At 50.4% G+C, this 103039-nt stretch overlaps 2 protein-coding genes across 2 annotated transcripts; one reads left to right on the top strand and one right to left on the bottom strand.

Annotated features, from left to right (window-relative positions):
• Positions 1-3408: 3408 nt before the first annotated feature.
• On the bottom strand, positions 3409-51854 carry MAP6 (microtubule associated protein 6). The gene is made up of 4 exons (XM_075112463.1): positions 51078-51854; positions 18534-18747; positions 16646-16842; positions 3409-3645 (listed from the first exon to the last, which is right to left on the bottom strand). The coding sequence occupies exons 1-4, from the start codon at positions 51785-51787 to the stop codon at positions 3576-3578; spliced, it is 1191 nt and encodes a 396-aa protein (XP_074968564.1). The 5' UTR covers positions 51788-51854; the 3' UTR covers positions 3409-3575.
• A 20233-nt stretch (positions 51855-72087) lies between these two features.
• Positions 72088-101060, top strand: MOGAT2 (monoacylglycerol O-acyltransferase 2). Its single transcript, XM_075112597.1, has 6 exons — positions 72088-72339; positions 80458-80636; positions 95856-96060; positions 97474-97648; positions 97805-98004; positions 99475-101060. Exons 1-6 carry the CDS (start codon positions 72249-72251, stop codon positions 99627-99629), a joined length of 1005 nt encoding a protein of 334 aa, XP_074968698.1. The 5' UTR covers positions 72088-72248; the 3' UTR covers positions 99630-101060.
• Positions 101061-103039: the final 1979 nt, after the last annotated feature.

Genomic DNA, 103039 nt, shown 5'->3' on the forward strand with positions numbered 1-103039 from the left:
GGAGATAAACACATCAAGGTAAAGGAAACAAAAGAGAAAAGCCAGTGGAGGAAAGAGGGAATGAATAGAGGTTAAATAATTCAGGTCAGGATTTTTAAGAGCCTTGAAGAAACAAGGCAGCATAAGTCATCTAGGAATCATTGGTGGGGGACAGGGAACCAGCCAAAACCAACATGTTATTCACAGCATGAAGAGCTGTTGGATATCCTGTGCCATTTGGACATTTGGACAGACCTTGGCTGGATAAATCAGCAAGGAGTCAATTCAGGTGGGGGTATTACACCCTTCTGAGGAGGCGGACAATAAATCAGAAGGGCAATTTCAACAGGTGCAATTCCAGCAGTTTTGGACACTTTACACCCAAGAATGCTGTCGCCCTCAAATCCTGATTGAATCCCGCCTCAGTTCTGCCCCGGTCCTCGATGCATCTGTCTGGGAGCTCTCCCCAGACCCCAAGTTCCTTCAATCACAGCTTCATTAAATGTAAAAAACCATCAGATAAGAGTTTTCCAGCATTAACCCAAGCTGCCAGTGCTGCTGGTGGGCAAAGCATCTGCTGTGAACTTCTCATGTCTTCTCAGCCCTGGACAATGCTTTTCCGTGAGAATCAGCAAAAGTCCTCAAAGCTGTGAAGCCCGGGACCTGCAAAGGCTAAATCCAGTCTGAAACACGCTCCTGAACTCTCTCCTCTTTTCCAGTACTGCTGCTCCTCTTCTCTAGGGGATACATCCTCCCTGGACCAGTTTTATTACCCAGATTCTAGAGGGGGGAACAGAAAACTTTGCCTCCTTCCTCTACCTCCCACTATTGCATTTAATTTCTGATCTGGAAATATTCCTTTTCTTTCCATGCTCTAATTTCTGGTCTCTTGTTGTTGCTCCTATTTTAGCCTTGGCTTTGCTTGCTGGGGGGGTTCCCCTTCTCAGCCTTACAGATTCACACTGCTGCTGCTACAAAGCACAGCCAAACCTGTAAGGATGTACCAAGTACACCACAGATAAAAGCAGTCATGCAAAATTTGGCTGCACTGAATTACTCTTGCTGGTGGGAGGATAATTCCTATTAATCATGTCTATTACAGTAACCTCGGGATAAGTGAAAGACAGGCAGAGCAGTGAATAGCACAAAATGAGGGAAACTCCCAGCCACAAATACTTTGCAATCTAAAAAGAGAAGCACAGTATGAAATATGTAATACATCAGGTGGGCAACACAACAGTTGGTAACTCAATTATTTTTGAGAGTGGGTGGAACCTGAGTGGGACATATTATGTAGAGGAAGAAAAGCTAAATGGAAAGAGAAGTGGAAGGAAGTAAAAGTCTGAGGATAGCAGCTGACACCAGGAGGAACGGGAGGGAAATATTAGCAATGGAGAACAGAATCTGTCAGGATATAGAAATTATTACCATTTCTTAACACAGAATAAATATTCCAGCTTGTGGCAAAATGAAAATTTTGGGATGAGAAGGGGGAGATGCTGAGTTAAATCAGAACGTTGTATTTCTATGGTGAAATTAGAATATTGTTTTTTTTGGTTGGTCTGAAATATCCTACCCAGTCTGGTGGCTGCTTCTGAGTGACATAAATGTTTTCTACAGTGGGCATCTTTTGCCTTCATTTGGGTCAGCATTTAAATCAACTCCACTGTTTCAAAACCTGCCTCTGTGAAATTTCACCTTCCTACTTCGGACATGTTTCCCCACAGTTTCCACAGGTGAAATGAAAGTTGGTGGCTACTTGTTCCTGCTCTCGCCTTGTGGCGAGCTGCTTCAGGGATCTGAAGAGGCAGAAAAAATATCTGTATTTTGGTGAATGTTAGGGTTGACTTTTCTGCCCCTCCAAACCAGCTCCCTGGAGATCAGATACTGATGGGAGAACAAGCCTTTTTTTCTCATGTTTTCCACCATGGATGTCTGGGTAACTACAAATAATTGCGTATAGACAAGATCCTTGGCTGACTGGATCTATGCTGCCTTTTTTCCTCAGGTGCATCTGATCCAGAGTTAAGTGATGGGCCCCAAGACATCAGAGAGCAATGCCCAGATGCCTGCCAGGCATCCCCCGGACACCAGCAGCTCCAGGGATGCGGAGAAAAACCTCCTACAGGCCACCGATGCCTGGCACTGGAGCTTTGGAATGGGCTCTTCGCTAATAATTGTGCAATCATGGTAATTATACACAAAAAAAAAGTTAATTACTTAATCATGTGTTACAAGGACCCTTCAGCTATTGAGCGAGGCATACGCTCAGCACAATTATTCACAGACATGTAATCTACTTCCCTTTGTATTGAATATTTCATTACTTACTATTCACATCTTCTCGCAGGTGCTTTGCAATGGTTCAGTGATTGGATTTACCCTGATTTCTTCTTGGCCTGTACAAAAGCCGTATCTACAAATATTCCTCTGCATTTTATGCCTTTGACAACGAGGTTCTTTTCAACCTTTCTGTTGCCGGAGACAACTCACCACAATGTGAACATCAGGAGCTTGAGGCAACTGCATGTAACTGCTTTGCCTTCAAGGCCCTTTGGGTAGTTCCCCCTCGTTTTGTCCCATGTCTGTAGAGCTCTTGGCACGCAGATTTTGGCCATCACAGGGTGCCTTAGTAAATCCCAGCTCCAAGTGTTTCAACACTTCAGCCTAAACCTAGACCTATTTATTGGCGTGTGCTGGAACAGCAGTCTGGGTACTTCATGCACTTGGCTATCCATAGGGAACAGGCTGTAGGGCTGGACTACATCATGTGCTGCGTGTGGACACAGGGACCCTCACCCAGAAAAGATGGGCATACAGAACAACCAGAGCCACCAATCCCTTGAACCAGCTGCATTTCTCCTACAACATTTCCAGCTCTTACTTGATAATTTTTCAACCAAACTTTCTTTGAAAAACGCTGAGAAGAACTACTAATTTGCCAGAAAGTTTTTGTCTCTCGTCCAGCATTTCCCCTAAATGGCAAGTTGAACAAATTGTGTGTTAACAGCCTCAGAAAAAGGTCTGAGATGTTCTTGGCTACAACACAATGACAAGGGGATCTGCCAGGTGTTGCACAAGGCGTGCTTAACCTGGCGATGTCCAAATGGGAGTTCTTGAGAGCAGTTAAGAATTTATAATCATTAAACCTTCCAAGGATTTTTGAAAAGGGTTGCTGATCCTATCAACTAGGCTTACGGGATAATCTCTGAAATCCAATATGAAAATTCCATGAGTTATGGAAGTGAATCTGATCTCTCTGTTGCTCAGAGATCATCTTCATCATCATCAATCATACCCAGAGATTATCTAATAAATTAGAAAGAACACGGAAACCAGTGCTGTTTTGAAGCTATGAAAAAAGGGAGAATTTTACCCGTTTTCTTTCTCTGACTTTACTGAATATAAATCAAGGCACAGACATGCTAACCGTATTACACAGATCCTGGTGACAGTAACTTCTCAGTGCTTGAGAGACAAGATAAACTGTGGTTCAACGCTGATCACCAGCTTTATTGTATGACAGCCAGACGATACACATTTCATGCAGACTATAAGTTTGCTCCAACCACCGCTCAGAAGAAAAGTGCTCGGCTTCATGTGCATTGGTCCTGCACTAAGGTACTTGGTTCTTGGTCTGTAGCACCAGTGGATTTTTCAGGGGTCCTGGAAGCAGAGAAAGAGCATCATTGCAAAGCTGTCAGAGCAATTGGCTGGAGCACGACAACAAAATGCCACCCCCAAGTTGGAATTTGCCCCGTGACAAATGGCTCTGCCCGCCCATGTTTGGTATGTCCTCAGACTGGTTGGTGAGCCTGGTTCTGGTCCAAAACCCACGGACATCCACAGAATTAGGGGGCTGGAGCTCTTGACTTTTTGACCAGCCCCTGGTTCAGATGGGACCAGGATCAGGCCCACCCATCAGCTATGAAAAATGCTTGCCAATTGATTATAACCTGCATCGAACGAGCACCTCACTGTAAAATTGTCTCACAAAGAAGCAGTTTGTTTCCCTCAAGGCGATGGTGAAAGCCCTACAATGCAGCTCGGGAAGCACCCGGTGCCTGCTAAAACAACCAACAGGAAAGCAAGCCCAGCTAACACAGGCTAACACCCATTTGAGAGCACCTCTCCTCTTCAACAACCCCAGGAGACACCAAAAGGTGATGGTGGCACCAAGGCCTTGGGTCCCTGTTGGCATGAGCTCTGGAGCCAGCTTTTTCGCTGGGGTAAAACAGCAGAGGTGCATCAGCCTAAGCACCAAGTTTTGATCATGGTTCACATGTTTCAGGCAACCTATAGCTCCTTTAGAGTGGATTTGGGGTAGTCATGGATGGGAGCGTAAGAGAACAAAGCCCAGGAGTTAGGGTAGATGCTGCCAGGAAAAGCTCTGGACAGCTGCTGGAGGGAAGGCCAGGGCTTGTTGAAGTGCAGAGGGAGAGATGAGGAAGGTAAGACCTGTAGGGAAGGAGGGAATCAACCTTCATTAGGAGAGAGAAAGAGAAGGAGGATGTCCAGGAATGAGGAAGATGCGTGATGGATGGGGAGGGATCTGTGAGGCTGCAGAAAGTAGATGGAGAGGCAGGAGAAAGCTGCTCAGCTTTAAAATGGGCAGCTTTGCACAGTGGTTGCATTAAGTGACTGTGGAAATCCCCTTCATCCGCCAGCCTGACATCGGCTTTGTGTAGGGAACGGTTCCAGCCTGCAGGTTAAAGGAGGGAAGGAGAGGCTGACACCAGGGCCAGGAGAAGAAGTGGTAATTACCATCTCCTTGGCCCATGAAACCAGCCTAACCCAGACACGTGAGATTAACCACCCCTGCGTGAGGGGCTCATGGGGCAGGACCACGTGGGGAGCTCTGGCAAGACGGCTCTTGCTCACTCACCTTCATCCTGCCCTTCGTGTTTATAGTGAAGAGGCATTTGCTGCCAGAAGCTGTTGGCAGAGGTTGGCATGGCCTTTCCCCTGTGTCCCCCAAGTAGGCAAACTGCTGAGTCCTTCCATCCTACCCGTTCCCAAGGGAATGAGGTGAGCCCAGCACCGCAAGCCAAGGGATAAGGGGAAAATGCAGGGCAACTCCTCTTTGGAAAGACGCCCCACTGTCAGGTCAGACCAGACCCATACTGCTGATGGACAGACATCTGCTAGGACAGGACCTGTTGCCTGGTGTCTTGAGAAGGCTGGAAACGCCTGCATGTCCTTGCCAGCGGAGGCACGGCTGCCAGCAGCTACTCCAGGCACCAAGCCACTCCCTCCGAGCACGTCTTCCTGATCTAGGAAGGGAGGATGCAGTAACTATGGAGCCTGACGTGAGGCCTTCCGTGCAGTGAGCAGGTAATGCTCCACGTTGTAGGTGGGTCAACGCCAGACTAACTCCACCTCTTCCCTGCTCTTGGTGTCCCACCCCGCTCTTGCTGTTGCCCTGCATTTCAGAATAGAGTTTGAAAGCCAAAACCATCTCTCCCTGGAGCGACATAAACTGTTTGAAATCACCCTTCATCAACATTTCCCTTAGCCCCTGCTAGAATCACCAGGGGAATTCAGCCTTTTCAGCAACCTTGGTGTGGTACCTCTTTGTTGAGGCAGCCATGGAAGCCTCAGTGCATGTTTGCGTGGTGGTTACTTCTTCATTTTAATCTGTTGGCTCTTTTCTCATGAGTACGTGCATCCTTCAGCCATGTATTCTCCTCTTCTGGAGGAGAAAGAGGCTGTGTCCCATTCACATCCCCCGGCTGCTTCTTTGTTTGCATCGAATACAGGTAACTCTGTGATTGTGCTTCCCAGTAAAGCTCATTCCGAACCTGTTTTAAACTGGACGGAGCATGAGGGGGGAGGTAATTACATTATTTTCCCCAGGAATTGGTATCCAGGGACAACAGTGTTGCACAGTCTCTCACCTGGCACAGCAAGGTCCAGCCCTGGGTACCAGCCTTGGGAAGAGTGAGCTAGGAGGGTGCAAATTGAAGGGTTGAAAGGCAAGCCTGACCCTCAAAAGTAATGAGACCTAACATGGAAACAGCAACATTTACAAATTATCTTTGTCTTAGCCAAGCAAGGAAAGAGTTCGGAGATCTTTGTCCTCACGAGGGCTGCCAGTGGCAAAGCGTTGCCTGGTGAGACCCATGTGTGTAGGAGAGGTTAATTATGTGATGTGACAAGGCAAGAAATGGAGGAGATGGATTGGAGGTGACAGATCATTATTCAGGTTACGGCTGAAAGAGATGCAGAAGAACTGTGAAATTCAGCAAGGGTTCATTTCCCAGAGGCAGCACCTGGTGTTGGGAAACAATGGAAGGATGACCACCACAAGCACACATAGCATGGTCTCCTCTTCGCTGGGCCTGGTGTAACAGCAGGGCGTGTGACTTGGGGCCTAAACTTGCCTCTGATGGTGCTGGGCTTTGACAACGTTACCCCATTCTTCACAGATGCGGCGGACCTGCTCACGGCTCCCCGCTGTTCCTCTGTGGATTCCGGTCTTGGTGTTTTGGTGGCCTCGTATCAAAACAGAGCTGATGACTTTTATCCTCCTCTGCAAAATTATCTTCCTCGAAAGCAGTTTAACTATCTGGGAGCTGTTATGAGTCTGCATAGACAGAGTCAGCTCCAGGCACACGTAAAATTAAAAGCTGACTTCAAGAGCAACTAGAAGCACCAGGAATCCTATCCTGGTGGCTCAGGAACAGCAACACATCTGTGAAGTTTGGCACCGAAGGGCTGTTTTTTTGCAAAGAACCATGAAATATGGCCTTTATTTCGCAGAGAATTCAGGTGAGGAGACAGATCTCTGTGGAGGAACTGATCTTTTGGTTAGGGCCCTCGCCCAGGACTGTGGCAGGTTCATGTTCCTCGGAAGATACAAACTCATTGATTCCTGGGCAAATGCAATTAACAATTAGGTTACAGGACACGGCGAGTCACTTCTCTCTGCTGAATGCTTTATGGCCCTTTGTGCATCCAAGTCTGCTGCCTGTGCTAATACAAATCTTCTTTGTCCTGGGAAATGGCCTGAATGTTGTATTCAGTATCTGGTCTCGGTTACATCCCTCGGAAAAGGCGACGACATCAAATAGTGGGGCTAAATCTGTACATTACATCAGGGAAATGAAGAATTTCAGCCTGGGTCTGTGTCTAAGCAATCAGAGGGGTCGCTATCACTTTCATAGGTTGGGTGTGCCCTGGAAATGTGCACCAGTTTGGGGCCAGAAAGGGCTGAAGGAGAAGAAAGTGTCTGATGGTGAAATCTGACCTGATGTAGGTGTCAGGTGAGCAGCAAGGAGGTTAAACAAATGTCCACCTGCAAAGCAGCAGTTATAGAAGCACTTACAAAGCTCTGCTAGCAGAAATTTAGATGTTAGAAGACTTCAATGTACCCCCAAGGTCATCTAGGGACCCCACTGGAATACAGGAATATTGTCCTGAATATCATTCAGTCCCTAAAACAGTGCAGCTGAGATGTTTGGCTGCTGCTTTAGGTTGTTCTAAAGCTTTTTCAGTCTTGGAGTCTGGAGTTTGGAGGAGGGGTCAGCATGGCAGGTGGGCCATGGTGACACATGGGAAAGGATAGAGGGCGTTACCTACACCCAGGGATCCTCTTTCCTGCTGCCTCTTTCCAGTATCTACGCTGAAATCCCAAGAGCCTGGAGATGGTAAGCACAACCCAGCTGCAGGTCTTGCTTGTCCTAGATGAAATTTCCAGGCTCCTCACTGAGGAGGACTGAACCTCCCCACACAGTCCATCTCGCCTGTCTGCTCTTGCACAGCACCACTGAAGGAAGCCCAGGGGACCGAGCACTGCTTGATCCTTCTCCTAGCCGTGTCCACCAACCAGCTTCAGTCTGGCCTTGAGTTAGGCCTTCAGACCAAACTTCTGCAGATGGCCCATGAAACCAGACTGATGGCCATGCTGTGAGCTCAGCTGCTCACTCAGCATAAGGAGTCTCCTTTGCTTTCTGGCAGGGTGGTGTCACACCACTGGCAGTGAGAGTCGCAGTGAGGGTCACAGTAAGGGTAGAGGAACCGAGCTGCTCCTGCACCTTTCCATGTGTGTGGAGCAGATGGGAAGAAGCACCATCTCCATAGCTCCAGCCAGCACAAACCAAACTGGCATGTTCAGGCAATAAATTAGGACAAGGAGGGAGAAAGGAGGCACCTGGGACTTAGTCACAGTTGTGTCCCTGCTGTACTCACAGGTTGAAGGGACCAAGGGCAGGCCCAGTCCTAGCCTGGGATGGAGGGAGCAGATGTTCAAGGCACCTTCTGAACCACAGGAAGCCTCATGGGAATGCGTCTCTCCAACATATCCTGCTGCTAAGCCAGGTACTGCTTCTTCCCCTGAGAGGGGCACCTGCTTGGATTTCCACTGACACACTTCTGCCCACTGTTTTCTGTAGTGCGCAGGGAAATGTAATTCCTTTATCATCGGCTGCCTCTGCTCTGGGCTACAAGACTTTTTCTTCCTTCTCCTCAGCTGCTGCATTTGTTGAGCCACCTGCCAGCCCAGGACATCTCTGCATGAAGCTGGAGAAAGGCCAACCTCTTTATCAGATGTACCAGAATTGCAAAGGACAGGAGGTCATGCAGCTCTGAATAAGCCAGGCTCCTACACAGACACAAAGCTTGTCTCTGTGGCTGTAAAAAAGAAAGGAAGGTACCAGGGAACAAAAACATGAGCAGAGCTATCCCAAAAGACTACGGATAGAGCTGTGGCAGCAAGACTGACTGCTGGACTGGCCATGAGGACAGACACACAGTACACTTGCAGACACATCTACTGAAGCCACACCAAGAAATGAGAGAGAGAAAGGACAGTCAGTGGGTGAGGTATTGTTTATTCTAAGCAGTGAGCGTTATTGCACAGTACAGGCAAAGAAAAAGGCTTACAGTCCAAGAGAGACAAGACTGGACACGAGACAGTAACTTGGGGAGGATGGGAAGGAGAAGGTCCGTGGTAGAGCTGGGTGTTTGGGATGACCTGGAGGGGAAAGGTGTTGAGTGGGAGAGGTGGGAGAAAACAAAGGGTTGAAGAAACAGCTGTGGGACAGACACTGAAAAGCTGGCAAGGACAACGGAGGGAAAATGATTTTGAAGGCAAGAGGAATAGTGGCATGGCAGGTAGATGGGGGTCTGGTGGGGTGGCAAGGGCCTTGAAGACTGCATGTGAAGGAGCCAACAGACAGAGAAGTCTGATCAGCGATGAGAGTTGGGGGGGGCGGGAGCAGGGGCAATGTGGGCAAGGACATCCGCTGCCCTGTGACTCCAAAGCACTATTTCATTAAATTAAAGGTGCCTTGTTGGCTCGTGTCCCTGCTGATAAATCTCTTGGTTCCAAGCAAGGTGGCCGCTGAACCAGTCCTTAGTTGGGTACTAAATCCTGAACAGGCCAAGGAGCAGGTCAGTCCAATGACCAAGGACTATGCTCAGGACTTCCCCGTCTTGACCATCGGGTACTGGCACCAGCAAGTTCCTGGGTGCTGTTTAACTGATGAGGACAGACCCACCTGCCACAGCTGTTGGGTGGTGAGCTCCCCTCCACCACGCACCGCAGAGGGTGCTCCTCACCCTCTGCCGTGGCCCAGCTCTCCAGACCTTTCTCAGGCAGGGCATGAGGGTCTCTGGCTCCTCAAGGAGACATGGGAAGACCTAACTTTGCTCAGGGGCTTGAGGTTGCTGCATGTCTCAGGCAAGGGTGGGGTGGGAGGTGGGCAGATGACAACAAGGGGGTTTTAGGACTGTTTCCCCCTTTCCATCTCTCACACCACTGAACCGCTGGCATTGAAGGAACGGTTATTATTCCTCTGTGCTCTCACATATCTCTAAGACCTGTCAGTACGCCTCATCCATCATTTTTCTGGTGGCTGGTCCTTGCCGTTGGTGTCCGTTGAGCAGACTCCCTGCAGGGAAAGTTAACGCTTTAGAAAGCATGGAGATGCCCTCAATCCATTAGCAGGCTTTTCTTTTATCCTTGGGCTCATATCTCCTCCACACGGCAGTCATGATTAGGGAGCTGTTTCCAAGGCACCCTGCAACAGAAATTAAGACTGTTTACAAGCAATCGCCATAGTTTGTGATAAACCACCAATCCTGAAGTACTCAGAACTGTGTTACCCCTCAGTGCAGACCTCTGAGCTTGTGAGTAGACCCAGTGGCATTAGTGGAATCGCTCCCAACCCAGAAAGCTCACGTGAATAAGGGCAAATAGAAGTGGGCTGTCAAATTCCCAGTTGGATCAAACTTACCATGACACTGCTGGAAACAGGGAGAGCTGAAGCCCATGTCTGAACATCACAATATTTTCCAACTGTGCAAAAGATACTGTTCTTAGTGCTGAACATGGCCATGTCATCACATTCATACTAGGGAATTTCTTCTTCCTGTACAGCTCCTCTTCTTCATTTGACGTTGCTGTTGCTGTGGGGGATGGTGGTTATTCCTTGGATGTTGGCAGGTACCAGCTAGGACAGAGACATCTTCTCAAAAAGTCCCTTTCTCTCCTGCACTGGCCTATAAATAAACCCAAAATCCAAAGGATATTGCAACACAGGAGGCTGCATTTGTATAAGGGCTGACACATCAGCTGATGAAACATCTGTACTCATCCTTTGACCTTGCTTTACCAGTCAGGGATGTAATAAGGATCACCAAGATTTTCAAAGGAAGCTCAGAGATATGGAAGTGGTAAAATCAGTAAATCTCAGTCCCACGCCCAAGGCACTTAAGCCCCCGCCTGATGCAGGGAACAGGATGGAGGGATGAAGAGCATCAGGCAGGAACCTCTTCATCCATCCATGCACAAGTCTTCGGGGGTGTGTATTTGAAAGCACACGATGTATTTGAAAGCAACTGATTAAAATCGGACACATGCTGGTCACCCCTCATGAGGCTGCTCACACCCTGTGCAGTCAAAGCGACACCTCTGCAAAGCCGCACTCAGACGCTCCGTTATTAAAAGTGTGAGAAGCAGACTTGACTCTTTAAATTCAACATGCCAGCATTTTCTCTCCCCTCCTTGTCCCCTCACCAGACGCCAACACTGACAATTAGCACGGTTTTTACTCCAGCCCGCACCTCCACACTAAATGCTCGTATAAGACAAAGCATTTCATTTTTAGTAACCCACCTCCAGTGCTTTGCAGAGACATCGTTCCCACAACAACCCTTGATAAAAGGTGGGCAGTGCCAGTCACTGATGACTTGGCAAAGATTGAGGAGGGAGTCAGTAGCAGTGGGTTCAGACAGTGATGGTTAAAGACCAGGGAACCCACTCCCCATGCCCGTCATCAGCCCAGTGGGTCTTACTGTCTCTTGGAAATGCATCCTGCCCCTTTGGGTGTTTAGGCTTTGCGATGCTGAGCAAGGTCAGAGTGCAACAGGACAGCAAGGGCGTATTTTCCAGCACTGAGTGTGGGCAGCTGTGTGGGAGCAGCTGGATCACCCACCCATGCTGCAGTGTGGAACAGACCCCATACCTTTGTGTCACGGGAGAAACCTTTCGTCGGCCAACAGGGATTGTCACAGATAAGCCCCATCGACGACCAGTCTTTTAACAATGAACATTTTCCCCAAGACCAGCTGTGAAGGGGTGAAACAACAAATCCCCAGACTGACAGCTCAGCTGAAACGCTTTGCAGATCATATAGTTATGCATGATCGATGAATGGATGAAGCTGGTGGGGAAGGGAGAGGGAAGGCAGGGTGATATGGCAGGACAGCCGAAAGCAGTGCTGTTGTTAGCGTGTAGTCACAGACGGGATAAAATCAGTAAGTGATTTGTAAACCAGGCAGGGATGAGAAATAGCACCCAGGAACAGTAATGCAGAAAAGGGTCGGTGCTTTGTGGAAGTCAGCAGAGCTATATTGGAGGAGAGATTTCAAAAGACAACCCCAATACAGACAATTTTCCCCAGGTTGGTGGGGATGTTATTGGAATACCCATTAAAAGAGAAAGCATTATTAAAAATAAAAGTTGGAGGTAGGAGCTTAGAGGCTAACTAAAAGAAAAACGAGAGGAAACAAAGATTAGGGTTCACCATTTAAAATAAAATTGTGCCCTCAACCCTGCTTTCTTCTCAAACACCATTTTCTCTAGATAGCAAACACTTTCATTAATATAAAATCAATGATTTGTGCTTCCGCAGACACTGTCAAATGCCTGTTCAGTGGTGGCTAAGCTGAAAGTGCTCAACCCAAGAATTTGCCACCTCCTTTCAATGAGGATTTATACTCCCTTGACCCCTCATGGGTCTTTCAGGTGGTTTTGGGCCAAATCAAAAGCTGTAGGCAGTTTGGAAAGGGTGCATAATTAAGCGACCTCATCCACAGCACCTCCCCCCCCTCCAGCTCTCGATGGGGTTCGGTTTCCGCTCCCTGACCCAGCACAAGGCGGACAGGAGCAAGGTGCAGCAGCAGCCTGCGCGCAGGGCACGCACCGCACCGACCCCCTGCTCGGCACGCCGTTACGTACAGAAAATAAAAGCAAACTACCTGCTCCGTCCGCGTGCCTTCACTGGCCATCTTCACGCTTGCCAACGGCTAGCTCTCGCGCTAGTCTGAGCTTAGGAGCCATCTAAACACAGCCTGTGACAGCTCAGTTGTCCCTACGGCAGGCATGGAAGTGGCGGCTCTAAGCAACACAAATCTGGTTACAGTTGGGTGTTTCTTTCACTTAACTGTGCTTCTTATCGAGAAAACAAGATCAAGGAGGTGGTATTCGTCTTTAGCATTTATTTATCATTGGAAAAAAAAAAAACCCCTTTGAGCAAGCAAGGATCACAAGCACGTCACAATCAATTGGCTATACATTAATTTGTGTGTTCGTGTGTGTTCGTGTGTGCGTGTGTGTGTCATTCTCATTAGAACAGCAAGAATGAAAAAGCACCACGAGGAGGTGTGCTTAACACATTACAAGAGACAGTTTGTGATATGCAACCAAACCCAGGCCACAAAATATTAATTAGACACTTCCTATCTGCCTCCAAGAGGCAAGAGTTTGTGGAATTCATGGGAGCCATGTTTTTACGCCGGACGCGTTGCAAATGGAGAAGCAGGTGATCGGTGTGCAAAGCAGTCAGAAAACAGGAGCTCAGTCAGCAATTAGCACCATTTTGCAGAAAGGAGTAACAGTACAATACAGTGGAAATGAGGAAGCAAGCACTAGACAGCACAGGAACCTTCACAGGGTAAAAAGCAAAACATTTCTTTTTATCTTTTTACAAGGAAAGCAAAACATATTACAAATTAGCGGTGAAACAGGATCAGCATTGTGGTAGCTGGAAACATATAACAGCAGAGCACCCTTTCCCAGAGGGATTGACAAGCTCAGAGTCCAAAGTGAACTTGAAACGGCAGAGATTTGGTCTCCTTTCTGATAAACCTGAGTGGGTTGGATGGGCATAAGGTCTGTGGAAGGTAGAGCAATGCAGGATTTCACCCTGAGGCCTGACTCTGCTGCAGTTCCTGGCATTTAATGCAATGCTAAACTGTGTGCTGGGATGTGTGCTGAGGACCTGGGGCGCATGGAGCAGAGGCCTGGATTTATATCCCTATTTTGTTGCTGTCTGAGAGGGAGGTTCCCAGGCCCTGCCAGTCTCCCCGGCTCTTTCTGCAAAGATTGAAATCTTCCAAGGATCATTCATCCCACCCAAAGAGAGGTGTCCAAAATAGGTAGCTCAATGGCCCTTGGAAAGTTCCTTCACTAGAGAGGGAATTTAGACCACTGGCTAGCACTGTAGTTAGATGCCACCAAAAACCTCATGTGTTAAGGAAATGTAAGGCCATACTCTGACCACTCACTACGCATGTTTCATTCAAACACTGTGATGGATGCTCTTCATTGAGAAGAAGCAACCCTGAAGCCCTAGATGACAAGCAGTTGATCCAGAGTCATGAGGATGCTTGGATTAGGTGGTCTGAGCATCGTAATGATATTCCTTGGGCAAAATTTGGTTACCCTTGAAGTCAAGGGCTAAATTCGCATTGAATTCAAGGCGAAATGGTGGCAAGTGTGCTGTTTCTTTGAATGTGAAGCTTTGGGCCGAAAAATAATTGGGAGAATTGTTTGGCATGGTCTTTCCTTACATGCAGGGAGCTTGGTGTGCTGGGTGATTGTATGTCTACATGCCTTCCTGACATGTTCTGCCTGCTGTGACACGTCATCTCCACGGCTGTTGCTATATCCTGTGACAGGAAAGGACATTACTGAGGAGTGTGAAGATGGATGAAGCATCTAAATGCCAAGGAATCACACCAAGTCTTGGAAGCTCAGGCTTCTCTGGCCAGTTGTCCCTTGTGCGACGGGGTGGGAAGAGCTGTGAGCGGCACTCCCCTCCACCAACTCAACGCAAGCCTTTCGCCAAGCTGCTCTAGAGACAGAGCTAAGCTTTGCACTCGAGCAGTGCTGCAGGGGCTTCTGAGCACTCAGAAAAGCAATGGTCAATATGGACAGGTCAGCATCTCCATGGAGCATGCACATCAAGAAATGCACCACATTCGCAAAGATTTCCACAGTTTTACTTCCTGGAGGATTTCCCTGGTTTCCTCCTAAACATTGGAGGTTTAAATATATATATATTTCTATATATGAATATGCATTTTCCACATACACAACCTGACTAGCTCATAGCACACAGTTCTAACATAGCTAAGCTTGGAAATACACCACTGAATTCAGAACACTACACTTACTTATACTCAAAGCTTTAGGCTGTTAGCGCAAGGCAAACAGGACGCATCACACAATACACTGAACTTGGCATTTATTCGTTACTAAGGCCAGCAAATGTCACTATCTGTATACCACAGAGCTTTCCTCCTCTTTGGAAACTTTCTCTCAGCCTTGTAGCCCAGCACTCGTTTATGTTTCCAAATGACCCAATTCTAATGGGGCAGGACCCCAAAAATGGGACTCCTCACCCTCCCAGCCCATCCTTTTTTCTGTTAAGATAGTTTCACATCTCTAAAATATCCTAGCAGCAAGACTCTCCTCATTCAAACACCTCTACAGCAACACAGTTCTGATACTCTCCTCCTACACCACCTCCCTACCCTACCTCCCATCTCTCTTTTCGTTCTTCCCAATTGTCTGTTCTCTGAAAGTTTCAGGTTGGATTGCGTGTTAGGACAGAAATATTGAGCTGCAAAAATAAAGAAGAATCCTGCAACCTGACTTGCAGCTACTCTGCTACAGGAGAGTTTAACAGCTCAGTTTGGTGGGATCAAGATTAATCCTTACGAATTTAGGACCCAATCCAGGAGTTAGGCATGCAAATTTGGATTAGGACCATACCCCTCCCAGCTCCCATTGACTCAATGACCCAAATTTTGGGGCGTGCAATGCCAGTCTGTTGGGCTAGTTCATAGTTGCTGACAAATGGTCCTGCTGTGTTTACAGCTTCCAAACTGGTCTTGCTGGGCATGGGGATTTCCTAGAGTAAGAGCACAGTAAATAAGATTGAAACCCTTGCCTGGAGGGAGTCTGGGGAACCCAGCAACTGGTTTATGGCCCTCTTAGGATGCTTACGAGCCAACATGAACTCCAACAGCTGGTAGAGTCGAATCAACAGGGACTGCCAGCTCTAGCCAACCTTGGTTACTTATTTCTTTCTACCCCTTGGAAGACCACATCTGCAAACTAAACCTCTTTCTGACATCTAGCTCTGTCTACTGGCACCCCAGAAGTGAAGAAAGCAGACCAAGATTCAAAACAAACCAGGAGTAACTAAAAAGATCCATAACCTAGGGAAAACAATAGGGAAGAACAGCCTGCCAATAACCTAGTCTGACCTGCCACTTGTTTGGGAAGTCTTCGCTGCTCTCTGCACCTTCCCTCGCTCCTTTTTTTTTTTTCTCAGTTGAGTCTTTTGAGTGGTGTTGATGGGTGAAGCTGCCTTAATACAGCTAGAACTATCCCCCAGTTACCCTGGGGGAAGAGTTGGCCCTTTACTTGCACAGGATCTCCTTCCCTGTTGCTTCTTGGAGCAAAAGTCCCACCGGTGTCACCAGGGGAAATCACTTTTGGCCAAACCACTGATTCTAGTAGATTTATGGCAGATCCATGGCACCACGAATGAACCTCTGATCCTCTCTGCCTTTAAAACCTTTCACCTGCCGACACCAGTGGGAGATGACCAAACAACGGCCAACCCCAGAAGGCCCTCATGGGATGAGAGCACAGCCCCTCCATGGCTCGATGGGCACTTCGACACCGTCAAAGCATTGACGGACCAACCCTGAGGAAAGGGACAGGCTGCTGGACGCAATCATGGTTGATCCATCATCTTCATCTCCTACGACCCCACTTGTGCATTCCCACGTCCCTCACTCTGTGCAGAGCCGTGTTGTGCAGGCAAAGCAGAACAACCTGACCTCAAAAACAAGGATTCCCTAATCCTCCTTGGAAATAAAACAGAAAAGCTTCTAATACAATCAGAACAAAAAGCAGATTAGAAGCCTCTAATTAATTTTGTGGCCTTTATTTAATAAAAAAAAAAAAAAAGGAAAGAAAGGAAGAAAGAAAGGAAGAAAGAAAGGAAGAAAGAAAGAAAGGAAGAAAGAAAGAAAGGAAGAAAGAAAGAAAGAAAGAAAGAAAGAAAGAAAGAAAGAAAGAAAGAAAGAAAGAAAGAAAGGGAAAAAAAAACCGAGAAAGAAAGGAAAGTGCAGTGACATTTACTCTTTTGCCTCAGCCAGTTTATTGTTCATCTCTTTACTTTTCTCCTTGTCCTCTGGCTTTGCTGTGTTGGAGGTCTCGGCGCTCTTTTTCTTGGCAGCCCGGCCAGATGCAATCTGCTTGTCTTTGGCCTTTTTCAGGGGTTTATGGCTTGTTGTGGTCTTTTTTGGTTTGGAAGGCTTTACGCTAGGCTTTTCCACCTGCATGGAGGGTGACATGCAAAAGGACAACACAGAGATGGAGAGAGAGAGAGAAAGAGAGACACAAGGACAGGTCGAAAACAGGATTTAGATCAGAAACAGCATGAATGTTACTTATCTACTCAGCTATGACCTGCCCTCTGACTTGAAGAGGGATTTTGCAAGCCCAGAGGGGATTGTCTTTCTCTGGATTCGAGGCAGAGAAGTGGCGCTCAGGACAATGAGGCTGGTACAAATCCCCACCTTTCTTGCAGGACGTGACTCCTCGGTCTGCTTGTCCCTAATAGATTTCTACAATAGATTGCCTGGGGTAGCTGGGGCACAGGACATCAAGTTGCACCTCAACAAAGTCCACAACAGTGTCTTGCATCCACTTGTTTCTACAGCCCCCAAGGTAGGGAGGATGGCTTCAAAATTAAGGAGGATCAGAAGCCTTCAGCTCCTCCATGCTGGCCCTGCCATCCTGATGAGACCTCACAAATCTAAGCACTTACAAACTCTGGGAAGGACTAAAACTGCGCAGACTGACTACATTTATATGCAGATCCTCCACTGCTCCTAGAAACAAGGCTGGAAGACATTTCAGCCCAGGCCCTTCTTGGCACCTGTCCTCCATCTGATCAAAGCCAAAAGTGCTTACTGTCAAAATCTGCGGAGCGCTCCGAACTAACTGCAGATGAAGATCTGGCTCTTACCATGTTGGTCCTGGGAAAAAGTGTAATGTGGTGTGCCTATAGTTTTGGAGGGAGAAAGAGAAAGCTGTCTAGATAATCACCTGGGAAATCACAATGCAAAAACCTCTTCATTTGGGCCCTACCTCACTTCTTTACAGTTTGACATAGGGCAGTATCGCCTCCAAAGTGCATCAACCGGTACTAGAGCCCATAGAATCATGGAACGGTTTGGGTTGGAAGGAACCTTAAAGATCATCTACTTCCACCACACCTGCCATGGGCAGGGACGCCTTCTACTACATCATGTTGCTCAAAGCCCTGTCCAACCTGGCCATGAACACTGGAGGTAGCATCTACAACTTCTCGGGGCAACCTGGGCCAGTGTCTCACCACCCTCAGAGTAAAGCATTTCTTCCTTAGATCCAGTCTGAATCTCCCCTCCTTTAGTTTAAAACCATCCCCCCTTGGCCTGTCACAACAGGCCTTGCTAAAGAGGTCGCCCCCACCCTTCCCACAGCCCCCCTTTAAGCCCTGGGAGGCCGCAATAAGGTCTCCCCGCAGCCTTCTCTTCCCCGGGCTGAACAACCCCAGCTCTCCCAGCCCGGCCTCGCAGCAGAGGGGCTCCAGCCCTCGGAGCATTTCTGTGCCCCCTCTGGCCCCGCTCCAACAGCCCCGTGTCTGTCCCGTGCTGAGGAGCCCCGAGCTGGAGGCGGCGCTGCAGGGGGGTCTCACAGAGCGGGGCAGGGGGGCAGCACCCCCTCCCTCGCCCTGCTGCCCGCGCTGCTGGGGATGCAGCCCCGGGCACGGTTGGCTTCTGGGCTGCGGCGCACGTTGCCGGCTCACGTTTTTCGTCCACCACCATCTCCAGGGTGGATGCCCAGATGCACCCGCTGGTCAGAAATGAAGAGGCCACATAAGGGGAATGGCAGCAGGCAGTGTTCAGCCCAGCCTTACTGTGTTGGACACGTCCCACCAGGAGCAGTGATGGCCCTGGGCCCCTTCTGCCGTATTTCTCACCTTTGGCGGTTCTTTGTAGGGTTCGCTGTAGAGAGTGCGTATCCTTCTGCGCTCCAGGAATTTGTTATCGGCTGGAGCAGGCTTACTGGTTTCCCCCTTGAACTGAGAGCTGTAACTGGTTTCATGGGTCATTTTCTCCTCCGGAGGCTTGTACTGGGCCTTTGCTTTTATAGCTTTCACAGGCCTGACATCTATCCAGGGTCTGAACTCATTTCTGAAGATCAAAAAAAAGAAAAGGGTTCACGAATTAAGCCAACACAACAGTCGTGGTAATGTGGGAGTGGAATTCCTCATTCCTCAGCAAGGCCTACTCGGAAGGGCTTTTGCCTCCATCCAGTCAGGTTTACAAAGAAGCTGACTCCCAACAGCTCATGTTTGACCTCATCTAAAACCCACTGATGCATTAGGAGAAGTTCAAATGAAATTTGGTCTATTAAAATCAGGCAGTCCTGGGCACCAGACAACTTGCTACTTGTGTGACAATGGTCAGGTGCCCTCTGAAAAGCTGGTCTCAGGTGTGACTGCGATCCTTTTTTTGAAGAACATACATGCTTTTGTCTCTGCATCTTCACCTCTGCACTGAAGCTACCTGCGAGCACCTCCTGACTCTCACAGTCGGGCTGGAAAAGACTATTTAGGAAGGAACATCAAAATTCATGTTCTGCTCCTCAACACAGGACACACACTTCTCAGCAAACTTCCCTGCAGGCAAATGAGCTGGGTGACTCAGAAATGTAAGGAGCCAAGATTTTCTACAGTCATCCCTTACCCATGCCTGTAAGTCGTGAATTGTATCATTTTGCCTATATTGCACCAAATTATGCATAACAGCTTTTGTTAATTCCATAAAGGAATAGTTTAAGATAAAGTTGTCTTAGATGTAAACTCAAACAGGGTAGGAAATGCTCAGCTTATCACGTACTGTGAGCTATGGCTTCTCTTCATTAGCTGATTCCCGAGCTACTGGGAAAAGCAGCACCGTCTTTCATATTTTTTTGATAGATCTGTGACATTTTTGAGAAAAAAAAACCAAGCACATTTCATAGACTTTTAGCATCTGCTGGGCACATTTCGGTTCTCATCCACAGCCCCCTTCTCATGCATTTTTTAGTTCTTCCCAATGGAACACCAAAATCTTTCTAGTTTTGAAGGAAACCATTTCATATATTTTTTTTCCAAAAATTGCCATTCATCTGAGAATGGGGATGGAGAAACCCCAAGTGTGTTGCTACCTTAGAGGGTCATGCTCAGACATAGTCCCAGGGAGTGTTTAGATCCTTAAGACTCCAGTGCACACCAGGAGCTACCCTAACAGCGGTGACACAAGCCCTCTGCAAAGGGGTGAATTTTCCTTGGAAATCAAAGCCCTTGTCTTAATTTTGGGACCTCTGAGGCATTTGGACCTCTAATTTGCAGGCCCTGCCCCTCCTGCCCTGTTCCACTCAACCACCTTTGGGTTGTGTTCATTGTTTTCAGCCAGGTTTATCAGGGAAGCGAACTCTGAGTGAGGGTACTGCCGGTCAATCCCTTCCCATAATAGCTTTGAACATCTTAATCAGCTTCAACCAAATTTCACAAATGGCCACGGAGATATTCAGCTTTTACTTTTACGAAGATAAGCAGTTGGACTGAGCCCAGAGGCTCAGAAAAGCTTCAGTACAAACACGCACATTTAGTCGGTCATCAGAGGACCCGCTTCGACAGGGCACCTAGGCTGCAGAAGTTCATCTCTTGCCCTCAAGGACCAGTAATAAATGATCCCTTCACGTGCAGGATCACTGCAGCTCCCTGCCCACCCAGTATGACATTCCCCATTCACACAATCCCGCTCCAAAGATGGAAAAACCCTTTCCCTTCCAAGATATCTGCTGGTTGCAACAGTCTCCCGGGTGTGTTTCTCCTCCTAAGACACCTGGGTTAAGGTCCCCACACATCTGCAGGGTGACTGGGTCTTTGTGGTAGTCAGTGCAGATGCGCCAACACAGTCAGTGGAGCTTGGAGAGCCCTTCCCTATGCCAGAGATGGGTGACGGCTTTAGGGTGAGCTGAATGCCTCTTTGGGCTCTGTTAACTGACTAGATCTCTGCTGATGGCAATATAAACGTCTAGCCCATGTGAAGACACTCACACAGACACCCCTAAATGTCGGTACCTTAATCTATGTGTCAAATCCCATCTCCACCTCTCCATCATTTCTTGGTGTTGATTCTACCTACATCTACTTTTTCTTTTCCCTGTATCTTCATTTCCCTCCCCCTCTTTTGCTGTTCAGCCTTTCTTGGGCGTGGGTGATACTAAAGTCCCAGGGATACTGCTTGTCTGAAGGATGCTATTCGTCATGAAACTGTTGCACTGGATGAGCAATATATGAATGGGCTCATCTGTCCCCTTCTTTCCCGTTCAGTGAACGTCACCCATTTGTCCACAGGTATTTCTCTACAGTCCACTGTTAAAATATCCCTCCTGCATGAAGAGTTGAGAGAAAGGAAGAGGAAATGCCTTGAAAGAGATGGATTAAAGGTGTGAACACATTACTGACATACTCAAACTTCAACCCAAGCTCTTCAGAAGACGCTTCTTCCTAGGATCCACTTTTGTTCCAAAGTAGACTATGTATTTTCAACTGCTTTCTAAAGGAAATAAAATCATGCACTAATTCCCTCTGCCGATGCCTATCTGCCACTCCGATTCCTTCCTAGCAACTTCTGAACCTGTTAGCTGTTTTCTATTGTATTTGTGGCAGAGGTAGAAATCTCAGGGGTGAAAATCACAACACCTCTCCTCAAAATCAGTGAGCGGGCACAGAAGGAACATCCAAACGGTGTTCTTCAACTGAGGGAAAGCCTGGTAAAGTTCATTTTCTTACTGAGCATAAGGCCAGCTGGCCAACCAGCCCACACGGACCATCACGTCAATCAGCAAACCTCAGCACAGCTTGCATCTACAGAACCAGAGACGGTGGACGGAGGCTGTAGTCCATGTAGTCCACATAGGGGCTGGTCTTTAAAGACGGAACACAACCAGGATTTATTCATTCTGCTGCTCATAAAATGCTGGTTTAGGTGGAGGTGAGGTTTGAAGCAGCGCGATTGTATTTGTTACCATAGAGCCTGGCAACCTCATTATGCACTGCATTATGCAAACATACAGAAAGAGGCAGGCGGCTCCCTGAAAAGCCTGTGATCTCTGTAGACAAGGCAGACACACGAGGCAAGGAAAAGGGAGAAAAAAAGCTTCGTGCTACCTATGAGCTGGCAGAGAATGCATTTCTACAATCCCATGGGCTGGTTGCTGAAATGCCAAAGCAAGAGATCATGCAATAGAGCTGGGCTGTTAATGCAAAAACGAATCTCATCTGACTGTTAAAAATTAGCACGAACTCCTCTGCTCTCCTCCACCCTTGCTTTGCTGGGTTAATGCAGATGTACCAATTCTGTGATTATTTAGCTCCCACGTACTTGGCAACAGGACCCTTGACTACCCTGCATCTCCCAAGATGAGCCTGGCTTTGCAGGCAAAGGACAGACCAATAGCCGTTCTTAGGTGGATGCATGCTGATGCACTATGTCCACCAGTTCCAAAATAGCTCACAGATTCCCAGACTGGTGGGGCTGGAAGGGCCCTCTGGAGCCCATCCCGTCCCACCCCCTGCTGGAGCAGGCACACCCAGAGCAGGGGCACAGGGCCGCGTCCAGGCGGGGGGTGAATGTCTCCAGGGAAGGGACCCCACAGCCTCTCTGGGCAGCCTGTGCCCCTGCTCGGGCACCCGCACAGCAAAGGGGTTTCTCCTCACGTTCAGGTGGAACTTCCCGTGTTCCAGCTTGTGCCCGTGGCCCCTTGGCCTGGCGTTGGGCACCGCTGAAAAGAGCCCGGCCCCATCCTCCTGACACCTGCCCTTCAGATATTGATAAGCACTGATGAGACCCCCCTCAGGCTTCTCTTCTCCAGGCTGAACAAGCCCAGGTCTCTCAGCCTTTCCTCACCAGGGAGATGCTCCAGCCCCTGATCACCTTGGCAGCTCTGCGCTGGACTTGCTCCAGCAGTTCCACATCCTTCTGAAGCTCAGCCACAAGCTTCTCTGGAAGTGGAGGATAGAAAGCTACTGATCTTGAAATATTTTACAGTGTTGACAAAGAAGCTGTAAATACTAGGTATGTCACATGGATTCAGTGCACATCTATAAATAACAGGTTGTCCAGAGAGGTTGTAGATGCCCCATCCCTGGAAACACTCAAGGTCAGGCTGGACGGGGCTCTGAGCGACCTGATTGAGCTGAAGATGCCCCTGCTCACTGCAGGGGGGTTGGACTGGATGACCTCTGAAGGTCCCTTCCAATCTAAGCTATTCTATGATCCTATGATTCTATTCTAAATCCTTTTCAGGCAAATGTGCATGAATTCACATCACCAGCTATTAGACTAGAGCTAGTCCCTTAAGCATGTGAGAGGGCACGGGCCACGTTTGTACGGAGTCCTACCACACCTGGGATGGACAAGCTGCTCCCTGCCATGACCAGGCTCAAGCACCCAGTGTGCCCGATTCTGCATATCTGGTACCCAGAGCCTGCAGAGGCAGAGGAAGGCGGAGAGAACCTCAGACCATACACTACAGCTACGCCTGGTGCAACAAGCTGATCTCAGTGCCTATTTTTGATATTCAGGCAACATATAAACCGTAAAAAAGTGTTACTAGAATAGTCACGGGCTATTCTGTTCTGGTTGTACCTGTGCCCAGAAACTCAGCTTACCATGGTTAGTTAGCACATAAATCTCTCCATCTCCACCACAGATGAGTGAGGGAAAACAGCCCGTTGGGAACTGGCCTTGGGATATGCCAGCTCCTGAACCCAGCCCAACAGCTGCTAGGAAAAGTACTAGTTACCCTGGGCCAAAAATGTAGGCAGGAGTCTGCTAGCAACTTCACAGCCTGGATCACCACGTTTTAGGGCCAGGCACACTGAATTTACTAAGGCAAAGGTACAAACGAGGAGACAGGTGCCCTCCTTGCAGTCTGCGTCTCTGTTGACTGTAGGGATTGAGGGATGTCTCAGGAAGGAGACCTAAATCCCCTTTTTAGGTCTGGTGACTCTCCATCAAATGTCTGTCTGATACAGTCCTACGTCACCATGAGCTCATGCTGACCAAACAGTGCACGGCACAGCTACAACCTCTCAGGGTACTTGCACGGTGCTGTCTAGAGCTGGCCTGATGCTCCAGGGTATTTACATCACTCAGAGATGCTGCTTTATAAATTTATACACTCCTTACATGCAGCAAAGAAGTGTGATGAAAAGCAGCAACTTTAAGAGTTGTTTTTGGGTTGGTTTTTTTTGTCATTCTGAGACTAGGAGAAATATCTGTTCTTTAAGGTATTGTAGTGGTTGCTCCTGTGACACTAAAACTAACCCTGGCTTGGGGAAAGCCCCTGCAGTTCTGAGACCTCCCTCCTACTATGTAACATTGTGGGGAAGGTGCCCCAAAACTCCAAATTCTGGCTGCAATCTGAAATGAGCCCTGAAAATGTTATTTTTCCCTGTTTCAAGAGCAACAGGTTGTAGCGGTGTCTGGACCACCGCAGACCGCTCTGTCCTGCTAGACCTCACCCCAGAAGAGCTAAGCCTCAAAGCTCACCCAAAAGCGGAGCAAAAGCCTTCGCTCACGCTGCAAGGATGAGTCACGAGCATGGACCAGAACCAGTATGGACATACCCAACAGGCACAACTTAGTCCAGCTCTGTAATTCTTTATCTAAGGGATTTTCGTTGCTTTTAATTTTGCTGAGGAGGATTTTAAGAATTGCTATCTTGGCATGAACTGAAATAGCAGCAAATTACATGTCTACTAATTTTCTGCCAAGCTCTGGTCCCAGCCTTGCAAAGTATAATTAGAATCAGGGGGGAACCCAGTGCTGATCTGAAATGGAAATCGAAATGAAACTCAACAAAAAGGAGTATATAAGGCATCGGACGACCTTTTGCAAGCCAAGTCTAACAGGACAAATTCCCCATGAAGATAAAGGGAGTTTAGCCATCTACAGACCGGACGAGAACAGAGGCTGCATAGGATGGGGTAGACGTCTTGCAAATTAATAGGTAGCAGATCTTCTTATGACAGTAGCCTAGGAAGGTTGTGGCCTGATCTATACCCATTTAAGCCAAGAGTTGCTCTCCACATACATCAGTGGATACCACAGTGCTCCTGCACAGGGCTTCATCCACCCTGGCTATTTTATTTTAATTGCTTTTCCCCTTGGCTGAGGATTGCTAAAGGTGGTTGCAGGTGAAGGTGACCTCAACATCTTCCTCCACCCCAGGAAGGGGACTTGGGGTTGATGTGAGCTCCAAGCTATGGCATGCAGCCATCTCTGGAGATGCTCACCGACACTCACGTAGGCATTGATTGCCTTCATCTACCAATGCCAGAGCAAAGCCATGAGGGGGAAGAAGGGGAAGATGGGGCCAGGTTTAACCACTTCAAAGCTTTCACCTACCTTGAAGGACTTTAAAGAGAGGTTGCGTTTGTTCAGAGTCAGCACAGGATGTTAAACGTATTCTGCTGAAAGCAATTTTACTGGCACTGAGCCAGCCCAATTCCCTCATCCTGACCTGCACATATGAAAAAATGAATGGCACAGAGAAGGGAGACCAGGAACTTCATGGTGGTGTCCTGCACAGATGGACTAGCTTAATTTCTATCACAGAATTTCTAGTTGAAAAACTGTGGCTTAACAAAAAATGAAAAATATTCAGAGTTTTCACTGGAACAAAAATATCCTTTACGAAATGTTTGGCCTGCAATGTTTCATTCATTCATTCTAAAATTAAAATTTAAATTTAACTTCCAGTTTCTTTAATTCTTTTTCATCCCAGTTTTTTCTTATTCTACACAGGACGACACAGAAGGACTATGAATCCCCTTATGAAGCAAAATACCAAGCTGCTTTACAAGGAATGCTTCAGAACATTACATTTCTCCTTAATATTCCTCTAAACAAAACGGCAATGAAAACAATATATATTTTGGCCAAACTAAGTAGCAAATTTGTCTGGGATTTTCAAATTATTTTGCCTTTCTGGAACAGAGTATCATTTGCTTCCAAATATTCTCCAGCTCCTTGTCCCCTCTTCATGCAGGAAAAGAGATGGTCATTGAAATGGAACAGTGGGAAATCCAAGTCAATGATAACGCCCAATCGAACTCTGGTACTCAATGCCAAAGGAGGTCACTGAAGTCCAGCATCTGATGAGATTTAATTAAGTCATGGCTGTTTAGATGGATATTGTGAATATTCAGAGGTATCAAAGGAAATTTCAGCAGCGCATCCTCGAGGCAATCATTAACACCGCTCTTCAGAGTTTAGCTGACCTCTACAAACTACAGGCCAAAGCAGGAGCTATTCCACGCTGTAGGAATCTCCTCCAATCTCCCTCCAGTCGTCTGGTCTCGGCGATGATCAGCCAGAAGATATTGGGCTAGCTGGACTGCGAGCACATTCTGCTCACAAAGGACTGCTCATATGAGGCGCATGCACACGTTTTGATCCTAAAGCTGTTCTGTTTTCTAATGTGAACAGAAAAATTCCATTTGGACTCAATGTAAACAGGCTGTGCACCCTCCTGCAAACACATCTGAAAGATAAGCCCAATCAATGGTTACTGTTCTGCAACACTCCTAATGCATGTTCAGCAATAAAGGAACACTGCCTCATGCTGAGGTCCCTCATACAATAGTAAATGGCACAACGAGTTCTTGCTTCCCAGAGAAATAAGTCTAAAATCCTGGATGTGTATCATTCCTTGCTGCTTCTCACATGTTACTGCAACAAAATATGTCCCTTGCACCCCAAGATACTGACTTCAGCCGTTTCACCCCATCTTCCGCCCCAGCCCCCTTTGGTTACAAGGCCAATTCCAAACAAATCCTATTGCAATGGTCCTGTCAACGTACAAAACTCACCAGCACAAGTGCAAGAACTACCCCCTCATTGCCTGCTGCATCAAGTGCCCCGTCTCCAGCTCCTACATGGATGCTTAATGACAGCTTTATCCTCTAATGCTCATGCTATTATCTTGTACACAATAATTTACTGTAAAGCTGCACTGAGACTGTGAATGGTATAATGAAGCTCCTGGCGCCCAAGATTATCTTTTCCCAAACATTAATAATTAACGTCTAAGACGCGCGCGCGCACACATATACGCGTACACAGAGAGAGTCAGCTTGGAAGAGCCAATGTCTAATTGTGTACAAGGACTAAAACAATGCGATATATTAATGCATGAATTTGAAACTTGGGCAATGCACAATGGAGTAAGTGTGAGCAGGATGGGGAGGGACCAGTAGCTGCGGACATCGCTGGTTAGGGCCCATCAAGTGCAGCACTGGCGTGGAAGAGGAGGAAAGTGCTGAGCCTTCAACAAGGCGACTTTAGGACTGGCTGAAGCAGGCTATGAGCAAGACATGACTAATATACTGAAAAGGATGAAGTCAAGTCATGTGGCAGAGCAGAACCACGCTGCAATACATTTATAAAAGTTGCTTGAGTCAGCAGGCCACAAATCATGGATATTGCATTGCCTGAGGGCCATGGAGCATGGCCTTTCAAGGAGGCAGAATTATTGCACGTGCTGTCATGTCTAAACGTCACAAATACATGACTGAAGGTGACAGTGAACACTGTGGAGGGCCAAGAGAGCAACATAGTTGTGGGAGACCAACCCCAAGAGCAACAGCTTTGTCACTGCTCGTGTCTCAGCACAGAGAAATAGGAGACTTGAGGACCATCCATGAGGAATAACCAGCCACTGTGAATCTAAGCAGCATGGAGAAGTCCATGTAGGATAGGAAAGGGTGAGATAAACCCCCACACTCAGACTAGGTGGCACATCTGGGCACCTTTGACACACAAAGTCCACTTTGTGGACCTCAGGGCAAATACCAGCATCCCATGATCATCTCCTTCCACCGCTACCTTCACCTTAGCTCCACTCTCCAGCCTGCAGCGTTCACCCAAGTCCCTGTGCTCAGCCAGCCATGGGGAAGGCATGGTCCGAGCCAGATGAAGGATATCCATTAGCATCTGCTACAGCCCAGAAGCCCAAGGCTCTCCCTACCCCCTGGGGGCTAAATACCCACCACAGGGAAAAGCATGGCCTCTGGGGAAAGTAACACCGGGACATCCTGCTGCAGAAATGCCCGAAACCAGGGAAAGATCCATCTGGAGGCCTGAAGAGAGGTTAAACCCAACGGCAGTGAGACTTCAGGAACTTTCCTGGTGTAAACCACAATCCCATGGCGATCCACCAGTTTACACCTCTCTGAATTTCCCTTGATGTTACAAGCTTATGGCTCCTGCTGATGAAGGGACACATGTTGGTCATTCCATACAGAAGCTGCTGTGGTATCGTCGTCCGTGTTCAAGCACATAAAGTTGGTGAATTCAGTGTTGGTGTCACCAGTGAAGTCAGCTGATGCAGCCCGTTAGGAAAGCTCCCAGGGTGATCACAGCCTGACATTTCTGAGCATGTTTGCAGAAACAACCCATCTGTAAATGTCAGATACACCCCTGGAAAACGGGTCAGGGCCAGGCCGAAGCTCTGCTAACATCCCGTTTAACGGCCTGTATGAGTATTCTCCAGTTGGCTGGAGCAAGAGCAGTGTCTCAACCCCCTTGTCCTCCAAATGGGCAGATGACTAAAATGTGCCACAAGGTTAAACAAACAAAGCAGGTCATGGCATGCATGCTTTGACAGAAAAGCATCTTTATTGAGAGGATGCTGTAGCAAGATTAGGACGGGGAAGAGTGTTGCCACAGGCAGAAACCTGAACAGCGTGAGGAGAGCCAAAGCACTCCCGTGAGAGTCTGCTGGGCCAAAGAACACCACATATCTGACTCTCTTCCAAGACAACACGCACAACCCGCAGAGATACATCAGGGTATGGACATATGAACTAACTAGGCTCACCCGTTAAGGTCCCAGGGGAAAAAATGCTTGAGAACAAACCTTCACGTTAGGAAAAGTGGAAGAACTTAGAAAGACAACACAGTGTTGTAAATTCTGCTTTTCAAGTGCAGAGATTTTTCAGTGCAATTCATGCTGAGTGCAATGAACTCATTCAAATATCCGATGGGATACAGAGAAACCAGCAGCTGCCTGTGGCCACGCTACATGCTGGGTCTGTCTCCAGCTGAATTCTGCCTGCCTCGGCCCATCCCCATGCGAAACGGCACACTGAAGCTCTGCTTGGGTGGTGGCCTCGTGAGCCTTTGGCTCCAGTGGGATTCTTGGTGGAGAGATGTTTTCAGCACCTTGTTTCAAGTGTCTGAAGACACAAACAAGAGAGGAATTAAAAATGCATTATTTTGGTTCAGCAAAGCACTTCAGCACATGCACAGTGGCTCTTAGCTGCTCCTTACATTTAAATACGGGCATAAATGATTTCCTGAATCAGAGCCTGGTGGACCACACTGCAAAAGCTATATGTGGATCCATGATGTGACTTGTAAGAGGGGTATCTGGTGCACCAAGATGCGCGAAGGCTGGGGAAAACAAAGCTTTTTAGGTCAAATGAAGTTGTATGACCAGACCACCTCAGAGATCCAGAAGCAGGGTGGGGAGGGAATCCAAAGGCATCACCTTTAAGCAACGCCAGGCCAGACGGATACGGAACGGAGGAGCTGCTGCCCGAGGAGATGAAGGACGGTGCATCTCACTGACCAGCACTGCTCACAACAGCTCTGGTCCACATTGCACCATTCATGCTGCTGGAGGTTTTCATGAAGACCATCTACCCTCGTAGTGCTGGGCAAGGACTGCTGGGGAAACCCTCCTGCCCTGACTTTCCTGGAAGCTCTGGTGTGAAGCCCCTTGAGCTCATCACTAGCTCCTCTTCCCTAGATCCTGGCCCTTCTCCAACCTGGGAAAGCTTTAGTGATACTGCAGTTCAGCTGCATAGAAACTGCAAGGTTTGCCCTTGAGGCAAAAGATGGAGACGGGTGGTGCTAGGGATGAGAGGTAAGATTTTGTCTGAATTTGCTCAATTATCATCCAAATCACAGATGCAGAAGGAGGGGTTTCTCCAAAGAAAGGTCAGGAAATGGCTGTTTGACATGAAATAGAAGCTTCTCTGTGTATTTTTTCTGCTCCCTTCAAGGTATCGTTAGTTCCCTTCTTTCTGTGTTTCTAATGCAGCTCAAAATTAGCGTTGCTCTTTGATTCCATTTCTAGCCTGCATGACAGTGTAATTGCCCATCCTGGCATGGGATTAGAAATAGAATCAGCAGCAAAGGGGGTAAAGTAGGAAGATGGTGAAACTTAAATAGCAGCTATTGTTTTGCCGCTGCATTGATGACTTGGGGCATTATTATTTGCTCCTCGCTGTAGTAGCTACTATATGACTGCATCTGAATATCCTTCATATGCTAATTGGGCACCAGGTGTCCCAAAACTTAATCGTACATATGAAAAATGAACAAGTTAGTCACAGTCTGAATTTCAGTTAATATATGGAAGCAATTCTGGTGTGGGCTTTAATAGTCACCTGATTTCAAAAGGTTTACATGTCCAAGATGGCAACAAGGCAAACGCCTGGAAAAGGGAGATCATGGATCAGGACCCCCATGAACATTCACGGGGGGTGCATTGAGAGTCAAGGACCTTGACCACTAAGTAGAGGAGCAGTAAACCAAGCTCCACAGAACATTTAGTGCCCAGAATATGTGGTATTCTTTTTCCTTGCACTGGGCTGGAGCAATAACGTGCCGCTGAAAGCCCAGTGCCAAGAATATCTTGAATACCACATATTTCTTCTGTACATACTGCCCATGGCAGGTAAACACACAATCTAAGCCTATCGTCTCCCGGCAGCATCCCCCTTCCCCCTTCAATGCTTATGCAGAGCTGATGGAGGTACGGATACAAGGTCACAGCCCCAGTCGTTACACCTCGAACGCTGGGCTCAGGTTTGGGCCCCTCGGGACAAGAAGGGCCTGGAGGGGCTGGAGCGTGTCCAGAGAAGGGCAGCGGGGCTGGGGCAGGGTCTGGAGCACAAGTGTGCTGGGGGGCGGCTGGGGGAGCTGGGGGGGTTTAGCCTGGAGACGGGGAGGCTGAGGGGAGCCCTTCTCGCTCCCTGCAGCTGCCTGAGAGGGGCTGGAGTGAGGGGGGGGCTGGTCTCTGCTCCCAAGTCACCAGTGACAGGGCGAGAGGGAACGGCCTCAAGCTGCATGAGGGGAGGTTTAGGTTGGATGTGAGGGAAAATGCCTTCCCTGCCAGAGCGGCCAGGCCCTGGCACAGGCTGCCCAGAGAGGTGGGGGAGTCACCGTCGCGCGGTGGGGTTCAAACAGCGTTTAGACATGGCACTTGGGGCCATGGTTTAGGAGACGTGGGGGTGTTGGGTTGGGGATTGGCCTTGGTGACCCGAGAGGTCTTTCCAACCTTCATGATTCTATGATATGTCTCCTAGATGTCTACTAGATAGAGAAGCCTGCAGATCAGCTTAGCTGTAACCAGGGTGGCCTCTTATTTTCTGTTAGACCACTGCAATCTGAGTGTAGTAACAACCAAGTACTTCCTAAGTGATCTTACACTTCAACAGCTCAGAGCCACCAAGCTAAAATATCGCCTGTGAAAGCAAAGCACACACATATGCTTAGGCTCCAAAGACACACAATTTTATGCTATTTTAGTCTGCAAAGTAAAATATAGAAAACAACATGTAATCCAAATGCCTTATATATGCATGCTTTGGATGCATAATATCTTATGCTCAGAAAAGGAAGGAGAATTCAAATCCATGACGCTTTATACATCACCCATCCACAGGCATGGCTGTGAGTGGCACCCCCACTGCACACAGGTTTGTGGTTTCCCGCTGACCAGCGCAGGTATTTTTTGCAAGAACTACTCCGACAGAAATCCCTTGGATCCATCAGCTGGGCTACCAGATCCAACGCGATGAATATTGCACAGCAAACAGTTCTGCAGCGTGATCAGCTGCATTCCCACCGCGTCCCAAGCGTGTAACACAAGCAGGGGAAGTCAGGCACGGGGAGACGTGCTACACACGACATAGGCAGCGTGACACTGCACAGCCTCGAATAATGCAACACAGAACGGGCATGTGGCCGTGTAACCTACATTTGGCCTGATCACCTGCCTCTGCTGTGCCTATGTGTGTATATATTTGAGCTCGTGCTATTTCTTTATGAGATTTCATATATATAATGAATCTAAAGTATTTTTTCAGCATGCAAAAGTGAGTAGCCTGTTGCTGGCTTTGACAGAGGGCTGAATTCTGCTTTCCATTTTACGCCTTCCTCTGCAATGTACCCACTGAATCTTTCTTTACTTTAAATTAAGAGGTTGTAATTCTTTTTAACTGGAAGAACCATAACAGAGCTGGGTGTGAACTAAGTAGATGAAAGAAGAAAGCTGAGGCTTGAGCAAGGATCTTAAGATAAAGGATTATTGAGCTAAGGAAAGCAATGAAAGGCTGAGTTGGATTCCCCCTCCCCATCTTTACCCTTAATACTGTTGTATTTCAAGGGCTGCAAAATCTAGATGTAAATCTGATTTGTGCTGTGGGCGGTAAGGTGCAGAGCTCCTGCTCCAGCGTTTGCACGACATATGTAGAATTACTGGGGAGGAAACATGGGGAAATTACACTGAAATTGCCCTGGGTATTGTGGGGACGGTTGCTTTTAAACCATCATGGAAAGACTAAACTGGGCTGAGCAGATGGGCAGCGTGGGAGCGCTGGGAGGTAGCTTCTTTGGGAGGAGAAGAGGACAAAGCTTGATATGCCTATGCATTTTTTTAGGAAACCATAAAACACACCACAAGTCACTGGGGCTGCACGGGTGTAACAGGGAGCAGAATTAGGGCCATTAAAGCGTATCACTTTTAACAGTGTAATACTCAAGTCCATGCCACTTCCAGTCACCCACCTTTCCTTAGAAGCTATCCCTGCCTGCAGGAGGCACAAAAGTAGATGAATTGTAGGAAATGAGAAAATGCGTGTAGAAAACCACCCTCTGCTTCCCCACTCCCCCCTCTGCAAGCTTGGGAAACCATCAGCATCATTTGTGCATCAGTAATGATGTAATGGGGAAGACCTGATGACTCCAGCTCTGCAGCAACTGGATTAGCCCCGTGGTACCGAATCGATAAATACTGGGACCATCAAAGCTGTCTTGGGGAGGGGTTGGGAAAGAGACAGCACCAGGCGCTGGAGCAGATGGTTGTATTGTGAAATCTCCTCGTAATTAGGAAAAAAAAAAGGACTAATGTGAGTGAACGAAGCAATTACAGGTCACCGCTGGTACCACGCTGTCCGCACGAAAGCTGTCGTGAAATAAAAGAGGATAAGGACTGTTGGAAAGCTTAAATGGGAAATGGTGAGAAAGTAGGTTCTGGAAGGAGGTTATTTTATAATTAACTGGCTGTTTTTAAGGGCTTCTCCAGTGTTTGCAGGGAGTGGAAAGCCCTGAAAGCGAAGCACAAAATGGGTTGTGCCTTTACATCAACAGTGTTCACATTCAGAGGCCCCTCTCTGGGCTTCATCGACAGCATCGCTCTGAGCACACTGAAACAATCGGGGAAATACACCATTCACAGGCGTGCGGTGATGGCCCTGTGCTACCAAGGCTGGTGCTCTGCTCCAAAGGAGAGATGTGAAGCTGAAAGGAGCCTTGAAATCAGAGTGTCTAGAAACGAGAGGCATGGTACTCGGCAATAAGCAGCATGTAAAGTGTAGGATTTACTCCCTTCGGAGGAAAAAGTGAAGCCGAGATGTGGCTTTCTGTTTCCAGATGCAAGGAGCCTGTGTGTAACACGCGCTGGGGAGCTAAAACCAAGAGATGAAAGAAAATCCCAGGGCATGTGCACAGCTGCCTGTGTCAGCAAAGGGGATTTAGACATGCTGCGTGCAGAAAACAAAGCCCAAAGAGCTGCACGGGCTGAGACAAAACCCCAGAAACCTGGGAGACTCAGAGAGCATTCCAATTTTCGGAAGCATCTTGCATCAACGTGGTTTTGGAAGTCGATGGAATGTTACCATCCAGGGCTCTGACATCCTGGGGTCTTTTCGCACCTCCAGACCCAGCCTAGAGCATTTGGAGGAGGTTGCAAATGGGCAACTTGCTTTGACACAGTGCTGCACCGACGCTCCTGTTTCCAGAGTTATCCGGTCCAGAGGACAGTGCCATCGAATTGTGGCTGTGCAGCTCCAAAAGCCTCCCAGGTGTGTGTCCACTTGGCTAAAATAACCCTAAAAATCCATTTGGATCATGGAAAGCTGCTTTCCCAAAAATGACATTGTTAATGTAGGACTGAATACGAAAACACTCCTGCCACTGCACGCTCTCTGCAAGGATCTGCAATCACAGACCTACCTGCCAAAACCCAAACCCAGCTGCCAGCGCACAAAATGCACCGCAATCCCTTTCCTAAAGCACAGAAAAAAATAAATAAGCAATAGATTTGGGGGAATAAAAATGAAAAGCACAAGTTTTCTAACTCTTCTGCAAAAAAAACTGGAAGGAGGATTTGTTATTACTAAGCACTTTTGTGTGTGCAGCAAATGTTTACAGCCTCTCTGAGCCATTTGTATCCACTGGGTAAATGATAACGCGTTTGGAAATGAGATGATCCGCAAATACTTCTTTCTTTTGGAGCTGTTCCAAGCTTCATCGAGAAATAAAACATGCTAGGGACAAATGTATTAAGCAGGTACTTAATTGGGAGTCGAGAGAAGAAGGTGCTGTTCTTGTCTCCCAGGCAGAGCATGTTTTAAACACACTTAGATTGATATTTATTGCAGCCGACAGAGCAGAAAGGCTCAGAAAAAGCATTCCTTCCCCTCCCATTAATAATTCACCCCTTGTAACAGTTCATAAAATGTTTATATTAAGTAATAATTAAATATTGCACTACAAAAAATAACTAGCATTCCAGCCAAGAGGAAAATCAACCCGAAGGAGGGTGGGCAAAATGTTTGCCTTGAAGCTCTCACGTTGTTTTTTCTCTGCTGAGAGCAAAGCTAAAGCAGTTAAAAGGGGCGATTCTTGGCTGTGCTCGATGCTCAACTCTGCTCTGTTGGATCAAATTTGATCCCGCCCCGAATGATAAGGCTTTTTCTATCGATCTCCACAATATCTGCATGGCCCCTGCTCTTGTGTCCATGCAGGTTCTCCCCATGTGGTGGTCTTCAGCCAGGCAGGGCAGGGACAGCGGTCCCAAATTAACCCCTGCTGTCAAGCGATGATGCTTTTGACTTAAATCACCAGCTATGCACTCGTTAGCAGGCTTTGAGTCCCCTAACAGGTATTTGGTTTTGGTTGCAAAGACACGCAAGGTCCAACATGGGATAAGACTCCGACAGTCGGACCCCAACACAGGATAAAGGACCAGAAGCATAGCAGGGAGGAGAGGGTAGCGGGGTAATGATTGAGCATCAGCAGAAGCCATCAAGATAATACGAATCAAATGTCATCCCACATACAGCCAGGCATCTTTTATTAAAACTATAATTGCTTGATCCAACCTGTGCCCTGGGGAGCATAAAGAAAAGCAAGCAGCACCAAGGTCACTGCAGACAGAAAATCAATGCAGGGAATGAATGGTAATGACTTATTTTTTTTCTAGTTTCAAAGAGAGGGACTGTGGAGATATCCTGCTGGCATCTCCGGAGATGCACAATATCCCTCGGACTTGCTCCAGCAAAGCACTTAGTACATTTCTAATTTTCAACATCCAAGTCTTGCTCCTCTTGACTATGACCACAGCGGCTTTGAGCATCCCAATGGACTGTTATATTTCATATATGCAAAGACAATTATCCATTTGTCTGTGGCTCTCTCTTCTCAATCCAAAACCATGCAATATTTTGCAGCTTTCTGCGATGACCATGCCTTCTGCACTCCTGACCTCCCTAATGGTCCAGCTCTACGCTGAAGTATAAAGCCAAAACTTGAATAAGAGAGTCTACCTGAGGCATTACGAATGCGGAAGGATATCACATCTTACACATCAAATTCCTCTACACGCATTGTCAAAAGTATTTTTTTAGTGGTTTTGTTCCTTTTTTAAATGAAATAACATTACTGACATGTGATCTGTGATTCACTGCAGAATTGCTCCTGCACTACTCTTCCCGTCTCCACTGGTACTGCTGACGATTCCTACCTCTATGTCGTACCCTGCCCTCACCTCTCCTGAACTGCTTCTTATTTATTTCAGGCTATTTCTCCAATAAGTCAAGATCTCTTTGAATGCCAGTTCCAGCACACAAAATGATATAGGCAAACACAAGTGAAGACTCAGCACAAGATGACACGGATGAAACACAGCGCTGTACGGGCACTCGGATGGGATGGTTCTAACGCCCCTTTCTGCCCTAAAAAAATATTCTTACCTGCAATAAGGTATCAGTTACAACTACTGGATGAAAGTAGTGCTGTAAATTTAAATTGCCTGTGGGATACTTAAGGAAGGTTGCATCCTATACAGAAGGGATGAAACAGCTCCTTCCCTCCACTGTGCTGTGAGCTTGAGCAGACCTCTGCTCTTCTCCAACCCAGAAGTGCTGGGTCATACAATCACAGAATCAAGATTGGAAAATACCTTTAGGATCATCACGTCCAATCCCCAACCCAACACCCCCAGGCCTCCTAAACCATGGCCCCAAGTGCCACGTCTAAACACTGTTTGAACCCCCCCAGGGACGGTGACTCCCCCACCTCTCTGGGCAGCCTGTGCCAGGGCCTGACCGCTCTGGCAGGGAAGGCATTTTCCCTCACACCCAACCTAAACCTCCCCTGACGCAGCTTGAGGCCGTTCCCTCTCGCCCTGTCACTGGTGACTTGGGAGCAGAGACCAGCCCCCCCCTCACTCCAGCCCCTCTCAGGCAGCTGCAGAGAGCGAGAAGGGCTCCCCTCAGCCTCCCCTTCTCCAGGCTAAACCCCCCCAGCTCCCCCAGCCGCCCCCCAGCACACTTGTGCTCCAGACCCTGCCCCAGCCCCGCTGCCCTTCTCTGGACACGCTCCAGCCCCTCCAGGGCCTTCTTGTCCCGAGGGGCCCAAACCTGAGCCCAGCATTCGAGGTGGGGCCTCCCCAGGGCCGAGCACAGGGGCCCCATCCCTGCCCGGCTCCTGCTGGCCACACCAGGGCTGACACAAGCCCGGGGGCTGGTGGCCTCCTTGGCCACCCGGGCACTGCTGGCTCATGCCCAGCCGGCTGTCAGCCAGCACCCCCAGGGCCTTCTCCGCCGGGCACTTCCCAGCCCCTCTGCCCCAGGCCTGGGGCGATGCCTGGGGTTGGTGTGACCCAAGGGCAGGACCCAGCCCTTGGCCTTGTTAAACCCCACACAATTGGCCTCGGCCCATGGATCCAGCCTGTCCAGGTCCCTCTGCAGAGCCTTCCTGCCCTCGAGCAGATCGACACTCCCGCCCAACTTGGTGCCATCTGCAAACTGACTGAGGGCGCACTTGATCCCCTTGTCCAGATCATTGATAAATATATTAAACAAGACTGGCCCCAACACTGAGCCCTGGGGACACGGCTTGTGACCTTGTGATGCAGGAGCTATGTGAGTAAGTAGTATTGCTAGCTGAAACTGCGATATTCAGCTTGGAGCAAAGATCATCTTCTGCTTAACTATAAGGGTTCTTTTTCATTGTCTCCACTGAGATTTGGGTCAAGCTCTTGGGAGATATCTACAGAGCTCCAGAGAGTCCTATCAATGGGCTCTTGAGTATGATGCTGAGATCGGTAACTTCTAAGTGATATAAAAGATCTGTCCAAAAAAGAGTTTGTAGTCATCAGCCAAGAAAAACCCAAGAGGTTAAATGAGAACCTGAAAGCTGATGTCCCTTAGTCTATGCACTGCCCACCAGTGATCCTGGCCAGACCACCTGAACACGGACATCTCGGTACTTGTGAGTACAGGGTGAGTGTAAATGAATGACGCCTATGAAAGAAAGGGGAAGAACCACCTTTTTATATATTTTATAAATAAATATCTTCTTCTACATGGCCTTACGCTGAACATTATATACTAATTTCCCACAATATCATATTTCATGAGTATATGATCACCTGGGCATGCTTCAAGCCATGCAGCTGCGGCACAACAGCTCTTCTTTTGCCCCATGGTACACTGAGGTGTGTTCATTTGTCCCTGCAGAAGCTTTGAACACACGTGCAGCACCTCTGCAGGTCCCCAAGGGATTTCTCCACACCTACCAATGCAGCAGAGGGACAGAGTGTGCACAGCAGCAAGCATTTTGAGACCTTAATATAAAATACATCCTCTACGTATTTCAGTGATTATAGCTCTTCCTGACATTGGAGCAAAGAGGCTATGAAAGTGGGCTGTATAGCAGCATGCCACCTTCAGACATCCTTGCCCTTTCCATGCCATAATAACAACATAAGCCTCTGTTTCCCCCTATTTTGCATCACGTCAAAAGTCTCACACGAAAGCACCATGTCCTCACTCCTTTCCAATGTTACACATCATCTACTTTGAGTTCCTGCCCAACTTCAGTCTCAAACATCAGCGTGACATGGCAAAAGCCTGGTTTCCAGATCCCAGCATTAACCTCTGGGAGCATCTCTCCTCCCCAACAGGGAATGAAAAAAGATGATGGTGTGCATGTCACCATGGCAAGACCACCAGACACACCTGAAGAGCCACTGGAAGACCAAACATTGAGATAGAAAGGGCTGGACAGAGATGCCCGGCTGCAACTCACAGCAACGGCATGTTGAGGTTAAAGAAACATCTTCCAGTTATTCACTACCAGCTTTGCACATCGCACCACCCTGCAAGACCCTTGGTCTACACTGAAGCTGAGGGCCTCCCATAACCACTTAACTCCAGGAGCCAGGCTTTGCAAAAGCTGGCCGAAAGTGCTACCAAGGCTTCAGAAGTGTCTACAGGTACCAGCAGAAGCCCAACCTGAAACCCATCCTCTAAGCCAACAGAGCAAGCGCCTATGTTTTCTGAGGGTTTCCAGCTCTCAGAGCGGCCAGGAAGAGACAGGTTGCAACTGGTCATAGAAGATAAACCTCTTTTCTCTCCATGCGTATTAGTCAGCAGCACTGGAACAAGGAATAAGGGGAATCATGGCAAATGGGGCTGGGGAGAACTTCAAAAATCATCCATGCTCTGTGGCAGGATCAAGAGCTGGACCTCTGCATCTCCTCTGAAGGCTGGCTCTAGCTTTCTGGAGATGCTCAGCCAGCTGATGCCTGAAATAACCTGCTCTATGTCATCCCAGAAATCACACCAAACCAACGCAGCAGACCTTTGTGGGTTTTACAGAGCTATGAGGGCATTTCAGAGACACAATTAAATTATCCCTCCCCTTACAGCATCCTGCACCGAGCTTTGCTCCAACGCCACTGCAATGCTGCAGCGCTGCCAGAGGCTTTTACCCCACCGATGGAAGGAAAAAGCAACACAACTTTCAGCAACAGCATCTCCCCTGCACGATGATGCTGCCAAAACCCATCCCCAGAGGGAACACGTGGTTTTTCCTTGCGTCCTCCCTCCACCGGGCTGCTTGCCAACACATCCCTCTCCGGGAACCCTCCCCGCGAGTTGCCATAGCTACTGGCCGACACCGCGACAAGCTCTGCCGCTCGGCTGAGACCGGCGCGTTCATCTCCTGGATGCGTGGGGTACCCGGCGGGAGGCTGTCACTCAGCCATGGCACGTTAGCCCCATGCAAACCCAACCCAGGGCTTTCCATACCTTCATAGCATCTTGCATGGGCAACCTCTGACCTCCCCTTTCCTTGCCCATCTCAGACCTTCTGCACATCCATTTTATATCTGAATAAATAGAGTAAAAAGCATGATCAAAGTCCTGATCTGCAACCCAACGTGCCGGCCTCCACAAACCCAGCAAAGGGGAAAAAAAAATCAGACCTTTGCATCTAATTCCCCCGTTAGTTTTAGGAACTCCAGAGGGTTTGCTCTGTTGCACTGGTAGTAAACATGGCTCAGGCTGCAGAAGACTTTGCAAGACACCGAGCATCCTTTCAACCTCCCGCTGGGGCTCGGGCTGATGAAGCTCCCACAGTCAAAGTGGATGTGAGAAGGGAAAGGGACCCCACTTCACAGCGAAATGGCACCCTGAGTGCACCTGCAGCTTCTCCTTGAAGGTCTCAGCCAATAAACCAACCATCAGCCCCATTACTGCCCAAATCTGGGAATGGGACAAGCCAGGACTCGTGCCCCTGCCTGTGTTTCCAGCCCATCTGAGCATGATGCACTGATTTCTTTCAGGCAGAGCTGCCTGCCCGAGAGCAGAGGCGCAGCCTCCTTCAAGGTGAAAGGCAAAGGGAAATGTGGGAGGAAGCGTGAAGCTCAGCAATCAGGGCTGGTCCTGAAGGATTTGCTCCTCCTATGTCCGGATAACCTCTCCCTTTGCCATTCACCGAGCACGCAGACACAGAACTGAGGTTTCTTTACTGCAACCCACTGGCCTGGCCAGCTCCAACCTTCCCAAAGCCAAGTTTTTAGCTGGTCTAACTGGATTTCTGGAAAACCCAAACTGTCCAGCTCCCCATAAACGTATGCTTTCTAAGATGTCTGTTCATCTTTGCTTTGGAAGAAATAGATTGGATCCCCTTCTTTGGGAGACGACCTGTCTGCCTATCTTCCCTCCTACCTATGTGGCCATGGTACCTTCTGTAGCTGATTTAATGGGAAGAAATCAGGAGAAAAAGGACACAGTGGAGGAAGACATTAACTAAGTCACCTAATAATTCATTGCACATAAGCATCATGTAATTGACAGCTAGCCCTGACACACAGGAGTCCCACAAGAAGCATAACTTGTTCAAGAGAAGCAAGACTGGGATGAGCAAGGAAAAGGAAATGTGAGACATGAAATCCAGTGCATGAGCTTTTCATCCTACAGGAGAGGAGGGACCCTGCAAGAGGACACGCTGGTCCCACAGGGCTTTGGGGAGAAAAAGGAGATCTGATCTGGGCTTTGGGCTTAGGTAAGACCCCAGCGCCAACGCCAGCTCTCTTGAGAACAGCCCTATTGATTTCTACGAGCAGAATAACCTTGCTATTTGCAATTAATATATAGCTCCACTGCATAAGGCCACTGTTTTCTTTAAACACCACCTTCATTTTCCTTCCCTTCCTGAGCTGGCTAAGCAGCAAAGCACCTGCACAGCCCCACATACCTTTTAAAGAACAAGAAAAGCAAAGCAGCAGCCAAGCAACATTAGCAGGGCACCAGCGACCTTGCAAAGTACTTCGGTGAGAAATCTCTGGCCGCTTTCCAAGGCAGCACCTGCAAGGTTGGGCGGATAAACACCATTGCGAGAGCTAATTGACATGGGGAGGATGTCGCCATGCAGGAGGGAGCTGACTGCAGTCAGTGGGAGACCCACGGATGAAAGCGGGGCTGCTGGGAGCCAGCCTGCAGCTCACAACAGCCTGGATTTCCTTGCCCATACAGTGGAGATGGAGTAACCGGTGCCGAAATGGTTCCTTTACAGCTCTGTGGTGGTATTTTTAGAGTTAAAACCAGGTGAATGCAAAGCCTGGTGTTAAGCAAGCCCGCACCAGCAAAACAGCAAGGTTTTACAAATCTACCGGCAGCAAGGACATGCTGGGAGATGCTTCCACGATAATAAAATGATAAATAAAAATTCCCCGCCAGGGATATTATTTTGTGCTCCTGAATTGCAGCCTGGAAGACAAACCCTGAGTGGAGACAGACAGCGGTGCCGGGGTCCCCAGGCTGTACCCCAACACCAGCCCGTCCCAGCACGGGGCACGCTGCTCACCACCTGCTTGTTTTGCACCACGCAGCACCACCCCCAGCCGCACGCCCCGGGCGGGCTGTGAAGCAGGAGTATTTGCTTCCCTGCTCCACTGCACAGCGGTGTAAAGTGCTGTCTGAAACAAGCTGCTCTCCTTTTAACCACCGGTTAAATTCCCCTCTTCAAGGTGTCTTTTTGTGCATCCTCACAGTCAGGGACAGTTGCCCGAGGGTCATATCCTCACCCCCAGGTAACTCTGCTTGTGTTAGAGGGGCTGAAGTGATTTTAAGCGCTGGAGCCAGCCCCTCTCTTTCCAGGCACGAGCAGCACATCATTTCAGACAACCACCCATCAACCTGAGAACGTCCCTCAAATGCATCTTCCTTTGCAAAACTGAACTACAGCTCCACCAAAAATAAAAAAAATAAAATGAAATTTTAAAAAAATATATTAAAAAAGCAGCCTCCCCACCTCCCCAGCACCAAAGCAGCCTGCTTTGTAGTCTCAACAGCACAGCTTGCAGCCGGGTCCCTAAAGCAGCAGGACTCCCTCCGTACGCACACCGTGTTTGCAAAGTCCTGCGGGGTCCTTTCAGGTGAAGGCACCGCTTAGGCAAAAGGAGTTATTAATAGAAAGCAAAATGCATTCACTATATAACAGCTGCAATGTTGGACTTAGGGAGGAGAGACGAGCTGGAGGTTAAAGCAGCAACTTGGTGAACAGCTTGGTTTGTGTGTGTGCATGTGTGTGCGTGTATATATATAGACACACACATAATATAGAAATATAGAGGACATCAGAAGGATATCCGGAATGCTGCATTATAAATTGAGATAAATAAAGCTTCCATCCCATAAAACTTTCCTAAAACTGCCTTCCCCCTCCTGGTTGGTGCTGACGGTCATGCTAGCAGGAGAGCATCCATGCTCCTGCCCCGGCACAGCAAGGTTTATTTGAAGATTAGTGCTATGAATACATTCAGCTAAGAGCAAAGAAAAGCAAGATTGATGCAGGATAGAGTGCAGAAGTACTTAGAAAGTGAAGGCTTGTTCAGTCGGTAGGAGACAGGAAAAGCAAAGGTCATGCTCTAAACGTGAGAGGAGACAAATTTACAATGGCTGTTTGTGATTTATTGGGCAAAAGGAGGGCAGGGAAATTCCTGCTGTCTAAATTAGCCGATCCCTCTCCTCTTCTCTTTATTTGTTGTTTGTGTTACAGCAGAAGCTTGAAGCCGCCAAGTGAAAGTGGGGTCTGCTCTACAGCATCTGCTCCTGCATCCCAGAGAAGCTGGTGGTCTAAACAGACATGGCAGTAACCAGAAGGAGAGACGTTTGACATGCCCTTTGATAAAATAACTGACTTAGCAGACAAAAGAAATGTGAAAATGTATCTGGTTTCAGTAAAGCTTTGATACAAGGCCATGTGGGAAATTATTAATTAAGCCAGTCAACATGAACATCAGCAGAACAGGAAATTGGGCAAGGAACTGGCAATGATGAGTGTTGGAAGGCTGAGCTGCAGCCTGGAAGGAGGTTAGCAGTGTTTAACATTTTTAAGGTTGACTTCGGCACAAAAAAGTAGGACAACACTGATGAGACCTCCTAATGACACAACATCGTAGGCAGCACCAATACAAAGGAGGATCGGGATATCATGGAGGAAGAAAAGGATTGACCTTGACCACTGTCTTCAAAATAGGATGAAAATCATTAGTACTAAGTTCTAGGCTTGGTACTAATCACCAGGATTTTTCGCTAAAGGATGGGCGCTCCATGGCTGGAATAGCCTAAGGAGGAGAACAACGTGGAGGTCCTGGTTATCAAAGGGGGAGGGATTCATAATGCATCTGCGATGCCCACAAATGTGCCATGGGAGTCTTAGCAAGATGGGGACCTCATCTCCAAAGGGCAACAGTCTGCATTTGTGTTTAGGAAACAGTGATTTCATCTAGGAGAGCTGGAGAGAAATGGTTGATACCGGGAGTAAAAAGGAGACTAAAAAACTTTGGCTTGCTAGCACCAGAGCCAAACAACATGGACACTGTACTTGGAGACACTGAGAAGTGACCTCCAGAGAGGAGAAAAGCACTAAGTAACCCAGTGCCAACACAACAGCAACCTATAACCTGTCCATTGACTCTGACTGGAAATGAAATGATGGTTGCAAACCATGAGAGACTGAGGTCTAGTCTCACCCTTCCAGCTGGCACTGTGCAACTAAAAATTCCCTATTTCTGAGACAAAGCCTTGGGTGTTACCTGTAAAGACTAAATAAACTAAATAATTAATAACATAGGGGGCATAAGAAGGAGTGTGGCCAGCAGGGCGAGGGAGGTTCTCCTCCCCCTCTGCTCTGCCCCAGCGAGGCCACACCTGCAGGGCTGCGGCCAGTTCTGGACCCCCCAGGTCAAGAAGGGCAGGGAACTGCTGGAGCAAGGCCAGCGCAGAGCTGCCAAGGGGATCAGGGGCTGGAGCATCTCCCTTGGGAGGAAAGGCTGAGAGACCTGGCCTTGTTCAGCCTGGAGAAGAGAAGGCTGAGGGGGGTCTCATCAGTGCTTATCAATATCTGAAGGGTGGGTGTCAGGGCGATGGGGCCGGGCTCTTTCCAGTGGTGCCCAACGCCAGGCCAAGGGGCCACGGGCACAAGCTGGAACACGGGAAGTTCCACCTGAACATGAGGACAAACCCCTTTGCTGTGCGGGTGCCAGAGCAGGGGCACAGGCTGCCCAGAGAGGCTGTGGGGTCCCTTCCCTGGAGACATTCACCCCCCGCCTGGACGCGGCCCTGTGCCCCTGCTCTGGGGGTGCCTGCTCCAGCAGGGGGTGGGACTGGATGAGCTCCAGAGGGCCCTTCCAACCCCCACCAGCCTGTTGTTCTGTAACTTACTGGTTCAGAGGGTCCCACCCAGTCCTGTGTGCCTGCTGAGGTGACACAGCTGAGCAGGAGCAAAGGAAAAATTGCTCAAGTGCATTGACTCCATCACCTGAGTGCCACCTCCATCTCTTCCTCTCTCTCAACCCCATCCTACGGCACTCGCAGCCCAGCTCTAGCTCACACAAACTTGAAGCAGCAAAATTGAGTAATGCCTACACTGTTGAGCAGCTCCCAGTCGGCTTTGGGGGCTGGATATTGTCCACCTTAATGTGATTGCAAGGAATATGTTGGTAATTACTCCAACTCGGAGATACTACTGCCCTTCCCAACTGGTGGACTATATCCAGAGGAGATCAAGACCAGAGCATGGCAGGACAGCTGCCTGTCTGCCGCACCCACCTCCATCCTATTCATGCTTTAGTAAATACAAGGGCTTCCTCCATGAGAATGGTTATTACATACTCATACGACTGGTCCTTGTGGCATGAGCAGACGTCGTGTCTCCTCCTGCCACTAAAGGTACGTATCAAGTAACTGCTGAGCCAGAGCTCAGCCTTAGCCAAAGCTGCCAAACGTCTCTTTGAACAGCCATTTCTGGATGAAATAAAACATCCTGCCCCTTCCCTTCCAGCTGAGAGCGAAATTGGATCCATTTGCCTACATGGGTCACTCTAATGGCACTCTCACCCAAAGTGGGAGTTTGTAGCCGAAATTACGCTGGGAAGTAGATCTGCCCAGGAATGTTCTCTGGCACTGAAGTCTGGGACAGCCCACGCTCACACGATTAGACCCCTTTAATCCCCAAAACAAGGTGGTTGCACCCAAACTGATGGCTGGGAAGAGTTCTTTGCTTGTATCCACTCCCAAACGAGCCTGGGGAGAGTGCTAGGGACAGCTTCAATAACTGAAGAGCATAGATGATCGTGACCCCATGTCCTGGAACTCTTTAATTTACTAGTACAGACCCAGCCCACGGATCTGATCAGAAATTTCAGAAGGCAATGGAAAATTCCGCACCACGTTTGGCGCAGCTGACAGCACGAGCAGTGTTACTGAGTGTCTCACCAAGATGGGACACGTCCTCCACCGGAGATATTCAAGAATAGGTTAGATAAGATCAACCTAGTGTGATCTAGACGGTATCATCCCCTTCCCCAGAAATGGGATGTGGACCAGATGATCTCAGGAGTTCCTTCCAGCCCTACATTTCCACAACTATAATCACAGAATCACGGAATGGTTTGGGTTGGGAGGGACCTTTAGAGATCATCTAGTCCAACCCCCCTGCAGTGAGCAGGGACATCTTCAACTCAATCATCATGATGAAGTTTGAATTCCCTGCTCTCCCCTAGCTCACTCCAGCCCTTCTGCATGAACATCCCTCCCTAAATTAGCTCCTCTATATCTCAGAAAAATACACAGCAAGTCTCCAGCACTGACTCATTCATCTCTATAGCTACTACAAATTCTCATCTGCTCCACATCCTTAGTACCTCCAGGGCTTGAGATGAATGACAGAACATTAGCAACAGGCAATTCATTAATACTAGAGGCAGTCCAAAATTTTCCATTGAAGCCTTTCTTGTTTTGTTTCCTCTGATAGGAAAGGAAATTGGTGGGGGGAAAACAAAAAAATTACAGCTTTGGTGAAAGAAAGATCTCTTTTCGGTGAGGAACTCGAAAACTAGGTTTCACAATATGACTTCTCTGGGGAAAATTCATTGCCTTATTACTCATTTCGATACTCTGCAAAGGGGATGAAATTTCCCCTTTCCCTTTTATATCTTTTTTTATTTCAGGGAAAAAAAGGTAACAAAAGGAAGAGAGTGCAAGACAATGAAGAAGAAGGGAAAAAATCCAGGAAACACATAATTCTATCATTTTTCCCATCATTTTCAAACAAAAATGGAAAATATTAATTCCTCCTGGAATCTTTGCCTAATGTGCTTCTAATTATTCCATTTCCACCAGCAAACGCCACTGTCTGCACGTTTTATTGCCTTCTCTCTCTGCTCCCAGACCCCCAGGGTCAAGCCCAGCCCCCTCCTCCTCCCCTCTCCAGCAGGGAGAAGAGCTCTGCCCACCCCTTCCAGGAGTTCAGGGGCAAAACCCCCTCCCAAGCACTCAAGTACTGGGGTCACCGGGGCCACCTTTGTGCCCAACACAGACAAAGCCCTCAATGATGCCACCAGATCCTCCTACAGGACATCAGAGAATTGGGCAAGAAAATGCTCCATCCAGCAGCAACAGCTTTCCAAGGAGCTGAAAAGCTCCCCAGGCTGGGTCCTGATCCCAACCTAAAAGTCAGGTCAGCCACAGAAACCTGGTGTTCCTAACCGCTGAAGGAGGCCCTGGTCCTTACTCGGTCCCTCAGGGTCCACAGGCCACCACAAGAAGCAGGACTGCAGAGAAGAGGGGGGTGAAGGGCAATGCACCCTGCCCCTGTACTGCTGCTTGGGCGGCAGGTGCTTTGGGGAGGGAAACTGAGGCAAGAAGCACCACAGTGCTGGAACCTGTGTCACGCCTGGTCACAGCGGTGGCTTCCAGCACCTCGACCCCAGAAGAAGAGGAAACAGGGGAATGATGCCCCGGAGCTGCACCCTGACCCCAGCCCTGATGCACTGTGTAGCAGCTCAGGTAGGTCACTCAGCACCTCTGCCTCAGTTTCCCCACAGCCAAAGAGGAACAGTCATGCACCTGGGAAAACTAATCCAGACTGGGACCCACCTGGCTGGGGAGCAGCTCTGTGGGAAGGGACCTGGGGGTCCTCGTGGGCAGGAAGCTCAGCATGAGCCAACAGTGGCTGCTGTGGCCAAGAAGGCCAACAGGGTGCTGGGCTGCATCAAAAAGGGCATCGCCAGCAGAGAGAAAGAAGTCACCATCCCGCTCTACTCAGCGCCGGTCAGGCCACACCTGGAGCGCTGTGTGCAGTTCTGGTCCCCGCTGTACAAACAGGATGTGGCCAGGCTGGAAGGGGCCCAGAGAGGGGCCACCAGGATGATCAAAGGACTGGGCAGCTGCCGTACGAGGATAGGCTGGGAGAGCTGGGTCTGTTCTGCCTTGAGAAAAGGAGGCTCAGAGGGGATCTCGTCCCCACGTACCAGGACTTAAGGGGCAGCTACAAAGAAGATGGAGACTCCCTTTTTACACGGAGTCACATGGAGAGGACAAGGGGGGATGGACACAAGTTGCTCTTGGGGAGATTCCGATTGGACACGAGAGGGAGATTTTTCACAGTGAGGACAGTCACCACTGGAATAATCTCCCCAGGGAAGGGGTTGCCTCGGCCACGTTGGACACCTTCAAGAGCCGTCTGGACAGGGAGCTGGGCCATCTTGTCTAGACTGGGCTCTTCCTAGAAAGGTTGGACTAGATGATCCCTGAGGTCCCTTCCAGCCTGGCATTCTGGGATTCTGTGACTGGCAAGCAGGTGCCATCATGCATGGCTTGATCACCTTCAAACCTACTTGCTCCCGATGGCTTCAAACCAGACGTTGCCCTGGGAGTCATGTAACTTTTGGAAACCACTAGGAATGAGCATGTCCTCCCACTGTTTCCCTTGGTTTGCCAAGGGAGATTATTTGGGCATAAATACATAAATAAATCCTATATATAAATAATTATTTAATAACTGTATATAGAGAAAGACGAGCAAGAGAAAGACGAGCAAGAGAAAGACGAGCAAGAGAAAGACGAGCAAGAGAAAGACGAGCAAGAGAAAGACGAGCAAGAGAAAGACGAGCAAGAGAAAGACGAGCAAGAGAAAGACGAGCAAGAGAAAGACGAGCAAGAGAAAGACGAGCAAGAGAAAGACGAGCAAGAGAAAGACGAGCAAGAGAAAGACGAGCAAGAGAAAGACGAGCAAGAGAAAGACGAGCAAGAGAAAGACGAGCAAGAGAAAGACGAGCAAGAGAAAGACGAGCAAGAGAAAGACGAGCAAGAGAAAGACAAATAATATAAATAAATCCTATTTATTCTGTAGGATTTCTGGGCACAGGCAGCCTCTTGCAGACATGCACAGCCCCGCCGTTGCTGCTCTGGCCTCACTGAAGGCTTCTGGGCCCAAATGCTAATGCAAACAAATGACCCATCCCTTGGGCTGGGAGTAGCCTCCATCCCCCGTGGTCATCACTGCCGCGCATCGCCTCTGCTCTGGAGGTCTGGGCAGACCTGGGAGGAGGTCAGAGGCACACGGCCTCTGCAATATTCATTTGTCTTGGTATAAAGAGGTTAGAAAAGGGAATTCCTCCCTTTAGCATGGACTTCCCTGATGACCTTGGGCTAGTTGCTTACTCTACCCCATGCTCTGTTCCCTCACCTGTAAATAACACTCAGGGGTACCGAGCAAATTTAAAAACCATTACCATTGAGCTCTTTGGTTTCACCAAGGACTTGTTTCCCAGCCTTGGAGCATCACATTACGCTGATTTGCAGCAGTAGCAGAGGACTGTAAGAAAATCTTGCCTTGCTCTCTGCTGCTGGGGAGCCTTCACCCATGCACAAGCACAGCAAAGGCCGTGGAGGACAAGGCCCCAGTGAGCCATCCTTGCTCCTCGCTGGCAAAACATCACTAGAAGATAAATTCTGCTGCTGGGTGGCCCAAAACGTTGCTCATATAGTCTGTGGAGTCTCCATCCTTGGAGATGTTCGAAACCCACCCAGCGGGGACGCCTGTGAACAGCAAGGCTCTTGATAGTAATAGGGATTTGGAGAATTTGGCTTTTAAAAAGAACCCAAACAATAAACAACACTTCAAAAGATGCCTAATTTGAACAGAAAATGAGAACAATTAGCCACAACATCACTTATGCATTAATGAAGAGGCGCTTATGCTCCAGGGCTGAGCGTCAGAGCAAACACTTCTCTTGCAATATGCTGCAAGGAAGGAAAACGTGGAAGTGGGAGATGAGATGAGATGAGATGAGGACCCCGGGGGAAAGAGAAGCCGTAAGGGTGACCTGAAAGACAAGGAACAGCACAGGGAGGGCCGAAGCCTTCAGGTTCTTCTTGGGTTCAACATCTGAGCTGACCCAACCCCTTTGCTGGGGGAGGAAACCCAGCCCAGCTCGCCCTGCTGCAACAGCGGCCGTAGGAATTTGCTGGAGCAGACAGGAGGGGTGGTGAGATGGTATGTGGAGTGATGGAAGGGTGAGCAACCTGCACTTAAATATGCAAATAAACAAACCTAATTATGCTTTGCACCAGCGGAAGAGAACAACACAACAGCTCTCCAGCTTGAGGACAGCTTTCTGCTTTAGTCCTGCCATGGCTGACACAAGCCCAGACCTTGGAAGATGATCAGACAAAAAGCTGAGTCAAAAATCACGGCTGGCCAAAGCAGACGGAAGGACGGTGTCACTTCTGGAAAACACTTCCCCCACTCCCTCCAAAAATCCCTGGCCATTTTCTCATGTCTCAGCCGACCACCGCCGTCACACCTGAGCCCGCAGCATCACTCGCACTCCGCAGCAGGAGCCAGAGCTGGTGCCAAACTCTGGCAAAAAAAACCCAAAATACTCAAAATCTCACTGCTTGAACCATTTTCCACCCAGGGATACGGGAAAGGAGGTGACTGCCAGCTCTGCCGTATCGCACAGCACCGGTGGGACAGAGGAGTCAAACCCCAGCTTTGTTTTAATCTGCATGAATTTACTACCTGTTTGATGGCAGGGTGTCACCTCTAAATCTCCCTAGGGAAGCAAATCAATCACGCAAAGGCATAAACACCTTGGCATTCACATGGGTAGGGGGAGAAGCAAACCGGCTGCAATTCCACTTTTGCCACAACAAGCCCCAGCTTCGCTCTCTGCCACCTCCACCCCGGCCTCGGCTCCACCAAGGAAAGCTCTGGAAAACAGGGTCGCGGCAAACCCTCCTGGCGAACGTACGCGCGAGGGCAGCCACCCCATCACTTTTGTTTTGCATTCCCGACACATCCAACCCCTTCCCCCAGAGAGAAATAACAACAGCGTCTCGCCGCAAGGAGTTTTGCGCTCCGAATCCCAAACGGGGGGGGTCTCTTCCTGGAGTGAAATAAGGGCACCCCTTTCTAGCTCGGGGCAGGGGGCTGATGGAGGGGGGGACAGAGGGATGTGGCACCCCCCCGCCGTGCTGCATTAAATATGGCAGCATCCTAAGGCTGCCCCACCCAAGCGGCCTAGGACAAACGTCACCCGCATCCCGCCACGTCCCCGGGACGCTTTGTCTCGGGGATGCTGCCGGCCTGGGATGGTACGTGGGACCCTCCCGTGAGTGGGGTACCCCACTGTGCGTGGGACCCCCGGGGATGCAGCGATGCGGTCGGGATGCTGGTCCTTTTGGGTTGGTTGAACGGCGGGCGGGTTCCTGAGGCGCCAGGGATGCGCTTGGAAAGGACCAGCGGCGATTCGCACATCCCAGGGAAGCGCCCAAACCTCCCCCTGGTGAAAGCCAAGCCGGTGGCGGGTGTCTCTGAATTTTGGGCTGCAAAGTGGGGCGGGATGAGGGACACCCGGACCTGCTCCAAACCCACCCGGGAAAAAGGACCCGTGGATTCACTACCTGCAGAGCACTCACCCACGCACCATCAGCACCCGGAGAGGTGGGGAATTTTAAAGGATTCCCCCCTAAAATGTTTCAGAAGTGCGTTCGCCGGACTTTCAGGGTGGGATATCCCCCTCGGGGATGGCGGGCGGGGATCAGGAACGGGCTGGGAGGGGGGGAACGGGACCGGGGAAGGGCCGGGGGGGACGGGGACAGGACCGGGGATGGGCTGGGAGGGGGGGAACGGGACCGGGGAAGGGCTGGGGGGGACGGGGACAGGACCGGGGATGGGCTGGGGGGCACCGGGGATGGGCTGGCGAGGAGCCGGCGAGTTGGGGGTCGGCCTGGGGGGGGTCTTACCTGTAGGACGAGCTGACCCCCGCCGCCACCTCCTCCTTGATCTGCCTGTTGAGAGCATCGGCGGCCGCCCGACCCCTGCCCGCGTCCGGGGGCTGCCCGCCCGCCTCGTCCGCCTTCTTCCTCCCCTTGTCTCTCCCATCCCCGGCTCGCACCGCTTTGGGATGCTCATCCTCCCCCTCGGGGTCTTCCTCTTTCTTCTCGGAGCTGGGGAGCACCTTCCGCCGCTTCTCCTGAGCCGGTTTCTCCGGGGACCCGCGATCGAGGGCGAGGACGGGGGAAGGTCCCGGTTTGGGGATCCAGGGGTGGTCGCCCCGCTTGGGGATGGGCCAGGCACGGAAATCCTTCTGGTACTGCGTCTCCTTCTCAAAGGGCGTGTCCGAGGGCTGGTACTCGCTTTTGGGTTTGCAGCTGGGCTCCGGTCGTTGCACCTTCCAGGGCTTGTAGTCGTGTCGCATCACGGAATCGGCCGGGGGGGAGGCGTGGGGGGCCGCGCCGGGCCGGGCCGGGCCGGGAACGGGGTCCCCCCCCGCCTCGGCACCGGGCTGGGTGTCGATGGGGGCGGCGGGGCGCGGGGGGGGCGCGGGGGCGGCGGGCTGCTCGGTGGCCTCCGAGTATTTGGTGAAAACCAAAGGGACGGCGATGTCCGCCTTATCCAGCTGGTTCCAGAACCGGGCGATGCAGCAAGCGCGGGTGATGCAGGGCCACGCCATGGCGGCCCCGCGCAAAAGCAGCGCACCCCGCGCAACGAGCGCGCCCGCTCCCGCGCCCGCACGCAGGGGGCGGAGCCTCGCGGAGACACGCCCCGACACGCCCAGCGCGGGGAGGGCGGGGTCTCGGGGAAGGGGAGGGGCTTGCCTGGCACGGGGAGGTGGGGGGTGGAGCGGGCACACGCGTGTGAGCACGCGACTGCATGCGCTTGTGCAGAATCAGGCGCGCGCGCGTGTAAGGCACACCCATGCGTGCGTGTGCAAAGCACGCCCACGTGTGCATGGACACGCGTGTGCAGCCCCGTGCCTGCGGACACACGTGCAAGGCACAGCCATGCCTGTATGTGCAGGCACACGAGTGTGCACAGGCATGGAAAGCACGCCCACGCGTGGATGCACAGCCCCACGCCCGCACACATGCGTGCAAGGCACGCCAATCTCTGTGTGCACACGCGTGCACAGTCACACGCCTGTACGCACGTATGCAAAGTACAGCCACGCATGCATGTGCAGTTACACCTGCGCACACAGGTGCAAAGCACGCCCATCTGTGCATGCATGGCTCCACATCTGTGCACATATGTGCAAGGGACACACGTGTGTGCATGCACACACGAGCAGCGCCACACCTGCGCACACACGTGCAAAGCATGCCCATTCATGCGTGCACACACATGAGCAGCTGCACACACATGTGCAAGGCACGCCCATGCATGTATTCACACGCATGCACATTCACACACCTGCACACACATGTGCAAGGCACCCCCATGCGTTCATGCACAGCCCCATGCCAGTACACACGTGTGCAAGGCATGCCAGTTTCTGCATGCACATGCATGCACAGTCACATGCCTGCGCACACATGTGCAAGGCAAGCCCATGCGTGCATGTGCAGTCACGCACGTGCACACACATGCAAAGCACGCCCATGGGTGTATGCGCATGCATGCACAGTCCCAGGCCTATGCACACACCTGCGAGGCATGCCAATGCATGCACGCACACGCATGCACAGTCACGCACCTGCACACACACGGGCAAGGCACACCCATGAGTCCATGTAGAGTCACACATGTGTGCAAAGCATGCTCATGTGTGCATGAACACGCATGTGCAGCCCCATGCCTGCGCACACATGTGCAAAGCTGTTCCCATGCGTGCGTGTTGCAGTCACACAAGTGCACACACATGCAAAGCACTACATACACCCATGTGTGTATGCACACGCATGCACACTCAGACACCTGCAAGGCACACCCATTTGTGCATGCGCACACACGCACACACATGTGCAAGGCATGCCCCTGCGTGGATGCACACACATGCACAGACACACCTGTGCACACAGGTGCAAGGCACACCCATGTGTGCATGGACATGCATGTGCAGCCCCACACATGCGCCCACATGCAGATATGCACACATGTGTGCAATCGCATGCATGCCCCGACATGCACACAGATATGTGCACGCATGCACAGATGCATGCATGCAGATGTAGACACATGCACACAAATGCATGCCAGCACACGCAAACACACGTGTCCACACACATATACATGCACACACACCTGCACATGGCTATGCACACAAGCATGCGCACATATACATCCACATACACGCATGTACATGGTCGCACACATACCTGCGCATATGTACACCATACACATGCAAAGACATGTGAACAGACACACATACACGCACATATGTGCACATGTGAGTTCACACGCCTGTGTGCACACACACCTGCACGCACACATGCATACACAAAAATGCAAACGCACATGCAAGACACAGCTGCGTGCACACACCTGCACACATGCATGTGCACATGCACACACATGTGCCGTCACGCAGGTACACACACCACACGTGCACGCAACACAATTGCACGCAGATACATTCACACATGCGTGCGCTCAAGTGTACATGCATGTGCACACTCACACTTGCACACTCACCTGCACACAGGTATGCACACACATATGTGCGCACGCAAACGTGCGTGTGCACTCACACCTAGACACACACGCACAAATGCACGCACATGGGCAACCGTAAAAATGCACCTAGACACATGCATACACACAGACACACACACGTGCACACAGACGCATGTAGGCAGGCATGCACACAGATGTAAATATGAACACACGCACACACGTGAGCACACACAGCTGGATGTGGCTCTCCACAAACACACATGCATGCACAGAGCGGCGCTCACGCTTGCACACACACATGCATGTGCACCCATGCATGCGCAGTCACATGCACACGCATATATGCACACGCATACGCACAATCTGCATGCCCACACGCCTGTGCACACACCTGCACACACGTATGTCCAATCACACATGCACACGAACACGCGTATGCAAGCACACGCGTGCTGCACATCTGCATATGAACAGACACACACGTGTGCACGCACGCAGAAGACATGCACGTGCCCAAGGAGGCTCCGAAGGAGTTTAGAAAGCACGGGGGGCCACTCGGAGCCTCGTGACTCAACGGGGGGGCTCTCCTCACCCTTTTGCACCCCCAGCCTCTGCCGTGAATCACCCCAACTCGATTCTAACTCGATTTTCCTTTGCATGTTTCTTCCGTGCAGCAATTAATAAGCAAACGTATGCATGCGAGACCCTCGCACACACGCGCGTACGTGTTTGCACGCCCATGCATGCACACATGCAAACAGGAGCATGCGCAGGCATGCTGGCACACGTTCACCAGCACACACACGTGTGCAATGCGCCCATACCTGCACAGACACACGTGTGCAGGCACAGGCACATCCTTGCACATGCAGGCACGCGTGCACACGCATGCCTGCATGCAGATGTGCCCTCAGACACACGCATATGCATAGTTGCACATAGGTAGACACATATGCACCGATACTTGCACATGCATATGCCTGCACGCATGTGCACACATACATTACGCACGTACACACGTGCATGCGGGTGTTTGCACGCACATATATGTGCACATACACACTTGTGTGCACAGATGCACAGCTACACGCGCAGACATACCGATGTGGAAGCACACGTGTACACGCGGACATGTGTGCACCCCACCCATTCCCCCGTGCACGCACAAACGCACACGCGCATCTTTTCGGACGAAGCCAAAGGCACGCACGGCCGTGCACTTACACACACTTCGTGGGTTTATTTTGGCCGGGTTTTTGCATGGCCCGTTGCAGGCTTGCAGCTGCAAAAGCAAACCAAACCCCCGACCCACTTTCGCTGCAAGGCCGGCCGACGGCTGCCTCCTAATGCTCGGGCCCAGGGGGGGGATTCGCACCCCAAATCCCACCCGGTGCTCTGTTCCCCACCCTCCTTTCCAGCCTTGCCTCCACCTTCTCCCCTCTGACCTCCATCCCTCCATCCCTCCCTCTCTGCCTCCACCCCTCTCTTTATTCCCTTTCTGTATTCCTGCACCCAATAAAGTCCATTTTCAGCCTAATTACACCCACCTTCTGGTCTAACCACAGGAAGAAGACCCCAGACTTGAAGCTATCGGGTCTTTATCAGTGGCTGCCCCCCGCCAGCACCTTCCCCCCAGGGAACATAACTCCAACAAACCCAGCGATCCCAAAATCCCCGCGCTCAAACCCCGAATTACAACGAGAAACACCGGTTCCCACCAGGCAGCGACCGCAGCTGCCGGGAGCGCAGTGGAAAGCGGGATTGCTCCTGCTGGCATTGTTTCTTTAATCCAATGCTTTGCATCCCCTTCTTCACTCTTGAGCCCTGAGGATTGGGTTTGGGGGGTTTTTTTTGGCTTGTCTTTGCCTTGAATTGCTTCGTTTCCTTCTTACCTGTAGGTAAATTGTGGAAACCCGTTTTGCGGCTGGGATTGGAGCCCTCGCAGGTAGGGATGGCTGAATGAAAGCGCTGCCTTTGGGAAAAAAACAAACAAACTCCATCTAGGGGTGTCTATACACAGGCATTGCTTCGTCCACAAGGATATCGTCCCTGCTCTTCCATCCAGTGCAATTAAACGGGGTGATTACAATTAAAGATTTAGGAAACTCCTCCGTATCTCCCAGACTGGGACCACGGTTTTCTGGAGCCTCAACACACTGTGTATTCCTTTTATATGATGCATGTTCCTCTCCACCCGTGACAGATGTGTTAATCTCTGTTTAGGCTGATTTTTACCCTTAAAACCAGTATTATGCAGGCAGGTGGCTCTCGCTGTGATGCAACCGTTGGCTCATCCAGGTCGTGTGGCGAAGGCGGGAGAGTCGCCCCGAAACCGCTGCTCTCAGAGCCCCCACGCTCGCTGCAGGACGGTGGCAAACATCTTTTTGCACCCCATGGGCTGCGATATTAAAAATACGTCTATGGGAACAGCAACAAGGAGAAGTGGAAAAGCTTCGCCCTACGACGGTGACCCAAGGTCTGCGAGGAAGGCGTGCAATCGGAAGATTGCAACAGGATCGAGCTCGTCGGCTGTTGGACCTCAAGGATGTGCTTATTTTTAAATATTCTCTGTAATTTCATTTCTCTCAAAGCTGCCCCAGTGATTTTTGAGGGTGGAAAATCCGTCTCGGTCTGAGGTCGGACGCCCACAGAGGCCCCGCACGTGCTTTGGGCGCTTTCCGCAGAAAATATTTTGAATTGAATCCACGTTTCTGTCCTGGAGTTTGTTGCACTAAAAGCTATTACAGTAATTAATTGCCCTTAGAGTAAGAGGGAGGTAATAGGTTAGTGTGCTCCCGGTGGGGGCGAGCCCCTACGAACCCACTGACAGCAGCTCCCATTTTGGAGCTGAGGGGGGTCCCGGCTCTGCGGCCGGGGTCTGCACCCATCCTGGGGACCGGGGATTCGCACAAAGCGGGTTTGAACCTTTCTCTGAGCATCCCTCCTCTGCAGCGGGCCCGGAGGCTGGCTTCACCTGAAAACTCTCGCTCGTGCGCTACCCGTCTTTTTTATTTTGTGAGATAAGACACAGGCAAAACTGCTCTGTGAGGTTTTGCAGCGTCAGGAGTCTCTTCGCTGCTCTGCAGTTACCGGGCAGACCTGGACGGAGGTAGGAGCTGCACAACGTTAAAAATTTGCTTAGCATTTCCTGCAGTGAAATATATAGTTCTATATAAATGCTGAAGCACGGCCGCTCATTCACTTACAGGAATCAGGTATGGAAATAATTTAATCGCTTACGTCAAGTAAAATCCATTAGCCCTAATCAGCCGAATTGATTTGCTGGCTGCAAACCTCTCTCAGAGAGGATGGGAGTTAAATAAATAAAAATGCCTCTGTGTTTAAATTACAGCTGCTGTGGCAGAAAGCAGGAATAGCTTTCTCGTCTTCCAGCCTCTTCTGGGAAAAGGCCGTGGCTGAGCGTGACGCCACAGGGTGGGACGTCGGCCTTGGGGGTGGCCAAGGACGTGGTGTCGCTCGGCGTTGGGCTGTGCCGGTCTGGGCTTCATCCTGCCCAAAAGTGTGCGTAAGGGCCCCACGGTGGGCGCAAACCAGAGCAAGCCTGGTATTTTTCAGCACCCAAAATCGGACGCTGAATTTGGGCAGTGGTTCTTGGTCCCATCCAAGCTGGGAGCGGCTGGCGTGGAGGCAGGGAATAGCTCCAAGCATCCCCCATGCAACGATAACAGGGATGTTCTGGGAGCTGATTAATAGGGCGCCTGGTGAATCTTCTGGCATTATCACGTGGAGCTGGGATGCCTTGCAGCCACGCTTAAGCTACTGGAGTCCATCCTGGGGCAGGTCCGAGAGTCTCTCCTGCCCTCGACAGTCTCTCCTGCATTTCGTGATGGCGCGAGGAGCGCGCTCACCGGCCAGCCGATGCAAGTGGATGCTGCTGCTGTAAGAGCTCGCCCAGATTTATGGTTTTCTCTGCTGGACCTGATGACAAAGAGAGACCGGCTTGTTTTCTCGGACCACAAGCTGACATCTCAGTGTGTGCTGTTTGTACACATTTCCCCCCTCCACACACACGTAGCCATCAATTACTGTGGGAAATAATGCTATGGAACTGGAGGAACAGCATGGCAAAGCTCAGTGCAAGACATTGTAGGAGTGGAAGGTGGTTTTCATTAAAAAAAGGCCTATACAGTGGTAGCCATCTCAAAGGGAGGCACCTGGCTCCTGGCTAATCACTGACCTCCCCTCGGGTGTCAGATGAGGGGACGGCAGCGCATCCCACTGCTCACAGGAGATCACCGATAAGAGCTGTAATGAACTGAAAAAAATTAAAAACCAAAAATCCTACCCTGATGGGGTTGGTATAAGCCCTAGGTCTCCTTAGGAGCCTTTTTCTTCCACTATAGAGGGACCCTGGAAATCAACTTCATGGGCTAAAGGTAGGTGAGACTCCAGCTCCAAAGCCAAACGTGGGCCACACTTGGAGACCCCCCAGTAAAGCGTGTTCAACTCCACACTACCCCAGTTAGAGGTAGCAAGGTTCTATTTACCTATATTTATCTTCGGTGGCACTGCTGCCTCTGTGTCCCTGCCATGTCTGGGTCGACCCAGGCACTCATGCAGCTTTGCAGGCACCGTCTCTGCACCAATTTCTGTTCAACACATTCTTCAGTGACCTGGATGATGGGACAGAGCGTAACCTCGGCAAGTTCGCTGATGACACCAAGCTGGGAGGAGCGGCTGATGCACCCGAAGGCTGTGCTGGCATCCAGCGAGACCTGGACAGGCTGGAGAGCTGGGCCCAGGGGAACCTCGGGGAATTCAAAAAGAGCCAGTGCAGGGTCCTGCCCCTGGGGGGGAACAACCCCCCGCACCAGCACAGGCTGGGGGGGACCTGCTGGAGAGCGGCTCTGCTGAGAGGCCCTGGGGGTGCTGGGGGGCAGCGGGGTGACCCTGAGCCAGCACCGGGCCCTTGGGGCCAAGGGGGCCAGCGGTGCCCTGGGGTGCATGGAAAGGCGTGTGGCCAGCAGGGCGAGGGAGGTTCTCCTCCCCCTCTGCTCTGCCCCAGCGAGGCCACACCTGCAGGGCTGCGGCCAGTCCTGGGCCCCCCAGGTCAAGAAGGGCAGGGAACTGCTGGAGCAAGGCCAGCGCAGAGCTGCCAAGGGGATCAGGGGCTGGAGCATCTCCCTGGTGAGGAAAGGCTGAGAGACCTGGGCTTGTTCAGCCTGGAGGAGAGAAGCCTGAGGGGGGTCTCATCGATACCTATAAATATCTGAAGGGTGGGTGTCAGGAGGATGGGGCCGGGCTCTTTTCAGTGGTGCCCAACGCCAGGCCAAGGGGCCACGGGCACAAGCTGGAACACGGGAAGTTCCCCCTGAACATGAGGAGAAACCCCTTTGCTGTGCGGGTGCCAGAGCAGGGGCACAGGCTGCCCAGAGAGGCTGTGGGGTCCCTTCCCTGGAGACATTCAGCCCCCGCCTGGACGCGGCCCTGTGCCCCTGCTCTGGGTGTGCCTGCTCCAGCAGGGGTGGGACGGGATGAGCTCCAGAGGGCCCTTCCAACCCCCACCAGTCTGGGATTCTGTAATGCTGCTTGTCTGAATCGCTCCTGTCCCCAGCGTGCATCACCACAGACAAGGGAACACGACAACACTGCGGGTGGCGGCTTGCAGGGGATTTTTAGTGGCTTCTCACATCTTAAATCATTTTATAATCACAGACAACGGCTGGGAGCGAGGAGCTGCCTGGGGTGTTCTTGTTTTCCTTGTCGACTTTGTTTATGATTCATGTACATGGGGAGGGTGCTTCAAGGCCAAATGGGATGGGAGCCAAAGAAAATCCATATCAGAGTGCTCCATAAAGAGAATAATTTAAATGCATTAAAAGAAGAATCTGACTAATAATTCAAGTGCTCCAAAGGACGTGAAATTCTGTAACGAAAATCACTGGCATAACCCAGCCAGATCTCAGAGGAAGTGATTTTGTAGCGGATAGAAGAGGGAGTAAAATCTGAAAGGCTGTATTTTGAGAGAATTTGCATTAAAAAACCAGCAGCAGGCAGAAGTGGACTTCTCTCACCCCCATGCTCTTACCCAGAGCTGGGGACAGACAAAGACCGAGCTTGATGCAATGGTATCACATGGGTTTGGCGTGATGGGAAGATTCCCAGCAAGGAGGACCTCACAGGGGAGATACACTTGCTGCTGGTGGAGCGATGAGCCAGGGAGAAACGGGACTCAGAGAAGTGTTGTGGTTTAGCGGCAGCTCCGCCCCACACAGCCGCTCGCTCACTCCCCCACCGGTAGATGGGGGAGAGAATCAGAAGGGTAACGCTCGTGGGTTGGGATAAGAGCAGTTTAATAATTAAAATTAAAAGAAACAACAGTAGAAATGCAATGTAAAGGAGAACAACGAGAGGCGCAAAGCCCCGGGGGAGGGGGGAAGGGAGGGGAGAGGGGGAACGAACCGCCGGAACAAACCGCACGCGCCGCAGCCGCTCGCCGCCCGCCGACCCGACGCCGCGCCGCCCCCGCGCTGCCACTGCCCCCCCTCAATATACTGGTCATGGTGTCACATGGTATGGAATGAACCTGCCATTGGCCAGTCGGGGTCAGCCGCCCCCACCGCGGCCCTGCCCCTCCCAGCCCCCCCCCGCCACGCGGCAGAGCGCGGGAAGCTGGAAAGGTAGCTGACCCCCACAGTGAGGAGAATTAACCCCTTCTCAGCCAAACCCAGCACATTCTCCACCCCTTATTCCGTACCATTTACACCATGCCCAGGTCCCATACGATGCAATACAACCGTACCAACCACCACCCCGCCCCTTCCCATCCTTTAACATAATACACAGACATCATCCCCTTAGTTCATGGACCTTCCCTGTAAAATGTCCATTAAAATGTCCATTGAGTTCACCCAGTCCATGACTCTGGGCTCCATCTGCTGTATCAGTCTTTCCGGGTGGGAGAGATGGTGTGTGGCGTTGGGGTGCTGCATACCGAGTCAGTCATCGTTCCATCACTGCTGCACGGCTTGTTTCATAGTTGATCTTCCATGGGTTGGGAGGCTCGTACTCTGATATCATTGATACAACACAGAGGTGACACACAGTATTATATAGCAGTTCGCATTGCCCCATTCAGTTCATTGACTGTTTTCACCCAAAATCAAATCCCCTTGAGGCACACATCGGATTTCTCCATCCTCCCGCATCACCCACCAAGTGCACCCAGGTCCTCGAGCAAAAGCAATCCCACGAATGGCTTTGCCTTTGCCGGAGGCAGGAAGGACCCAGACTGTTTTGCCCAGCGTACTTTTTGTGTGCACTACAGGGACTCCATCCCCTCCCACAGTATGTAGGATTTCTGACTGGGCAGGGCCAGCTCGCCTGGCAGATCCCCTCGTGTTGACTAACCACGTGGCTTTTGCTAAATGTGTATCCCAGTGCTTGAATGTCCCACCCCCCATTGCTCTCAGTGCAGTTTTTAACAGTCCATTGTACCGCTCCATTTTCCCAGAGGCTGGTGCGTGACAGGGGGTGTGATACACCCACTCAGTGCCGCGCTCTTTGGCCCAGGTGTCTGTGAGGCTATTTCGGAAATGAGTCCCGTTGTCTGACTCAGTTCTCTCTGGGGTGCCATGTCGCCACAGGACTTGTTTTTCCAGACCCAGGAGAGCGTTCCGGGCAGTGGCGTGGGGGACAGGATATGTTTCCAGCCAGCCAGTTGTTGTTTCCACCATTGTAAGCACATGGCGCTTGCCTTGGCGGGTCTGTGGGAGTGTGATATAGTCAATTTGCCAGGCCTCCCCATATTTATATTTCAGCCATTGTCCCCCACACCACAGAGGCTTTACCCGCTTCGCTTGCTTGATTGCAGCGCATGTGTCACATTCGTGGATAACCTGTGCAATAACATCCATGGTCAAGTCCACCCCTCAATCACGAGCCCACCTGTATGTTGCATCTCTCCCTTGATGGCCTGAGGTGTCATGGGCCCACCGAGCTAGAAATAGTTCACCCTTATGCTGCCAGTCCAGATCCACCTCAGCCACTTCAATCTTGGCAGCCCGATCTACCTGCTGGTTGTTTCGATGCTCTTCAGTGGCCCGACTCTTGGGGACGTGAGCATCCACATGCCGTACCTTTACAGCCAGGTTCTCTACCCGGGCCGCAATATCTTGCCACAATGTGACGGCCCAGATGGGTTTGCCTCAGCGCTGCCAGTTGCTTTGCTTCCATTGCTGCAGCCAGCCCCACAAGGCATTTGCCACCATCCAGGAGTCAGTATAGCGATAGAGCACTGGCCACTTTTCCCGTTCAGCGATGTCTAAGGCCAGCTGGATGGCCTTTACCTCTGCAAACTGGCTCGATTCACCTTCTCCTTCAGCAGTTTCTGCTACTTGTCGTGTAGGACTCCATACAGCAGCCTTCCATCTCCGGTGCTTCCCCACAAGGCGACAGGACCCATCAGTGAACAGGGCATACTGCTTCTCATCTTCTGGCAGTTTGTTATAGAGTGGGGCTTCTTCAGCACGTGTCACCTCCTCCTCTGGTGATAATCCAAAATCTTTGCCTTCTGGCCAGTCCATAATCACTTCCAAGATTCCTGGGCGACTGGGGTTTCCTACCCGAGCCCGCTGGGTGATCAGTGCAACCCATTTACTCCACGTAGCATCAGTTGCATGGTGTGTAGGGGGAATGTTTCCTTTGAACATCCAGCCCAGCACTGGCAGTCGGGGTGCCAGGAGCAACTGTGCCTCAGTACCAACCACTTCTGAAGCAGCTCGGACCCCTTCATATGCTGCCAATATCTCTTTTTCAGTTGGAGTATAGCGGGCTTCAGACCCTCTGTATCCCCGACTCCAAAACCCTAGGGGTCGACCCCGGGTCTCCCCAGGTGCTTTCTGCCAGAGGCTCCAGGTAGGGCCATTCTCCCCGGCTGCCGTGTAGAGCACATTTTTTACATCTTGTCCTGCCTGGACTGGCCCAAGAGCTACTGCATGGACTATTTCTCGTTTAATCTGTTCCAAGGCTTGTCGTTGCTCAGGGCCCCATTTGAAATCATTCTTTTTCCGGGTCACTTGATAGAGAGGGCTCACGATCAGACTGTAATTTGGAATATGCATTCTCCAAAAACACACAACGCCCAAGAAAGCTTGTGTTTCCTTTTTGCTAGTTGGTGGAGACATGGCTGCTATTTTGCTGATCACATCCATTGGGATCTGACGACGACCATCTTGCCATTTGATTCCTAAGAACTGGATTTCTCGTGCGGGTCCCTTCACCTTACTTTGTTTTATGGCAAAACCAGCTTTCAGAAGAATTTGGACTATTTTCTCTCCTTTCTCAAAAACTTCTTCCGCTGTGTTGCCCCACACAATGATGTCATCAATGTATTGAAGGTGTTCTGGAGCTTCTCCCTGTTCCAGTACAGTCTGAATCAGTCCATGGCAAATGGTAGGACTGTGTTTCCACCCCCGGGGCAGTCGATTCCAGGTGTACTGGACGCCCCTCCATGTGAAAGCAAACTGTGGCCTGCACTCTGCTGCCAGAGGGATTGAGAAGAATGCATTAGCAATATCAATTGTGGCATACCACTTGGCCGCCTTTGACTCCAGTTCGTATTGAAGTTCTAGCATGTCTGGCACGGCAGCACTCAACGGTGGAGTGACTTCATTCAGGCCACAATAGTCTACTGTTAGTCTCCACTCTCCATTAGACTTCCGGACTGGCCATATGGGACTGTTAAAGGGTGAGTGGGTCTTACTGATGACTCCTTGGCTCCTCAGTTGGTGAATGAGTTTATGGATGGGGATCAGAGAGTCTCTGTTGGTGCGATATTGCCGCCAGTGCACTGTTGTGGTGGCGATTGGCACCTGTTGTTCTTTGACCTTCAGCAACCCCACCACAGAAGGGTCCTTTGAGAGACCGGGCAAGGTAGACAGCTGTTCAGTTTCCTCTGTCTCCAAGGCAGCTACACCAAAAGCCCACCTGTACCCTTTTGGGTCCTTGAAATACCCTCTCCTGAGGTAGTCTATGCCAAGGATGCATGGAGCCTCTGGGCCAGTCACAATGGGGTGCTTCTGCCACTCATTGCCAGTGAGGCTCACTTCGGCCTCCAATACAGTTAGCTCTTGGGATCCCCCTGTCACTCCAGCAATGCTGATGGGTTCTGCCCCTATATAGTTTGATGGCATTAAGGTGCACTGTGCGCCGGTGTCCACTAAAGCTTTATACTCCTGTGGGTCGGACGTGCCAGGCCATCGGATCCACACAGTCCAGTAAGCCCAGTTATCTCTTTCCTCCACCCAGCTGGAGGCAGGGCCCCTCTAGTCCTGATCATGGCAGTCACAACTCACTTCCTGTAAATGTGAGTCAGGAGTCCCTCTATTATCTGCGCTTCTACTCCTCTGTCTGGGGACTTGCTCGCTGGAAACTGGAGCAGCAGCTTTCCTGGAAGAGCCTCCCTGAGTGACTGTTCTTCCTTGCAGTTCATGTACTCGTGCCTGTAGGGTCAAAGTAGGCTTGCCATCCCACCTCATCATGTCCTCTCCGTGGTCACGCAGGTAGAACCATAGGGTGGCCCGTGGTGTGTATCCCCTTCTTTGAGCCAAAGGATGCTTATTCCTAACAGCTGAGACACTACCCTGTCGAGGTGTGGAGTAGGACAGATCTTTGAGTTGCTGGACCTCTTGGGATAGTTTCTCCACAGCAGAGACAAGCGAGGAAGAGATATTTGTGTCGTAATCCCGGAGTCTATCTATCACCTCTGCCACCGTTGGTGTCTCGTCATCTTTCCAGGACATCACTGCCAATGAGTTTGCATGCGAAGATGGTGCGCTCCGTACAAACTTCCGCCACATGGGTCGTGTGCACTCGGCTTCATCTGGATCTTTGGATGACCGTTGATCGTCCAGGTCACCATAAATCACCTCAAACACAGCTAATTCCCTTAGATACTGGATGCCTTTCTCCATAGTTGTCCATTTTCCTGGGCGATATGTAACATCTTCTTTAAAGGGATACCTTTCCTTCACGCCGGGCAGGAGTCGCCTCCAGAGGCTGAGGGCTTGTGGTTTTTTTCCAATTGCTTTGTCAACGCCCCCTTCCCCAGAAAGGGATCCCAATTGTTTGGCTTCTTTTCCCTCTAGTTCCAGGCTACCGGCCCCATTATCCCAGCATCGGAGCAGCCAGGTGGCAATGTGCTCACCTGAACGACGGCTATAATCTTTTGGCATATCTCGCAACTCGCTTAAGGACAGGGATCGGGTGGTCTCTATTTCATTTATTACTTCTCCCTCCTCTCCCCGCGATGGCCCTGGTCCTTCATCATCCCGTTCTAAACGAGTTGACGTCTGCTTCCAATATTTCGTCTTGTGTATGGGGGCAACTGATACTGGTACGGGTTTATTTTCTGAGCCAGCTCCGGTACTTGTTGTGGGGGTTTGAGTGGCTGCAGTGCCTGTTGTCAGGGCTGGATTGCCTACAGTGCCAGTCACTTTGCATTTCAATCCAGAGACCTTCTCTTCCCCCTGGGGGCACTGAATACTGTTGAGCAGGGCTCGGTCTGCATGGGCCAGGCCCCAGCACCTTGCAGTTATCTGTGTCTCTCTGGAGTTCCCAGCGTAACAACATACTTTCTCCAAATATCCTACTAGTTTTTTAGGATTCTGCACTTGTTCGGGGGTGAAACTCCAAAACACTGGGGGTGCCCACTGCCCTAGGTACTTGCCCATGCTATCCCACATGCCCTGCCACTCGTAACTATCAAGCCTCGGGGCAGATTTCTGGGTGATATTCTTAAGTTGCTTAGTCAAAACCAAAACAACATGCCCAAAAACTAACAATAAGTGCACCTTAACCACCCAAGGATGTTCAAGATACAAAAACGTTGTTGTAACAAAGGCACAGACATCATAGAACAAAGTTGCAAAGGTACTATTCTGTATTTCCTCCATATAAAATCTCTCAGAGGAGGAGGTATAATTGCTAATTGCCTCAACAAGGTGGTATCCCAAGTACAGTAACGGTTTCAGCAAAAACCCCAAATACCAGATAAAGCTGAAAATGAATGTTTGTATAACAAATCTTGTAGGCAAAACATTACTAATCACAGCAGAACACAGCAGACTCAACAAACCAACACCAATCTTTAACACCAACTGCAAAAAGGACAACATGGTGCTGTGACCAGCAGCTGTTGTTATCTCCAACCCTCGTGCCCCACGTTGGGCGCCAAAATGGCTGTCGTGGTTTAGCGGCAGCTCAGCCCCACACAGCCGCTCGCTCACTCCCCACCGGTAGATGGGGGAGAGAATCAGAAGGGTAACGCTCGTGGGTTGGGATAAGAGCAGTTTAATAATTAAAATTAAAAGAAACAACAGTAGAAATGCAATGTAAAGGAGAACAACGAGAGGCGCAAAGCCCCGGGGGAGGGGGAAGGGAGGGGAGAGGGGGAACGAACCGCCGGAACAAACCGCACGCGCCGCAGCCGCTCGCCGCCCGCCGACCCGACGCCGCGCCGCCCCCGCGCTGCCACTGCCCCCCCTCAATATACTGGTCATGGTGTCACATGGTATGGAATGAACCTGCCATTGGCCAGTCGGGGTCAGCCGCCCCCACCATGGCCCTGCCCCTCCCAGCCCCCCCTGCCACGCCACGCGGCAGAGCGCGGGAAGCTGGAAAGGTAGCTGACCCCCACAGTGAGGAGAATTAACCCCTTCTCAGCCAAAACCAGCACAAGAAGCCACTGGAAAACTACCAAAAAGTTGCTTTCCACTTCCTTCTGATAATTCTGCCCACTGGAGGGGAAATTAGGTTGGTGGGAAGCCCTAGGAGTACATAAGAATGACTGAGAGGCTTTAGAGAGAGAGAAAAAAAGTTATCTGTGATTAGAAGAGTGGAGCAGTGATCTGGAGAGAGCTTCTAGCTCATCCACTGGGGCACTAAGTCCCATAGGGTCTACGTGTAGTGGGGCTTCAACAAGGGACTCAACAAGTTGCCATGACCATCTTCTCCTAGCAGGGCAAAGCAGGAGAGCTACGCAGTGTCCTGGCATCCCCTCCTTGCCACTGTGTTGCCCCTTGCACGCATCCTTTCAGTTCCCCCGTGTTCTCAGCCCTGATCCTGGAGCATGGCCAGGCCTCCACGTGCAACCTGCCCCACTCGTGTCACCTCGTGGGTGCACCCTGCTCGCAAGGCCTACAGCTTGGTGAGTCAGGGCTTTATGGGTTCTTCCTCGTACTCAGAGTTGGACATTGATCAACCGAGTCGCAAGGGCAGCTGATAAGGGGATTACAGAGGATGACCTGTTGAGGGATTAAAGGAACTTAATGCTCCTAGACTAAATGAAACCCGCAGGACATTCGATAAATTATTATAAATACTTGAGAATAAAAAAGCCAAGGAGAATGTAGTTGGAAGTATATCATGGGCTACATGTGTGTGAGTGCCTGAGTATGTTAGAAAATAAGGAGAATTGGTGAGGAACTTCAAAAAATGGAGAAAAATTACGTTTAAAAGCCACAGAGGTGAGAATTAGGCAATAAGGGTAAATTAAACAGTGGCAAAATTTCCCAGGAGGTGCTAACATGGGACTTGTAGGGATTAGTAGTGATCAGTGCTCGGTGGTCCCAGAGGTTCCTGCTATAACTGCAGCTGGAGCTTAGTGCTGATCTCTTTCTGAAGCTCCCAAGGAAAGCATTCACCCTGGCCTTCCCACAACTCTCAGCAAAGACAACAAGAGAAGGAAAAGGTAACAGTGACCAGAGAAACATGTGGCTGCAGGAGAAATTCGCAGGGCATTTTGGTGGGTAGGTCCTGTTATGGAGAGGTTGATCTAAGGGCCAGTGAAGTTTTTTCCACCTTTATCATTGCTTTTAACTAGCAGATCATCAGCTGTGTACAGTCAAGGAGAGGTTGAATGGCTGGCTGAAAGTGACACTGAAAGCCAGGGAATCAATCTGTATCTTCTCATTTCCCAGTAGAAATCCTTCCCATCCCACTTCATCTAATCACTTCCCCCAAAGCAGGGAAGACAGGGATTGTGATACTACAAGGAGAGACTTGGTGTAAGGTTATACCCATAGCATGGCTCCTTTCTAGAAGGACACTGCAAGGTGTGGTGGCCCCCCACAGATGCAACAAGATGACTTTCCACCTCTCTATTTCCAGCCCAGACCCATGTGAAGTCACTCTGAAGCTAAAGTCCTTCCTACTTTGACCTGATGGGTTTTATACCAGCCTAGCTCCATCACAAGGTTGTTTTTTGGGTTTGGTTATAGTTCCTTCCAGTCCTCAAAAATGTTCCCATGGCTTTTAAGAGTTTTGAAGATGTTCCACCAGTAGCAAGACCCTTTAGTAAGGATGGGATTGACCACAATGAGACCAGAATCTACCTGTAAAGTAGTCTGAGGTCCTAAGCTGGGCCAATATAGGCCTTTCAGATTCCTGCTCCTCAGTCCCTCCTGATAGGTTAAAGTCTTACTTGGAGAGATCCCAATACTTGCAGAGAGCATTTTGTCTCTTTCTGAGTTAGATGAATTCACTGTGAAGGTTTGTGTTCACTGCTGTGGCTCTGCAGGGTTCCTGGGCTGCATGGCTTGGACTTCAGCATCCAACATTTGGATGCTGAAAGCCAGGTGAGATCACAGTGAGTTTGGATGGAAAGGGTCTCGGGGTGTCTGCTTCAACCCCCTGGTCAAAGCAAGGCCAACAAGGTTGTCACATTGCTCATAGTCATGTCCAGTGAGGTTGACTGTCTCCAAGGATGGAGAATACCCCCTTCCCTCAGGCTCCTGTTCCAGGGTTTGACCAGCCTCACAGGGTAAAACATATTTCCTTGTATCTTATAAGAATTCCTTTTGTCCTAGATTGGGCTGTCATCTCTCATCCCATCACTGGGCCCCTCCAAGGAGGGCCCACCTCTGCCTTCTCTCCACCATCCCAGCCAGGAGCTGCAGACAGCATAATAAACCCTCTTTGCTATCACTTCCACTGCAGACATCCAGCTCTGAGCCTCTCCTTGCACAGCCCAGGCTCCAGCCCTGACCAGTTTGGTGGCCCCACTGGGATCACTCCATCTGTCATGTTCTGCCTAATACTGAGGAGCCCAGACTGGATCCAGTGCCCAGAGAGGGGGAGATGTCACTGCCCTGATAATTCTGTGGGCATTAGTAAGGCATGGGTGAAAACAAGCCCTCTCCCAAGCCTGGGAGGACCACAAAGTTCTCAAGGACAATAAATATGTTGACCATGGTTGCTTTCTTCATCATTTGCAAAGTATCAAAGGGAGGCTGAGTGGGTTATAGGGGCCCTGAATGTTTCCACGGGTGTGGAAGGAGCAGCTGGGGGCTGGATGAGGTCTGTAGAGGCTGAATGGCTTAAGGATATCTGGAAGCACTCAGTTTTACCTCTTGATTTAACCGTCTGTTGGTAACTAAGGCCACCCCTCTGCTCCGCTCTGTGAGACCCCCCTGCAGCGCCGCCTCCAGCTCGGGGCTCCTCAGCACGGGACAGACACGGGGCTGTTGGAGCGGGGCCAGAGGGGGCACAGAAATGCTCCGGGGGCTGGAGTCCCTCTGCTGCGAGGCCGGGCTGGGAGAGCTGGGGTTGTTCAGCCTGGGGAAGAGAAGGCTGCGGGGAGACCTTATTGCGGCCTCCCAGGGCTTAAAGGGGGCTGTGGGAAGGGTGGGGGCGACCTCTTTAGCAAGGCCTGTTGTGACAGGCCAAGGGGGGATGGTTTGAAACTAAAGGAGGGGAGATTCAAACTAGATACAAGGAAGACATTTTTTACGCTGAGGGTGGTGAGACACTGGCCCAGGCTGCCCCGGAGAGGTGGCCGATGCCCCATCCCTGGACACATCCCAAGTGAGGCTGGACGGGGCTCTGAGCGACCTGATCGAGTTGGGGATGTCCCTGCTCACTGCAGGGGGTTGGACTAGATGAGCTCTGAAGATCTTTTCCAACCCAAACTATTCCTTGATTCTATGATTCAAAAGGCTGACCTGGGAATCAGGATGTAGGCTGAAGAGATCAGGGCTCAGTGTTTGGGCAAGTCACCTACTGCTTAGCTAGTTTAGTACTTCAGAGACACAGCTCTGCTCTTCCCTAAAACAAGCCACAGAATTTATCTACATACAGCAAGGAGATGCATCTCTCTCGGCTCCTCCTGACTGTCTGGAAATCTCTGATTCCTCTCTAATTTAAGCAGATTTCAAAGCCCTCCTAACTATACCTCCTAGGTATTTTTCTCTCCTGATTTAAGGGAGTAGAAAGACAAAACACAAATGACATATCCACACCAGAGCAGGACATAAATACTTATTACCCAGCTGAGCCTTGGTGAGCTCTTCCAGGGAGTGAACTCATTCATAATAAACCCAGAACATGGGCCTGGCTTTCCTTGTCATAATAAGCCACAAGCAAAGAGCTGGGGCTTTTTGCAGTATAACTGCTTGGAGAACCAGTGATACAACTGGTCCAGGGCTCAGCTTGAAACTTCTGGGAGCAGAAACAACTTCCCATGTGTCTGGGTGTCCCCAGGGCTCAGGTGTGAGCCTTTGCACTAGCAAAGAGTGAAAAGAGCTTGCTGTCGTGGCGAGGACAAGGCTGCAGGATGGAAACCAGCTCCCCAAAACACCACCTGTGGACCAGGGATTTCCCTGCAAGGACTTTCCCCTCCTCGGTCCACAACCGTGGCAGGGGTTGCACAGCCCAGGAAGACCAGGAGCCCTGGACCTGCACATCTCCACACAGCATTTTGGAAATTGCTGGTGGTTTCTCACCAGGAAACATCTTGTCTCCAGGCAACAGAGCCGACAGAGTTAAAAGCCTCCTTTGCTTTCTCAAAGCAGGCAGGGTCCTGACGTTTGCAGCAGAAGACAAAGGACAGGGAAAGGTGCAAGGGAGATCTAAGCTTCAGCTCGATTAAAGCAACTGGTGTCTTTAGGAAAAGAGCCCTTGGGGTTTCACCAGAGCCAGGTTGTTTCTAATGACTTTGGAAAATGGAGTCTAACAGATGTAAATTCCTCACAGCTCAGCATCTTCCTAGGGCCTGACAAAGAGGAGGGATTATTTTTTAGCTAATGCCTCTGATTTGCTCTTGCCAAGGGTTGTTTTTAGTTTTGTTCTGTAATTGTTGGCCGCGGTGAGCTTGGGAGCTTGAAATGCCTCTTAGACAAGCAAGCGATGCCTTTGTATGCACGCTGGTGCTTTAGCAGTGCTTTAGCTTATTGTTTAATTCAGTCTGTTAGCGGTATTATTCTGTATCCTGGTTACGATGAGACCCTCGGTTTTCTCAGGCCTCTCACGGATGATTTCTTTGTTTACCTGAGTGGCTTGTCCGTTCCCTGAGGGTTTTTTTTTCCCCAAATTTCTGATTTTTTTTTCCCCTCCAGTAAATTGCAGCTCTTTGCATGTGACTAGGGAGAGGTTCAGGCCGTGCACCTGCTTGGGGGTAAAAATGCAAAAGGAAGGGAGTATTTCCTTTCTTATACACCCACATAAGTGTGTGCAAGGATGTACATGGCTGCTTGTCTGCCCCATTCATCCATCCATCTATCCATCCATCCATCCATCCATCCATCCATCCATCTGTCCATCCATGTTCTGGCAGAGGTGTGAAGTTGCTCATGTTGCTCAGTGGTGAAATACCCTTGTGTTGGGTTTGTTCAGCCTGGAGAAGAGAAGGCTGAGGGGGGTCTCATCAATGCCTATAAATATCTGAAGGGCGGGTGTCAGGAGGATGGGGCCGGGCTCTTTTCAGCGGTGCCCAACGCCAGGGCAAGGGGCCACGGGCACAAGCTGGAACACGGGAAGTTCCACCTGAACATGAGGACAAACCCCTTCCCTGTGCGGGTGCCAGAGCAGGGGCACAGGCTGCCCAGAGAGGCTGTGGGGTCCCTTCCCTGGAGACATTCACCCCCCGCCTGGACGCAGCCCTGTGCCCCTGCTCTGGGTGTGCCTGCTCCAGCAGGGGGTGGGACGGGATGATCTCCAGAGGGCCCTTCCAACCCCCACCGGTCTGGGAGTCTGTGGTTCTGTTTGCCCACCTCCTTGGTTGAGAATGAAGCCCATCCACATCATATCACTTTCTAATACAAGTGACCTGCCCGTGCTTGTCCCTTCTGCTCATCCCTTCCTGCCGTGTGCAGGGTGCTTTGCAGGGAACAAGGAAAATAAAGCGTAGCTCACATGCACAAATGCCTCCCCCCATCTGCTAACATCCAAATATTGCAAAATTTGAAAGAAAAAGGCACTTGAAGGCAGGATTGGGTGCTGAAGGAGGTTTACTTCCCAGGTTTGGGTGGTAAAAGCACAAAATCCTCGCTATCTAACCACGTGGTGAGTCACGTTGGCATAAAGTCGGTGACACCTCCCAGCAGCGTCCCTCTCCTCCCCATACAAGAAGGTGGCTGCGGGCAGCCACCACTGCCACTGTACATTGCACAATCCCCTATACTGTAAGACTGGGTAAATATTGACGGGTGACTTTGCACTTTGTATTCGCCACTTGTGGAGCTTCCTTCTCCTTTCAAGACGTGCATGCGGAGGCCAGGAGGATGGTTGAGTTTGCTCCTCTTTCCGTGCCACTGCAGAGAAGGCTTCAGACGGCATCGGTGGTACAATGGGTCTTCAGCTTCCTAGGTCTAGGTAAGAGACATTTCCTTTTCCTTCTCTGAGAAGCCAAAGCAGCTTTTGCCCCAAAACCTTCTCTACCTGGCCCCGAAGAAGACCTGGGATGGAAGGTCTGGGACCAAAGGGAAGTGGCATTAAAGGCAACTTCTGGGAGCCTGCAGTGAATCCCAGGCCATGTTAGGAGAAGTGATTTGCAGCAGACTATGCACTCGCATGTCTGGCCGCATGAAGAGCAGTGTGGGAGGCCCTGTCTCACTAAAGCAGTTCTTTTTTTTCCCTTTTTTTTGTGTTTTTAGTTTCTTCTCGCCACCCGATCTGAGCGCAGTGGCACTAGGGAAGCGCATGGCTGCATGCCTGTGCATGGGAGCATCTATGGGTCTTACACAGCAGCTAAACCTGTGTGGGGTTTCAGCTTCTGCTCTCTAGGTTTACTGTTTTCCTGGTCTAAGGTGCTGCCCTGCTCAGTGTTAGTCATGAAAAATGGCATTTGCATGCCTGAGGGCTACTAGGATGGGAAGGGCGTGAGGGACTCTGCTTTGCAACTCTGGGAACAGACGCTTCACTTTAAAAAGATGCCCCTGCACACCCCAAAAGGGCACTTTTCCACGAAAACCCAAGCAGGTTGGGTACAAGACACGTGAGCAAACTGGGATGCAGGCAAACTCGCTACTGTGTGAGGGCATTGGGTGCTGATGGAAATAAAAGGCATGCAGTTTTGGATAGGAAGCAGTGGGCAATCAGGAGATGGGAGACCCAGAGGCAGGTTATCAGAGTGCAAATGGTCTGGGGTGATTTACAGCCCATCTGGAGCCAAGCTGGAAGGTGACTCCTAGAGTTTCCCATTGTTGTGTCAATTCTTAATCTCAGATGGGATCTGCCTAAAGCTTCTGCTTCATTGTGGCAGATTAGCTGTTGGCTAGTCCCAACACACAGAGGCAGATCTTTGTGTGTATATGGGTCCTCCCACAAAAGCACCTCCAAAACAATACCTGCAAAGAAGGCATAGGCTGTGCTTCAGAGCCTCATTAAGTTTCTGAGATGGTGCCATTCAAACTCTGCTGCAGACCTGCGGCTGAATGACCACCTCTGCACCAGCATGGGATGGACTGGAGCACTGGGCCATACTGGTCTGGACAGCATAGCTGTTTGCATGCTTCCTGGCATAGGTTTGGCCCACGCTAACTCGCACCCTTCGAAACTACACGTTGGCACAGTCTGGGCAATACCAGAGGCGAGGAACCATTGCTGGTAGCCAGGATTGGTGAGGCTGCCCTTTACTGGAAGAGAAGAGAACCTGCAACATGGACATGGCTGGGCAATGCTGTTCACCTGCTGGGTCAGCAAATGGGCTCTGCTGAGTTGCTTTGGAGACGTGTAACCAGTGTGGCCCCTTGTGTTGCTCTGGGACAAGCCAGAGGACATCCCTCTCCAGATGGAGGGGTCATTCTGGTGTGGAAGGGGTAGCACAGGCAGCTGAGCTGCCACAAAGCATGGTAATGGCAGGGCAGAGCACAGGGCAGTCGGTGCCATCCTGTACTTGCGTTACAAACCCTGGGGCTCTTCTAGTTTAGCACAGATCCCAGCTGTGACCAACCTTTCCCTGAGCACTGGGGTCCACCTTGCAGGAGGAGACATGGGTGTTAACAGCACAGGGGAGGGGAGATCTGGCAAAAGCCATGCAGCCTTGGACCCAGCTGGCCAGACTGGGGCATTTTGGGGTGCTCTGTATCTCCCTCTCTGCCCCTGCACCCAGATTCCCTTCCATGGTGCCTGTATGGGATGGGGCATAGCAGAGATGTGGCTCCAATGTGAAGCAACACATCCCCATTCCCAGCATGGATGCAGCTGGGACTTGCAGCGCTTTTAATGGTATTTTCCAGCAAAACAACTTGCACTGTAGGTTTGCCCCTTCTTCTTATTGTGTCCAACCTGGCACTTGACTTCTCCATGATGGAAAAGACTGCTGGAGCCAGCAGAAAGACAGAATGGGGGTCGAAACCTCCACAGTCAGAGGGCAACATGCAGCTGCTCAAAACACAGGCTCTGCCTCCTGCAGGGAACTGCAGCTTGCTCCGAATGAGGATGAGACCCAAACCCACACCTCCTCCATGGCTGGCCTTCCAGAGGTTACTATCTTTCCCTTAAACAGGTTTACTTTGATTTTGGTGGGGTTTTTTTTCTTTTTTTTTTGTGATACAGTCTGAAACCAAAAACAGTTAAGAAATGTTATAAGAAAGGCATTAGGAAGGTGATGACCAAACCTTGTGGAGCATTTCCAACTGGTTTAATTCATTTTACAAAGTTTCTTTAAGCCTGGAGCTTTACACCCAAAAGCTCCCAGTTTAACAACTGCAAAAGCTGGATGCTAAGGAATGCCCTTAATTTCATCTCATGAGCTGCCAAACACCCTGTGCCCCACTCAGTTATAACCCTCAGGCACAGAGATCACACGTTCCATGGGCAGAATTATCTCTGAGAGATTCTTGTGCTTCTGCTGCCAGAAAAGGGCTCCCGAAATCACAGTCAGCAGCAGCCAGACATCTGCACAGCCCTTCTGCTGGAGGTCCCAGCAGCCGCCGCTCGGCAGCACTGGTTGCAGGCAGCTGTTGCTATGGTTGTGCAAATGCATCCCCAGAGAAGCCAAGCGCCAGGCGAGGGGCTCATTCATTCTCTGCAGGGTGCTGGATGAGTGCGGCAGCTTGACCCTGGTGCTGTCAGGGAGCTCTGCTGCAGCATCTCTTACAACAGGCAGGCATTGCCTGCACCGTGGGTTCTCTTGAGGATGCTCCTGGCAACGGCACTGAGAAAAAAGGTGCCATTTGCTTCAGATGCTGGCAGCTGCTGGAAGGTGAGGGCGCAGCGCAAGGACGGGATGCAGGGAATGGAGTGAGTACCCCGTTGCCTTCCCACTGCAGGATCCCAGTACTGACCAGTCCTCCTTCCTAAAGTGGAGCCAGGCTTTTGCAGGCCACCAAAATCAGCGGGCTGGTGCCCAAACCTGCTGCACCGCTTCCTGCTCCCTCTCTGATATCCAGTCTCCATGGACTTGGACATGGGCATCCATCCAGTCACACCATGCGGAAGCATTAGTGTAGGGCTGAACCCATGCAAATAAGACCTGTGCACGCCGCCTTTGCAGATCCAGCGGGTGGCACCCAGCCTTTCAACTCTCAGTCAGCAGGGTTGGCTCAAAGGGCATCTGGTGCCAGCATGAGTCAGGCCCCCTTGACAGCTAAGCGTAGTCCACAGCCTGGGAGAGCCTGTGCCAAGGGGTTCAGCATCTGTGCAGGCTGTCACTGTCAGGGACTTCAGGCTGGCATCGGGGACCTCAGCAATGTGCATCTCGCAAACCCTCCTGACAACTGCAGTATGGATCTGACTCACTCTGGGGCTGCTGCGACGCCAAAACATCTCTTTCCATAGGCTGGTGTTTAACCTATTTCAGGCTGAATGAGCAAATGCTGGGTTAGCAGCAATGTTGGGCTCAGCAGCACTTTGATGGGATGTGGTCCCTGTTTGGACATGGCCAGAAAAGTCCTCCCTGTGCTTTGTAGCCTATGGCTCACTTTAAGCCCATGGCATATATGTGTTGTCTGCGATATGCCCATGTTTTCATCCCCGGAAGGACTTGCAGCTCACAACAAAACTACTTAACACAAGATACCCACCACAAAATGCTTCGTTTTTGCTCTGAGCTTCTTTGAGGGAGCCCAGTCGAGGAAACCACTTGGCCCGTGAGGGGATCCAAGAAGGCCATCACATCCACATGGATGCGTCTTCTTTTTGCTGACTCCTGTATGGCCATGGAGATGTGAGGTGCTGGCTCCTGGATCATGCAAAGCTGCTCAGGAGCACCCCTGGTCGACAGGCTGGATGCAGACCTTCATGGCCCTGCAGTCCAGGAACGTCCCACGACGGCTTCACCCAGAGCTACCCCTCACCATGGACAACCGCGGACAAACCTCCTGGCACGTGGAGGTTTTAGGGTCAGGTTTAGGAGGTTTAGGGTCTGTAGGGAGCTTTCCTTCTTGTCAGGGGAGCTTTGGTTTTGGGTTTAGTTTGAAGGGGTCTCTCTTCACTTTCCACAGCAGAGTACACAGTGCAGCACCTAATCGCAGCCCAGCCCAGGGTTCTCTGGCCATTTTCACATAACTGAACTGATGCGGTTGCAAAGACATGCCTGATGCCCTCAAACCTCCTCTTGCAGCCCATGGTGACATCTGCCTTGAAAGACCTCCATTTAAGGGCTTAAGCTGTTCTATGGTGATTTAGCATGTGCAGCTGGGCTACCTCACAAGAGTCCAGACCTGCAGAGGGAGGAGATGAGGATCATGTCTGTTTGCAACCATACCCCCAAACCTTCCTGTTCCTCCTGAGTGTACAACCATGGCTTGAGAGATTGCAGCCTGAGGCTGGGAATCAAGGGAGTTACGGGGGCAGAAAGGTGGAAGGTAAATATTGTAGTGATGCTATGGCTGAATACTAAAGGTAATTTTCTCCTCTTTCCCTTAAAGAATACTGTAAAGGCAGTGAGGCAGAGCCATGTTATAATCACACCTCATTGCCACTTGTGTGCCTGATGCACCTGCAGCCCCCGTCCTCACCAGAGAGCTTGCTCTCATGGAGAGCTTGACCAAGTTGGGGGTTGGACTTAGATGGTGTTTAAGGTCCCTTCCAACCCAAACCGTTCTCTGATTCTAAACTGGGGAGCTTGTCTGGCTCTGCAGAGCCCTGGCAGCTGATGGGGTTCAAAGATGGGTTTCTAGTGAAATGGGGACTTGCAGGTTTCCCCCTCTCCCCATCATGACACAGACTGCCATCTCTTCCAGCGGCATTGCTGAGACCTCACAGCCCTCTGTAGGTTGCTTTGTGGGCACAGTGGGTTGTACATAGGCTGGAGTTTGGCCCCAGGAGGGAGATATCTGCTGAAGTTCCCTGGCCAAGAGCCTAATGCTATGTTCGTGATATCCTTTAACGTGCTTGCTGGCCGGTAGCCCAGAAAATGACACTTGTTTGTAGGAAAGCAGATACTGAGGGAAATACAGGTCTTGTCTGGTCCAGGAAGCTCTGAAGTGGTCCCCAGTCCATGGAGGGACAGGCAAGAAGCCCTCATCATTCCTCATTTTCCTCTTGGGATGATTCCCCTCGAGGGAAGAAAACAATGATTATGGGGAACAGCCTCACAATAGGAAAATATCCCTGTTTGCCACCCATCCCTTCTGCCCTGTCCTGCAGAAAAGAAGCAGAAGGGGCAAGGAGGTGGCTTTAGGCTGTCCTTGCTGCCCTGCCTCTGGAAGATGAGCCGTGGAGGAATGGGAGTGTGTGTTGCCCTCCAGCATGGATTCAGGAAAGACTTGGGATTTGCAGGAATAGTAATAGATCTTGGCTCCTGGCGCACAGTCCTTCCCTCTAGCCCTTCGCTCAAATGGAGGCAGAATTTGGCCCTTTCTTGGGTGGGGTGTTATTTTTCAGTGGCTTAGAGAACAAGGAGACTCTGAGATGTGAAGAGTCACCTGTGTAACCTGAAAGAGGCCCACGAAGGGACCGTGGAGCTAGGCTGGAGAGCATGAAGTCCTGGGCAGTGGGGCTGGTGGTGGACCCAGCCTGAGGACCTGACATGGCTTTCAGGAAGCAGCAATACGTCTCTGTGGCAAATACCTTGCCACTGGTGGTTCAGAATATCTCAGTGTTTAACCGATGGGATTGCAATGCCTCTGCTATGTTTTCATTGAAGAGTCTGAGGACTTGACACACAGACATCTGCAAGAAAGTTGGAAGGGGGACAGCGATGTCCCTTGATCCAAGCAGCTACGGTGACTTCCCCTTGCACACCAGAGTGCCTCCTTCTCACCAAAATGCACCCATAAATAATCACGTATATGCCTAAGGCTGGGCTTGGTTTGGATGCACACAGTAGGATTTAACTGTACATTTTCTGGATCTTTCCTGTCTCTTTGGTCCCTTCCACAGCAACTTTCAGACTGAGGGTCCATTCTGGGACAGGGATGGGCTCCTTTCCCACAGCAACCAGGACCCTGTAAGATTTTACAAGCACCAAGAAAAAAAAAAAAAAAGAAATCTTAAGATTAAGTGAAGGTCACTCTGTGCGAATTCTGCCCTGCAAAAAAACCCCATGTTGAATCGCAAATGAGCCGAGGGAGAAATTAATAATTATATAATTGCAAGATAAAGCCTCACTTGGATGATAAGTGCATGGATTTGGACCAGAACAACTCCTTCATGTTGCAGAATGTACTTTGAGCTTTGCACGGTATGATAAAAAGAGAACTATGCATCGCATGGTTTTGCAGCAGACCTGGTGACCTGGCTCCCAGGTGCAGTAAAATTGCAACCTCCGCTTTGTTCCTCGAGCAGTTTTTATGTGTCAGGTGGACCCTGGAGCTTCATTTCGTGTTGTATGCTATTTTCCTCAAGCGTTATAAAGACTGCGTCTGTGGCATTTGAAAGGAGTGGCGCCAGGTACAAGCAGTGTTTGCTCTGCGCTGGAGGATGTATTGCAGGTTAGACCTGTTGCTCTGCAGAGAGCTGCAGTGTTTCCCCATGCACCGTATTAGTGCCTACCCAGGCGCCTGCCACAGTGACTCTTCCTATATGAGGACATAAGATCCCATTTCAGCTTTAAGAAGATTTAGGATCCTGCTAGATTATTGCTTCCCCCCCACCCCACCCCAGGATTTATCAGTACCGTCATGGCAGTGTTTTAAAAAGGGGCAGGGATTTGGTTTTACACGCAAATCTCTGGGATCAGCGTGACTTATCACCAAAAAAAAGACTACAAATGAGACCTACTTATTTATGCTTAAGTATACAAACAGGAGGTACAAGAAGGTCTTAAATGAGAGCATCGTATACCTCTTCCCTGATAGGCCTTAGCTGAGATGAGATGGAAAAAGCAGGTGCCAGGTCACTCCCAAAGATGAAAACCCAGGTCCCAGAGAATGAGGGCATGGATGCATCTATCTCACAGCTGAAGCTGAAGATGACATCTCCATCCTCATGTTCTTCAGCCTCGGGTGCCAGATTTGTGATGAAGTCCCAGAGAAGAACACAATACATAACCCACCACAGATGATGTAATCCATGAGCTGAGGTTTTTTTTAGTTCAGTCCACCTTCCTAGACAACACCAAGGCTTCCAGGGGGACAGAGGGAGAAGACTCAGCTCTTCCCAGGCACTCTTTAGGGCATCCGCTTTACCAGGTGGCAGCTTGGTGGCCACCAGCGCTTCCCAGTCTCTGCAGACAGCGTTGGGCTTGGGTGGGATTTGATGTACCAAGTGATGCTTGTTTGCACACAGACTTGTCTTCTCTTGCTCCTGTGCCAAAACACAGGGCATGAGGGAGGTGGGAGGTAGACAGCCAAGCTGAGCACTTGACTGGAAGCAGCTCAGAAAAGCCTTTAACGACTTGGGAAAGTCCCAAGTCATTTATGTCTTGGGGAATGAAATAGCATTCTTATAAAATCTGTGATGGCAAAGAGTTGAAAGTACTGAAAATCCTCTAGAGGCCAAGATTAGAACTGAGAGTGAACCCGAGAAGTGGTTCAAAATCAATAAGAAAAATTCTCAATAAAGAATAAGCTCTTATATGTGGGAAGATAGAAAATTAAAAATTCAAGGCACAATTAAAATGGGGAATCAATAGCTCAGGACAAAGCTGTTGGGGACTGTACAGACAGAGCATAGTGCCCCGCTTTGCTGCTGTTGCAAAATGCCAGGTGTCATCAGTGGGTATTAACAGGAGTTTTGGGGTAAAACATGGGCATTTTCATTGCAGAGGTCAGACTGGCTCCAGAGAAAAGCCAGACAGCAAAGGGATAGAGAGCTGATCCGCGAGGACCCTCTGGATGCAGTGAGGTCCATCAGTCTTCTGGGAAGACATGGTGGCCTTTGGAGAAATAGGTGGTTGCCGCAGGGATGGTGCTATGTTGCTCTCCAGGTTCCTGAGGCAGATAGGAAAGAAACCACCGTTTTGCATCAAAGGTGCCTTTGCACTGATAAAATAATTCAGCAGAAAGCCCAGAGAAGGCTTGGGCTCCATCCCAGGTCCAAACAGGTCCTTTCCCAACGCCCACCTAACCCAACTGCCAACTCACTGTGTGGCTTTTCTCTCAGCACAGTGCTGCACAATTGCCTACATCGCCCTCTTCTTCACGCGTTTTTGGCTGGTCAGTGCCCTCTACACCGTATGGTGGATCATAGACAGGGAAAAACCCAGCAAGGGTGGGAGGCGGATCCACGCCCTCCGGAACAGCGTCATCTGGAGGTACATGAGGGACTATTTCCCCATCACGGTAAGTGCCACCGATCCCATCGGGTCTTAGGAGATTTAGGGACCAACTTTGCTGTTCGGAGGCAGGTCTGGGGCCAACAGTTTTGGCATGGGGTGATTGGAGGTCAGAGTTGAAGGATTGCCTTCCCAGCTCCCAGAGTACTGCAGGACCCAGAAAAAATGTAGACCACTGTTTTCACAACCCCATCCTTTAATCATCTGCCTTTTACACATGCATTTAACCTCGCTGCATTTCAGGAGTTAGGGAAATCGCCCCTTTCCTGTCTTCCATGTCTATATTGCAACACTCCTGCTCTTCACATTGCTCACCATTTACCCAGTGGACACAGGGCCAAGTTTTGACCAAATTCCAAGAGACCCTGGTGCCCCGCAAGGTCAGAATCCCCTTCTTCTGGGGAAGAGGCTGGATGGGTAAAGCTGGGTATGCACTGGGCAGTCTCACAGAGTTGCTGTTCCCCTGAGAGGGACTTCTGTGACATTTCCAGGTTTACTTTAATGCATGTGGCAGGCCCTTGCCCTTACTCTTGATCTGGTATGATCATTAGCATGGCATGAATGCATGGACCAGCACGAAATCCTGCCTCAGAGCAGCCACAAGTCAGTACAAATGTGAGCAAGGCAGCAGGAGAGTTCATGGGCCATGCGAGGGAGTTTCTAGGGTAAACCAGGCTATGGGAATTTGTAAAATAATTTGCTCTCTACAACTACCTGAAAGAAGGCTGTAGTGAGGGGGGAGTTGGTCTCTGCTCCCAAGTCACCAGTGACAGGACGAGAGGAACCGGCCTCAAGCTGCGTCAGGGGAGGTTTAGGTTGGATGTGAGGGAAAATGCCTTCCCTGCCAGAGCGGTCAGGCCCTGGCACAGGCTGCCCAGAGAGGTGGGGGAGTCACCGTCCCTGGGGGGGTTCAACCACCGTGTAGCCGTGGGACTTGGGGCCATGGTTTAGGAGGCCTGGGGGTGTTGGGTTGGGTTTGGACTTGGTGATCCGAGAGGTCTTTTCCAACCATAATGATTCTATGATTCTATGATCTATAATTCTTTTATTGAAACATTCCTGTTGAGGGGACTCCGAAGGGATGCAGACAGGTGTGCCTCATGGTTAGAGGCAGCCTGAAGTCAGGAGCTGGGTGCTGCAGTCCAGGTAACATGAAGTGGGGAGCCCAAACAGCCAAAGAAAAAACAAAAGCCCAGGTTGAGAGCGTGTCCTGCATAGAGTAGGGCCTGGGATAAGGATTAGGGGGAGCTGGAGCAAAGAGAGGACCAGAGATGATATCTCCAAGGTCGCCCATCAGGTTTGCAGCTCAACCAGAAATGAGAGCCAGCTCTTTCAAATCCCAGCCCTGCATTTCAACAGTAAAGTATGAGGTTTCTCTCTTCAGTTTGTCAGGGATAAAACCCCACACATCCCCAGTAAAACACACCCCAAATTGTCAAGGTCTTGGATTGTAGACTGAAAGATTGGTGTGGGAGGAGATTAATTTAGGGCAGAAGTCAGGGTTGGGCAAAAGATGAGAAGATGAGGTCTGCCTACATCTCTCCTACCATTTCTGAGTGGATCTTGTGCATACTTGTGTTATAACAACTCAGATGGGCACACCTGCCCCTAAATGATGGTGCTAAAACCTATCTTCTGCTGTCACATCACCTCCTTTTGCAGGCCACAGGTCAGTACAATATTGACCCTAGTGCTGCAGGTAAAACAGAGGCTGTGCCAAGTCACAACCTGGTTACACAGACAGTGTGTCCAGCAAATGTTGCTCCTTTGCATCAGAGTGGAAACATCACTTGATATTAAAACAACCTGCCTTGACTGCAACACCATGGATATACTTAGATCTGCCTGTAAAGGCATCACCCCCAGGATACTCCAAAAGCAAATGTTGCAAATGTTTTTAATTTCCCTGACTTCCATTCCCCTCATTTTGATTTTCATCTCATCCCAATACGCTTCTTGGGTCGGTGGAGGTGAAGGAGCAAAGGGCAGTGTTGTCCATCACCATGTCTGGTTAGTGGCACACAGCACTGTGCAACCTGGGAGTGCCTCTCACCAGACCTGGGTGCAACTGGTAGAGATGGATGTGCTGGGTTGAACCAGGCCGTCACCCTCCCTTTCCACTGCTGTGGAAAATTCAAATAAAACCACTTAATTTTGTGCTGGAAGCTGGCATAAGCTAGCCAAACTTCCCGTGTCTCAGCTGGGTGAACTGCATCTCCCTCAGCCTCTCCAGGACCATCTGTGAGAGTAGACTGACTCTCCCATGTCCCTGCCAGTGACCTACTGCCACTGAATTTCTTTGCTCAAGGGCATGGCAGAAAGTGATGCTGAGGACTTGCAGTGAGTTATTTTATGGGTAATCGCAGAGCTTAAATTGTGATTTTAAGGGCTTCTGGGTGAGCTTCAAAGCAAGGCCCCAAAGAGGGTTATCGTATTCTTCTGGGGAAGAATGGGAACACATCCCAGGAAGCCCGTGGTGAGCTTTACCATAAGGAAGAGGAAATATTTTATGACATTTAATAAAAAACACCCAAGGGGCTCCCAAAAAATTATTCTCAAGGTTGTCTTAGAAAATGATAGAATTGCCATAAGCTATTTATGTGGCTGTAATGATTATATGCAATATATATTCTGTAAATCATTTGTGGTCATAAGCTGCCACTTGGACCGTGTTGTACCAACCTCTCTGCTAAAATTTAGCTGCCGGCTCAACCCAGAAACGCCTCCTCTTCCTTTGGAAGGCCATGCAAACCCCCTCCTGATCACCACACCGCATTGTCCGTCTGTCCTTCCCTCCCTGGGCGCCACTGCCCGGCAGGGAGGGCCTGGCAGGAGGACCAGTAAGACCAGTAGAGGGAGCACGGCTGCTGGATTTGGCTGCAGCTCACCGGGCGAAGGCAGGGAGGGTTTAGTGGAGCTATCTCCCTGCTGGTCTGGGAGAAGTCAGAGGGGGCTCTGCAAAAGGACAGCAGAAAACAAAAATGTAATTAAAAGTGTATTATAACCAAGCAATCACATAATATTATTTCCTTAAAACATTTTCTCAGTCTTCCACTTCCAGTTTGTTTGCTCAAGGACTTTCTAAGCCAAAATACAGGATTTAACAGCCCTTGCTGAATGCATCTGCCACCTTTTGTCACTACAAGAGCACGGAAAAACCTCTTGGCATCCCCAAAATCCCGCGGCAAGGAGCTCCCCAGGGGAACCACACAGTGTGAAGACTTCCCTGCTCCCTGCTTGTTTCACTGGAGACTCCACGTTTAGCCCAGGCAAATCCTATCTCACCTACTGGTTTTATACTCTGTTATATCCCCCGTCTGCCAGCTTTTTTCCCATCTAAAAAGCCCAAATGTGTTTGCTTCATTGTATGAAAGGTATTTCATTTCATACCTCCGAGCACAGGTCGATTTGTTCCAAGCAGCGTGGCAGTTAAGCATCGTAAATATTGCTTTTGTCATCCTGTATGCTGCTCTCACAAGGAGCTGAGCTGAGCTGTTGGTCTGAGCATGCACAGCGGGGTGCTCCCGAGGACCTCGCACTCGCCCAAAGCCCCAGCCAGAACAGGGGCACAAGGGGAGTGGGGTTTGGGGCGACAGACAGGGTGGGCACCCAGCACCCTGGGCCGTATTTATGTGTAGATTGAGTTCATTCAGGCCTGGAGGATTAGTCATTCTGGGAAGATTAAATGTGGCTCCTCATCCTCACAGATTCTGGCAGCAAAGTTAGTGTGGCCAAGCATCAGTATCTGGAGGCAAGAAGAGCTATTTTATTTTCAGAAGTGGCATTAAATGCTGCCTTTGAAGGATCCCTGGGCACATTTTCTGTCGTGGAAGCAAAGAAAGGTTGGGAAGAGCATCTTTTTTCCAGGGATCTGGGCAGCATGAGTCTGCACTTTGCTGCAGGGAGTGTTTGGCGTGAGGGAGCGTGCAGGCTCCGAGCCGTGCCTCCGCAGCGCGCGCAAGGAGCACCCTCTGCCGATACCACCCTTGCACAAGCACTGCTTTGCTGCTCAGTTTATTCCCCTCAGAGCTAACTGTATTTAAATTAGGGGTTTGGGACTTAAAGGGTCAGGCAGGACCTGAGGGAGTTTGGGTGATTTCAAAAGGGGGATGAGAAAAAAGCACAGAGAATCCAAGGGGGAGTCCAGTGCATTGCCCACAAAAGATATTTCTGTTTCATCCCCCTGTATTTAAACCCTGTTCTAGCCCATCTTTTTTATATACCTTCATGATAGGCCTGCAATACATGGCTGAGCTCAGCTGGGTCTTAAAATTGAGGAAAATATACCAAAAGGTGCAAAACAAATCTGTGATGGAGCAGTTCATCCTGGAGGTCATCTCCAGGCATGTAGAGGACAAGGAGGTTATGGGAAACAGTCAACATGGATTTGCCAAGGGAAGATCATGCCTGACCAACCTGACAGCCTTCTATGATGGCGTGACTGCCTGGGTCGATGAAGGGAGAGCAGTGGATGTTGTCTATCTCGACTTCAGTAAGGCATTCGACACTGCCTCCCATAGCATCCTCACAGGCAAGCTAAGGCAGTGTGGGTCGGGTGAGAGGACAGTGAGGTGGACAGAGAACTGGCTCAACAACAGAACTCAGGGGGTCGTGATCAACGGGGCAGAGCCTGTCTGGAGGCCTGTCACTGGTGGTGTTCCCCGGGGGTCTGTGCTGGGTCCAGGCCTGGTCAGCACATTCATCAGTGACCTGGATGATGGGACAGAGCGTAACCTCAGCAAGTTCGCTGATGACACCAAGCTGGGAGGAGCGGCTGATGCACCCGAAGGCTGTGCTGGCATCCAGCGAGTCCTGGCCAGGCTGGAGAGCTGGGCCCAGGGGAACCTCGGGGAATTCAATAAGAGCCAGTGCAAGGTCCTGCCCCTGGGGAGGAACAACCCCCCGCACCAGCACAGGCTGGGGGGGACCTGCTGGAGAGCGGCTCTGCTGAGAGGGTCCTGGGGGTGCTGGGGGGCAGCGAGGTGACCCTGAGCCAGCACCGGGCCCTTGGGGCCAAGGGGGCCAGCGGTGTCCTGGGGTGCATGGAAAGGCGTGTGGCCAGCAGGGCGAGGGAGGTTCTCCTCCCCCTCTGCTCTGCCCCAGTGAGGCCACATCTGCAGGGCTGCGGCCAGTTCTGGGCCCCCCAGGTCAAGAAGGGCAGGGAACTGCTGGAGCAAGGCCAGCGCAGAGCGGCCAAGGGGATCAGGGGCTGGAGTATCTCCCTGGTGAGGAAAGCTGAGAGACCTGGGCTTGTTCAGCCTGGAGAAGAGAAGGCTGAGGGGGGTCTCATCAGTGCCTATAAATATCTGAAGGGTGGGTGTCAGGAAGATGGGGCCGGGCTCTTTTCAGCGGTGCCCAACGCCAGGCCAAGGGGCCACGGGCACAAGCTGGAACACGGGAAGTTCCACCTGAACATGAGGAGAAACCCCTTTGCTGTGCGGGTGCCAGAGCAGGGGCACAGGCTGCCCAGAGAGGCTGTGGGGTCCCTTCCCTGGAGACATTCACCCCCCGCCTGGACGCGGCCCTGTGCCCCTGCTCTGGGTGTGCCTGCTCCAGCAGGGGGTGGGACGGGATGAGCTCCAGAGGTCCCTTCCAACCCCTGCCATTCTGTGATTCTGTGATTTTGTGAACAGATATCCAGTGATGGCTGCTGTGGGTTGATGTTGCTTCCAGAGAGGTTTTGGATACCCTTCTCCATCATTTAGCATCTTTATTGTGAAGGATACACCCAGCGTTACAGTAAAAGCAAGTTTCTCCATCACACAGCCAAGTGAATGTACACCTTCACTGCTTCTTCTCGCCATCCCCATCCCCTCCTGCCACTGCAAGGCTGATGTCTACCAGCCTCCTTTAAAGACAAGGTGCTATATCAACCAACCTCAGCTGAAGAGCACCATGGACATGCAGAAGGGGAGGACTGGGGTGAAATGGGGAAAATATAAGCTTGACAAGAGCCATCTCTAGAGCAGACAAACAGAAGTCACTGTCTCTCTTGCTGACTATAAGTTGAGGCTGAATGCTTGGCTTAAGCAAGACATTTCACCTTCAAATCACACAACCTGGGTTACGAGTTAAACCTAGCACCTGGAAGCTAAAATGAAGGTCTTAGAACTTAATTTTGTCTTCAGGTGCTGTCATGATTTAGAGCAACCCCAGCAGGTGCCATCTCACCAGCTTTATTCAGGGCAGCTTGAAAAGTGCCTGCTGTGTGGAGAACGTCCTTGTGGGCTTCACTGCACTGTTTTCCCCTCACGAAGAGCCATAAGACATTTCTTACTAGCCTTGGGGTTATCCAAGTGCAGTAGGACCTTATTATCTATAACAACTGGCAGAGTCCCAACCTCTGTCGTTGCGCTCGGAGACTTGCTGGCACTTTGTTGGCGTAACTAAAATGAGTTATTGGAGAATTAGTTGACCCCTAGGACCTGTGATTTGGGATGGCTCCATCCCATACCTCATTCATTCTCATAACTGCATAAACCATGACGGGGGTTATTTGCGTATGTCACAGTGCTAGGGAAGTGAAAGGCGTTGCAGAGAGGGGACAGCCTGTTTGCATGAACCAAGCCCTGCCAGGAATATTTTCTTTCTTTTCATGGAGGAGTGGTATTATTTGTAACTGGGGATTTTGTCGTGGCCTGTGACATTAAGTATAATTTCTGATTTCCAGCAGTCTTGGCCGCTCACTTTGCTTCCTTCTGTCTGCTGGAGGAGAGAAGAGGGATTGTTAGGGCAAAAGCAAGACATTGCCAAATGGCCCAAAGCCACCTCTCTTTTTCTGAGAAGCTTCTCTGTCCCATGTCGTGGCCCTCTGTTCTCTGCCCTCAGGTTAAGTAAGAGAGTGGCCACTGCCAAGGTCAGGTGCACCTGACGACTGTGTCCCACCACCCGCACTGTCAAGCAACATGCTAAGCCACTGGATAAGGAAGGTCCTACAAGAACTCAAAAGCAGCATCACACAAGAACAAGGGAAGACTCAGGCATTTTGTAGTTGCCATCCTTGGGGAACGAGGGTGATGAAGTCCCATCCTAGCTCAATTTAAACCCACCTGGCTGGTCAGACTCCCTGATTTTTGCTGCAAACCCAGCTCTGACCTGGCATTGTGGCACCTGGAGAAAACCCCAGTGCCCAAAGACTTCTTTCTCCAACTGTCCCTCTCAGACCCTTGTCATTGCTGGGAAATAAAACCCACCTTCCTTGGCAGCTGCTGGCAGTACTCAGATATTTCCCCTTCCTTTGGTCTCTCATCTAGGCACCTTTGGGTGGGATATCCACTCCTCTTTGCCTTGGCCCAATTTCTTCTTTGGATCTGGCTGCATTTCTGGATTTCTTTGCTGGATTTCATCCCGCAGAGAATCTGGCTGCACGTTTTGTCTTGCAAGAGATGCTCTTTGGAGGTGCCCGGGTAGACAGTAAGAGACCTGAGGATTTGCTTAGGACAAAGTTGAAAGGAGGTTGATCCTTCTTAAGAGCAGATTAATGAACATAACATCTTTGGAAAAAGAGTTTGGGGCCAGAGGAGGATAGAAATACAATAGGAATTCAATTTGGGACACTTTAAATGAAGAAGGCACAAGCTTGTGCTCTGCTCTGTGAATGGCTACAGGGGTGAATCCATACTACTCCCTGCCTCCCACCACGTGCTCATCTATCCCTAAGGATGCGATGTCATGGCATGCCAGTGCTCTCCCTGACTACATGTCCCCTGGCATGCCAAGCACCGTGCAGTGCTCATACTAATTTCAGCTTCACTTGATCTAATTCCTCACTTAATGACTTTTTAATCCCTCCAGCCCTGCAAACAATGCTGGCTCAGGGCCTGGGTATCATCTCCAGGGCATGTTGGAGCACCCAGCCCTTCAACCCGTTCGACTCTGGGAGAATTTTATTCTCCCAGAATGGAGAATACTTTCCTCAAGCATTAGTGCACCAGCCTCACATGGGAAACTGCCTGTCCTCTCTCTTCCTGTGATTTGAGGCAAGACAGTCTGGTCCGTAGGGGGCAACCAGGAACCCCCAGCCACATATTGAGGGGTGGATTAAAGCAGCCTTGTTAAACCGGTGCTGAACTCCTGTGCTGGTACAGTCACCCAGAAGCCATAATTCCAATTAGCTTAATTCCACTCCAAAATGAATTTTAAAAAAACCAACCAAACAAACCAAAACAAATACCAAACAAAGGCCAGTTTAATTCCAGCTAAGAGCATCTACTTGGGGTGTTAATACTGTTTAACTAATCCAGTTTAAAATTAATTTGGATTAATTTGCTTGAGATCCTTGCTGGTACATGGGCTCTTATCAGAGCTCCTGAAAGTCTGCATTTGCATTTCCCTAACATGGCTGACAGTGCGTGGACCAGGTCTCACCACTACTTTGCAGGAGCTGGGGGAACTGGGGCAGGGTTTCACCCACGTCTTGGACCCACATTTGAGTAGACAGAGTAAAGGGAGGTTTTTGCTACAGAGTAATCACCGTCAGCACCGAACAACTGTAGCTATCAAAATATTTCTCCAAGGAGGAGAAGCATAAAGTAGACCTCATCCTTCAAAACACAAATTTAAGTTCATTTGTTGGGAAGGCCATGATCACCCCACATCTAAGACCTGGAAGGACTCATAACAGCTTTGACAAAGGGTCATTACCGCTGTCAGCAGCCAAGAAAGAAGCCAGCATTGCAGCCAGGCCAAGGAGAAGCTCAGGGAAGTGAGCAAACCCATAGTTCAGTTTGGAAAGCATAACCCAGTACTTTGCCTTTGGCCCATGGGCCATATACATTAATTTGGCATCCCTCAGACACCTCCGATTGAAAAGCTGCTCTTGTCTTATCAAGAAAACTTCAAGTCAAGCATTTGCCTCACTTAAATGTTTATGCACAGACCGGCTTGGCTGGATCCTTAAGTCCTTTGACAATTTTTAAAGGTTCAATTCACCCAGAAAGACCAGAGCAGCAGATGCCATTGGGTGGGTGTGGAAAGGAGAACCTGGCCAAGCCAGCAGGGAGGAGACTTACACCCCCCTGCACCTCAACCCCCACCCCATTAAGCACTTTGAGGCTGGAGTGTAGGAGAGATCCAGGGTGTGCTGTGTCAGATATTAACTTTCCTGGCAGTTTGGGAACAGAGATTGACCTCTGGCAGGAGGAGAGGAAAGAAGTAACTGAGCAGTGGGAACAATCCAGATGGGAGGATCAAGTTTTTGTGTTAAAGAGTTTCCAGAAGGAGAAGGGTGGTTTAGAGTCCAGGGGCCTGACCTTCTCAGTCTTGTACAAGCTCTTTGGTTTCTCTGTAAGTTCTGGCCAAATCATCCTGATAGAGTCCTGATTTCTGCTTTTCACAGTGTCAATCCAAAAGTGAGCAGACACTGTGAAAAATTGGGACCTTCTATCCCCTCCTTTGCTTATGCTCTGGAAGGAGCTCAGTTTAAAAAGCTGAAAGAGGCAAATAATTCAACCAAGTCACTAAGATGTGGTCAACACTACTGCAGGGGCCAGCTCTTGCAGAAATATTAAGTAGCCCCACCAACTCCTGAGTGACCAGACGCCTACCATCTAGCTGTCCATGGCTTAGAGCAGGGATTCAAAAATCACAGAATCACAGACTGGCTGAGGTTGGAAGTGTCCTCTGGAGGTCAGCTGGACCAGCCCACTGTACTCAAGCAGGGCCACCCAGAGCTGGTTGCCCAGGACTGTGCCTAGATGGTTTTTTTAATATCTCGAAGGATGGTGACCCCAGAACCTCTCTGGGCAACCTGTGCCAGTGCTCGGTCACCCGCACAGTGAAAATGTGTTTCCTGATGTTCAGAGGCAACCTCTTGTGTTTCAGTTTCACAAAATCACAGAATCATTAAGGTTGGAGAAGGCCTGTAAGATCAAGTCCAACCATCAGCCCAGCACCCCCAGGCCTCCTAAACCATATCCCCAAGTCCCACGGCTACACGGTGGTTGAACCCCCCCAGGGACGGTGACTCCCCCACCTCTCTGGGCAGCCTGTGCCAGGGCCTGACCGCTCTGGCAGGGAAGGCATTTTCCCTCACATCCAACCTAAACCTCCCCTGACGCAGCTTGAGGCCGTTCCCTCTCGCCCTGTCACTGGTGACTTGGGAGCAGAGACCAGCCCCCCCCTCACTCCAGCCCCTCTCAGGCAGCTGCAGGGAGCGAGAAGGGCTCCCCTCAGCCCCCTCTTCTCCAGGCTAAACCCCCCCAGCTCCCCCAGCCGCCCCCCAGCACACTTGTGCTCCAGACCCTGCCCCAGCCCCGCTGCCCTTCTCTGGACACGCTCCAGCCCCTCCAGGGCCTTCTTGTCCCGAGGGGCCCAAACCTGAGCCCAGCATTCGAGGTGGGGCCTCCCCAGGGCCGAGCACAGGGGCCCCATCCCTGCCCGGCTCCTGCTGGCCACAGCAGTGCTGACACAAGCCCGGGGGCTGGTGGCCTCCTTGGCCACCTGGGCACTGCTGGCTCATGCCCAGCCGGCTGTCAGCCAGCACCCCCAGGGCCTTCTCCGCCGGGCACTTCCCAGCCCCTCTGCCCCAGGCCTGGGGTGATGCCTGGGGTTGGTGTGACCCAAGGGCAGGACCCGGCACTTGGCCTTGTTAAACCCCACACAACTGGCCTCGGCCCATGGATCCAGCCTGTCCAGGTCCCTCTGCATGTTTGTATCCATGGCCTCTGGTCCTGGCACTGGACACCACTGACAAGAGCCTGGCTCTGTACTCTTTGCACCCTCCCTTCAGGTACTTATATACATTGATGAGATCCCCCTGAGCCTTCTCCAGGCTGAAGTGTCCCAGCTCTTTCAGCCTCTCCTCATAGCAGAGATGCTCCAGTCCCTTTAACAACTTTGTGGCCATCTGCTGGACTCTCTCCAGTTCCTCCGTGTCTGTCTTGTACTGAAAAGCCCAAAACTGGACACAGTACTCCAGGTGTGGCCTCCCTAGTGCTCAGTAGAGGGGAGTGATGACCTCCCTCCACATGCTGACAATATATCTAACGTAGCCCTGGATACCATTTGTCTTCTTTGCTGTGAGGTCCCATCACAGGCTCATATTCACCTTGGTGTCCACCAGTCTGCCAAGCTGGGCGGCCCCCAGCACGTACTGGTTCTTGGGGTTCATCCTCCTCAGGTGCAGTACTTTGTACTTCTTCTTGCTGAACTTTATGAGGTTCCTTTCAGATGGATACATAGGACACATAGAGTTGGATACATAGATTATGATCAAGCTCCAAAACGCATGTGTGGTTTGAAAGGCCGAGTCCAGAACTGACAATGGTTGGTAGGACTTGAGACTTTAGTTGCATTGAGGCCATGAGGGAGATGAGGAACCATTTATCAGTGACAGATGTGCTCTCCAGGGGCACCTTAAGACACCAGGGGTTGCTTTGTCTGTGTCCATGATTAGCCTTAAAAAACAAAACAAAACAAAGCCCAGGAAATAATATGATAATGCAGAGCAAGATGAAAAAAAACAGTATCTGAAAATAGGTGTGCACTACAACAAATAAAATAAATCACAAGGTGATCTCAATGAATAGTATCGAGAGAAAACGTGATCAGCCATAAATAGAGCTGGAAAGATTGCTGGCTGGTAGATGTCCACCCCTTTGTAAAGGGACATAACCTACCTCTTCTCTTCTCTTCCCTCACTTCTTATCAGAGATTAATAGAATCACAAAAGGTTTTGGTTGGAACAGTCCTTTAAAGCTCATCTAGTCCAACCCCCTGCAGTGGGCAGGGACATCTTCATCCAGATCAGGTCACTCAGAGCCCTGTCCAACCTCACCTGGAATGTTTCCAGGGACGGGGCATCGACCACCTCTCGGGGCAACCTGGGCCAGTGTCTCACCACCCTCAGCATAAAAAATGTCTTCTTTGCATCTAGTCTGAATCTCCTCTCTTTTAGTTTAAAACCATCGCCCCTTGGCCTATCACAGCAGGCCCTGTTCTTCATTCTTTCCTCTCCTGTCCTCCCTCCCCTTTCATTGGGGTGAGCACCAAGGCAGCAGCTGGATGTCTCCTAGGGAGGGTTTTTAAGGATTTGAGGTGTCTTAGCACAGGCAAACTCTCCCATTTGAGCAGTTTGCACAGCTCAATGGACACCCCGTGTTGGACTCTTCATTAGCAAGGAGGCTGGTGTGAGCTTGGGGTGCAGAGGTTGAGCCTGCTGTCACCCCACCTTCTTGCCACCCTGTGCACACACAGCCAGAGACTTAATGGTTTCCAACACACCCAAGCATCTCACCTCCCTGCTTATAAATCATGCAGAGATGAAAGGCTGTTTGGAAGCTGAAGATGAATGCAGGAAATATTGATGCAAACTGAGATTACTCAAAAATGAGCAAATGGTGGCAGGGGCCCTGGACACTTAGTAACTCAGCCATCTGCCCCTCTTCCTGCCTAGGCACCTCTGCACCCGGGCAGCGGTGGGACTCATTTGTCCATTCCCCTCATTAGGAGCAGGCGCTTGAATGGGCACATGTGTACAGTCAACAGTGCTTTAGGACAGATGGGAAATTAGCCACAACGTCAGAAAGTGAAATACACCCTCGTGATTTACCTGTGGTTCTGGCTGCTTCTAGGAAAACACATGCACCATTAGCTGCTTCCCGAGTGTGGATGGGACTGGGGTACTCGGAGCGGTAACATGCACAGGTCTTTGGTTCTTCTTGAGCACAAGTGCTTTTGGGTTGTTTGGAAATTCGTGGTGTCTCTGTGATGGCTAACCTTGGAAAGGTCCACCCTTCCTCTGAGATTCCGTTCCTTCCATTCATCCTGTGAGCATCCTTGGCACCCACAGAAAGGGTGCAGAGGCATCAGCGCTCAGTTTTGGCTGCTTCTGCCTGGGTTATGCACGTGCTGGCTGATGTTGGCATGGCAGGGTCTTCTCAGTGGCATAGCTGGAGGGTGGGTTTGTCACACCAGCACCTCTCCTTTGGGCAGTCGATAGCAAGTGTACCCCACAGAGTCCAAACCCTGGTTGTCCCTTATCTCCCTTTAATCGTCCCCTCTTCTGCTGTGGTGCCCATTCTCCAATGCAGCATCTCCCAGGCTCCAAACCCACTTTCATATTGGCTTAGCCAGCCCTCAAGGGCTGCCATGAGCCACACTGTATCTGCAATCTATGCTGTCCCTCTCTAAAGGCTAGACATGGGCACTCCTCATTCCCTCCTTCCGGTAAAACTGCAGCAACCTTAATGAGACCTGGCCAGGATGGAGAGCTGGGCCCAGGGGAACCTCGGGGAATTCAGCAAGAGCCAGTGCAGGGTCCTGCCCCTGGGGGGGAACAACCCCCCGCACCAGCACAGGCTGGGGGGGACCTGCTGGAGAGCGGCTCTGCTGAGAGGCCCTGGGGGTGCTGGGGGGCAGCGAGGTGACCCTGAGCCAGCACCGGGCCCTTGGGGCCAAGGGGGCCAGCGGTGTTCTGGGGTGCATGGAAAGGCGTGTGGCCAGCAGGGCAAGGGAGGTTCTCCTCCCCCTCTGCTCTGCCCCAGTGAGGCCACATCTGCAGGGCTGCGGCCAGTTCTGGGCCCCCCAGTTCAAGAAGGGCAGGGAACTGCTGGAGCAAGGCCAGCGCAGAGCTGCCAAGGGGATCAGGGGCTGGAGCATCTCCCTGGTGAGGAAAGGCTGAGAGACCTGGGCTTGTTCAGCCTGGAGAAGAGAAGGCTGAGGGGGGTCTCATCAGTGCTTATAAATATCTGAAGGGTGGGTGTCAGGGGGATGGGGCCGGGCTCTTTTCAGTGGTGCCCAACGCCAGGCCAAGGGGCCACAGGCACAAGCTGGAACACGGGAAGTTCCCCCTGAACATGAGGAGAAACCCCTTTGCTGTGCGGGTGCCAGAGCAGGGGCACGGGCTGCCCCGAGAGGCTGTGGGGTCCCTTCCCTGGAGACATTCACACCCCACCTGGACGTGATCCTGTGCCCCTGCTCTGGGTGTGCCTGCTCCAGCAGGGGGTGGGACGGGATGGGCTCCAGAGGGCCCTTCCAGCCCCAGCAGTCTGGGATTCTGTGATTCTGTGAAGCTTGAGCAGATATCTTGCTCTTTGATGGACTCATGGATTACCTGGGCACCTAACATAGACACAAGCAGCTGGGTTCTTACAGGTTTTCTCCAACAGAAAGGAAACCATCAGCTCGTTCTCTGTTAGATGTCTGGGAGATGGATCTCACCTTACCATGTATGAAAGCATCCTTGAATCATCTGATAACTACTCAAGGACAGGACAAGCCTTGGGTCCACACCATGTTGTTGAGCAGAGACATGTCCCTGCCCTGGGTAGCTTTACATGGATCATTACCAGAGTGATTCTGCACTCCCTTTGCTGTTCTTGTTGTGGGCTAGAGGAGGATGGAAATTATTACCCTTTTCTCACTTTTTAGTTTTTCTTTTCCCATGTTAGAAGATATATTGGAGGACATTTTAAATAATGTAACTTCTTGACAGCATCTAGGCCCGCTCAGAGCAACATGAGGAACTCTGCTGTTGGAAATGTCATTTTGGGCCAAATGGTGGGAGGAGATGGAAATATAGGCAATGAAATGCATCTCAGTGAAAAATAAAAGAATAAAATTATAGAATTATAGAATCATCAAGGTTGGAAAAGACCTCTAGGATCATCAAGTCCAACCATCAGCCCAATAATATTATGTCTCTTAAACCATGTCCCCATGTGCATGTGTAGAGGTTTTTTGAAACCCCCACCCAGGGACGGTGACTCCCGCACATCTCTGGGCAGCCTGTGCCAGGGCCTGACCGTTCTGGCAGGGAAGGCATTTTCCCTCACATCCAACCTAAACCTCCCCTGACGCAGCTTGAGGCCGTTCCCTCTCGCCCTGTCACTGGTGACTTGGGAGCAGAGACCAGCCCCCCCCTCACTCCAGCCCCTCTCAGGCAGCTGCAGAGAGCGAGAAGGGCTCCCCTCAGCCCCCTCTTCTCCAGGCTAAACCCCCCCAGCTCCCCCAGCCGCCCCCCAGCACACTTGTGCTCCAGACCCTGCCCCAGCCCCGCTGCCCTTCTCTGGACACGCTCCAGCCCCTCCAGGGCCTTCTTGTGCCGAGGGGCCCAAAACTGAACCGATTGAGTTGCTCCAGTTGACCTTTTCCAACAGAAGGTACAGTGGATGCTAGGGACCCCGCTCCAGAAATCCCCTATCTGCTCTCTATAGCCAATGCTCCATCCCCCCAGGGTGACAGCACTAACTCATGGTCTCATTTTTGCTTCCATTCCTGTGCCCAGCTGGTGAAGACGGCGGACCTGGACCCTAGGCAGAACTACCTAATGGGATTTCATCCCCACGGGGTCCTGGCAGCAGGAGCCTTTCTCAATTTCTGCACAGAGGCATCAGGCTTTTCCAAGCTCTTTCCAGGCATCACCCCACACCTGATGATGCTCTCCCTGTGGTTTCGCATCCCCTTCCTCAGGGACTACCTGATGAGCGGAGGTAAGCAGGGCAGCAGCATGGGTAAGAGGTGGGATGGGTGGGTGAGTCGGATGCTTTTCAGGGGAGCAGTGAGTGAAAACACCAGTGAGGCTTGGGAAGAGGGGTCAAGGGTGTGTTTGTCCCCACCTGTGGCCAGTCTGATCCCATGCATGGACACAGCTCCTGGAGATGTCACCCTAAAACTCGCTGAAGTTAAAAATTGCCCTCCTAGCTCTTATCTATGATGTTTGACTTCACAGAGCACTGCTGAGCAGATCGTGACCAGAAATGTGGAGCCTGTAGAGACCAGCAGGATAGGGATGTCCCGTATTTCTTTTTTTTCCATGCAAATAACATTCAGGCTTGAAATTGCGGTTGCCGCTGAAAGAAGGCAATTTTCTGAAGCTGCTGCCTCTTGCAGGGAGGCAGCCAGGGAGAGGGGATGCAAATAGCAGCTCATGCTGTTGCAAAACCACGTGGCAGTAGAGGAAGATGAAAAGGAATAGGTAAAAATTAAATGGAGAGAGGGAAAAGGGAGTCTGGAGAGATTTTTGGAGACCTGCAGATGATGACCTCTGTCTCTTACCATTGGGGAATGGCCGCTTCTCCACCTGAATGGGCTCATGTTGTAAGCAAGATTCAGGAGACAAAACACAGGCATCCAGCTCTGTCTGAGATAGCCCAGGGAATTCATCACCCTGTTTTCCATGTAAACCCTGGCTCCTGCTGCTGAAAAAATATTTACACGGAGAGTGAGGAATCATAACAGTGAGATATGAGAGAGTTATGACCCAGGCGAAAAAAGGTTTAATCACTGTAATGTGGGAGTTTGGGGCACAGCTCATTTTCAGGTCAATTGGATCCATTTGACAAAAAGGTTTTGATTTGCAAATTATTTCAGCCCCTGAAACAAGAGTATTTTTAAAAAATCAAAATAATGTTGCTTTGTCATTTCTGAATTAAAGGTTTCTAGCTTTTCAAAGTAAATTACAACAAGGGACCAAATTCTGCATTGAACTCCACTTTAAATTACCAGCATCCACTGAAATTTGGTGCATTTTGACCTAAAGCAAATGTTTCACTGCCTCTGGAATGATTCAGGGTTGGACACGGTTTCATTTGACAAAAACTGAACCATTTTCTCTGGGGCTTAAGTGCAGCTAGTTCTCAGTTTAATTTTTCCTGATTTTTTTCTCATTTCTCACTTCTGGGCCAGACAGCAAAGGGGGAATTGTATATTTACACAGCAGAGCCATGCAGGAATCCAGCACCTTTCAGGGGAGCTGGGCTGAGATTTCCAAAGTGTAGGAAAACTCTGAAAATAAAGTGTCTAACACCACTCTGGAGCTGGATAAGGGGGAAAGCAAGCACAGAGCAAACTACAGTTGTGTGGGTTTTAAAGATTATCATTTTTTCTTCCTCTCTGCCCCACAGGCCTTGTCTCCTCAGACAAGGAGAGCGCATCCTACGTGCTGCAGAAGCCAGAGGGTGGGAACATGCTGGCCATCATCGTCGGTGGGGCGCAGGAGGCGCTGGACGCCCGGCCGGGATCCTGCACCTTGCTGCTGAAGAATAGGAAGGGATTTGTCCGTCTGGCCATCCAGCATGGGTGATGCAGGGGATGGGGCCAAGGGGCACTTGGGGAGGGATGCTCCGGTCTGTGGCTGGTTAACAGGGTGTTCCTGATGATTTTGGAGAGGTGGGGAAAGTGTTTTGGGGTGGACTTTGCTATTTGTGTCCCTACATTTGGTTCGGCTCCTCGCAGCACCCCGCTGGTCCCCATCTTTTCCTTTGGGGAGAACGACCTCTTCGAGCAGGTGAGAAACCCCAAGGGCTCCTGGCTGAGGTGGCTCCAGCACCGGCTCCAGCAGATCATGGGCATCTCCCTTCCCCTCTTCCACGCACGAGGCATCTTCCAGTACAGCTTTGGGCTGGTACCCTACCGGCGGCCCATCTTCACCGTGGGTAAGTCCTTGGTTGGCAATTTCCTGGCATGAGGCCTGGCAAAGGGGGGATCAGGGGCAGCCCCTGTGTTGTGTTATCCTCCTGCTGGCCTAGAGCATCATGCCAGGGAGCACGAGCTTCGGTGGGTTAGGAACATGCTGACAAAGGAGCATCCCCAGCTGCTCACATGTCGTGCTGGTTTGGGACTCTGCCTTGGGATTATGGCAGAGCCCAGGTCATCTGGGCTGTGCTGAGAAAGCCCCAGAGCAAACATAGCCACCCCATCACCCCTGTGGGATGTAGCCAACCCCAGCCCCAGTGCAACCCACTGCTACGAGCCACTGCAACACCATTGGGTTAAAGCCAGTTTCACAAACACAAGTAGGACAACACCTACACGGTTTGCAGGTTTGCTCAGTGTCCCGTGCAGGCAGCCACAAAAATCAACCTATTTGCACGTGAACGAGTCATGCTGTTTCAACTTGAGACCATGCCCACAGGAGGCTAAATTTCAAGGAAGTCTTTGGTTTTGAAGAATTTTGTCGTGGTTTCAACCACTCCATGCTTGGCCCACTGGCGTGACTGATGCTCTGTGAATTAGTCTAATTAAAGAGGCTGTTTGGAAAGGTCAGAGCTCACCCCACTGATTAGGTTTGACAGCCAGCAATTACTTCTAATTGTTTTACAACCTATTCGGATTGTCTCAATGGTTTTATGAGCTGTGCAGTATCACAAGGGCTCTTCATTAGTCCAATGAGGAGCAGCATTACACAACGATGAAACCCTCCGTCACTTGACAAACACAATTTGAGTAAGAGACCAGAGAAAGAGAAGTGTCCCATGGACTCCCCTGTCACCTGCTACTGCTGCTGGTGGGCCTGGGGGACAGGAAGGGACCTCTTCAATTGCTGTGAATCAAATTATTTAGATTTGCCTTTGAAAAAACCATGATGTTCTAAAGATAAGTGTGTACTTGATTCCTAATAAAAATCAGATGTTTCACTGAGGCTTTACCGTGAGCAAAGTGGAAGCACACCAGTCTCTAGTGTCTGCCTTAGTATCCCCACTTGCACGCAGATTCCCAGGGCCATGTGGGAATAGCTTGGAAAGCTGAACCCAGATATTAGGATGATGTTGTTGATGTTGTCTTTCTCTGCAGCACATCTGAGACATTAGGAGCAGCTGTAGGTCCTGCATTGGGATGCAGTACATTTACTTCACTGAGGTGCATTCAGAGGGTCTTTGGTATTAATTAGGTTTGCAGATGAGGAAAATGAGGCAAGGAGAGATGTGACCTAGGAGGCCAGGATCTGAGCCTCCATCTCCCTACCTCCTTAGCTGTGCTACCTCCCAAACTTTGGGACATGACTCGTCATATCAATCCATTCACCGCATTCTTGGAGAGGTGGATCCCAGCTCTGGGCTAAGATGTGCAAAGTGTCCAGAGGGACCTGACACTGGCTCCTCCTAACACCTGCTCTTGTCTTCCAGTTGGGAAGCCAATTCCAGTGCAGAGGAAGCACAGACCCTCCGAGGAAGAGGTTGATCAAGTCCATCAGAAATACCTAAATGAATTGTGCAAGCTCTTTGAGGAGCACAAGGCTAAATATAACATCCCAGAAGACAGACACCTGGAATTTATATAGAGCTCCTCAAGCAAGGTGAAACCATGGAGACCAAGCTTCGTGTTTTCCCCATCATTGGAACTATTTCACAACCTCACCTTAGTCACAGTTAACGTATGGGCTGTACGGTATAGGGAGAAGGACTTGATTTTCCCAGCTTTTGCATGGGTTTAGGGCCAGAGTTTTAACTTTTTCTCCCTGTAGAACACATAAAAGATATAAAGAAGAATGAAAAAAGACCCCATCTGACCAACCCAACACTGTTGAAACTCCCCAACAGAAAACTCGTACTTCCAGTTAGATTTGGAGGCCGGTTTTTCAAGACATTTCCAGGCAAAGATGAATTATTGAAAGTTTCCATTGCATTATTTTCATTCAGAAATGGGATAATAAGCCATAATTTCTGCTAAACGCGTATGTTTTTTAAAATATAATTTGTCTAGATCAACAAATGATCATTGTTTGCTTGGTACTTTTCATATCTAATTTATCTGGGCTCTTTTCTCCCCACCTGAAACGCAGATTATCAGAAAGCTCATACCCCCAGCATGATGCTGGGTACCCTCGGTAACAACACGATGCCGTACACCACTGGGGCAAAAGAAATAAAGCCTTTATAGAGGGCAAGGGCTCATCCAGAGGGTCCTCCCTACCTGGGCTCCAGGAGTCCTGCTTATAATTTTATTAATTTAACCCTGGACTCCCCTGCATGGGAACACCTTGGATTAGTCACCAGCTATGGCAGCACTGTCACTGTGCGTTTCATTTTACAAATGAGGCCAGAGAAGAGGCACACCCAGGAGGTGGGAGAAAAGAGAAGTGATTTGGGACAGGAAATATGGCTCATAAAGCCATGTTTGGCAGGTGATCAAGGCTTTAAATAGCTGCTTCTTCTAGATATCCAGAACTTTATTAAACTCTGCACTTAATGGGATTTCACAACTTGGAAGTTTAAGGTGGCAGGACGCCATCTGCTCAGATCAGCTTTACATTGCCCCTATAGAGCCCTAATACCATCATCTACATTTCTCTTTCTCTTCCCCACATCCCATTCCCCGCCTGCATGTCGCCACCAGAAATCCTGCAGAGCACGTGCATTTCATTGCACCTGGGATTTTTGTCACTGCAGCTGCAAGAATTGCCTTTAACAAGGAAAACACACAGAACTGTTTCTAACCTGACGACACCAGAGCCATCACTGTGTTTTGCTTTCTTTTCCCTTTCCTCTTGCCCTGATCAAATTACTCCACTGGATTCTTAATCCAAATGACCCCACTGCAAATCCCTCATATTCCCAGAAAACAAGCAGCAACAGGGAAGAATTTGATGGAGCCCTTATCGACATTTCTAAACACTCCTGTAATCCCATACATAATCCAGTCAAATAAAGTAGGTCACCTGCTATGATTTCTTGCTTGCTTGCTATTAATAAACCTTTTTTCTTTTGTCCTTAATTAAGAACAGAGGTGCCTAAGCAGGAAGAAGCTTTACGCACCAGGAAAATAAAAATAATTCTTTCCCTCTCTTTTCTTTTGGTGTTCATCTCCATCCAATCTTTACCCTAACTCCAGTTGTTTATTTCTGGCCTTTCCTCTGCCTTCCCTGCTACTGGCCAGGCCACCTGCAGATCCCAGGAATGTCACCACAGCCTTCTGCAAACATCCTGATGGGAATCAGTGCTGGCAGAGATGTCCCCGGCCACAGCACAAGGTGCTGTGGGGATGGGGGAGGTCTCCAGAGGTGAGGACAAGGACATGAGATATTGATGCAACGGAAAAAGGAGCAAAGGTGCTGCTGTTGGGGTGGAAATCAGCAATGCACATGGGAAAGGATTTGGAGAGACATTGGATAGGTGATTGGATGTGGTGATGTAGGAAATAGGGAGGGAGCAAGATGCAAGACATGGACAAGGAGGGCAAGTGTTGGTCCAGACAAGAGGGGTTAGGTCTGTAGGAGTGACATAGACTCATAGAATCATTAAGGTTGGAAAAAACCTCGCGGATCATCAAGGCCAACCCCCAACCCAACACCCCCAGGCCTCCTAAACCATGGCCCCAAGTCCCACGGCTACACGGTGGTTGAACCCCCCCAGGGACGGTGACTCCCCCACCTCTCTGGGCAGCCTGTGCCAGGGCCTGACCACTCTGGCAGGGAAGGCATTTTCCCTCACATCCAACCTAAACCTCCCCTGACGCAGCTTGAGGCCGGTTCCTCTCGTCCTGTCACTGGTGACTTGGGAGCAGAGACCAACACCCACCTCACATGACTCTGCCCCAACCTGATAGAGCAGCTGTATTAGAATGTGTTGTCCCCAGTTGCCCATGGAGGCTTCAGTCTTCCCCTTTGGGGACCTGCTGTGGTGATGCCTCTGATGCCAGAAACACACCTACTTGGGAGGTCGGGTGGTCCATCAACTTCCTGACTGGTGATGCCATCCTGGAGGACAGAAAAGGCAGAAAATGGGTGGTCAGGAAAATCTCCCAGGGCGGAATGGGAAGGAGGATGCTGGAGCTGTCTGAGGGCTGATGGGGTGGTCAGGGGCATGCAAGACCCGGAGGCAAAGGAAGACCTCAGTGCTGGAGAAGAGAGGTCAGAGGAGGGCGTTGACTATATATAATTGGCTTCCTACGAGGTCAGTTTTATCCCACAGGCTGGAACGTGTCCTCGATCCCTCAGGGACCTATATAACACAGGAGAGGTCAGTGCCTGGGCTTGTGTTAAATATAACATTAAGAATAATTATTCATAGGCGTCCTTGCAGCCGGGTCTGTTCAGGGGGCTCAGTGCGATGAGAGGTATCATCCTCTAGAGATGCCAGAGCTGTCTCCAAGCAAAACACTGTAAGATGAGAAGCTTTTGTGCTATTTCAGCTCACACAGAGCTGTCTGGAGGATTAAAACTCCTCCGATGCAACACAAGGTGGGAGAAACCTTAAGAGGAGTGCAGGGATCAGCCAAACCAAACTACGTTTGGATTTGAACTCTGCATCTTGGAACTGGCTCAGTTGGACACACAGACGCTAGGACTGGGGGATTTCCAAGCTGTCACCTCAAAATAAGGACCATTAAAAGCTAAAACAACACGGTGTGCTTCCTTATGTCATGTCCACTCCCTACTTCTGCGACTGGCTTTGATTTGAGAAACAAGCCCAAAGAGAAGTGATAAATTCCTTGCTTGTCTTGCAGAAATTTCAAAATTTCAGCCTTTTGGGGACTTCTATGGAAATTCCAAATTGGAAAATATGGTAAAAAAACAAAAAGTGTAGTGATCCGGTATCCCCCTCCTACCTGCCGCGTCCCCTGATTGCTTCCCTCATGATCTCTCCAGTATTCCTGTTGCAAGAGGCTCTAATCTGGATTTGCCTTACTTAGTGAGTTCAGATCCTGAGGCTCAGAAGAAAACCTCTGATGACTGATGAATACAAAATATGG

This window comes from Phalacrocorax aristotelis, chromosome 1, assembly GCF_949628215.1.
Source record: "Phalacrocorax aristotelis chromosome 1, bGulAri2.1, whole genome shotgun sequence".
Lineage (NCBI taxonomy): Eukaryota > Metazoa > Chordata > Aves > Suliformes > Phalacrocoracidae > Phalacrocorax > Phalacrocorax aristotelis.

Excerpts from the sequence above, each read along its gene's own strand:
- MAP6 (XM_075112463.1), bottom strand. The coding sequence starts at position 51,787 with ATGGCGTGGCCCTGCATCACCCGCGCTTGCTGCATCGCCCGGTTCTGG. Across the intron at positions 18,748-51,077 it reads GGGGTCAGCTCGTCCTACAG|AAATGAGTTCAGACCCTGGA; the intron begins GTAAGACCCCCC and ends TTTGATCTTCAG. Across the intron at positions 3,646-16,645 it reads AAACTGGCTGAGGCAAAAGA|GACCCCTGAAAAATCCACTG; the intron begins GTAAATGTCACT and ends CTCTGCTTCCAG.
- MOGAT2 (XM_075112597.1), top strand. The coding sequence starts at position 72,249 with ATGGTTGAGTTTGCTCCTCTTTCCGTGCCACTGCAGAGAAGGCTTCAG. Across the intron at positions 96,061-97,473 it reads GGACTACCTGATGAGCGGAG|GCCTTGTCTCCTCAGACAAG; the intron begins GTAAGCAGGGCA and ends TCTGCCCCACAG. Across the intron at positions 97,649-97,804 it reads CGTCTGGCCATCCAGCATGG|CACCCCGCTGGTCCCCATCT; the intron begins GTGATGCAGGGG and ends GGCTCCTCGCAG.